Source organism: Suncus etruscus, chromosome 7, assembly GCF_024139225.1.
Source record: "Suncus etruscus isolate mSunEtr1 chromosome 7, mSunEtr1.pri.cur, whole genome shotgun sequence".
NCBI classification, from domain to species: domain Eukaryota; kingdom Metazoa; phylum Chordata; class Mammalia; order Eulipotyphla; family Soricidae; genus Suncus; species Suncus etruscus.
The window spans coordinates 129,781,139-129,925,317 of NC_064854.1; the positions used below are offsets into that span (position 1 = coordinate 129,781,139).

A 144,179-nucleotide genomic window follows, 5' to 3' on the forward strand; every position below is an offset into this window, starting at 1 on the left:
ACCAATCTTATTGAACCAACATGCTATTTAAATTTGGCTACTAAGCTTAAATGGTTTCAAGTCTTTCTTCTAGAAATTACTCTTAGAACTTAATGGGTAAAAATTACTTTTGGGAGCCAGAGGGTAAGGGGATCCCCAGCCTTGTCTTTTCAATCATCCATGAGTATAGCATTGGAGGCCACAGAGCACCATCATGGTGGACTGACAGAACATTCTTGGGCCCTTCCTAACATTCAACTGTCAGCCTGTTGGCTAGGAAGCACTGGCAAGGGTGTCCAGGTCCTTTGAACACCACTCGAGAGCACCCCCATCCAAACTAACACAAATAAAAACTACTCTTGGGGCTGGGGAGATGGTTCAAAAGGGTTGGAGTTCTTTCTTTGCATGGGGCACCTGTAACTCTGATGCTTTGCTCTCTAAACATGGCCATGAACGACTCCTCAGCACTAAGTCAGGAGTATTTCTAATGCAGTGGCAGGCATGCACCAAAATTCAAGAAAATGTTAGGTGACATCTTATTTTCTCCAAAACAAAGATCATCTCTGATTCCTTTGTATGTCTGTTTGCAACTTGGATTTACCCCAAAACAGAGATTGTCTTACTTATTGTCATACTGGGCGGGACTGGCTCAGGATAGCCTGAGCTATCTGCCCTTACTATGTCCTGACTGTCCCACCTGGGGGTGGTCTCTGGACTCAATAAAAATGGCAGTTTTGGCAGGCCGCTGGCTCTCCATACAGGCAGAAGACTGCCAGATTCCACGTGTTTCACCCTCAGCCTGGTTTGGATTATTTCATGCACGACCCTGATTCAGACTTGTTCACTTGGGGTTGGATATATGGCACGTGGGGTGATTTTACAGAAAACCACAACCAGGGCCGAAGAGATAGCATGGAGGTAAGGCATTTGCCTTTCATGCAGAAGAATGGTGGTTCTAATCCCGGCATCCCATATGGTCCCCGAGCTTGCCAGGAGCGATTTCTGAGCATAGAGCCAAGAGTTACCCCTGAGCCAGGAGTCACCCCTGAACGCTGCCGGGTGTGACCCAAAAACAAACAAACAAAAACCAAACGTCTACTCAGAGTGGATTAAAGAAATTCCAGTAAGAATTTGAAAATGAAGGACTCTGGTTAGTTCCAAGGGCTAGAGTACATGCTTTGCATGCTGAAGGACTGAGTTCTATCCCACATGATTCTACAAACTACATGTCTGAAATAGACTCTGACACCACCAAGTGTGGTCTGCAGACCAAATATTTCAAAGTGCTGTTTGCCTTCTATTCTGCAGCTAGGAGTTGATTAAGCTACCTCATCTAGACAAGGGATTCAATACTACTTTTGTATGTTAATAATTACTTACTACTTATAGTATTTTTCACTCTATAAGATGCTCCTGACTCTAAGACGTACATAGTTTTTAGATGCTCTCCACTGCACGTAGGCTTCAGCTTCAGGCAGCATTCGCTCCATAAGACACACTTTGATGGGGCAAAGAAGTGCATCTTATGGTGTGAAAAATATGGTATATGTAGCATAGATTCAAGATATAGTTGTTAAAATCAGTCAGGGGCTAGGAATTTGTCTTAAAGGAATGGAGCACATGCTTAGCATGAAATCCTTCTGTACTTTTTCATGTGTGGCCAAAGTAGATCCCAGCAGTGATGGGCTAAGTTACCTCACCAATGAGCCTATACCTCCTGGTTGAGTTTGGCCCAGAGTGGCCCTCAGCCTACCTCTCCCACCCTGGGGAGTGGGCACTACTCCATGTAGCCCACTTTAAAAAATGATCAAGGGGCAGGAGCAATAGCACAATGGGTAGGGTATTTGCCTTGCACTTGGCAGACCCAGGTTTGATCCCTGGCATGCCATATAGTCCCCTGAGCACCGTCAGGAATGACTCTTTAGTGCAGAGCCAGGAGTAAATCCTGAGTATTGCTGAGTGTGGCCCAAAAGACAAAACAAGACCGCCCCCCAAAAAAGTGATTCGAAAATAAAAAAAAAATGAGTAAGGAAATCATAGTTTCCATAAAAATATATGTGGAAAATGAAACAGAAATGAGTCCTGCAAAAAGCTTTGATAGCATTTATTAGAAGCACTTATTTTAAAGCTTACTCTATTTAAAATCTTGTATTTAACTGGGACTAGAGATATAGTCTACTGACCACTTGCTTTTTACTCAGCTGACCTGCATTTTATCCCTGGTAGCACACCTGAAATCCCACGCCCATCAGCAGTGATCCCTGAGTGCACAGCAGGAGTAAACTCTAAGAACCGCTGAATGCGCTCCATCCACCACCCAAAAAAGGTTTGTATTTGGGCTTAGGAGGCAAACATTTTAGAAACAACTGCCCAAAGCTGAAATGTAACATTTATAGAGCAAATATTGTACACAAGACGATGATGTCTTTTTAATGCAATTTATTTGAAATGCTTCCAGAAAAGTTTAAGGCCAGTATACAAAACCATCAGCTCCTCAAAACATTACTTGGCTTTCCTCTTAGAGGCTATCACTCTACAGACCTTTTTTACTCAATACATTGGCCAAAAGGCAGTCCATGGCTCCTGCAAACAGTGATCCATTCTTTCCCCACCATGAAACAACTGCTCTTGGCTTTCTTCTGCTTCTTTTTGCAACAAGTTCATTTTCTTGCTGAGTCTGTAACAACTTAGAAATGAAGCTATCTTAAATAAACTTGTAATAAAAAAAACCACCATGTTTAAAATCTATAAATACAGAAATACATTTTACAGGGAAAACTTGACCAGGATTTTTTTTTTGAAAAATAAGTAATATACCTTGCATTTTTATGAATGAATCTTGTAACATAGCTTCTTTGAGTGTACAGGATAGATGTACATAATAAAACGACAACACAGTGTTTACTGCTTTCTTTTCTGTAAACTTGAAAGACACAGAAAATTACAAAAGAAACTTTTTTTTTTTGGCAACAATAATTTAGAATCATTACTACTAGTGCTGGTGTGGGTATAACTTTGCACAGGTCATCCTTATTATTTACACCCGCCAGGAGCTTCTCTGTATATTCAGGTAATGTTTCTTAAGGTCTGTGACCCTCAGTGCACTGTAAATCAAAGCTGGACAAAGAGGTCCCGAGTTTGGAGAGTTCTTCCTAATTAATCAGATTAATAAAGTTGGCCTGGGGAAAATGGAATCGCGTTTCTCATCAGAACTGAGCCAGAGTGGCAAACTGAAACCCAAAGGCCAAGAGGGAAAACTTAGGTCTTTCAAAAACAAAATTTTCCCCCTGGCCTTTCCTGCAAGGACACCGGGCCTTGCTTTTCTCCTTCATGTTTCTCAATGAATGTATGGTGCAGCTTGTCTTCTCAACTTTCTTTTTGCACTTTTCTGTAAGCAGAGTCAGAAACGGTGTCGAGCTTTCAAATATGTTGGCTTGGACAGATCAGATGACAAGTGGGGCCCTCTTGTTATCTTGCCAGGCTACCCAGGCCCTTGAGTGCTTTTCCAGTGTCAGGCTACAAGAGGGTCTCTCTCGCACAAGCTGGCTGCTCTGGCAGAGACCTGCTGGTACAACGCACACTGGTGTTCGAGTTTCAGTGCTGGGAGCTGCTTTTGTGCCGATCCTGTTAAGATCATACTCTATCTCCTATTTGCATGGGGTCTACATGGAATGAAATAAATGGCAAGGTCAAGATTTTATTTCATAAAATAAAGCCTCTAGAACCCCCAGGAATGCTTCCATGCTTTCAGCTTTCTGGCTGGATGACATTGAAGCAAGTTCACTCCAAGCATTCATCTTTCCCAGTTCTTCTTCAGATGCTTTTGCAACACAGGAGTGACTTCCTTGTGGCCTGTCCTCAAGCTCTCAAAATTCAATCCATATCAAAGAAGTTAAAAAAAAACAACTCTTGAGAGGGACTCTTCCAGAAATTTGCACGACACAGTCATTGAGATAGCCACTTTCCTTCCATTTTAAAAAATCTACCAGGAAAACTGAACATCACTCGTTTAGGGACCTCTCCATCCATCCAGACACTTGTGGAATACAACAAAGCCATAGTTACCAGGTGCTAGCTTCTCCAGACAGAATGGCGGTTACAGTACTAGGGACATGAGGACGGATACACGAGGCTGAACCAACGCAGTCACCAAAGGATTCAAAAGTGCTTCTCCGAACTGTTCCGTGTGTGGAATGCAAATACTGTACAGGTAAGACACGGGGCTACTTCTGGGAAGTACGCAGGCTCTGTCAGACGTTGCTTTCAATGTGCTTGCTGTTCCCACAGGAGGAGTCTGTCTGTTCCATGCGTTCACAGTCCAGGCTCACTTCGCTGGTGTCCATGCTACAGTCAGACTCACTGTCCGATGGGTCCATCTGCTCAAGTTGTGTTTCTCCCTGAGGCTCCCCGCTCCCACTGGCAGAATCTAGAAATGGTCCCTCGGAGTCCAGCATCCCGGCTTGGCCAGCTGCACAGAGGACCGTCTCTTTGGCTTGACGGATACAGTTGAGCCACTGCTGTTTGTTGAAGGTGTCGTTGGCTTGGAGTGAATGGGTCTGGCTTTGGGCTCCGTTCTTGAAACTTACTCGGAAGAAGTTCTTAACTAGAAATGAAAAAGCACATATGGAAGAAAAAGGTCAGTAAGATCCTTCGGGCTAAAGGGGCAGGGAGAACAAGTAGAAAAGCTCTTACCCCACACCCCCATTTCCCTGGGGCTGAGACATCACAGATTGGCGACCAAAACGCATACCCCCGTACCCTTGATCCAGGACACCCCTTACTCAGCATCCATCATATTATTATAATATATTGTATATAACATACATTTGTATCTCAGAACTATAACAGGTTGAGCTCAGTTACTGTCAGACACTTGCAAATGGGAATCGCAGCTCTGATCAATTCCATCTTCTGTTTCAGGGTACCCCAGAGAACTAGTTACCAAACCCGGCTGTCTATCAAAATTCCTTGGAGAACTTGTTAAAAACTAGGCTTCTGGGCTCCACCAGGACTGGTTTGGATTCGGTGGGTCTAAGGTGGAACTGATAATCTTCACTTCCAACAGCTAGGCTAAGCTTGAGCTTTTTCCAGTTATGAAACTCTTCCTAATACCAGAACAAGACCATGGTTCTCCATAAGACAGTACCCATGCATTTAACATTACAAAGTATTGATATAAAAAAGGCATCATCATTAAAAATTTAGCTTCATTAAAATTTAATTATGCTGTATTTATTTTAGTTTTGGGGCCACACCAGTGCTACTCAGGGCTTACTTTTTTGGCTTTCTGCTCAGGATCACTCCTCTGAAAGACAGAGCATGCTAGGGATTGAACTAGGTCAGATATATGCAAAGCTAGCACCCTACCCTCTGTACTATCTTTCTGGACCCTGAGTTACATTTTAAAATGCCTCACTTGGTGGCTAAAGAGGATAGGTTAGCAGGTAAAGTGCTTGCCTTGCATGTCGCTGACCTGGGTCTGATATGCGGCATCCCATATAATTCTTGAAACACTACCAGGAGTGATACCGGAGTGCAAAGCCAGGAGTAATCCTTGAATATTTCAGGGTGTGTTCCCAAAACAAACAGATTAAAAACACCTTCAATGGATGCCATGTTCATTTAAAAATTATAGTGCACAGTTTGGAAGGCATTTCATTTGGTTTAATAATAAAAAACAATATTTAATAGGTCCAACATGTGGTATGCTACACTCAATCCACATGAGCAAATGTGCTCATTCCTCTTGTTCTTCGTCTTGATAGTCAAATGACTTGGAACCAGTTCAGATTCAGTTGCTCTTGGTCAAGGCCCCTAATTTCTTTATGCCTCAACTTTCCTACTTGTAAAATGGGAGGAATAAAGATAACCTTTCTGATATAGTTACGCTGGAAGATGAAAGTGTTAATACAATAATGGTTTACATAATGTCTGACCTAGTCGGTATTCAAGATATATTACTGCTGCTGCTTCTGCTACCATTAGGATTGAGTGAATGATGGGTAAAGAAGATGCCATATCTATTAATTAATTTGACAACAAGATATCCAAGAGGTTTAAGAGCAAAGGTTTTGCTCAAAGGCTTTGCTGGCCATTTAATCTAAAATAGACCTCTAATTGCTATTCCTATATATCTCATTATTGGGATTCAGTTTTTTTTTTTTTTTTTTTTTTTAGTTTTTTGTTTGTTTGTTTGGTTGGTTTGTTTTGGGGCCACACCCAGCAACACTCATGATTTATTCCTGACTTTGCACTCAGAAATCACTCCTGGCAGGCTCAGGGGACCATATGGGATGCTGGGGATCAAACCTGGGTGCGTCCCAGGTCAGCTGCATGCAAGGCAAATGCCCTACCGCTGTACAATCGCTCCGGCCCTGGGATTTGGTTTTTTGAACAGCACACAGCTAGTTTTTTGTTGTTGTTGTTGTTGACTAAATATCTCTTGACTTATATTTTAAGCTTCAAAGGGACAAGGAATTTAAGTTTTTGGTCTCCAATATCTTTTATTAGCTCCTAGCATGGTGCCTATATGTAGATATACCAGATAAGATACTGTTACCTTACCCTCTCTTGGTTACTTTTTTATTAATTAGAGCCTTTTTTTTTTTTTAATAATTACTGAGGAACTTTGAACCCAGTTTATGCTTCTTAGATCTCTTTAAAACAAATTGGAGGTGGGAATGTCGCACTGGTGAAGGGGGGTGTTCTTTATATGACTGAAACCCAACTACAAACATGTTTGTAATCAAGGCACTTAAATAAAGACATTATTTAAAAAAATAAAACTAAAACAAGTTTGCCAGCTCAACTATAAAAGCCACCGTGATGCAACATTAATCAGACAGCTTATGTGCTATTCATATGCTTTTACCTAACCGGAGACAGAGAAGCAGGCATACGGAATATCAGTTATATGTGGAAACAAGCTTTACCTGCAGTCTCTTTCTTTTTTTTAAAACTTTATTTATTGATTGATTGGTTTATGGGCCATACCCAGCGGAGCTCAGGGGTCACTCCTGGCTCTGCACTCAGAAATCACCCCTGGCAAGTTGGGGAACCATATAGAATGCCGGGGATTGAACAGGGTCCTTCCCGAGTCGAATGCATGCAAGGCAAATGCCCTACCGCTGTGCCATCTCTCCGGCCCCTTTTTCTTAATCTTTTTTTGTTTGTTTGGTTGGTTGGTTGGTTTTGGGTCACACCAGGCAGTGCTGAGGGTTTACTCCTAGCTCTACGCTCAAAAATCGCTCCTGGCGGGCTCTAGCGGGGGACCATATGGGATGCTGAGATTCGAACACCATCCTTCTGCATGCAAGGCAAACACCCTACCACCATACTATCTCTCTGGCCCCTTTTAATTTTTTTTGCTTGTTTTTGTTTTGCCCTCTTCCTTAATCTTTCTCAAAATCTCATGAAGTAGGTAGGCATGCACCCCATTTTGCATAAAGGAAACAGGGTCCCAAAGATGGAGCAAGGTCCTAACATTTTAAGTAGTGAGACAAATTGCTGTTTCAATTCAAGACCATTGCTCTTCCCTTTTTCTGCAGTTGGCCATCCCATCACAAACAAAGATAAAATCAAAATAGAGTGTCATGCGATGCGTACTTCTTTCGTTGTTGCTGAAAGCACCGCGCAATGAGCCACCCAGCCTCACTTCTCCATCTTGCAGATCTTCCAGCAGCAGGTCCTTCACTGGAATGGGCTGCCGGTACAACTGGTAGCAGAGCTGCTCGTTGTGGGTGACAGCTCGAGTGATGACAAGCACTTCTTGGAAGAGGAAAACGTGCAGTTTCTGGAAGAAAAGAAGCCACAGGAGTTCACTAGTGGACCTCCACAGGCAAGGAATTCTTGCCTATCTACCAGGTTCACTTTGGATTATAGCTTTCTACGCTTAAGTCTCTTTATTTGCAGACATACAGAAGTTGGTAGGTTGGAGGCATTTCCGGATTCTTTCATTACTATTAATAGAAGTAATTTCCTGGAGCCTCATTAGAGAGGATCTTTCTAGAGGCAAATACACCCACTTCCAACTCCAGGATCACTGTCCGTATTGAATATTACAACCTGTAACAACACACATAGCATCAGGCTCCCATAAGAAAAATGAGAAGGATGGGGCCAGAGTGATAGCACAGCGGTAGGGTGTTTGCCTTGCACGTGGCCAACCCAGGAGGAACGCAGGTTCGATTCCTGGCATCCCATAAGGCTCCCTGAGCATGCCAGGAATGATTTCTGAGTGCAGAGCCACTTTCTGAGTGCTGCAGGGTGTGGGCCCCCCAAAACAAAACAAAAATAAAAACGTGCTTGAATTGACAAGGCACTACTGCTGATCACAATTTGATCCCCAGAATCACAGATGGCCCTCTGAGCACTTTCAAGTGTGATCCCTGAATTCCAGTGGATGTGACCAAAAACACAGTTAAAAAAAAAAAAAAAAAAGAGTGTAAGAAACTAAGAAACAGAGATTTAAAAAGTCACAATAAATGCTCCAGGGAAGACTCATTGCTATGACTGGAAAGTAGAAACAAGACCAACATCTAGTTAAGAATGAAAGTTAGGGCCCGGAGAGATAGCACAGCGGCGTTTGCCTTGCAAGCTGCCAACCCAGGACCTAAGGTGGTTGGTTGAAATCCCGGTGTCCCATATGGTCCCCCGTGCCTGCCAGGAGCTATTTCTGAGCAGACAGCCAGGAGTAACCCCTGAGCACCGCCGGGTGTGGCCCAAAAAAACAAAACAAAACAAAACAAAATACAGTATGTTTCAAGAGTCCTCATATAAAGGACAACAGGAAAGCAATATTTGTGCAAAGAACATGACCCTGCATAGAGAAGACAGCAACAGGAGGCCCAGCAACAAATAGATTACATGCAGGGGGAAGGCCCAGGCTGAGAAAGAGAGGAGTTACCCACCACACCCCGGTTGTTCTTCAGTTCGCCGTGACAACACAGCACTCTGGAGCTGTCGATCAGGGCATCCTTCTGGCCTTCTTCCAAGTAAAGAAGTCGCTCTTTATAGTAGCGGCATTCAGATTCTCCAGTCTTGACGTTGATTTCTGCCACAATTCCTTGAATGATGTTTATCTGCAGAAACAAAGGAGAAAGAATGGGGGAAGTTAGGCAGCTTTCCGCACCAAGTCACAGGGTCTTAGTTAAAATGTCACCAAGATACGCTGATACGCTTACATCAAACTCTGAGATACTCTTATATAAATTGCTGTTTTGTGAAAGGGGAACATAAGGCAAATCTCAACATACCACATGTCTCTTGATCCATACAGATAGACATGCAGAGCATAAACATATTTTTACATGTCTATAGCTATTTGATTATATATAAAACCAATTTCATTTGGTTAAAAAATCTTTTTTTTTTTTTTTTTTGGTTTTTGGGTCACACCCGGCAGCCCTCAGGAGTTATTCCTGGCTCTATGCTCAGAAATCGCTCCTGGCAGGCTCAGGGGATCATATTGGATGCTGGGATTCGAACCAATGACCTTCTGCATGAAAGGCAAACGCCTTACCTCCGTGCTATCTCTCCCACCCCCTGGTTAAAATTTTTACTTCAGGTATTGTTGTTTACAATAGTGTTAATAATACTTTCATGAAAATTCATTTCTGGGCTGGAGAGTTAGCACAGCGGTAGGGCATTTGCCTTGTACATGGCCAACCAGGGACAGACCCAGGTTCGATTCCCGGCATCCCATATGTCCCACCAAGCCTGCCAGAAGCTATTCCTGAGTGCAGAGCCAGGAGTAACCCCTGAGCACCTCTGGATATGGCCCCCAAACCAAATAAATCTATCTACCTATCTAGCTAACTAGCTCTTAGTATCAGATATTTGGCCTTTGATAAGTCTAATTTGTTAAAAAGAAATCATGTCCATTTTATAAACGCAAAGCAAATAAACAAAATTCTTTGGTATACAAATTATGTCTTTATTTCTGTATTTCTTGGTTTTCAAACGTAATGGGTTGTTTACTGTTATTAACAATAACAAAACCAAACATCTCACAAAATACGCTAAAAACATGAGTGCTTCTTTAATTCAAAGCAAAGCGCACCGAGCATCTGCTCAGTGTCAGACTACACAGTGGTATTAAAAATGAGGTTTTTTTTGTCATAACATAGCTCTAAAATATATGGAGGGCCATAGAGAAGGGGCCTGAGTGGTGATTTGCCTCGTGGCATGCAGAGAACCCCACTTTGAATCTCTGAAACTCTACTCGGAGTTACTCCAGGCATAGAACCCTACCCTGAGTACTGCCAGGTCTGGCCCAGACACCCTCCCTCTGAAATATCTGAACAATGGCTTTATGTCTATTTTTTCCCTATGAAATTTTAAATATTTATTTAGCAGTGCTGCACATTAACCACAGGGCCCGACACATACAAGGATCCAACCTTTGAACCACATCCCTGGCTCCTTTTACATTACTTTTTTTTTTTTTTTTTTGGTTTTTGGGTCACACCCAGCAGCGCTCAGGGGTTACTCCTGGCTCTACATTCAGAAATCACTCCTGGCAGGCTCAGGGGACCATATGGGATGCCATATAGGACTCGAACCACCGTCTTTCTGCATGCAAGGCAAACGCCTTACTTCCATGCTATCTCTACGCCCCTACATTACATTTTAAGCACGTAGTGGGGGCCATATATTTTTCTTTCCTTTAATATTTATTGCTTTGGCTCAGCTTATCAGTTAACCATTCCTAGGCATACCTGAACTGCTGAGATGAACTAGTAATTGAGTCTATTTCCTGAACTTCCTGCCAGTGTCCAGGAAATCAAAAAGAAGATGCAAAGCAGGCATAGACATATTTCCTTCCTAATTTAACTCAAACACTGAACAGCTGGCATATTACACAGCTGTGGCTAGTTTCAAATGCTGTTTCTCTTTCTGGTACCTGGAAAAAAATGTAACTATATAAAACAATAGAAACCATGTCAATCTATATTTTATGTGTCCCTGTACTAATAAGAGGAATTATCAACCTGGCATTTTATTAAAAGTATTTTTTTTTTTGCATATATGTTCACCCCACACACAAAGAGGGTTTAATTCTTGTGGATTAAGCACTGGTTCCCTAGAGGAATTTTTTTTTAACTTGATTGATTGATTGGTTTTGGGGCCACACCCAGTGGCGCTCAGGGGGTGACTCCTGGCTCAGCACTCAGAAATTGACCCTGGCAGGCTGAAGGACCATATGGGATGGTGGGAATTGAACTGGGTCCCACCCTGATTGGCCACATGCAAGGCACAGACCCCACTGATGTGCTATCTTTCTGGCCCTTGCAAGAGGAATTTTAATGCAAAATTATTGAAAGGGGTCAAGTTACTACAGCAAATTACCAATCCCAATCAACCATGGTAGTTGTGAGTTTAAATGAGATTTTTATGCAAGATTCAAAACAAAGGGAAAGGACAGGGAAAGGAGACAATGAGGAACAGCTGGAACAAAGAAGGGGTTAAGTCCACATAGGCTAGAATCAGCATCCTCAAAGTGTTCTCTGAAAACCCCATATGTTGGGTCACTTGTATGATAATATCATCTATTAACCGGTTCCTAATAAAAACCAAGAGCAGCAAGTTTCACTGATCTATGCATCAAAAGCAGGACAGTACTTCCTACTGATTCCAGTGGTTGTGTTTTGTTTCCGGGTCATACCTGGCAGTATCATGCAGCTGACACAGAGCTAGTGGTCGTCTTGGCAGTGCTAGGCCAACCAGTGCTGGGAATCAAACCCGGGTTTCTTGCATGCCAAACATGTGAACTAGGTTTCTTTGCGTAATTCCCCAGTCCAGTCCAATGAGGGCTTTTTTTTAAGGTGGTGAAGAAGGGTGGTGAGTGGAGAAAAAAGATGTCTGCAGGGTCATTTTCTGGGCAAAACAACCCTTAGAATTTATCACCTTAAACAACCAGCTAAATCCCTGGATTATTTGAATATCCAAGTCCTATTTTAAGAATTTTTCCTCTGGGAACATTCCTATAAACCTTCCAAAATACTATTAAGAAATTTTAATAAGGGGCCGGGCGGTGGCGCTGGAGGTAAGGTGCCTGCCTTGCCTGCGCTAGCCTAGGACGGACCGCGGTTCGATCCCCCGGCTCCCATATGGTCCCCCAAGAAGCCAGGAGCAACTTCTGAGCACATAGCCAGGAGTAACCCCTGAGCGTCACAGGGTGTGGCCCTATAAATATTTAGAAAAAAAAAAAAAAAAAAAAAAGAAATTTTAATAAGATGGGGTAGTTTACGCACTGCGCTAAGCAAAAGCTTCCTTTAAATCTAATCATGGAACTGAATGCGGTAGAAGCAACTTATTTAAAATTCTCTGATTTTTTTTTTTTTTTTTTTTTTACAAATGGAAATTTAACTCAAGCTACATTATTACTATGGATTTTCTATTTTTTTTTGGGGGGGGTTTTGGGCCACACCTGGTAACGCTCAGGGGTTACTCCTGACTATGTGCTCAGAAGTTGCTCCTGGCTTGGGGGACCATATGGGACACTGGGGGATCGAACTGCGGTCCGTCCAAGGCTAGCGCAGGCAAGGCAGGCACCTTACCTTCAGCACCACCGCCCGGCCCCGGATTTTCTATTTTTTAAACATTCATAACATACACAAACATGGGCTAAATATTTCTGCTTATCAAGAATAATGACATAGGGATTTTGAAAAGAAGGAGGAAATTATTTATTGTACCTATATTGTATAAAGTGGAATTTAGAAGAGTGGCTTTTTTTTGGTTTTTGGGTCACACCCGGCAGCACTCAGGGTTGCTCCTGGCTCTCAGAAATCACTCCTGGCAGGCTCGGGAGACAATATGGGATGCCGGGATTCGAACCACCGTCCTTCTGCATGCAAGGCAAATGCCCTACCTCTATGCTATCTCTCCAGCCCCTAGAAGAGTGGCTTTGCAGACATTCTCAAATGCAAGTATGCCATACTTCATGCACAAATCTACCTCAACAACAAGCTGCAGGCCAACTTTTGAAACTGGAATCACATTTCCTGCACTAGAGAAGCTGGTGTCTCCTCCTTTCCTTGCCAACAACCATATTCTTATCTATTTCAAAATTCACACTCTTGCTCTGTTTTTTGCTTTGTTTTATATTTTTTAAACAAAATAATTTGCCTATGCTCCATGTTAAAAAGAAGTACAATTATATTAGAGTCAAATTCTGAGAGGAGAGAAGGCTCAGTGTACGCTTTCAAAAAATAAAAAAGTAATCACTTAGACTAACTTGAGCTCCATGTTGCTTTCATTCCTGCAGACCACACACCAGCCAGAATGAACTATGGAGAGGCGGCAACTCCGCTGCATGCTTCCCAATAATAAAACAGACATGATGAAGTGAGATGGGCCTCAGCCCTGGGCCTGCATCACCCCTTGTGTTGAACTGGATATCTGCACTGTTTATGCCAGACACATCAAACACCTCGTGAATCAACACAGCCTTTCTCCTCTTTCCTTTCTAGCCCTTCCCTAGCCTGGTTCTACCATATCTAGAGGCCTGATTACCGTATTTTTCTGCTCTATAAGACGCACACAGTTTTTAGATGAGGAAAACAAGGAGAAATATTCTAAAGCAAATGGTGTACACTAAATAAAATATTTAATAAGCTAAAACAGAATAATGTTTCAACAGCAGTCATCGTGACATTAAGAATCATTAATGGGGCCCGGAGAGATAGCAAAGCGGCATTTGCCTTGCAAGCAGCCGATCCAGGACCAAAGGTGGTTGGTTCGAATCCCAGTGTCCATATGGTCGTCCCTGCCCCCCATGCCTGCCAGGAGCTATTTCTGAGCAGACATTCAGGAGTAACCCCTGAGCACCGCAGGGTGTGGCCCAAAAACAAAAAACAAAAAACAAAAAAGAATCATTAATGACTGTCATTAACGCCTGGAGAGAGTTGAAGTTTCAAGGACTCTTCTAGTTTTCTGGGAACCCCAAGAACTCCCCAGCTCCAGGGGGCATTTGCTCCATAAGATGCACCGACATTTGCCCCCATCTTTGGGGAGAGGAATGCGTCTTATGGTACAAAAAATATGGTACTTTCTGCAATTCCAGAGGCAAGGGGGCTCAAAGTGGCTGGGCTTTCAGCTTCACAGTATTGGATCACAAAGAAGTCAAAAGCTCAGGAGTCACAGTCCAGAGTTCCGACATCAACTCCCATCACCTGTAGGAAGCGGATCTGACAAGCCTCCTCTGGAAAGCCAGCCTAACAACAACAGCTATATTGTAGGCTATTAAGAGGATTAAAAGAAATATGGTACCCACAGGCAATAACATAAAGCTGATCTACTTGGCATGCACCAAATGTCAGCAGGCATTACTAGTGTGACTGCTTATGACTGCAAATGTCCTCTCTGGAAAGAGAGAGGAAGTTTACTCAGCAGCTCAAGGCTGTCAGATCATGGATGGATATCTTCCTTCAGTCATTGCCCAGATCCAGTCTAGTGAATCTATTTGCTGCTCTCCAACCCACACCCTTGTGTTTTTTGTTTTGTTTTGTTTTTGTGTCACACCCCGTAGTACTCAGGGCTCTGCACTCAGAAATCACTCCTGGCAGGCTTGGGGGGATCATATGGGATGCCTGGAATCGAACCCAGGTTCGAACATGCAAGGCAAGTGCCCTACCATTGTGCTATCTCTCTGGCCCATCTCTAAGTATTTTTGATGACCTCCACCACTACAATCTGAGTTGGATACTAAACGAGCTTCACAAATGGGCTTTGGAATACAGAAAAGCTTAAGTCCTGTTTGCTAATGAAGCTAAAATATTCCATTTAAAATCTCCCCCAGAGAGAGGCTAGAAAGATAGCACAGTGGTTAGGGTGACTGCCTTGTACACAGCTGACCTCGGTTCGACCAATGGCATCCCATTATGGTTCTCTGAGCACCACCAGGAGCGACCTCTGACTAAAAACATAGCCAGGAGCCAGGTGTGGCCCTCAAATAAAAATAACTTAATTAAATAAAATAGCCTAAGATATTACAGCTCAGTTAGCAATAGTCATCATCAGATTAAAGGCACCTATAGAGAAATCAAGATGCTTTTTAGAATTAAATGGACCTTAGAGGCCATTTCATATAAACACTAAAGCAGGGAGAGAAGCAATTTATGAAATCAAAATATGGCTAAGTCAAACTTCAAAACTGACATCCCCAAGTCCCATTTTTCTAAGCACCCTTTATCCACCCACTCTCCAAATCCCCTAGGCAATGGGGGCAGGAGGAAGGGCAGTTTAATGGAAGGAGAACAAGCAAAGCAGCACTTACAGCTTCCTCCAGGCGCTGCTGATCCGGGTTATCATTTGGTGTGTGCCTTAAGATTTCTCGAAGCAACAGAGGGTATTTCACCAGACGGCTCCTTGGGATGTCGAGGAAATTCCAGAGATCCAGTTTGCGGCTAAAGGGGGATTCTAAGCATCGCTGTAAGAAATCTTGAACTCGGTGATCTTGCTTTTTGTGGTCCAGGAGAGCTTTGGCGGCAACTTGATTGCTGCAGTAGCTGTCATAGGAGCTGAGACAAGGCAGCTAAGAAAGGAAAGTCAAAAGAAAGTGGAAATGTTAAGATAAACGCTCTGAAGCGACAGGCAAATATCACTTGCTGCAAGGAACAAACACCTAACTAGTCTCCAAACTGGACCATTCATTAGCCCTTTATCTGCCTGGCTAGAGGTGGCAAACCAGTGGCACCTTCAAATCATCAGGCAATGGGAAGACTTTAGATCCTGGTTTGCTTACACAAAGCAAATTTCCTAGCTGCATGATGACTTTCATGGTTACCAGATTCCTACTTGTTTTGTTTGGACTTTTTGTCAGTCTGAGATGAAAAAATAATCAGAATTCTTGCCTATGCCTACATTTAAGTGTTTTCTAAATTGGAAACAAGGCCTATGCATATAAGTTCAGAGTTTTCCTATGCTCTCAGAAGTACCTGATAAGGGGGAAAGCCTCTGAGTTTGTAAGAAATGGGCTTTATTTATTTTTAACTTGATTTTTTTAATTAAAGCACTGTGATTTACAAAGTTATTCATAGTTTAGTTTGCATAAGAAATTCAGCTGGAATGGGTTGGAGTGATAGTATAGCAGTAAGGCATTTGCCTTGCATCTGGCTAATTTGGGACGGACTGAAGTTTGATCCCTGGCATCCCATATGGTTCCCCTGAGCACCACTGGGTGTAGCCCAAAAACCCAAAAGAGAGAGAGAAATTCATCTAGAAGAGTTAATTTATGTGTGCGTTCATTCACATGTGGGTGGACATGCACACAAACAACTTCACAGCCCGGATCTTTGCGTGATGCAAGCACCTCTAGATTAAGATGGACCGATTCCAAGGTGGAGCAATAATAAAAAGAATTATAGAAGTAAAATACAAATAGAGGCAAGTAACATTTGGAATGGAGACTTAAACTTGTTCTGGCAGGCCCCTAACCATTGAGTTTTACCTTTACTCAACAGCTACCTACACAAACCAGACAACTCAATTTAAAAAGACTCTAAGACCATTGGACTCCCCTTAAACTCTACTGTCTCTAGTCAAATTCTATTTTCCTGGGCATGTCCCATCCATCACGTTACAAAGTGCAAACACCGTATCAGAGACTTAGTGAAAGGACTGCTCATCTCCCTTCCCCCCTCCGGCCTCTCAGAATATCCAACATTCAGTATCCTGACGCATGAGTTGCCAACTTCCTGAGATACCAGAGGCAACAAAATGCAGCCAATGGCCCAACTGCTGATTTCTCTCCTTGGGCAAGGAAACTATAGTCACCCAAATCCTGCTCTGTGGATGCAAGATAACTTTTCATTTCTGCATCACAGTAATTTTCACTGGGCCTGCTATCCGGTTATAATCAAACTTTATATTCTGTGCCAATAGATGACTACTTAATAGATGATTACTTAAGTTTTGGAAGTATTTGATGCCCTGCTTACAAGTAAATTATGAAGGCACTGTGTACAACTATGCACACTATAAACCAACTAACCAATTATAGCAGCATCTGAACAATAGGTTAAAACAGAACTGCAATTTCTCTTCTCTTGTTAAAATAATTTTCTCAGGGACTAAAAGACAAACAAAAATAGCATGAATATAATGTTTAAGAAGTTTACTTCTGAGTTTACCGTTCCTTGGAAATACTGACCTTCCTTACAAGAGCAACCCTCTATTTGTTTATTTATTTATTTCTCTATTTGTGTTAGAAAGCTGAAAGACATTCTTTCTGCAACCTTCTATTTGAAAGTAATGGTAATTGGTACTTACACACACACACACACACACACACACACACACACACACACACACACACATCCCAAATGTGGTCTTATGGCTTGTAATTTAGATTTCCAGAGCTAATTAAAAGGAGCCTCAGGTCCTCTTAATTTCATTTCCACTTCCTCGCCTCTTAAAAGACCTGGAAGTGCCCAGTGTTTTCATTACAGGAAAACAAATCAACAGTAACCATCGGAAGTGAATGATCCAAGAAAGCCAGCCATATTTCTGCCCACCGTCCAATGGGCCACTGCTCTCTCTGATCCTGCCGCCTCTGCTGCTATGACGACCACAAAGGTCCTGCGTTCACACCTGACAGAGTAGAAGGCTCATTTCCTGAAGAAGGCCCTCAGAGGCTGGATGGTTCAAACCACTGAAAAGACCACAACTAACTGACAGAGAACGAAGAACATATGCAAAGTGCTTCCCAAATACATATACTCATTTCTAAATGCCGTGAGAGGGATTAAGACAGTGGTGAAGAGGACGGGCCGTGTAACAAGGCATTATTGGAATAAACTCTAACTCAGTTATCCATTGGCCAAGCAACCCTTCTGAGCTTTACTTTTGCTACTTCCCAAAGCAGATGCCAATATTCTCTTTGCTTTCACGAAGTAAGGCAAATTAAAAGTCTAGTATGGCTCCTGCTTCCTGGTTAAGAGTTTGTATTGGTTATTATTTAACCCTACCACATTTTAATGAAAGCAATCCTAGTTTAAAGATGCTAAGCTATTTGCTTTGCAGGAGACACTAGTTTGCTGCTCGCCCTTCCCAGTAAACTAGTCAACATCTTCTTAAACAGACTATAAAGAATTTATTAGGGGGCCCGGAGAGATAGCACAGCGGTGTTTGCCTTGCAAACAGCCGATCCAGGACCAAAGGTGGTTGGTTCGAATCCCGGTGTCCCATATGGTCCCCCGTGCCTGCCAGGAGCTATTTCTGAGCAGACAGCCAGGAGTAATCCTTGAGCAAAGCCGGGTGTGGCCCAAAAACAAAAAAAAAAAAAAAAAAAAAAAAAAAAAAAAAAAAAAAAAAGAATTTATTAGGGAAATTCACATTTTCTCCTGTAAAGAAATTCTATCTCTGTAACACTGTGGAAAGTTAAAGAAATCTTTTATTCTTCCATTTATTTCATTCCATTCCTGACTCTCTTTGGAATGAAACTTTAATTAGAACCCAAATTAATAGGACAACTTGTCCTTTGAAGAACTGATGAATTATTTTATTACTGAAAAAATGATGAATTGCTTGGGAAGTTATTCTTTTCTCTTTTTCAGGTTTTTTTTTAAATAGATTTTTTTTTAAAAAGTTATCATGGACATAATAGAAAACTGAAAAACAGAAAGCAAACAAAGTCATAAACAATTATAAGCAGTTCTGTCTAGGTCCTAGTTAGGAAGTTTCTTTAGGAAAAGGGAGGCTCAAGAGAACAGGCTGAACCATGGGGTGGTTAATCGACAGTAACTAAGGTGGCTTTAGGGGAAAAAGGGTGGGCTGGGGAAGCCCCACTATTTAAAGGTCTTCAAAGAAAAAGTAATTGATTCATTCTAAAGTCAAAAGGAAGATCCAGGGCTGTCCACTTGGGAAGCTCACTTGTTTAAAAGGGTCCCCACCCCAACCCCACTTTTTTCCTTTGGAGGCAAAGAAATCAATTTTTCATGGGTCGCATGGGCTCTGACTTTTCTTATTCAAAGGTCACTAAGATGTTTATTTTGTTCTGTTAAAAAAACCCAGAACTCAAACAGATGTGCCACTTGGTTTACAGCTCCCACTCACAAGGACATATCTGCAGTTAAAAGAGGCAAAACATTTAACAGCTCGTCCGGACTGATTAATAGGGGCTGGTTCTCATGAAGCCTGATAACAATGGGCCAGTTGTTGAATGTTAGGCTGCTCTTCAAGCTGCAAGACTCCACTTGAGGTCTGAAGGGTTCAGGTAGCAATGCACCAGCATCAGCATACTTTCTTCATGTAATGAAAAGGACAGCAAAATCCTCTTTCTCATTAAATCAAATTTCTGAATAAAAGTGACATCTATTTCAGAAAACAAAACAAAACAAAACAAACCTCCACTTTTGCTCCTGGAATAAACTGAAAATCTGTATGTGGCGTCTAAGTAAACCAGATAGTTGCTGCAAATAGAGCAGTTGGCAAACATAGTCTTTTGTTTGTGTTTGGGCCACACCCACCCGGCAGTGCCTGGTACTGTGCTCACAAATCACTCCTGGCAGGCTTGGTGGACAATGAGGAATGCTGGAGATCGAACCCAGGTTCATCCCGGATTGGCTGAGAAAGGAAAACGCCCTACCGCTGTGCTATCACTCTAGCCTCCTGGCAAACACTTTCTGGAAAGGCTTCACTGACCCCAAAGCTCCCCATCAAAGCTGTCCACAGCCTGAGAAAGTTTCACAAATACAAAGGCAGACTGTTGGGAGTTTCTCAAAGGGCTGACGGTCTTGGAGTGATCCCTTGCACCAAGAACCACCCAAGAACCACCACTGTGGCCCAAACACCAAACCAAAGCAAACAGGAATGCTGAGGCAGACAGTAACTATTCATTAAAACTGTTCTATCTCCAGCTAGTTGGCTCTCTTTAGAGGAATTCTTTATTGGTTAAATAAGTTTTCTTTTTCTTTTTGTACACACCCGGTAACGCTCAGGGGTTACTCCTGGCTCTGTGCTCAGAAATTGCTCCTGGCTTGGGGGACCATATGGAACACTGGGGGATCAAACTGCAGTCCATCCTAGGTTAGTGTGTGCAAGGCAAATGCCCTACTGCTTGTGCCACTGCTCTAGCCCCTGGCTAAATAAGTTTTTTTTTTAAAAATCTGCCATGACTTAGAACAAAATGAAAGTCAAAAGTATAAGATGAGATGAGTGATCACTTTTGAAATATTCAGGCTCTTTTTCTAAATTATTTATTTTAGAACATTACTTGCCTTCCTGACACTCCAAAGATATTTCAGCCTCAGTGCTAAAATTGACTATTGAACTAAAGCTATTTAAGTCATGAAACTCTCATAGTCCCTCAATGGAAAAAATGGTAACCAAAAGTTAGGATGAGATAAACAATGTGAAAACTAGTTCCCGGAAGGTTTTTAGAAAGCTTAAAATAAAAATGTAACTGTAAAGAGAAGCAATATGGTGATTTTATGATTTATATCCTTTGAGAGTGGAATGATCCTTCATATTTGCCAGTATGATACATGCTACTTATTTTACAGATGATGGTGTAGGTCAGGAAGATGAGAGCTAATTCTGCATTAAATAAGTCATCAGAGTAAAACTTTCCTTATTTGCTTCATAATACATGAAGAAGACTTGAAGTTAGGGTGTGGTATTCAAGAACTCAATAATTGGAAATGTACAATATGTACGTGGTGGGCACTATGGAAAAACACAGTCCAGACCTTATCTAAACTAATATATTAATCAACAACCATGTTTCTTTTGGGCTTTTTGGGGGCCACACCCAGCGGCACTCAGGGGTTTACTCCTGGCTCTGCACTAAGAAATTACTCCTGGCAGGCTCGGAGGACCAAATGGGATGCTGGGAGTCAAACCCAAGTTGATCAGGTGAAAAGAAAATGCCCCCCCTGCTGTGCTATCACTAGGCCCTATTATTCAACAACCATGTTATTCAACTGATAAAACACAAATTCAGAGGCAGAATTCTACATTTAAAATATATATATATATATCTTAGATGTATATTTAAATATTAAAATGTATATTTAAACATACAGGATTATATATTTGGAATTTAAGACTAAGCTTACAGCTTGTTTCTTCATTTAATTAGAAAAGAAAAAGCATTCCACTGAGATGATTAGCACAATACCAATTTTATCTAAGCCATTAGGAATCAGATGCCTGCTAACAACATTTAGCTCTAATTTTGTTTATGGAACTATAATTGAGTATTATTATGGAGCCCAAATAAAAGCCTTTCTTTGGAATGGACAAGACTATGTCCATGAATTGTTACTGGCATTTAAGTGCTAATAATTGTTGTAGGAATTGAGCTTGAATATTAACTAGTTTTACTGACTTCATTTGATGTGAAACCAGTAACAGAATCATGTATGCCTCCATGGGACTCAGGGGGTTGTAGGGTGCTGCAATAGAACCTTTAATCCTCAAACTTGGTAGATAAGTGTCCGACCACCATATGTCATATTCCCTTAATATATGGCAAATATATGGCAAAAAATATATGGCAAAAAGGTCATGCCATCTTTAAATAAATTTTCAGAAATGTCATAAAAAGAAAAAATAAGGTTTCTATGCTTTGAGGAGATTAAATGATACAAATGATATCTTACTAGGAATTTAGTATATAATTTTTCCTCATATAAAGCTAATGATTATCAATTTCTAAAAATCGACATGAAACTATTGAGTATTGTGTGTGTGTTTTGAAGCCACACCTAGTGGTGCCAGAGTTTACTAAAGGCTCTGCATTCAGGAATTAGTCCTGGTGGGCTCAGGGAATAATATGAGATACCGTGAATCAAACTCATGTTGGCCACATGTAAGGAAAGTGTAATATTATTCTGGCCCAACTCCATCAGAATCACAGAAAATTATTTCCTGTTAAGACCAGAGAACTTTTCTTACCCAGCCCACGAGGATGGGGCCAACATAATCAGTTGAACCATCGGGCTTTCGAGCACCCCGGAGCTGACTCAGAAGATCTGGTAAAAAAAGACAAAAACAACAGAATTAATTATGTTTCATTAGAAACTTGAATATGAACAAGCCCAGAAGAGATTCTGGGTTTCTCACATTGTTTTGTAATCCTCAATTGTTATAAGTCAATTCAACGAAGGCTACAAGTCACGACTCATTTAGGGAACAAAATTATACCTTCATGTAGAGGAATGAGAGAGTCCAGTGTTCCAAAGATTTGAGTTAATTCTTGTTCTGTCATTATGGAAAGTTTCAGCATGGGGTCATGATAAGCCTGTACAAGAAGGAAAAAAAGATGGAGCAAACATTGAAAATCAGAGGAAGTAAGTTGTTCGTGTAAATGAGACCCTACGTGGCAACAAGATAATTTTCTCTCCATAACAACCTCTTTCAAACAAAATTGGTGGGCATGGCTAGAGGAGACAGAGAATCTTTTTTTTTTTTTTTTAATAATATCTTTATTTAAGCACAGAGGCAGAGAATCTAACATTGCCTTCAACCTCAGCTTTTTAAACTGTGGGTTGTAAACCCATATGGGTCGTGTAACTTTTAAAAACATATTTAAAAAAAATTATTTTTTTGGTTTTTGGGTCACACCCACAGCACTCAGGGGTTCCTCCTGGCTCTATGCTCAGAAATCACTCCTGGCAGGCTCGGGGGACCATATGGGATGCCGGGATTTGAACCATTGACCTGCTGCATGCAAGGCAAATACCTTACCTCCATGCTATCTCTCCAGCCCCACTTTAAAATAAGTTTACTCATGACTTATGATCAGCAAATCTTTTAATTAGATGCTAAGTCTGTAGACCCATATATCTGGGTTCAGGTAAAAATTTCTTGGGTTAAAAAGAGGCATAAAAAGAAAAAATTGATGGTTTCAAGAAAATAAAATTTAAAAGAAAAAGGTTAAGGATCCCTGCCTTTAGGCTTTGTTGTTATTGATAAACCAAAGTATATTTTTAAAAAGTTCTCTTTGGACTAGGTGAGTATCTTTGCATGCAGGAGTCGTAGGGTCCATCCCTACCAACATGATGCCCTTTGAGCAACTCCTGAGCACTGCTCTTAGAGTGGCCCCTGAGGACTACTAGTTGTAGTACTCACCAAGTACTCAAAGCCAAAGGAAAAACAAAATCTAAAACATAAAAACCTGTTTTTTTGGGTTTTTTTTTTAGCTCTTAGGAGACTTATTAACGTCTTTTTAAAAAAATAATTTCTTTATTTTAGTACTATAGTTACAAACATGCTAGTAACTAGATTTCAGCCATAAATACACACACACATCCTTCACCAGTACAACTTTCCTGCCATCATTGTCCCCCATTTCCCTCCTCCCACCATCTCCTGCCTGTCTTTGAGATAGGCATTGTGTTTTTCTCTCTATTGTTGTTGTCATGGTAGCTGTTAGTGTAGTTATTTCTCTAACTGCAATTATCACTGTGATAAGCTTCTTATCATGGGCTGGTCCTTCCAGCCCTCATCCCTATTGTAGCTGGTCATTATTATTATTATTATTATTATAGTGTTTTTTATTTTTCTTAAATCCCACATGTGAGTGAGACTATTGTGTGTTTAAGTCTTCCTCTGACTTATTTCATTCAACATAATAGTCTCTAAATCCATCCATGTATAAGAAAATTTCATGACTTCACTTTTTTTTTCTAACAGCTGCATAGTATTCCATTTTATAGATGTACCACAGTTTCTGTAGCCACTTATCTGTTGTTCGGCATCTGGGTTATTTCCAAATTTGGGCTATTGTAAATAGTGCTGCTATGAATATAAGATTGCAGAGGGCATTATTGTATTGTATTGTGTTACAAAAATCCTGTTATTCTTTTTTTTCAAAGTATGATTATTGCTTATTGCTTTATTTTACTTTTGTCCAGCACAACAATCACAAATAATGAAGAACTTGAAAGTTTACAATAAAGAGAAATAAAGTTTGTTCTACAGTCTTTCTTCACCATTGTTTCTGTTGTACATAGCTAGAACTCATCATATTTTTCATAATGTACATGTACTTTGAGTATACATTTAAGAATATCACAAGACTTTGGTTCTGTGCAGACTTTTTTTTTTTTTTTTTTTTGGTTTTTGGGCCACACCCAGTGACGCTCAGGGGTTACTCCTGGCTATGCACTCAGAAGTCGCTCCTGGCTTGGGGGACCATATGGGACGCCGGGGGATCGAACCGCGGTCCGTCTCCTAGGCTAGCGCAGATAAGGCAGGCACCTTACCTCGAGTGCCACCGCCCGGCCCCTCTGTGCAGACTTTTATGACCCCAAATCCTGTTATTCTGGGGGCGGTGGCGCTAGAGGTAAGGTGCCTGCCTTGCCTGCGCTAGCCTTGGACGGACTGTGGTTCGATCCCCCGGCGTCCCATATGGTCCCCCAAGCCAGGAGCAACTTCTGAGCGCATAGCCAGGAGTAACCCCTGAGCGTTATCGGGTGTGGCCCAAAAACCAAAAAAAAAAAAAAAAAAAAAAAAATCCTGTTATTCTAATAGCATATATCTAGGAAAGCAATCCGAAGAATACAACACATTTGATTTGTATATTTTAAGCAACTGAAGATGTTGCAGCTTAAAAAAAAAAAAACTTCTTATAGGGTTGTATATAAGATAGTTCCTGAGTTCAATTCCTCACACCACATTTGGTTCCCTGGCACCACCAGGAGTGAACTCTGAGCACAGAGCCAGGAGTAATCCCTAAGCACAGCTGGGTTAGCCCCTTCCCTGATAAAGAAAAGAAAAACTACTTTATATAAGACTAGTATTTAGTTCTTTTTCAGTTGGTTCGTATCTAAACTAAGTAGAGAATGAGATGAATGTCATCCTTTATAACTGATCTGACAATAAAATCTCCACCAACGTTATCACTTTCTATTAATAAAAAGTGAGAACATGTTGTTGAAATTATGCTGTGGCATAATTAAAAGACTCTGATGCTATAGTTGCTGGTTTCAAGAAATTTTATAAGGTAACTGAAAAGTTGAGAACACTTGCAAGAACAGCTGCAACATAGATGCATAAATAAATGTTTAACATACAATTCAAGATTAAAAATTGGGGAGATGTTATCTGACAGCAAAATCTGCTGAATCTTAATTACTCCACAAGGATAGTTAATTAGATTGAAGTAGTTGAGGGAGATTCTGTTAACTATTTGGCAATAGGCATTGCACAATAAATTCAGATTTCAGTTCATTCCTGAAGGAGAGGCAGATGTAGAAGGTGGAAAGGAAAGGGTTCTGGAAAGATAGGAGCAAAGGATAACTATGAAACCTGTGAGGTTCTTGGGTTTGGGGAAATCTCAATGCAAGAAGAAGTTGAGCATAAACCAGAAAGCTGTTGCTCAGAGACAGGTATCAGGGCTTCTAGTTCTGTGCTCAGGAGAAAACATGTGATACCAGGAATCAAACTGGGAATGATTGCATATAAGGCAAATCTCTATAGTATCGCTATGGCCCAGAAAAATGTCTTCTTTATCCTGTCCATCTTTCTCCTCCAGTTTGACATTAGATTAAGTGTTTTGGCTCTATCCAAGTCAAGTTTAGGTGACTACAGCTCATAAATGCTGTAGATGGGACTTTGTAGTGACAGAAGGTTGAAGTAAGGACATTTAGGAGGAGTCCTTTTTATGGTTTTGGGTCATTTGCAACTGTGCTTTCTCTCTGGTCCTTGGAGGGGTCCTTTCTGACTGGAATTCTTCCTTTTTTTTTTTTTAAATGTCTTTATTTAAGCACCATAATTACAAACATGTTTGTAGTTGGATTTCAGTCATAAAAAAGAACACCACCCCTTCACCAGTGCAACCTTCCCACCATCAATGCCCCCCAGCTCTCTCCTCCTGCCTGACCCTGCAATTCTTGAAGAGACTGTTACTATCGGAGAGAGTCTAAATTTTCACCTCAAGTGAGTCCCTAGGATAGCAAAGTTTTGGGGGAAGATTTATTGTTTAAACTTTTCCCACAAGTGACCCCTTTTCATTGAAGAAATACAACAAGAGTTAGCACTAGCAGAAACACTGTGGATTCATGACATCATTGATTTTGCATTAATTTTTGGTTGTTGCATAACCAGAAACCTTCCATTCTTGCAAAACATTTGGTCATTCTCCTCACTTAGCTACACAACGCCCCAACTAATCCCTAATATTGAATTGACCTCAAGTTTAAGCCTCTAAGGTCAAGATTGTACAGAAATTCAAGGGTTTCCTCTCCTTTCCCACAGCTCAATTTCCATATGAAACTTACATTATAGTAATCACTTCACTTAAATAAATATTTTAATACACTCATGAGATTCCAGTAGCTTTATCTGTGAGATACAGTTCTGGTCCCCGTTCCAGACACCTATACATTATTCCTCAGGGATGTAGGAGGTTCCATGTGAGACTTTTAGGATCATGAAAAATATTCATGAAACCAGACTGCCACAAATACCTCTAGTTAAACTGTTCCTGGAGGGGCATTAGAGACATACAGGGGGGAAAACCCTTAACCACGAAAGATTCAGAGTCGTTTTGGTTTGAGCCTTTTTCCCACTGCTAGATTTGAGAAGGCTCTTCTCTGTTTTTGACGACCTCAATTATTCATATAGAAAGTGCTCAGACTGGGGCCGGAGAGATAGCATGGAGGTAAGGCGTTTGCCTTTCATGCAGGAGGTCATCGGTTCGAATCCCGGCGTCCCATATGGTCCCCCGTGCCTGCCAGGAACAATTTCTGAGCCTGGAGCCAGGAATAATCTCTGAGCACTGCCGGGTATGACCCAAAAACCACAAAAAAAAAAAAAAAAAAAAGAAAGTGCTCAGACTGCACAATTTTAGAATTGTGAAATTACTCAGAAGAGAAAAAAGGGGGCCAGAGAGATAGCATGGAAGTAAGGAGGTTATCAGTTCGAATCCCGGCATCCCATATGGTCCCCCGTGCCTGCCAGGAGCAATTTCTGAGCCTGGAGCCAGGAATAACCCCTGAGCACCACTGGGTTTGACCCAAAACCACCAAAAAAAAAAAAAAAAAAAAAAAGGAGAAAAAAAATGAAGTCACTCAAATAACCACTAGATTTCAATTTACCTTTTTGGCCAACTTCAAGTCTTCTATCAAGTCTTCTTCTCCTTGGGAAAGCTCAAAGATTGCCTGTAAGAAAGAGCAGATCCACTGATTTCTTCCTTCCTGGATGAGACCAACTTGGAACAGTCTTTGTTCCTGTTCTTAAAGCTTCAAGTCTACTTATTCTTAAGTATTTTCAAAGGATTCTCAACAGTTAATTTGCAGCAAAAGTATCCATTAGCTAAAAGCTACAAAGCAAAGGCTTTGCAAAGTTTCTGTCCTGTGTGCTTATCCATCATTGGGAGAAAGAGTTTCTGCATATATTTGCCACCTAATATCCCATCTTTCTTGGTATAAATTTTATTTTTGTTTTTTGTTTGTTTGTTTGTTTGTTTTGAGACCACACCTGGCAGCCCTCAGGGGTTACTCCTGGCTCTACACTCAGAAATCACTCCTGCCAGGCTTGGGGAACTATATGGCTTGTCGGGGATCGAACCTGGGTAGGCCACTTGCAAGGCAAGCACGCTACTTCCTATGCTATCATTCCAGTCCCTCTTGGTATAGACTTTAATGAAGCCAAACAAGAGAGAACTATTTTAGGTGAAATAACTACAGTTTGAGGTATAGATTCCACATCTCTGTTGTGAGTGGTTATCAAAAAGAATGAGTCAGGACATGCTCCCAGTAAGGGACACGTGGAACAATTTTTAATTTTTATTCTACTGATCAGAAGCTGGATCTCCATAGGAAGCTCTATTCCTACTGGACACTATATTGAAAATGAAAGAATCCAGTATTTTATCATCTAAAATGTATGAAAAATGAATTTATTCTAAACTTAATTCACAAACTAATCATCTGGCACCATTCTAAACTGCTTTCATAACATAGCATCATACAAAAGACTACCTGGTTTTGGTGATAGTGTGGGCAATTTTGCTTTCAGCTCTGCCAGAGTGAATGAGCTCAGAGTGCAAAACCAAGAGCATCACTGGGTGAGACTCCGAAACAAAAAGTAAAAAGCAGATTGGAGGGAAAAGGTAGTTTAAAGGGCTGAAGTACATTTTTCACAGAGGTGGCTCCCAGGTTCAATTCCCAAACAAAAGACAAATGGAAAGCAGAACATTGTGCTAGAGTTAAAGATATGGAGACCCCCCCCCTTGAGGTCTTTATGTCATGTCTTAGGGGAGTCATCTATTTTATTTAACCTTTTATTTTTAAATAATTATAACTTCACCCAAGACTGCAAAATCAGCACAGGAGGTCCTTTTTACCTACAACCCAACTTCCTCTAATTGGGGGCATTTTACATAACTATAGTATGTTATGCAAACCAGGAAATAGTTTACCACAAACCCATTATCTAGTTTTTACTTGGACCATCCTCAGATTTTTTTTTTTTTTGGTTTTTGGGCCACACCCGTTTGACGCTCAGGGGTTACTCCTGGCTATGAGCTCAGAAATCGCCCCTGGCTTGGGGAGACCATATGGGACACCGGGGGATCGAACCGCGGTCCGTCCTACGCTAGCACTTGTAAGGCAGACACCTTACCTCTAGTGCCACCTTCCCGGCCCCCTCAGATTTTTTTTTATATATTTGTTTTATTTGAGTTCACGTCAATAGGCCACAGACTGACTTAACAAGTATGGCTCCCAGAACCGCACTGAACCCCACAGTGTCACAATGAAGAACAAGGTTTTGGGAGGAAGACAGAATCCAGATGCCAAGCTGATTCTAAACTTTCTATGGATCACCATAGGAAGGTGATCACAAGGTGGATAACCTTGTATTCATTGTATCTTAATCGTCTCCTTTGCTGAATCAATCTGCCTTTTCCTTCCTACTCCCAAATTGTATCAGTTATATCTGCACATTCTTTGAGAAAACATAGAAAACTATAAAGAGAAACATTATGAACCACCCATAATATTATCTGGTTAGCCATTTTAAGATCATGCTACATTCACAAGAATATTTAGGAAATTATTTTAATACTTATAAGTTATTTTAATATTTTATTTTATTTTTTATTTTTGGGGTCACATCTGGCAGCGCTCAGAGGTTACTCCTGCCTCTGCACTCAGAAATCGCTCCTGGCAGGCACTGGGGACCATACGGGCAGCTGGGATTCAAACCACCATTTGTCCTGGATCAACTTTGTGCAAGGCAAATGCCCTAGTGCTGTGCTATCTCTCTGGCTCCTAATAAAATTTTTAATGTTTTACTTATTTATAAATATATGGTATACTGATATGGTTCATGTCTGATAGTGCATGAGTGGGTACAAAATAAAAACTTGCTTCTAACTTATGTTTTTGTTATTGTTTATTTTTGTTTTGGGGCCACATCTGGCACTACTCAGGAGTCATTTTTGGCTCTGTGCTCAGAAATAATTCCTGGCAGGCTCAGGGGGACCCTATAGGATGATGGGGATTGAACCTGGGTCAGCCACATGCCAGGCAAATGCCCTACCTGCTGTGCTATCACTCTGACCCTCTTTAACCTACTTAACAATTTCTTTTTGTTCCATATCTGGCTATCATCAGGATTACTCATGGCTCTGTTATTCGGGACCTCTCCTGGAGGCCACATACAGTGCTAGAGCTCGAACCCAGGTCAGCTGTGTGTAAGGCTGTAAGGCCTGTGTATGTGGTAGGACCATTTAATAGTTCTTGAAGGACTTCCAAAAGCATTTGTAACTTTGCTGCCTCCTGAGAAGTGCTGTTTTTGAAGTTAGGTGTATACACACACACTTTCACGCACATACTTTTACAGTACATGCATCTTCAAATATAAATGGTAGCATACTGTAATTTTTGTGTTTTATAGCACTCACTTAGCCATACATGTCAATGCTTGTGTTCCAACATCTAACAGTATTCCATGTATGGACATTCATTTTTTTTTTTTTTTGGTTTTTGGGCCACACCCGTTTGACGCTCAGGGGTTACTCCTGGCTATGAGCTCAGAAATCGCCCCTGGCTTGGGGAGACCATATGGGACGCCGGGGGATCGAACCGCGGTCCGTCCTACGCTAGCGCTTGTAAGGCAGACACCTTACCTCTAGCGCCACCTTCCCGGCCCCGACATTCATTTTTTAACCACACCCTGGGAACACATGACCAGGCTTCTTGTAGTAAGATTATAAACACTGTGATGAGTTACCTTGCATACACATTTCAAATCCATATATAAGTGAACTTGGCCAATAAATTCCTAAAAACATATTATTGAGTCCAAAATTTAGACATTTTTCTTTTCTTTTTTTTTAAATGGAAACTTTATACTTTATTTCTGCTATAGAATAAAAATTAAAAATTGTTATGTAGCTAGCCAGAATACTACTACATTGATCAACTTTGTATGTCATTATGTAGTGATACATTTTATGTAAATATTAGGATTTTATATTTATATTTATATCTCTACATCTCCATATTCATATATGGACAAAGAAACTCATGATATACATTAGTTTTTTTAATTTTTATTTTGACCATATTGGCTTACATATCTTTCACAGTAGTATTTTAGGTACATATTAACATTGAATCAGGGGCATTCCCATCACCAGATTTGTCTTCCCCCCCACCCCTGTTCCCTTCCTGCAACCCATATCCCCCACCAAAATTTTAGGAATTTTTCAAACATCCCTTTCCCAAGGTCAAATATTGTCCCCCAAAATAGATATTCAAAGAATTTTACTAGGTGACTCAGATATGTTTTTCAAACATCCCTTTCCCAAGGTCAAATATTGTCCCCCAAAATAGATATTCAAAGAATTTTACTAGGTGACTCAGATATGAAGAAAAACCTGACATGTGGCTTCTTTTAATACAAGGCACATACAACTATTTGGGGCTTATTGAGAGAGAAATCTTACATGAACTGAAAACTATATCTCACAGAAAAAAATAGTTTTCCTAAGTTTGAATCAATCAGCATTTTAGAAATGAAATGTTCTTAGAATAGTCTAGATTTAAGTTGCTATTAAAATTAAAGTGATCACTTCTGTGAAATCTAGAATTCTTTTTGTTTGTTTGTTTGTTTTTGGGTCACACCCGGCAGCGCTCAGGGGTTCCTCCTGGCTCTATACTCAGAAATCGCTCCTGGCAGGCTCAGAGGACCATATGGGATACCGGGATTCGAACCAATGACCAGAAGGCCTTACCTCCATGCTATCTCTCCGGCCCTGAAATCTAGAATTCTAAACAGATACTTCCTAATTTCTCTTCTGTGTAAATCTTTTTTTTTTTTTTTTTTTTGTTTCATATTAGTTTCTTTTGAAAGCAAGGGCTTCACCCACCTAGCTGAGTGCTGGTTTTCCAGTTACTTCTACATGTTTGAAACACCCATATTGGTGGTGGTTCTACAAATGCAGTAAAGCATTGATCTGAAGACCAAGGTGTGGATGGATCCTGCCTTGGTTTCCACCTGCTGGGAAACTTAAACTAGCTGCTTTGCCATTCCCTGGGCCCCAGGCCTACCTCTTGCCGCTTGATTTCTTTGGATGTAAGCATCTGATTGACACACACATCGAAGGTCTCACTCCACAGTTTGCTGTCTCTCCGCTTGGTGCTTGAAGAGGTGGCATTTCTGGACCAGGGTCGAGGGGCAAGAATGTCAGGCCGGCTCTCGCTGCGGAAACTAATGGAACGCTGAACAACGAGAAAAAAAAAAAATAATTGTCACCAGGGCGAGAATGGCAGGGCTGGGTGGATCCCTGAAGCGTTTTCCATCACGGACAGAACATAAATCAGACATTCGCAAGAAAAAGTGCTGCAAGGCCTTTGGAAGCTGGGCAAGTTATTTGCAGGAGGTTGCTTTCACTCACATGTTGGGAGTATCCACTCTGTGGGAGCTGGCAGCTAGCGTTCTACTGCATCAAACACTGCAAGCCACACTCATGCACAAAGGCTACTACCAATAATAATGGACCCAACGTTTCCCCGAGGATGCTGCCAGTAGGATGGTGTCACCCTACTCGTTCTACTTTGTAGTAGAATCAATCTTCTGCCTTCCTCAGGCATTTTATCTCACTCACGAAGTGTGGGCATTTCTCCTAGACCTGACCCATCGGGACCCACGATTCCTTGCCATCTCTAGAGAAGAAAGAAGGGAGAAAGTCTGGTCTGCTTTGAGTCTGTGCACTCTAGAGATAATTAAAGCATGAGCTCCTTGCAGCTTCTCTTAGCTCACACCATACTCTGTTAGAAGAGAGAATGAAGGGACATAATGAAGACTGGAGAGAGAAAATAGAGAGAAGGAGGTAATGAACTTTACCAGTACTGTGGAAGCCTCAAGATCCCTTTGCTTGAAGCCAGAAAGAATCTTCTTAGTTCTTAGGGATTCATTAACTCCATCCCCTTCCTCACTTTCCATTAATCTAAACGAAGCATGTGTCAAGTGGAAAAATACCAACGAACATACAAGAAACCTATAGGCACCATCTGGACCAGAGCGATGGCACAGCGGTAGGGTGTTTGCCTTGCATTTGATTGACCTGGAATGGATCTCTGGCATCCCATATGATCCCCTGAGCCTGCCAGGAGTGATTTCTGAGCAAAGAGCCAGGAGGAACCCCTGAACCCTGCCAAATATGGCACCCAAACCAGGAAAGAAAAGATACAAGTGATTGCACTTTTATTTTTTTCTCCAATGCTTTTATTGAATTCATTTCTTTAGGATTTAGGGCCACACCCAGGAGTGCTTTGTGGCTGCTCACAGCTCTGTGCTCAGGGGTCACTCCCAACAGTGCTCAGGGAATCATTTGTCCTGGGGATGGAACTAGAGTTGGCTGTATGTGAGGCAAATGCCTGGTTATGTTTTCATTCATGTTTCACTTAGCTAACTCCTAACTCTCCTCATGCTACAACTCAACTTGCTACTCAGGAAGCTTTGATTACTGTTCTCCCACCATCTCCCAAAGCAATACGAACCTATTTTTGATATAGCTGTGATCACATTTTATTATACTTATTGGCCACCTGTTCTGAACTATACATTTCCTGAGGCCAAGAAGGGATCTGACATGACATCATGTAAAATGCCACTGAGGCATTAAAAAGATAGCTTCCAAATATTTTGCAATCAACAGTAAAAGTCAAAGGGGTGTGTATGTGGGGGGGGGGGTAGAACCAGGGCCTCACATAAGCAAAAATAACTCTACTGCTTAAATATATCTCAAACTTAAAAAAGATTAGGAAAACTACTGAATAAAAGGACAATGCTAAGTATGTTGGCTTAATGGAATACTATCTGTTCATAAGACAAGTCTGAGATCCTTAGAAGGCTAAAATTCACTTCTATCTAGTCCAAAATATAGAAATTTATTTGTTTTTTTTTTGTTTTTTGTTTTTTTTTGTTTTTGTTTCTGTTTTTCGGGCCACACCCGTTTGATGCTCAGAGGTTACTCCTGGCTAAGGGCTCAGAAATCGCCCCTGGCTAGGGGGGACCATATGGGACGCCGGGGGATCAAACCGCGGTCTCGATCTTTCCTTGGCTAGCGCTTGCAAGGCAGACACCTTACCTCTAGTGCCACCTCACTGGCCCCCAAAATATAGAAATTTGTAACATGAACACTTAACATTATTTTTTTTAACTTTTTTGATTGATTGATTGACTGTTTTTTGGGTCACATCCAGCAGTGTTCAGGGATTACTCCTAGCTCTGCACTCGGAAATCGCCCCTGGCAGGTTGGGGGCCCATATGGGGATTCTGGGAATCGAGCTGGGCCCCTCCCAGGTTGGCTACATGCAAGGCAAATGCCCTATTGCTATGCGATCTCTCCCAGCCCCACTTAACACTATTTCTAATTAGGAAAATGTATACAGAGTATAAAGGAAATGCTGCAGATTCTTTTGGTTTTCCCGGGTGAATCTTACTTTTCATGCTTTTATAATTTATGAAATATGGACAGTTTGAAGGCTTTGTCTGCAAGTAGCAACACAGCAACTCAGGCGGCCAAAGGCATCTCAGAGTTCCCAGCTTGTGAATGTGCTGGTCAGGAAGGTACTTGCATCAAAGACACAGTTCATCGATGGTATCTTACAAATCCTTGTGATCTTGGAAAACAGGCCCTTAGAAACTGCCACCAGGCTAAGGTTTGCAGAAGTCCCGGCACTCTCAATCAATTAGCCACAGGCACAGAAAGGTCAAAACTGTGCAAGTGAGTCATCAAACAGCTCACTCGGTTCAGTTTGTGGCTCTGATGCCAGCCAGGGCAGAAGTTGAAGAGCAAGAACAGAGGAAACCGTAAAAAAGAAGATTCATAATGAAAGCCATTTTCCACTTTCACTGAAGAGAATTAACCGCCCACTGCCTCCCACTGCCAGTCCTGGACCAACGCTGACACACTCCCGCCTACTTTTCAAAGTTATGCTGATTTTAAATGTTCAGACCTTACCAAAGAATATAAAACTAAGTAGATTTTTCCCACATCCTCTTTTTAAAAGTAACTGCTGTTACATCTGTTCCAGATCTTTCCAAACCTGCTCTAGGCATTTGCTAATATTCACAGAAAACAGTATTTATTTTTCTTTTCCTCAGCATTATGAGTCTCTGTCTAATACATAAGACTCACTTGTAAAAAAAAATTAACATTATTTTACTTGAGGTTCGTTTGGGGACCTCACCCAAGTGGTGTTTGGGAGTAAGTCCTGATAATGCTGAGAATCGAACCCTAGTCTTTGTGCAAAGCAGAGTCTGGAAAGACAGTACATAGATTAAAATGCTTGCCTTTCATGGGCTAACTTAGATTCTATCCCTGGCACAGCATACGGTTTCCTGAACACTGCCAAGACTCTTCATCACAGAGCCAAGGGTAAGCCCTGAGGACTCCAGGTGTGGCCCAGATGTTCCCCAGAATGACTGAAGTGAAATTTGTAGAAAATAAAGGAGACTTGGGGGACCCTTTCTGCAATCCTCTATCAATACGTAGGCCCAAGGATAGATAAAGTGTCCTCAAGCCAAGTGTGAAAGATTACCAGCACCAGGGCTGTCACCTAGATTTGCAAGCATCTTAACACCTATGCTCTCTCCCCCTTTTAAAAAGTGAATGGAATTAAGTAGCTGTTAGTTCATTCACAGTGTTGTACAACAACCACCTCTTTGGTGTACCAAAGTATTTCCATCAGTCCCAAATCCCTCATTTGACTAGCACGCCAAAGTTTGGATGAGACACACTGATTTGATCAGTCCACCTGATGGACATTAAAGTTAATCCCTGGGGCTGTAGCAATAGAACAGCGATAGGGCATTTGCTTTGCACGCTGCCGACCCTGGATGGACCAAGGTTCAATCCCTGAATCCCATATGGTCTTCCAGCCTGCCAGGAGTAACCCCGCTGAGCGTCATCGGTGTGGCCCCAAAACAAAACAAACAAAATAAAATAAAGTTATTTCCTGGGTTTGGCAATTAGAAAAAGTGTCTCTTCTATGTTTTCCTGTTTTTATGCATTATTTCTGTAAGACAGGGTCCTTAAGTAGAATTCCTCAGTCTAAAAAGTATCAACATTTTTTTTTTTTTTTTTTTGGTTTTTGGGCCACACCCGTCATTGCTCAGGGGTTACTCCTGGCTGTCTGCTTAGAAATAGCTCCTGGCAGGCACGGGGGACCATATGGGACGCCGGGATTCGAACCAACCACCTTTGGTCCTGGGTCGGCTGCTTGCAAGGCAAACGCCGCTGTGCTCTCTCTCCAGCCCCAAGTATCAGCATTTTAATGTTTAATATGTCCTTCCAAACTGACTCCCAATCTGCTCAGCATTATCAGAAAGGTATGCCAGCAAACGGTAGCCAAACTCACATAAACAGGAAAGCGCTAGCCATTGGATGGGAAAAACAACGAGAGTGCTTGATTTGTTTCACGATCTGAATGGAAGACCCATCATATTTTCATGTACTTTTTGAAAAATTACCCAGAGTTGGAGGTTTCCTTTTGTTGCGGTTGAAAAGAAAATAAGAGGACTTGAGGAATCTGTTATTTTGGGTTCCCTTGGTGATTTCTGGGCTTAAGTACAGAGGAGAGATGGGATAGAAGAAAGTCCATTAATACATCATGGCTATTCTATGCCTGCCCCTGCTTAGTTATTCAGTGAGTTCTCTCTGGTCCCAAAAGCAACCCTGTGAAATGGTAGTTCTTCCCCCTTTCCCAAGGAGGAAACTGACGCTAAGGGACTTGCCCTGGCAGGTTTCAAAATCAGATTAACCTCCAAATCCGACCTCCTTCTAATCTGGGGGCTACATCTATGATTTACAAGAAACTCATGATACATGGTTGGGGAGGCTTCCATGACATGGGCCCTGGTGCTTAAATCTTATACTTCAGATGAAGAAATGCACTTGCAGTTTGAAGAATAATGACTGAATTGTTCTTTGACCAAAGTTTAGAATTACATCTTCAGTTAGGCTGAAGGTTATAACAGTTATTTTGCCTTTTGAAGATGACTGAGAAGCTGGGAGGACACTGAAAGGAAGAAATCTCAAACAAAAGAAAAAGAATGATGGTCAGGTACATAGTCAGCAACTGGGTGGCTCTGGGGATAGTCTCCATACTATCAACCAGGTGCAAGCTATGGGCTTGTCCATCCAGCCTAGCCATAAACATACTCCTTACCTACATCTATTAGTACAGCTACGCACAGTGAGATGAATTGGGAGTTGGGGAAGGAACTTCTAACCATTGCTAGTGGAAAAAACAAAGAAGAGGATGCCTCCAATCAGAAGAGTATACTGTCAGGGCCGGAGAGATAGCACAGTGGTAAGGCATTTGCCTTGCATGCAGCCAAGCCAGGAGTGACCCCTGAGCACTGCTGGGTGTGGCCCAAAAATCAACCAATCAATCAATAAATAAAGTTTTTAAATTAAAAAAAAAACAAGCAATGAACTGCCACTACCCACAACCCAATCTCCCCTCCCCCCCCCTTTTCACCATGTGCTGCATGTATTGCTTACTGGTCTGTTTCTGACATGCCTGTTGCCTTCTAACTGAAGGTAAGTTCTTTGAAGGTGAGTCTGTTATCTATATTATTCACTGATGTTTTCGTGAGGATATCAACAATATGTTGCTTACATGCAATAGGCACTTGGAGAGGAACTATAAGGCCCTTTGTGTACTCACAAGAAAAGATTTTCCTTGTTGAATCCTGTAGAAAGATTCATTCCTACTGACATTCAATAGATATGGGAACTGGAGACTTAGAAAAAATGTCACTTTGCTAAAAGGTCATTCAGGTAATGAGGGCTGCTTCAAAATTTAACCCCCAGACATTGGTAAACTCAGAATGACAAGCCAGGTCTGATTATCTTCAGTCCACCCTCCACCCATTTTTTAAAAAAAATTTTAAACTTTTTATTTATTGATTAATTGATTCATTGGCTGTTAGGCCACACCCTACAGTGCTCAGGGGTTACTCCTGACTCTGCACTCAGAAATTGCCCCTGGCAGGCTCAGGGGACCACATGGATGCCGGGGAATTGAACCGGTTCCCTCCCAGGTCTGCCGGATGCAAGGCAAACACCCTATCACTGTGCTATCTCTCCAGCCCCCAGCCCACCATTTTAATCAGTATTTCACCCTGCTTCCCTTGAAGTAAGATTCCAAGTATGGTGGGATGCCAGTGTTCAAAGAGATGAGTTTCAGGCCTGATGGATGATAGCAGCCATAGCGCCACTTTCTCAACTCACCACTAATATTTTAGATCAGAAAGTTAACCTGTTGGCCTGTGTCTGGTAGGAAGCTTAGTTTGGTTATCTTACCTCTACCTAAACTAGGTGCTGGCTATAACCGCCCTTGAAAGTGACAACCAACACGTGTCCAGGCACCGCTACATATCCCTGGGAAGATGGGAGTACAAGAGAAACAATGACCTTCAGTGGCAGATCCACATTGGGGGTGGACTGTATAAAAATAGAAACAATGAATGGATCCCCTGGGTGTGGGGAAATGGGGCCTGGAATTAAAAAATCTGCTCCAGGACAATCATGAGACTCCCTGAGGGACTCTGGCCTAGCACAGGAGTTAAAAGCCCAATGCTCATAATGACTGACAGCTAAAATAACAACAGCCATGGCAAGCCCAGATACTACAGATTTCGGAAATGGATGCTCATGTTGATACCTGAGTTGGGAACGTGGAAAAGATGCTGCAAAGCCTGTCAGGTGGGAAAGGGGCCCTGTTAAATGTGTCAGAGGAAATGTAAACCCAGCAGGTGATGCATGATGGAACCCATTTGATAATGCCAACTGTTCAGTGGGGGTGCTCCCTAGTTCTTTTCCAAAAAACAGAAGGTCTCTCCAGCCAAAGATAACAAACTCCACCAAAAAAAAGAACCCAGGCCAGCGAAATTCTCTACTATGAAATTCATTGCTAGCTTGTAGCAGATGGCTTATTATGAAATGAATTGGAGGTTGGGGTGGGAAAAACACAGTTATAATCGGATCAATCAGCATGTGCCATGGTTATAGCCAGGGCTGGAAAATGTTCTCCACCAGCGTCCTGGAGGACTCTCATGGAGGGTTTGATTAGAGCAATTAACTTAAATTGGGAAATAACATTTACCAGCTGTGTGGTCTCCATTACATTTGACCTTCGTTCTAATTCTAGCATGAAGGATTAGTATAAAGAGGTACTGGGCAGGTTCTTGCATTTTGTCTTTCTGATAAATAAGACATCTGAGTAGCAGAGAATTAAAGGATGGCTAAAAGGGGTGGAATTGGAATAGTCCAATCCTTTGACTAAAATATAGGATTGGGTTAAGAACCCAGGTTTTGGAGTGAAAAAAGCAGGGTTTCAAGTCAATTTGGTGCTTTGAGAGACCTTGGAAAAGTTTCTCTGGGTTTCAGTTTCTTTATCTGTAAACGGAGCAGGGTAAAAGATAATCACAAAATCACAGTGAAGATAACAATGCCCAAGGCTTCCCCCAAGAACCTGGTACTGGTTAGCAGGAAACCGAATGCTGCCTGGCACTATTATTTTACCTCTGACTGCACTGCCACCATTAGTGTGGTTTATGTGTGTTTTAATTCATTATCAACTAGCTATGAACCACTTGAGCAGAAAGGTCGTTGCAAGATCCCTGTTAGAACCATTTAAGAAAGGAAAAAAGAAACCCTCAGCACCAGGTGTTACTTATGAATGCAAAAGTCTGGAAATAGTTCTAAACTGTCAAAAAATAGAAATTAGTCCACTAAATGGCAATGAAACTCATAAGATGTTATAGTTATTAAAAAGATTCTTTTGTAGCCCTTTTTGGCTGCAAAAATTGGAACTAAACAGAGTATACCGAGGCCTTGCACAAAAATCACACAAGTTTTCTTTATCAACAAAAACCTTATTTAAAAAATCATCTCTATGACCTGGTTGCTAATTGGACCTATTATGGTGTAATCATTTCACAGAACCTCTACATCAAATCCACTTATTGTATACTATATACTTATGCAGTGCTGTAAACCAATTATATTTCTTTTTTTTTTTTTTTTTTTTTTTGGTTTTTAGGCCACACCCGGTGGTGCTCAGGGGTTACTCCTGGCTGTCTGCTCAGAAATAGCTCCTGGCAGGCACGGGGGACCATATGGGACACCGGGATTCGAACCAACCGCCTTTGGTCCTGGATCGGCTGCTTGCAAGGCAAACACCGCGGTGCTATCTTTCCGGGCCCAACCAATTATATTTCAATAAAGCTGGAACAAAGCATTCTTTTTGAAAAACTTACTAATAGTAAGGTTACTAATAAACTCTTACTACTAATAAAGTCTTACATACAGAGTACAGACAAAAAAGATGGCTGTTTAAAGTCAAATGCTAACAAAGAGTTACTGGCCAGATGTAGGGAGTAGGGCCATGGACTGTTTTGTATTTTTATGATTCTACTTTTTTACATTTACTTTTCATATTTTCTATGGTGAAGTGATACAAACAAAGAAAAACCAGAATCAGTGGACAAATATGCAAGACCATAAACACCAAGTCAGATGTGCTGTTTCCTAAAAACACAAAATCTCATTTGCAGAATCTGGTTCATATTGATACACACTGAAGACATGTTTTTAGAAAAATGCACCCATTAATTCAAAATCAATAAATGTCAAATCCCAAAGACTCGATGCAAGGGGAAATACTGTAGCTGAGAAATATTCGTAGTAGTATGACTGAGGAGCTGAAGAAAACTTTGGTTCAGAGGTGGGGAAAATTAGTAGAAACCTTCCAGAAGCTTAAGGGCAGCAGCCCCCATTTCACTTCATGGGGCTTTTGCATAATGTCATGTTCTGTGAGTTGAACTGGAAATTCTGACTCTTTCTCCCAGTCAAACAAAGGGTAAGGAACAGGAGTAAAATGCAATGGTTACTAAAGCCTGCTTGTGACTTTTTTTTTTGGGTAGGGATTTTGAGTCCCACCCAGCAGCACTCAGGGGTTCCTCCTGGCTCTATGCTCAGAAATTGCTCCTGGCAGGCTCGGGGGACCATATGGGATGCTGGAATTTGACCCACCCTCCTTCTGCATGCAAGGCAAATGCCCCACCTCCATTTTATCTCTCTGGCCCTGTCTGTGACTTTTTGATCCTGGCAAGCTGCAGGCTTTATTTACCAAACTGACTTTGGGGACAGACCACCTCATGTGCAGCCTATGAAGATCCCACAGGACTCAGTTCCCAGAGCATTTCCCAGAGGAAGTGATTTTTTTTTAAGTTCTGGATGAATAGTACAGGGGGTGAGGTACTTGCTTTACATGCAACTGTGGGTGTTGGACTCTGGTTCAAATGACAAGTCAGTTCCTAAGATGATCCCTGGGGCACTGCCAGGGTGACTCCTAAGCACACCACCAGGAAGAGCCCTGCTATTCCTAATGTACAGCCCTAATGTGCACTGCTGGGTGTGACTCCCAAACAAAAGTAAAACAAAATAACTTTAATACTCTTCTTTAGAGTTTTCCATATTTTTAGGGACTGGAGAGATAACACAGTGGTAGGGTGTTTGCACTGCAGACAGCTGAACGGGGAGGAACCTGGTATGGTTCCCAGCACTCATATGATCCCCCAGCCTGTCAGGGGCGATTTCTGAGTGCAGAGCCAGAAGTGACCCCTGAGCGCCACTTGGTGTGACCCAACAACCAACTAACCAACCAATCAATCAATAAAGTTTAAAAAAAAATAGTGTTCCATTTTTAATGACATTATATAATCAGGAAAAATAAGCACTTTAAAAAATGACAAATGGATTCAGAAGACAGTTACTTAATGACATAAAAGTATTCATAGCCTATATAGCCATTAAAGATGAGCCTAGTAATGTAATCACACCAGCATGCTGACTGATATATATTCAGTTCATTAAGATAATACAGTCTAAGAATAACTGTGTTATAATACTTCCCTGAAGCCAGATCATAAAATTCTCATCCAACTAAATGACAGGAGGATGAAAATAAAAGAGAACAACCCATCCCAAGAACTAGATGCACATATACCCAAAGATACAACAACAACAATAACAACAAAAAAACACTACCAACCATAATACCAAAAAAAAAAAAAGAAGAAATAAAAACAAATTTAACTTTATAAAAAAGGTAGAATTTTTTCCAGGGGGGTACAACAAGGATTAAGGAACTTTTTAACAACCAGTCTCACAGTTTGTTTCGAAAGGTCAAGGTCAAACGCAAGAGGGGCCAAGAGATGCAAGAGAAATGAATCAGCCACAATCTGCAGGAAAGTTTGATCAAAAAGTGCAGATGGCAAGAAGGGCTAGGCTGGCGAGACCACGCATAAGCTCAAATTAGACTCAGGGTGTATAAATTGTGTGTTTACACCTAGAATAACATAGGAAGGAAATGAGTACAATATTCAAATGGTCCGTTGGGTGTGGAAGACTCCACTCATTCTTTTCTCTTTCCTCTTTCTATATTTTTTCCAACACGAACACACTCTTTTATAATGGAAAAAGAATAAAGCTAGTGTGGGGAGGGAAGGTCGGCCCAATCAGAGCGGAATGAACGCCACAGTCCACCATATGCAGCTGCCCTGGGCTCAAAGGAACCTGCCAGAAGTGTGCAGCTGGAAGTGGGAGGCTGCATGCCATCTGACCTGATCCCCAGCCAGCACCTTTTCATTCTCGCGGAGGAGCAGGAGCCTCAGACGCCTTTTAGAGTGGGCCAGATTTTCCTTTTGGGCAGGCCAGCGAGGGGATTTATAGGCCCAGGGAGATCCAAACATCTGTGCCCCAGTCAACCTTCCCGTCAGAAGCAGACAGAGCACCGTGCAGTCGGCAGTCCCTCTCCAACTTCCACAAACGCCGTCTTTGTGCTGGGGCCCAACTCCCCAATTCATACGAGACCCAGGGGAGGAAAGGGAACAAATCTTGTAGTGTCTTGCTGCTCTGCTTCTTCGTGGACCACTGACATCTGTGGCTGGGATTTTAACCTTCACAGAAGAGGCTGCCAGAGCCAGCTCTCTTGACTTTCTCCTGGCTAACCTCTGGTCTCCCAAGGAATCAGAGAAAGGGCTCCTGAGTCTTCAGTGACTGAGGAAAGCATCCTGTTTGGCCACTTGGATCTACCACCTCTCTTTCCTATAATAAAAGGAACCCAATTGGAGAGCCATAACTGGATGGACAAAGGGCCAGAATTGTCCTTAAGGAGTCAGGAGTCAGGGGCTTAAAAGTACTATAGCAGAAGGCTGGAGCAATAGCACAGCAGTAGGTTGTTTACCTTGCTTGCAGGCAAATCAGGACAGACCCACGTTTGATCCCCAGCCTCTCCTATGGTCTGGAGCCTGCCAGAAGCAGTTTCTGAGCACAGAGTCAGGAGGAACCCCTGAGTGCCACTGGGTGTGGCCCAAAAAACAAACCAAACCAACAGCAAAAAGTACTGTAGCAGAAAATCAAGTTGCTCAATTTTAACTTTGAGTCATTTTGGTATGTAGAAAATCCTAAGCAATACACATACGTAGATGGATGAGGAATGACTGACTAGTGAGAGTGCGGGGGCTGCCTGTCTACTCCTCGGTCTCAGTTCCTACACTTCTAGAAGAGGTGACAAGACCACTACAGTTAACACTAAAAGGATGGGAAATTGTCTGAGCGTCCCCTGGGGGGTGTCCCCTTCTTCTTTGGCTTCCCTGTTCCTGGCATTATCATCTTATCTCATTCTAGCTATAAGGTAAATAGAGTCATGGGGCAGTTATTGGGATGCCAGGAATTCTGAGAAACTTGTTCCACATGTACCAAGGTGACAGATAGGATCATGGTGAGAGATGGTTCTGCCAGGCTCTGCAGATCACCCTGCAAACATTCTGCATCCAATATCAGGGTCACATTGTCATTTGATGACACACCCCACATCTCCCCCCACCCCTGCTGCAAATGACACACTCAAAACACAAAGCCTGTTGCTCAAGCTAAGCGCTCATAGAGTCTATGTTGTATAACATTATAAACAACAAGTTCTGATCCAGAGCAATAGCACAGCAGTAGGGCGTTTGCCTTGCACACTGCCAACCTGAGATAGATCTGGGTTCAATCCCCAGCTTCCCATATGGTTCCCTAAGCCTGCCAGGAACGATTTCTGAGCACAGAGCCATGAGTAACCCCTGAGAACCAATGGGTGTGGTCCACCCCCAAAATCAGAAAAACCAATCAAACAAAGAAGTTCTGCTGTTTTTTTCTCCTGTCCGATAATTTAAATGTAGTGTGAACAACTGTTGTGACCTTTTACAACAAGCAAATTTAAAACAAAATATTTGACCAAAGAAAATCTTGAAGTTTTAAGAAACCAATTTCAACAGGTCAGATCCCTTTCTCAGGTCTGACTGGCTTTCTTATCCTTGATTGGACTCAAGACTGCTAGAGTTCAGATCTGGCTGGATTTCTTTCTGCTCTGGTTCCCCAGCTTAAAGGCAAATTTCAAGGTGATCAGATGGTTCTCTACAGTGTTCCCTGCAAGAGGGCAGAACAAGGTGAAAAGAAAGGTTGCTGGGAAGCTAAAGAAAAGAGTCTAATGTTTGACAATGGGAGACTAAAAATGATATGCAGCCAAGGCTGGATTATGGTGGGAAGTATAGACAGAACTCTCTCTGGACACAGGAACACACATGGTGGGGTCGAGAGGTAAGGTAAGGCAATGACAACGTGATGGGCCAGATCTTGCAGAGGGCAGCTGGGATTGTTGAGGGCCCTCCAAGGGTGAGTCCAACGCATCAACATTGACCCAGGCATTGACTTGACATTCTTACTTGAATGTTTCAAATGTTAGCTAAATTAGCTAACTAATTTAGTTCAACTCAAGGGCCGGATGAACCTAATGAAAGGCAACTCTATCTAAATGCAACAAGATAAAGGCACAGAGCTGGCTCGGTACAGGACAAAGGCCCACTCCATGTTTGGGGGATGAGTGAGGGTTGCCCCAGTAATGAGGGTGTCTGTCAGAGGAGAGGCAATAGGTAAAGATGGCTGGTGTTGAAGAGAAGGAAACAACTGTGGCATGAGCTGGAGGCACAGCACTGGGATGGAAAGGAAAGGGTGAAATGGCAGTAGGCAGACTAAGGAATTTTCAAAAAGCAGAACTCAGCAAAAGACCAGATGTGCAGGACCAGGGTGGTGATGAATCTTCCAGGGGAAGCCTGCAATGAACTTGGCCAGAGGGCTCAGGGATTGGTCATGGGGGAGAAAAGGTAAACAATTTGGCTTCATTAGCTTCACTGTCCTTCCACTGGCTCCCCCAGATGACTTTTTCCCCCACCAAAGGAATCAGGGGAGGAACTCAACATCCAGTAGCCCCAGTGCTGAGTGTAATAGAGCGGATCCTCTAGCAAATTAGGCAATGAGGTCTACATGGGGAGGAACTGAGTAGGATTCACAGAGGAGTGGACAGGGGGATGTGTTGAGGAGGAACAGCTATAGCAAAGTGACAAGGACATCACGGACCATTTATTATGGCAGGGGATTAGCTGAATGGTGGGGGAGCAAGGACACAGGGGGACAGGTTCTCAAACAGTTCTCAAATATTTTTATACAGGGACAGACCATGGATTCTTATCCACATTTTTCTGAATGGTTCAGAAAGCTAAGATGCTACGACCAGTAAGAAAAATAGGCATGGGGCCCAGAGAGATAGCACAGCAAGCAGCCGATCCAGGACCAAAGGTGGTTGGTTCGAATCCCGGTGTCCCATATGGTCCCCCGTGCCTGCCAGGAGCTAGTTCTGAGCAGACAGCCAGGAGTCACCCCTGAGCACTGCCGGGTGTGGCCCAAACAAAAACAGAAACAAAAACAAAAAATAGGCAGAATGAGTGAAAAAGTGGCAACCTTAAAGCTATTCAGCGAAAGAGGGAAGAGAAATGCCCCTCCCTTTTCACACCATGACTTTTATGGGTCTCAGTCTGAAAGAGATTATCTTTATTATATTGAATTGGATCCAAGGTCTCGCACAAATTGCAGTGCTCACTTGAAGAGAGATATCCACTTTATCTCAGGTTTAAAAACAACTGCGGCCACATTAGCCAGATAATTATGATAAGAGCTCATATTTACAACTTAGCTAATTAGTAAATTAGCAGTTTCTCAATAAAGGGCCAAGTAGTTAAATTTACATTTATGCTAAAACCTTTACTACACTATCATGTGCGTCGCCACAATGATTTGATATGGCTGAGGCTGTCATCACCCTGAGTTCATCCATTAGGTAGAAAAGCAAAACCTATAGACCTGTCCAAGGTGACAGAAAATCTTGGATGGAGCTGAGATCAGAACAGAGATAATACTTCATTCTAGGGCTCTTGCTTTAAGCCCAAACACTCTCTAGACAGGGCCAAAATGTAACTATTTTGGTTCTGATCAGCCAAGTTAGCTGATACAGCCTTATTATTAGAAAGGCCGGGCTCTGCTATTGTAATGCAAAAGCAACCACATGTCCTAGCAAAACTTCATTGACGAACACTGCAATTTCAATGCTGTATTATTTTTTACATGTTATGAAAGGTTTCCTCTTCTTTTTTTAAACAGACATTTAAAAAAATAAAAACCATAGTTCTTTGTTAGAAGAAAAATGGAGACAGCTGAGCTTTTCCTTACTACCTTGAGGTTCAGACCACCAGGCTCTGCCGCCCTCTGGCTGACTCATGTGTTGGGTTTCTTAGGTTGGATATCTTAGAACCTGAAGGACCCTGAGTGTGAGCTTAAAGAGGAGCACAGCACTCTGAAATAGGGGGTGAGGAAGGACCCAAGAGATGCGCCTTCAAAAGACTCCAGGTGACCCGAATTTAAGACTAAGGTTTTCAGTCTTTGTCATCCAAGTCCTTATGAGTTCTCCACTGCCAAAGCTGATATGAGTTCAGATTTGTCTGAAACCAAGGACGCTCCCAACCATCTTCTTGGGCACAGCAGGGTTGCCACAAACAGGCAGTGGCTTTCTTACCTGCAAAGTCTGACTGAAGCGCTTCAGTGGTGTGGCTTTCACAGGCGGGATGAGGTTGGCAAGTGACGTGACTCTGGAAAGGGGCTTCACCCGTTTATTACTAGGCTCCTGTGGGGTTAAAAAAAAAAAAGAAAGAAAATGTCAAGGTCAATGATAAAGACAAGGTCATTCCACCACACAATTGGTTCCACTCCAGAGGCTCTGCACTGAGTCCCTCTCACTCCAGTTTCATGCGCCGGCCAAGGCACAGGGGGCAGGAAGGAGCAATGTCAGGGGTGTCAACAAAAGAAGACTTCAAACAGGCAGAAAATAGGCAGCCAACATCTCCCTTCTCCCCAATATCCACCGACCTATAACTTTGAAGCTTCTACTTCATAGAATCTATAGAGATCCCCGATCTGACCCCTCCTGCACCAAAAAGATCCTGCCTTCCATTTGTCTAAGGACCTTGCCAGACAGTTGTCTTTGGAGATATTGGCTTCATTTTTTTGGAAAATCCTTTTCCTCACCAAGCCTGCAGCTTTTTTTTTTCCCACATATATTTTATGCAAAGGTTTTTCTAAAGCAAAAAGAATCTCGGTTCTGGACTTCACTAAAAATCTCTCTAATTTTTTAAAAATGAATTCTTCTATTACACTAACTTTCAAGGAAGCACCATCCAAAGTAAATATGAATGTTATTTATAAATATTATTTATAATATATGTAAATATATATAAATGTTATTTATAAATAACAACCCACAAGAAAAGGAAACATACAAAAAGAAGCCCTACCATGAGCATTTGCTTTATGCTATAGAGAGCCATAAGTTTTGGAAATAACCTCCACGTAAAACATGCTTGGCAAGTCTGCAAACCAAACCAAGCTGGTGAACGAGAGGGAATTTGCCTTCGCAGAGGAGAATTACATAAATAAAAACAAGACAGCGTGGGAGTGAGAGGAGAGAGACACCAAATACTTGACAAAGAGAACAGTTACCCGAGTCTTCCTAAGCTCCATCTGACCTGCAGTAGACGCTGGACAGCACATGAAGACACCAAATTTTGTTGGAAAAAGCCAAAGATGCCAATTGTGGTGAACCTCAATCATAATTCAGTGGAAACTCTCCAGACGCTCATCTTTTTTGTTTTTTCAGCCTTCTGCCAAAGTTTTGTGGGTGAAGCCAGAACCTCACATTCTCCAGGAGATCCCCACAAGGTCTCCTGACCATAGTAAGTCCTTGGAAAAAAATCTTCCTTGAACCTGGACCGCTGTCAAGAAACTCTCATATCATTTTATGCCCTTGCCAGCCTTAGAAAATCGGAAGTCTTCTTTGAGACAGATCCCACATTTCTGCCATTGAAGAACAAAAAGAAAAGTAACCAAAAACACCAAAAAACACAATTCCATAATGTGGTCAGGAGTGACTTCACAATTTCTCACTGCTGCGAAATGCCTTTCGATGCAGAGAACAAATCCGAACTGCCAGGCGCCTCTCCAGCTTCTTGGCAGGCTGAGCAGAACAGAGAGCCTGAAACCTTCCAAGCACTGGGAAGGCTGGAGCCCCAAATCTCTCAACATGATAGACAGAGCATCACAATGATTTCAGTGCGGAAGACAAAGCTCCAATGGCCCATTGGTGTCCAGGTGTGGTACCCTGCCAGGTTGTTCCTGTCCTGAACATCTGTGCCCACAAGAAGAGTTTCTGAAATATTTTTTTATGTCAGAGCTGTACCATCAGCATGCTGCACGCACGCACACAAATACACACACACACACACACACACACACACACACACACACACACACACACAGCCTCTTGAGCCTCCTATATTTCTCAAAATGGCCCCTGTTGGGGCTAAAAATGCCAGAGTTGTGCTGTAATCACCTTTGGTGGCACAAACTGCATTGCAGCAAGAAAGATTTCCTGGGAGAAGCAGAAAAATCTCAAAGAATCCTCCATGCACCCCAGAGCCCTGAGACTTCTCTATCTCTGTCGGAGCATGCTATCTCTGCTGGATCATAGATTCTCTTTCAGAATGGGGAGACAGAAGGGCAAATGCCAACTGGGTTCTTTTGCTTTAAAAGGGGGCAGGGTGCCCTGTGTACTTGGCAGGCTCAGAGAAGATTCAATGCTGTTTCTTTGCTGTCTCATCTTTTCTGAGGTTCTGCTGACTTTGCTGTCCGCTTCACATGACCCAGTCTGACTGGGATTTTCTGCAGAGTGACAAGATGTATATGCACAATGCAGGACCCCCCCCCCCGCCCCGCCACCGCCACCACCCCGGTTCTCTGCCCTCTGCACGGTTGAAGCTGGTTCTGTTACATGAGAAGGTAATTAAAACTTTCCAAAGCATTGTTTGGTCTGGGAATAAAAGTCATGCTACTCTCGGGCAACACGACATTTCCACAGAATGAGCAGCCAAGTCAAAAACAATTTTTGTAAACCTGCAGCAAAGCAGGCTGCTGTCATTTCAAAACCAGAACCATTTACAGATGATTGAATCGATCGTACAAGCTTCAAGCTTGGCCCATAGAAGCAAAGGATGAATTGTGTTTTGTTTTGGTTTGGCTTTTTGGGTCACACCCAGGGGTACTCAGGGGTTCCTCCTGGCTCTGCACCCAGAAATCGCTCCTGGTAGGCTCAGGGGACCCCATGGGATGCTGGGGATCAAACCCGGGTCCACCTGGGTCAGCAGTGTTCAAGGCTGTGCTATCACTCCGGCCAAATTCTGTATTTCTTGTGAGAATTGTGTACTTAAGTGAGAATCGGAGATTAGGAATTTCCCTAACCTAATTTGATTTTACATTTTCATTTATTCAATATGTCTCCAGCTACATTTTTATTGCTGCCTACCAAGGGCATCTCAGAGAACATGTTTCCAGATTCTAGTTAAAGAGATCTATGGATGGAGGAGGTTGACACTGGTGGTGGGAAAGGCATATCTGAAATTCAGCTATGAAGGATTCTGTAGATCACAGTTGTTTCAATAAAGTTTATAAAAAGATGAAGTCTAAATATTCAAGCCAATGTCAACAACAATAGAATCAACGGACCTAAACTTTAACCATCTAAACTTAAAGGTGCCTTGACACTGGCAGGCTGGGACAAAGGGTGGTGGGACAGGATGCACTCTGGGGCCATGGGTGGAGAGAGGTCGACACTGAGGGTGGGAAGGGCCTTGATTCATTGTAGAACTGAAAATCAACTATGAAGGACTCTGTGGGTCACAATGGTTTCAATAAAATAAAATAAAAAATTTTTTTTCGTTTTTGGGTCACACCCGGCAGCGCTCAGGGGTTACTCCTGGCTCTATGCTCAGAAATTGCCCCCGGCAGGCACAGGGGACAATAGGGGATGCCAGGATTCAAACCACCATCCTGCATGAAAGGCAAACACCTTACCTCCATGCTATCTCTCCGGCCCTGAATAATTTTTTTTTAAAGAGCTCTATGAATGGGGGGTGGAGGTCTGGAAAAAATAAAAAGAGATCTATGGAAAACTGGCAAATAAAATCCATGGGATGCTTTCAGGATTGACATAGAGATGAAGAAATCTAACTACTCAAGTGCTAAACAGAGCTGAGCAAGGTCAATGCTAAACCCAAAACAACTTGCTTCATTTCAAGTACACATACCTCCCCACCAGACAATTTTAAGACAGGGCACCTCTAATAGAGCGTTTTATAAAAGAAAGAAAAAGGCACATATTGATTATTCTATTTAGGCAATATTTCCTGAGAAACATCAGTTTTGTTTTATCATTTCCAGATTTTAAAGCTTTGCTTTCCAGTCTTTCCTATGTACGGTTGGTTATAAGCTGAGAGATTATATATGTTAAATTCCTGATTCTAAAGTGATTTGGGGGGGGGGGAAATGAGGGTCACACCTGGAGGTTCTCAGGACTTATTCCTTGCTCTGCACTCAGGGATCACTACTTGGGGTACCAGTAATCAAACCTGGGTGAACTGCATGCAAGGCAAGACCGTACTCACTATAGTCTCTTCAGGTCTCATCAAGTAATTATTATGAAGAGTTTGTCATTGAGTTCTGTGCTTGTGAGACACAGATAAAATGTCACTCTCAAGGAGAGAAAGTTTCATCCTTTACTAAGTTTGCTGTGAAATTTCTTTTCGCTTGATTGTTTTGGGGTCATACTCTGCAGTGCTCAGGGATTACAACTGGCTCTGTGCCCAGGAAACACTCCTGAAGAGGCTCACTGGACACTATGGGTCAGCTGTGTCCATGGCAAGAACCTTAACCTGGTCCTCAGTTGGCTATGAGCTTTTATCACAAGTGAATACTGACTTTAATCCAATATTTTCCTTTGCCCTGATCGAAGGAGATAATTACTCTGTGATACAACCCCCATATATATTTAAATGAGCACATGTTTGTATCAAGGAGTCATGGCTTTTCATCAAAGCACCATGATTTACAAAGTTAGCCATAATTAAATTTTAGATATACAATATTCCAAGACCAATTTTACCATGTCAACTTCCCTCCACCAGTATTCCCAGTTCCCTTCCATCCCCGGTCTACTCCTTGAAAGGCACATTCCTATGTTTGGTTTTGTAGCTTGGATTTTGTGTTTACAGTAGTGCTGGTTCTGTGGTTTATATATATGTGTATATATATATATATACACATTATAAATGACACATTAAATATATCACAGTATAGTATTTTATATATTGTATATGTATATATTGCATAATTATATATTGTGTTATATTTTGTATATGATAATACAAACACACATTTACCATCCCTCTACACCAATGTACCCATGGCTCTTGTCCCTTACCCATTACCTCCCATTTGCCTCTTATTCTCTTCTCCAATTTCTCCCCTTCCCTGTTTCAGGGACTCGTCAGTGGCTTTTGCATATTTATTTATTTGTTTAAAGATTCCTGAACTGTATTATTTATTATGAATCTCATTTTAAAGATGGGAAAAGTGAGGGACAGAGTGAGAAAGTTGTTTTAAGTTACGAAGCTAAAATAGGTGTCTAGAATTTACACCTAAGAGGTTGGCAACAGAGTTCATTTCCTTCATTAGGACCTGGCAAACCTTCTCTGTAATGGGCCAGATGGAAAGTATTTTATGCTTTACAGACTATTCAGTTGCTTTCCTCATACTATCATTTTTGCTATCAGTCATAAAGAGGATGGAATCATAAAGAGGATCAGTCATAAAGAGGATGCACTGCTATATTGCATAAAAACTTTATTTAGAGACAAAAGTGAAACATAACATCACGTGTCACAAAATATTTTTCCTTTGAATTTTCAACCCACTCGTTGAAAAAATACAGAAACCACTCCAATTAAGGCCCAGAAGAAGTGGCTCGTGGCCATAATTTTCTGACCTCTTCTTAGTACTCCTGCTAGCCCCATGAGGCTCAGGACCTGGGTCAGTGGACCTCAGGATTTTCTACTGGGCTCTCCACAAAGATGACACGAACTGGCACAACACCCTCCTGAAGCACACTTAAGTCTTTAGGTTCTGAAAAATGGCACAGACTGGATTTGTAATCTCCCTAGTATTGGATATTGTACGATGAGTGAGAATATTATTGCCTTTTAAATTTTTTTTCAAATGAATCAAAGTGAGAGACATCGTTATGAAGGTGTTTGTGACTAAGTTTTAATTGTACAGTGTTCCAACACCCATCCCTTTTGTCCACATTTTAGTTACTTTTTATGGGAAACCCTATCCTGTTGATTTTTTTACTCTTTTAACTTCTCATACAAATCAGCCTATACAAATATTAGCCTGAATGTAATGCAAACATCCCCCTATCATTAATATGAACAAATAAGGAACATTAAAAAAAGAAGTTATGAGATGGCAAGGTCCCATGGGATAGGGAGAGGGCAAGAACTGGGAACAAGATTGATCACAGACAGGCTGGTAATAGCCAAAGCAGGAGCAGGGGATATGTACTTGAAGGTGCAGTTCTGTCTATGGTACAAGGTCAAATTTCCATCACAGAAAGATTTGCTTTAATGACCAGAAAACTATTCATGCAAATGCACTAGTAAATGCTAATGTGAAGCAGACAGGTGACATCTGAGCCTTTTAGTTCAGTCGTTAATGAGGGTGTAGTGAGAAATCATCTAGAATAGATTTAACTAGAAGAAACCTGGTAAAATGAAAAAAAAAAAATACTATCCTAGTACTTCCTAAATCTTCAAAATTCCAAACTAATAGAGACCAGTATAGAGAAAGGTCCACCCCAGAAAGGCTGGGGTAGTCAAAGCTGGTGGAGTAACTCAAAAGCATTTAATCTTATCAAATCCACAGAGAGGCACTACCAGAACCCAGAATCTACTCAGTCTGTTTATTCCGTGGATGGCCTTGTTTTGCTGGTTTTGTTCTTACTAAGAAGCGAAACCCATCAACGGGTTCCTGATCACTGAACTCTGACATAAAACAATCTGGCAGAGTTCAAGTCTGATTCATGTTAGCATCTGTATACAGAACACAGGGCCACTCAAGGTCAGACTTCCAAGGACAGGGGTTCTTTCCTATTTTGTGTTTGTTTTCACTTGTCGAAGACTGCCTCCCAATACGTGCTGTTCTTTTCTTTTTTACAATGGCCCTGCCGCCTGTGATAAGGCCCACACCTTTCATCCTTAGTAGATCTTCACTTCCACTCTGCCTCTCATGAGAAAAATACAAATATACAAAATACAAATGCAATATATAAATACAAAAATACAAAGAAGTACAACTCAAGTTACCTTCACCTTACCACGCCATTCTTTGGATCAAAGAACAACCAGAACTTATTTCTAATTCATGCCCAAGATTCTTATTCTCAAAACCTCTAGGCCACCACAAATATTCTGTCCTCACTTCCTTTGGCATAGCCTAAAACCAAGATCATTCCATCCTTCTGGGTCCCTTACTGACTTACCATTGTTTTTGACCTTCGTCTTCCTCCTTCCGACCCATAGCTTTACTACAAATAGTCCCATTCGTCCCTTTTGGAGGAGTTTATAGTTTGCTTTGTATCTTTCCACCCAAAGAATTCTTTCAGATTCTCTTTCCTGATTTATGTTTTTCTAATAAGTGTTTATAAACTTTGTTTAAAAAAATAAATCTTGGGGGGGGGGATAAATCTTGCTCTCTTTCTTTCACTCTCTTCCTTTTTTTTCCTTTTAGACACTGTAGTTTGCAATATTGTTACTGAAGGGGTATCATACAGATCAGTCTGTCTCCTTTCAGCACCCAGTTCTTGTTCAGAGTGATCATTTACAACCATCATTGTCAAAGTAGTCCCTTCTCTGCCCTAACTGCACTTTCTTGCTATTCATGGTGAGCTTTCTACCATGGACTGGTCCTCCTGGCCCTTGTCTCTATTGTCTTTGGATATTAGTACCATACTATCTTTTGATTTTGTATACCACAAATAAATATCATTCTATGTCTATTCCTCTCCCTCTGACTCAATTTCTTTCTTTTTTTTGGGGGGGGGGCCACACCCGGCGGTGCTCAGGGGTTACTCCTAGCTATCCACTCAGAAATAGCTCCTGGCAGGCACGGGGGACCATATGGGACACCGGGATTCGAACCAACCACCTTTGGTCCTGGAATGGCTGCTTGCAAGGCAAGCGCCGCTGTGCTATCTCTCCGGGCCCCTGACTCAATTTCTTTCAGCATATCTCTCCATATCCACTCAGATATAGACAAATTTCACGACTTCATTTTTTCCTAACAGCTGTATAGTATTCCATTGTGTAGATGTGCCACAGTTTCTTTATCTATTCATCATTTTTAAACACTTGGTTTTTTTGGTTTTTTTGTTTTTTTTTCCAGATCTGGCAATTAGTAAAGGGTGTTCTACATTGTATGAGTGAAACCCAATTATGAACAACTTTGTAACTGTGTGTCACCTGAGCACAAAGAGTAGAGTTCATTATTTTATAGAATTATCTGTAGATATTTTAGATATTTAGAGAATATCTCAGAACTGAGATTTGTCTACTATTTTCTTATAATTATATTGAAAGCAGTATTTGTGGCAGGAATACTACAAAAGCATCATGTGTCCCTTTGGAAACTCTTCTCAAAAGAGTTATGCCAATCTTGACCAGTTGGTTATTAAAGTGGGGTTGTGCCCCTAAAAAGTCAAGTTGACATCTTACTCTCAAATCTGGAACTATAATCACATTAAGATGAGAACCCAGTAGATTACAGTGGACCCTAAATACAACTTCAGACAGAAACACACAGGAAGAATTTCATGGTGGAATTCTGAATTCCAATGATGAAAGCCATGATTGTAATGGTGTATTTATGAGTCAAAGCACACCAAAAAAAATCTGCAGCAAACACTAGCATCTGGGAAGGATGGATTACCCTGCAGGTTTCTGAGGGAGGATGGCCTGCAAACTCTTTGACTTTAGAATTCCAGCTTCAAGAACAGTGAGAAATAGTTCTAGAAAGTTAATAAAGTGGTGTCCGCTGGTTTTTTCCTCCACTGAAAAGTTACTGTTCCTCCTAAGTTTGTAATCAAAATATACTGGGAGACATACTGTGCAACTCTGAACCCATAAAAATTCAACCCTGCCAGTGTTTAGACAGTATCTACAAAGTTGTCTTTATTGATATGTTCAGTTGATTCCCTTGGAGAAATTTCTCATACACAAACAAGGAGAACCAGGCAGTGGTCACAAGATAGGCCAAGTGTTGATTTGGAGGAAGCAAGGAGTGAAGCAGCTGAGGTGGTTGGCAGGTGGGGATAGTGGACTCCAGGGGTATGTAGGACAGACATAAAGTCAGTCATGAGGAAGCTTTGACAGAGGCATTTAGGCAAGAGCAGTGTCATTGTAGGGATAGAAAGGAGAGTTCTTATTTATTTGAAGTAGAAAAGGATAATGATAAAATAATGGTTTTCTAATTCCAAAATTTCCATTAAACTTGTTTTCTGTTCTCCTTTTCCTGGCCAGAACTCAGTGGCCTGGTATCATTTGTTACCAGAAACTGAAAGACAAATAATGAAACCCAAATTCAAATAGAAATCTGGCTTCATTGATTAGGTCAGATGCATTTCAGAATTACTTGGTTTCTAATCATCAGGTAAGCAGAAAGTCTTCATACTTAGAGTGATAATTTTTCTATAGACTCTTCTAGAATTTATGGACTTTAGCAAACCACAACTTTAGGAAGTATCTCTGGCTTGACTAATCGCGAAGATGTCCCCACTCCTCACTCTCACTCCTTGCCCCCAATCATTCCCTTTCTCCAGTCCTGGGTATGGTTGCCTGAAACTAAGCATTTAAGGGAGAGCTGATATCCTCTTTGGTAAAATGGTCCAATCTCTCTACATAAATCTTTCTACTTCCACACTTTAAGAGAATAAAACTGATGATAGCTGCCTTCTATATTGTTGGCTATGATTTTGCCTTGATTTGGTTTGGATACTTATGGGGAACGAGGTGGACTTAGATATCCACAGAGGATTCAGGGTTAATTCAGTCCATGGTCAATCATCAGAGGAGGTACTGGAGTGCTGTGCTAAGAATTCCATAATTGACATTGGTGGTGGGAATGTTGCACTGGTGAAGGGGGGGTGTTCTTAACATGACTGAAACCTAATCACAATCATTTATGTAATCAAGATGTTTAAATAAAGAAAAAAAAGTTAAAAAAAATCCCATAATTTCTCCAACCTTCCTTCATGGAAATACTATGGAGCAGATATGGAGATGCCCCAAGATGGTCTGGACAAATCCACAAAACATCAAACAAACAAATCAACTCCTAGAGACATACATTGGAACACAGAAAGGCAGTGAGACAGTATTTGCTCCTTGCAGCTCAGGTCTGTCTTTGCTGGAGCCAGAGTCCTCCTGTGAGGTGGGGGCTCTGGAAAGCCTCAGTGAAGGGAGCGGCATTTCATGGATGGGGCTCGGACAATGCTGGCACGAGGCTCTGGAAGTACATGCAGTTCCTGCCGCAAACAGTGTCCCCCAAATATAAATAAAAAACAAGGAGAGAAATAAATCACACTTTATAAGCATTTCTGTGAACACTTGGCCTCTTTGCCTTCATTCTTCCCTGGCTTCCATCTAGTCCAAAACACACAGTGGCCAAAACAGTACAGCCCTCCAGTGTTCACAGCCCCCACGGAGTGAATGAAAAGAAAGGGGGCCCAACGGGGGGGGGGGGGCAGCAAAATGTATTTTATCCAGGGTGCCCTGGAGAAGCAATTAATTTTACTACAAACAGAAGGTTAATGTTTATGGCATTCAGTTTTATTTCGGAGACAAGACCTCAAGCAAGCAATTAATCATTGTTTATCTCATTATCTTTCAATGTTTGTCCCACATTGTAAAAGTAGCTTGTCCTCCTTGCCTGCTGGGGGAAATTTCGTAGTTGCTGAATGATGGTTTGTGGGCTGAAGGAAAAAGAAAAGAAAAACTATGGGAAATAATTCAGTTTAAAAAAATAGTGGGGACTCCAAGAGCTGCAGCAGAGAGGTGCAGTCTAGGTTATGAACACAATCTCTTAGCCGTGCCAGTAAAATAAAACAGAACCACTGTTTCAGACACTGTCTTTTTGGCTAAAGCTTCCCTCCTCAATTACTTTCAAAGTTATTCATTTCAGTCCACATTTTAAGGGTAAGTCAACATTTGTTCTGGCGGCCAGCCCAAATTTGTTATTTTATTAGTCTGCTACTGGTTCAATTGGCCCAAGATTAAACACATCTAATAAATAGCCCTAAAATATTGGAGTTTAGCAGAAAACCACATTCAAGTTCTCTTACACAGGATGTTACTATTACTTAACCTTGGGCAGGAGAAATGCACACCCACACCCCAATAAGTTCCTTTCAGCAAATGCCAGCCTATGGCTTGAAAACTCATCTCGGTCATGCCCAGACATGGCATGACAGTCCTTCAGAGAAAGAGGAAGCCAAATATTTAGCTCTTTCTGCGGTTCCGAGCTCCACATCTGTCTTCGGAACAACTGGCCAAGCTCTGACTCTCTCAAGGTGGAAACGCTTTGCGCTGAAGGCCTTCAAGAGTTTGGCCTGACAAGGCAGGAGACTGCCAGAAGTCTCGTCTCTAGGATCTTAAAACAAGACCAGCCTGGGAATCAGCATACATCTGCACCTCTGCTGGGGTTAGAAGGGGTTACCTATGTTTAGTTGGTAAGAATGCCTGAGTCACAGGGGCCGGGCGGTGGCGCTGGAGGTAAGGTGCCTGCCTTGCCTGCGCTAGCCTAGGACGGACCGCCGTTCGATCCCCCGGCGTCCCATATGGTCCCCCAAGAAGCCAGGAGCAACTTCTGAGCGCATAGCCAGGAGTAACCCCTGAGCGTCACCGGGTGTGGCCCAAAAACCAAAAAAAAAAAAAAAAAAAGAATGCCTGAGTCACGATGCACCCACCACAGGACCCCCATTCCTTGAAAATCGGGCCAAATCTGCTCCATTTCTGGCAGGAGGAAGTGACGACGCACACGGGTGGCTGTAGTGGACTACTCATAGCAGTTCCAGGGCCAGAGGAAGTGTGTGTGGCTCTGGGGTTTCATAACCACTAATTTCCTACCAACTTCTTGGAAACCTTTTGGTGGAATGTAAGTTCTGTATTTGCCTATCTCTGTTACAGGGATTCCCTGACACCTCCTCGGATTGGGTAAGAATGCCCCCGGAAGTCCAAACCCTTCTTCAGGGTTCTGGTATTGGTATGTATGGGATTCAAGAGTATTTTAAGGAGGGGCTGGATCGGTGGCACAGCAGTAGGGCATTTGCCTTGCATGCAGCTGATGAATGACAGACCTCGGTATGATCCCCCAGCATCCTATATGGTCCCCCAAGCCAGGAGCAATCTAAGCACAGACCCAGGAGTAACCCCTGAGCATCACCAGGTGTTGCCAAACCTCCCCCCCCAAAAGAGTTCTTTAAGGGGGTCGGGGCAAGAGATGTAGTTTTCAGGGGTGAACTATCTGCCATGCATGCACAAGACTGAGGAGAGTGTGACCTCTGGCACGGCCTCACTTGACCCAAGGACTTGCTGTTCCTGTGATGTCAACATAACATTGTTAATGGTGACAACATCAGCAGCAAGGAGAAGGAGAAAGACAAACAACTCAGAGTCCTTTGAGCACAGCTGCTGAGACTTGTACAGGAGTTGAGAACTTCCTCAAGAAGTAAAAAGTCAAATCAACATCTCTGCTTAGAGCACTGGAGTTCTGCTCTGTGAACCCCAGGCCCCGTGACAGAGTTACTAAGCCCTCAAACTAAGAGAGTGGCCTCTTCAGGCCAGTTATTCTGGAGTATAAGGATGATTTTCTCCTCCCCCTTTCATTGGCATTGAAGTGGGGTGTTGAAATCATGGTGCATCATTCTTGGTACAAGTCTTGCCCCCCTGGAAACTGCCAGTACAGATCAAATTAGTGACCTTCGTTCTGATGTTCAAGGAGAGGCCTGCTATCTCCCACAGTCTCTAGAGGAATCTCCTACCCCATTCCCTGAAACAGTGAATTTTTGTCCTGGACCTAAAAGATCACCCACCATGGTCTTACCAATCACATGCTCTGGCCAGAAGCCCTGAGCTGCTAAGTATTTGGATTTTACATTCCTGCCTTCTCTTTCTTCCTGAAACTTTTATCATCTGTTTAGTTAAGCTGAGGGTAGTAGGGAGGCAGGAATAGGGCAAAACAGGGAGTGGTTTGGCAGAATCCAAGGCTAAATCAGAAGAGGAAAACATTGGTTAAATCCTAAGATAAGAATCTGAGGGGTGGACTGTATAGATCTCCAAGAAGATGGATTTTAGGGGTTTAAAGAACTCTTTCCATCCCACCTTAAGCCTCTAAATTATGAGCTAGAAGAGATTCACACCCTGGTACTATCCAGGAGTAGTTGACAATAGAAATAGTTAATCCAGGCCAGATGTGCAAGGTGGCATTTCTCCCCAAAACAATACATTATTTTTCAGAGTGCACAAGCGCGTGCGCGCACACACACACACACACACACACACACACACACACACACACACACACACACACGATTAGTGTTGGGTTTTGTTTTACTTTTCTCTCTCTCCCACCCCCACATAGTCTCCATCTATCAACCCTTGCAGCTCTCAGCATTATCTTAGTTTCTAAGAAAAGGAAAAAAAAAAAAAAAGATGAAAAAGAATGAGCAGATCTTAGTCTTGGTGTTTCAAAGGAAGAACAGATTGTTCCAGATGAATCTGGGCAGGAATCTTAAGCAAGCAAAGCTGACACAGCTTGTCTCCCATCTGATAGAAGATGACACCGGGACCAAGGATGTCACGTTCAGTGCTGGGGAAGCCAACAGGATCATGTGACCCACGTCACAGGGTCTGTAGGTGAATACCTCCTGGACTTAAACAGTCTTCAATGTTCATAAGAACAAAGATTCAGATCAGACTAGCCTCGCAGAGCTGTGAGCTCCTAATGGAAACATGGGATGCATTTGACATGTTCCTTGGTAACTCGGGGCTGTCCTTCCTTGCACAGTTTATGCCTTCGAATCAGCTGTGCCCACACTTGGAAGCAAGGAACACTAGACCTGGATGTTTTAGAAATGTCTGCCTTCTTCTGAGAGAACAAATGCAGAAATTTTGGGTGGGGGGAGAAAATCATACAGTCACAAAAGATTAAATTGGGCTAAAATGAAAACTTGTCTTGTCTTTTCCAGTTGATACTTTGCCACCCAACGCACAATAGTGATATGTTAGAAAAATAAGATGGAATGGTTGACTGCCCGACTCAAGCAATGGAAACTTCAATAATCTATATTGGACTTCTTGTTGCTTTTGCACACTCAAGGCAGATCAGATAAACAGTTTTCAGAGGTGAATCCTTGAAAGGATTGTGTGTACGTCGGTGTATATTTATGAGAGAGAAAAAGAAAGTGTGTGTGTATCTATACATATAGGAGACAAGATTGATTTGCTTTTGATCGGGTTTGTCAACTATGTGATGCATTTTCTTTAAATACATTTTAAAAAACAATAAAAAGATTGATTTGCTTTGAGTTTTCATTTGGTAGCACTTTTTTTAAATGACAAATCTTAAAATAGCCACTGACCATAGATTTTCTTTTCTAAAGGCTCATAACAAACACTGGCTCCTGATGCATTTGCAACCCTGAAACCTAGTGATTATGTTTTATTTCTAACTCTCCACAATTAATATGCAAACAGATGTGTCACCATCTACAGCTGGGTAAAACTCAAAAAGCCAATGGATTTGAAAAAGGAGGTATTCTGCAGTGAAGGAGACAGAAAGCATTGGAGAACCCAGTCCTGCTCCTCTTCCCACATCACTTTCAGCTCATTTCGAATCATAAAAGAGCAACCAGGAAAATGAAGAAACAATGGCACTTGTTTAAATAGAAGGGAACACAAAAGCATAATTTAACAGTCCTTCCTTCCTTTCTCTCCTTTCCCTCCTTCCTCCCTCCTTCCCTCCTTCCCTTCCTCCTTCCCTCCTTCCCTCCTTCCCTCCCTCCTTCCTTCCTTCCTTCCTTCCTTCCTTCCTTCCTTCCTTCCTTCCTTCCTTCCTTCCCTCCCTCCCTCCTTCCTTCCCTCCCTCCCTCCTTCCCTTCTTCCTTCCTTCCTCCCTCCCTCCCTCCCTCCCTCCTTCCTTCCTCCCTCCCTCCCTCCCTCCCTCCCTCCTTCCTCCCTCCCTCCCTCCCTCCCTCCCTCCTTCCTTCCTTCCTTCCTTCCTTCCTTCCTTCCTTCCTTCCTTCCTTCCTTCCTTCCTTCCTTCCTTCCTTCCTTCCTTCCTTCTCCTTTTCCTTTCTTGGGCCACACCTGACAGTGCTCAGCGGTTACTCCTGGCTCTGCATTCCACTATTTAGGTCTCAGTCTCTGGGCCAGCCCTGACTATTCAGAGGGGTAGCAAAGACATCACACCTGACTAAGCCTCCTGGGTTGTGATTAAATGATTCCCTGACAATGTCCATAGCTACTCCCAGAATCTATCTGTTTTCTAGAAACAGAGCACTGCACTCATTTCTGACTCAGGTGTGACTCGGGCATTATCAAGGAGAAGAAAGTGCTACATAGATGATGGAGCGAGACCTGTATGAGGAGAGCCAGACAGTCAACCTGAGCTGCATACATGCATGTATGCATGGAACACACAAAAATGCACAGATGTATACACTCAAGAGCACACACACACAATCACACCAGCACACCAAATACTTATTTAAACCACACCGCTACCCCCTCAACCCATTTTATAGAAGAGGAAGTGGATATTCAAAGAAGTAAAGCAACTCTCTTCAACCCACCTGACTTGTAAGCCTCTCCCTTCCCCACACAGGCCACTTCCCAGGAACACAGCTTCCTCTTATACCGTAACAGCTATAATACTGAGATTTCCTTGGGCCTATGGTTGCCCACATTGCTTTAAAAAAAGACAAGGATTCTTCGACTGTCCTAACACTAATGTGCCTGTTTCACAGAGTGAACAAAAGAGGCTCGGAGGGGTTGACTTCCATAATTGCAGTCAGTGGCTTGAGGCTATGCCCAAGCATCCACATGGTTCTCCTCCCCATCCCCAACACCACCTGGAATAATTGCTGAGTGCAGAGTCAGGAGTAACCCGTGAGCATTGTTGGGTGTGGTCCAATAAACCAAAAAAGTCTCCTTGATGAGAACCAGGACTGGTGCTTTTTGGTGAGGAGGTCTGCATTCAATCTCCAACACCCAGGATTCCCTGAACACAGCCAGATGTGATGCCCCCCAAACAAAATTCCAGGCCTGGAATTGCTCCTTGACAATGTATATTCTCTAGGCACCATTGGTCATAGAACTAATGTAATTCAGTACCATTCTTAACTACAACATGGCTCTTTTCCTAAGCCAAGTGGAACCTAACAGGAAACAGATCACAGGGATCCATAGTAAGAGAGGGAGTTGGAAAAGCAGCTACAACAGCCACGCATGGTCACTTAGAACCAGCTGCTCCTGCCCACCTTAGTGCCTCCTCCAGCTTCTGTGTGTGGCCCCAACAGTCACTCTTCCATCCAAGGGCATTTGAGCACTGGCTTATGAGTGTTCAGGGGCTTACTGGATAACCACCTCCTAATATAGCTCCCCACACCAGCCTGCCCAATGATACTTCAGGCTTTCTGGAGAAATTACTCAAAGGCCTGGAGTAAAAGTTTTTCATAAGGGAGTCCAGATTTAATACCCCCCCACCCCATGCCCATGCATTCATCACTGAAAGTGGGCCCCAAACCAAGGACAGCTTGCTTTCCTCCGACTATTGCCAATATGTTAGGATAATGAGTGGCTGCTTCAGACTTGGTAGAACTTCTGTGAAGATTGAAAGCATACCTTTCTTCTTCTCCTTTAAATCCAGGGCAGTTGGGACCGGAGTGATAGCACAATGGATAGGGTGTTTGCCTTGCATGCAGCTGACCCAGGTTTGATCCCCGGCATCCCATATAGTTCCCTGAGCCTGCCAGAGTGATTTCTGAATGCAGAGCCAGGAGTAACCCCTGGGTGTGGCCCATACCAAAATAAAATAAAATAAAATAAAAATAAATCCAGAGGGGTGAGGGAATGGTAGGTCAAGTTTGGCCCCAATAAGTCTTGATGGCCACAGAGCATAAGGGGTCATTTTTAGTAGTCCAGCCTCCTCTTAAATGACTTGTCTGTATTGTGCTTTTTCCCTGCAAGTAATTTCTAACAAAGGATCTATTTATAATGAAAGTGCTCGCTCTACTAAGGAATCGGGCTGGAAAGACTCCAGAGCAACGTGATTTCACCTGCTTGCCCTAGGCCTGTGGCCATGGTCAGGCCTGTGCAGTTAAACAACACCCTGATGAGAAGAACAGAGCGACAGTAGGGCAGGAAGGACATTTGCCTTGCACAGAGCCCACTCAGGTTCCATCTCAAGCATCCATGTGGTTCTCCTCCCCATCCCCAATACCATCTGGAGTAATTGTTGAATGCAGAGCCAGGAGTAACCCATGAGCACTGTTGGATGTGGCCCAAAAACAAAAACAAAACAAAATAAGTCTCCCTGATGAGAACCAGGGCTCATGCTCTTTTGGGGAGGGAGGTCTGCATTCAATCTCCAACACCCAGGGTTCCCTGAATACTACCAGATGTTATGCCCCAAACAAACAATATTCCAGGCCTGGAATTGCTACTTGACATTGTATGTTTTCTGAGCACCATTGGTCACAGATCTCCTCAACTCCTGCCTGTCCTCCTGCCCCCCAAGGGATTCCTAGATGACGTGTGCCACTTTTAGGGACAGATGACATGTTCCTCATCTGCAGGGCCCAGTTGCTTCTAATGCAGGGCTCACACAACACCTCTCTAAGAAAATCATAGGCTGATGTTCGACTTTTCCACCTGTGACTCCTTTTTGACCAAACTATTTCTTTTCTGTAAACCAGCAAATTCTTTAACCAGCAAAAACCAAGTATACAAATCAAACATTTGTGGTATGGATAAACACATAAATACATTTGTGGATAATAACCAGACATCTATGAACGATTAATCATAAAAAATGTATTATGAAACCATTTAAAGTATTTTTGTGACCACCCTTAAGGGCCCACAACCTCTCTGTTGAAAAAAGGATAATGGGAACTTGAGAAAACCACACTGAACTCTTTTGTCCCACCTGGCAGGAATGAACATGAATGCCTGCCAGTAGGCTTGGAACATCTTTTGTTTTTTAAAAAAATAACATGCAGTGCCAACTCAGATCCTTGGGAAATTGGGCGGGTGCTTCCTAAAAGGAAATTCAAGTGACCACTCCTTGAACCCTTTGATAGGACTATGGCCATAGCAACCACTCAGTGGATGTGCAAAAGTAGGCGCTCCTCGGACAAGAGGCTGCAGAACCCGGCTGTGAGCAAGTCCTGCAAGCCCACAGTTCCCTGTAAAATTCTCATCTTAGAGCAGAACTGCTGACCCACTGGCCTAAACATACAAGGTTGGGATTCAAACTCAGCTTCCTCTGAATTCCATATCCAAGCTACTCATGGCTAGATTTGATGATGGCTGCCTTCTATCAAAAATGCCAGTTTCGGGCCGGGCGGTGGCGCTAAAGGTAAGGTGCCTGCCTTGCCTGCGCTAACCTTGGATGGACCTCGGTTCGATCCCCCGGTGTCCCATATGGTCCCCCAAGCCAGGAGCAACTTCTGAGCACATAGCCAGGAGTAACCCCTGAGCATCACCGGGTGTGACCCAAAAACAAACAAACAAACAAAAATGCCAGTTTCTATACCACTCCTAGGGATATGCCCTAGTAACATAAAAACACAACACAAAAATGCCCTCTGCACACCTATATTCATTGCAGTGTTATTTACAATAGCCAGAATCTGTAAACAATCTAGATGCCCAACAACAGATGAGTGACTACATCTACACAATGGGATACTATGCAGCCATCAGGAGAGATGAAGCCATGAAATTTTCCTATATATGAATGGCCATGGAGACTATTATGCTGAGTGAAATGAGTCAGAGGGAGAGGGATAAATGCAGAAAAGTCTCACTCATATGTGGGATTTAAGAAAATAAAAGATAGTATGCTAATAATAACCAGAGACAATAGAGATGAGGGCTGGCAGGACTGGCCCATGGGATGAAGCTCACCACTAAGAGTAATGAGTGCAGTTAGAGAAATATCTACAATAACAACTATCATGACAATGTTAGTGAGTGAGAGAAATAGAATGCCTGTCTTGAATACAGGCGAGGTGTGGGGGAGGAAGGAGATGGGGGCATTGGTGAAAGTAAGGTTGCACTGGTGAAGAGAAGTGTTCTTTTTTATAACCAAAACCCAACTACAAACATGTTTGTAACCATGGTGCTTACATAAAGATATTATTTATTTATTTATTTATTTATTTATTTATTTATTTATTTATTTATTTATTTATTTATTTATTGGTTTTTGGGCCACACGCGGTGATGCTCAGGGGTTACTCCTGGCTATGTGCTCAGAAATCGCTACTGACTTGGGGGACCATATGGGATGCCAGGGGATCAAACCGTGGTTCGTCCTAGGCTAGCACGCACAAGGCAAGACGCCTTATCCCTGGTGCCATGACTCCGGCCCCAAATAAAGATATTATTAAAAAAATAAATAAAAATGCCTAAGCTCACCTAAGCTCAACAAACAAAATCAATCACACAGAACGCTTTACTAGCAACAAACAGCATAGTAACCCCCCAGACAATAAGTCAATGACCCCATTGTGACATGTAACAATTTTCACATATTTTCTTTTACTGATTTTTTCCGATAATTCCATTACCATTTAGTTGTAAAAAGCACCATAAAGCAAATTACTTCGTATGTGTCAAGGGACAGGCTTGGATGTGGGTGGGAAACTGGGGATAATGGTGGTGGAGGGAATGTTACACTGGGTAGAACTGCTGCTGGAACACTGAATGCCCGAACAACTGTATTATGAGCAACTTTTTAAACCACAGTATTTAAATAAAGTCATACAATTTGAGTCAAAATAAAAATGCCAGGTTTGCGGGTGCATAAAGAAAGAAACTCATTCACTGCTGATGCATATGTCCAGTCTTTCTAAAAGACAATATGTACATTCTCAAAAAAATAACATAAAAGCTAAGCTTTCATTCAACTCAGCAATATTGCTCCTGGAAATGTAATCTAAGGGCCCCAAACACAATGCAGAAAAGGTATCTAAACTTCTATGTTTATTGCAGCATTATTCACAAAAGTCAGAATCTGGAAACAACCTGTGTCTGTAAATATATGGGTGGATAAAGAAACTATGGTACATCCACACAATGAAATATTATGCAGCCATTAGAAAAAAATGATGTCATGTATAAAATTTGCTCATACATAGATATCTGCGTATCTAGTATCTATGTATCTAGAGATCTAGTGAAATAAGACAAAAGGAAATGGACTGATTTAGAATGATTGTACTTATATACAGGACACATTTCAAAAATGGTATTAAAAAAATCCAAAGATAAAGGAAATGAAGACCTGGAGAATTGGTCCATGGTAGGAAATTTGCCACAAAGACAGGAGTGTATTTGTGACAGAGAAGGAACCAGTACAATAACAGTTGGAAATGATAAGAAGTGGGAGCTGAAAAGATAGGTAAAGTGAAATGCCCTTTCAGTAGCAGTATTGCAAACCACAGTGCCTAAAAAATGTGGGTGTGGGGGGAAGAGAAAAGAAAAAAGTGCCTGGCGCAGAAGCAGGCAGTAAAGGGATGATGTAGGGAACGGGAATGAAACTGGGTACATTGGGGGTGGGAAGTGTACATTGGTGAATGGGTGGATGTTGGAACATTGGATCACTGAAACTCAACCATCAACAATGTTGTAACTGCTCAGCTCATGGTGGTTCAATTTGAAACGAAACAAAACAAAAAGAAAAGAAAAGAAATGCCAGCTTGCCAATCCTTACTGTGAAGGAGGACATAAGATGGCTTAAAATTTTCAGCTGGAACTTTCGGACTGCCTTTGACACTTTGGAAAAAAAGAAAGGAAAAAAAAATTTGGTCCTTAGAACAGAATTTTTGCTTTCTTTTTTTAAAAAGTGACTAACAACTATCATGACAATGGTAATGAGTGAGAGATGTAGATTGCCTGTCTTGAATACAGGCAGAGGGTGGGGAAGGAAGAAGATGAGGGACATTAGTCATGGGAATGTTGCACTGGTGAAGAGGGGTGTTCTTTTTTTATGACTGAAATCAACTATAAACATGTTTATAATCATGGTGCTTAAATAAAGATATTATAAAAAAAATTCTCCCGAGCCAGCTCCTATTCCTTACCACTGAGATGGAACAAATTTACTCTCTGAGAGTGTCAGATTCTGAATGTAAAGCATTTGAAGTGTTTCCTGATGTTCTCTTCCCCTTAAAACCTACAAGTCCCTACCAAGTAGCTAAAGCAGAAGGAAGTGACTGTTCTGTGGCTGACACTTGAGTTACCATCAATGTTTTTCTCCTCTAGCATCTACTGCCTTTGCCACAGCAGCGGTCTGAGATCTCATCTGTGAGACCGCACCCAGAGGATTTTCTTGGCAATAGCCAATCAGTTAGGAGTAGGGCCAGTGTGTGAAAACGAACCCAGGCTGCCAAAACCTAAGCAGAATATTTAATCAACCACCCACACAACTCTCCTACCTGGGGGAAATGAAAATCGAGAAGCATCTTCACTAGTGACCTTTAATAATCTTCTCTTATTTGCCTGGAACTGTTCTTGTCATATCATGAGGATTAGGAATTAGGAATTATTAGTCTTGTAATATAAGATGCCAGGACTAGAGATCGCATTGAGGGAAACTTATCACTTCTCCCCTATCAAACCCAATGCCTTCTCTTTCTACCCACTGGTTTGTTCCCCTTTTTCTTGCATGGCTGCTGCTTCCAGGAAGACCCCTAACTTCCGAATATGACCATTGTGAAACACTAAACTTTTTAAAGCTGTTCTTCAGGTCTTGGTTTTATTTCATTTAATGAGGCTGCCGAAGTCTACTCCTGTCATGGAAACCAAACTCATGGGAAATGCTTTAGTTCTCTTTAGCATTTAATTAACACCTAACTTTTGTTCTGTTTACGACTGAAACCCAACTACAATCATGCTTGTAATCATGGTGCTTAAATATTAAAAAACAAAACAAAACAAAACAAAAAAACACCTAACTTTATTTAAGGATGGCATCTTCATGCGTAGAAATTTGTGCCTACCCATTCTTTCAGCCTCCTGATTTTGGGTCTGTGATCACACATTATAATCAGAGTGAGGTACTGCCACTAGATCTGCAAGATGGCAGGTGCTGGGAAGACCCATAGGCACACTGTTCCCCAGCAGACTTCTCTACCTAACTACTATTAATGGGATCCACTGAACATTCTCCAAACAGTACCACTTACAACAGGTCCCCCTCCCACCTCAGAAAAATGAGTGACTTAAGCCATCCCTTCAGTGTGCCAAGAGATGAAGACTGAGTAAGGAAGAGTCTTACCTGGCCCCCAATCCCTCTAAATCTCTTCCCTCAGTTGACAGAAGATTTGCATGGCTCAACTCCCTCAGCAGGTGCAAGTTTTAAGAAGAAAAGCAGAGAGTACTATGGGTAGGGTACTTGCCTAGCATGCAGTCTACCTAGGTTGTATCCGCTGGTTCCCTAAGCCCTGCCAGGAGTATTCTTGAGAGCAAAGAGTAGGGCCTGAGCACTGCTTGGTGTGGCCCCCAAACAAAATCAAGTATCAAAGGAGGAAAGCAAGTGGAAGTAACTGCAATTTGGACAGTGTTGGGTATTTTAGTCGGTAAGCACAGGAGAATGGGAGGCTCATGCTGGACATCCCTTCCCCCACGTCTCTCATCCCATGTCCATATGTCTACATTTAAATCGCTTACATCATGCATCTGCTTATGCTCAGTTTTCTCCCTCTTTGTTTTTTCCCAGAAACACAATAGTATTTCTGACTGCGAGTGTATGAAGATCAAATGATGCACAGATGCTTAAGCGTGTTGGAGGCCAGGGTACATGGGAGTTGATTTCCCATTGTAGATCAAGATGGCTGGAGGATTTTTTGATTATTATAAATAAGTTGGAAAGAATGCTAGACTGGAGGCAATCAGACAGACAATCAGACTTTCAGCTTCAGATCTGCCATTCCCAGCAGGGCAAGCTGGGAAAATCACTGAACCCCTCCAATTTGAGGATGATTATACTCCAGTGAGGAAAAGCATATAAAGATGTTTCTGATACCTATTACAGGCACAAACATAAATCTCGGGCCATTATTATGGGTTATGACATTATAAACAACTTTGGAACAACTTTGTTTATTTGTTTGTTTGGGGGTGGCTATACCGTGCCATACTGAGTTTACTCCTGGCTCTGCAACTTACTTCTAGCAGGGTTTGGCGGATCACATATGGAGCCAGGCATTATAGCTGGCCGGTTGTGTTCAAGGCACTTTCCCTATTGTACTATCTCTTGCATCTCATTTTGGTAAATTCTGTTAGAACGAACATTTGAGGCCTGAAAGATGGCTCAATGGCTTACAGCATTTGAATGGCAATATAAAGCCATGAGTTCAAAGCCTAGAGCCTAGAGCACGCATCATCAACACAATCTCCAGAGGAACTGTAAGTACCAACACAATTCTGACGTCCTGCTACCTGATAATCCCTAGCAAAGTTAAAAAATCTAGAGCTATTCAATGTCCATTTTATATAATATTGACTTTCATCATTCCTTTTGCATAACCTAGCTATTACTGTCTGCTTGAAAGTAGAGATCGCAGACTGCTCTTTATAAAACAAAGATGAATAGTCTGTCATCTCTATTTCAAAGTCATTTTCAAAGTATCAGCCTACTTGTTATATCAAAGGAAACATACTAAACTTGAAAAAAAGCCTTGTATGAAGACCGTGACTTTGGATTGACCATTACTCAAGTTTGCCAGCTACACTGAAATGCCTGTATGTCCCATTTATAAAAATGAGAGGGGCCAACAATATCTAGCTAGGAGAAGACAAAATTTTGGAGGAAGTTCACGCATGGAACATTAAGAGAGGTTTGTTGGAATAGGAGGAAATGGGGCTGGGAAGGCCTCAAAATACCAGGAGCTAACTATTGAACTCTTACAGGGGTCCTCAAACTTTTTAAACAGGGGGCCAGTTCACTGTCCTTCAGACTGTTGGAGGGCCAGATTATAGTAAAAACAAAAATTATGAACAAATTTCTATGCACACTGCATATATCTTATTTAGAAGTGAAGAAACAAAATGGGCATAAATACATTATGTGGCCCGTGGGCCGTAGTTTGAGGACCATTGCTTTAAAAAATATTTTGATGTTGGAGCCGGAGCAATAGCGCAGCTATAGGGCATTTACCTTGCATTCAGCAGACCCAGGACAAACCTGGGTTTGATCCCCAATGTCCCATATGGCCCCCCAAACCAGGAGCAATTCATGAGTGCATAGCCAGGAATAACTCCTGAGCGATACCAGGTATGGTCCCCCCCAAAAAAAAACCCCAAAATTTTCTGATAAACTGGGCCTCACACTTACAAGGCAAGCACTCTGCTGCCCAATTACGTCCCCAGCCACACGAACTAACTATTGAAAACGCGTTATTGTGGGACTGGAGCAATAGCACTGCAGCTAAGGGCATTTGCCTTGCATGTGGCCAACCCTGGTTGATCCCTGACACCCCATGCCTGCCAGGAGTGACTTCTAAGCACAGAGTCAGGAGTAATCCCTGAGCATTGCCAGGTGTGGCCCCAAAACAGAACAAAACAAAAAGCATTATTGTATAATAAATACTGAGTTTCAGAAGTCAACATGAATAAATTAAGTATGCTGATGATCCATACTAAACAGAAATGGAATATACAGCCAGAGAAAGTAATGAGACTCTTTGTCCCTGGAGGTGCTTAAGCACCAGGGCTACAGGTACTTAATGAGCCTTTCCATCTGAGGTTTTTGAATGCAGGGCCTGGATCATTTCCATGAAATTAGTTTCATTTGTTTTACAAATCCTGGGGGGTTGGTGGGGTGTATTTTGCCACTCCTTTCTTCCTTATCTTCAGAGCTAGAAAAGGGAGAAAAATCTAGGGGCCAGAAAGATAGTACAGGGGATAAGATATCTTTCATGCAGCTGACCCTGGCACCCAGGAGATTACCCAGAAATTACTCCTGGCTGATTCCTGGCACCACATAAATGGTTTCCTGAGCATTGAGTCTGGGGATCCCCTGACCATCACCAGGAGTAGCCCCTGCATATTCTGAGTATGCCCCCCCTCAATAAAAAGTTCAATAAATTTATCATTAAGGCTTCTGATTCAGTTCCAATTCATAGAGGTTAATAATAATAATATATATGTATATATATATATATATATATATTCCCCCCCCCTAGGTTCTTGGGTCACACCCGGTGTCGCTCAGGAGTTACTCCTAGCTCTGTGCTCAGAAATTGCTCCTGGCTTGAGGGACCACATGAGACACCAGGGATCGAACCGTGGTCTGTCCTGGGTCAACCGCATTCAAAACAAATGTCCTACCACTGTGCCACCACTCCAGCCCCGAGGTCAATAATAATCACTAAGCCTACGTAATTATCTGTGTTTTGTTTTGTTTTTAGGGCCCCCCAGGGCCACACCCAGGTATTTCTCCTGGGTCTGCACTCAGAAATTACTCCTGGAGGTGCTCAGAGAACCACCTGGGATGCTAAGGATTGAACCTAGGTCAGCTATGTTCAAGGCAAACACCCTACCCACTGTATTTTTGCCCTGGCCCTGAGCCTGCCTTCTTACAAAAGACTATTCTGATAGTCTAAACACAGATAGTCTGAGCACATATGCTTCTAGACTTAACCACTCCTGAGTCAGTTGAAGATTCAGGAGACGTTCTTCATTGATTTGTAATAGTCATTTCTAAGCTAACAGCCAGTGTCACTTCATAAAAATTGGAAGTACTTTTACTCCAAACAATTCATGAGCCAATACAACAAATAATAACTGGCAATGTATTCACAACAATTACCTCATTTTGAAAGATCTATGCCTACTATCAGTATTGACAAATTATGGAATGCAACTTGTGCATAATAAAGTAGCCACATGTAAATGAAGTAGCCCTTCTAGGTACTTCCATGTAATTAATAATAATGACATGACATGTACTTGGGCTTTGAAAAGTTTGAATAGGATCACTAATTCATTTTCATTCAGTTGTTATAAAACAGTGGCACCAACCCAGCATTTTACAGGCCACCAAGGAGCATCTTGAGAAAATGACACAATTTGCAAGAATCCAGATGGCAGTTGGGGGCTTCCAGTCATTGACTTACACAGTAGGATTGTTAACAGAGATAAGCAAAATGACTAATTGCAGAACTAACCAGGGTACCTCCAAAGAGCTGAGCATACAAAATTCTGCCAAAGACTGGCTCCAAGTCTTGAGAAACACAGAACACAAGTTACTAAAACCCTCCCAAGTGAAGGGGTTGCAAGCCCCACTCCTGTGGGTGGTAGCCATTCTGTGTAGTGGTCTGTGAGACCATCGTCTAGTGGGTGGAACTCCCACCCAGGCACTCCGGGAGAAAAACTGGCCTTTGACCATGAGACAATTTGCTCCAGCAGCCGGGTTCATCCTTCATGAGTTATGTGGTAGAAGCCCAGTGATTTAGTCATTTAGAGGCAGCATGATGTGGTTGGGAAAGTACAGACTTCAGTCATTCTGGGGAGTGAGTTGTGGCCCCACCACTGAGTAGCTCAACTCTCCTGAAAAGTTACTTTCATTTTCTTATTGAAAAAAGGAAAAATATGGGCTAGAAAATAGGGGAACAGTTGGTAGGGCATTTGCCTTGTACATGCTCAACTCCGGTTTGATCCCCAGCATCCCATACCCGCCAAGCAGAATCCCCGAGCCTGCCAGGAGGACTTCTGAGCACAGAGTCAGGAGTAACCCCTGAGTACCTCTGGGTGTGGCCTAAAAACAAACAAACAAACAAAAACACACCAAAAAAGGGACAATATCTCAACTTTGTAGGATGTTATGTGATTGAGTGCAGTAAAGATACTAAAATACGATTATGCAGCAAACAGTATATTGGGAAATTATGATGTGGACTATGTTTCCTAAAACTGTTTTGAGGTGTAGAGGGCATATTTTCTGGGTACTTACTATGTGCCAAACCACTATTCTTTAAAAATGGGTAATCCCATTGACCCTCAATGCAGTCCTAGGAAATGGAACTTTCATTTCCATTTCTCTACCAAAGAAACTAGGATTTCGAAAAACAAGATGTTATGTCACTGGGACCAAGCAGTCATAGTTCAGAGCTGATGCTCTAAACTGACTTAAAATCCATGTCTAATGTCAACATATTTTCTTTACAAACCTATTTCTAGGGCCCGGAGAGATAGCACAGCGGCGTTTGCCTTGCAAGCAGCCGATCCAGGACCAAAGGTGGTTGGTTCGAATCCTGGTGTCCCATATGGTCCCCTGTGCCTGCCAGGAGCTATTTCTGAGCAGATAGCCAGGAGTAACCCTTGAGCACCGCCGGGTGTGACCCCCAAAACAAAAACAAACAAACAAACCTATTTCTAATTCATGGACATCCGGGAGGTCAAGACCACCACCCCCCACTCCCAAAATGCTTTCCCTTCTCAACTTGTCTGGAATGGTGGCCATAAGACTACCACCGGATATTATCAACACGTGATAGGCTTTATCTGGGCAGTTCCATTGGGGCTCCCCATAGAGCATGATCCAAGGTCACATGATGCATTGGAATCTATTTAGTAATTCCAAGGTTTGCAACTGCAATAACTCATCAGCATGGCACCCATGCAGCTGGCTAAATGAACTGGCAGTTCAACAGTATGCAATGATGCAGATTCCAAGAAATGTATGAATGACTAGAAACTGGTTGACCCCTTTAGCTTTCCAGTTGGCAGGGCAGGAGTCTAGCCCCAGGTGCAGACGATTTTCAAATACCTCTATGGACTGAGGGCACATAAATCCTAACTGGCAGAACATTTACGTTTGCCCTGTAGAACTGATGCCTGAAACTTACCTCCTGGTTTCAGAAAAATTCAAGTATGCGTTTTTATTAAAATATTTTCAAGCATTTTCTGCTGGTAAATGGAAATTCACTCCTCTTCCCTGCCTTTTCCTTCACAAGGTAAACACCTTCAGATGCCACAAGCCCTACCAGTATGAAAGCTGGACTGAGTCCACCAGGAAACCTGGCATCGCAGTTTGGCTCAGCTACTGATTTTCTTCAAGGCTTTCTTCAAGTCACCACCCACCAGTGTCTTTATTCATAAAGTGGGAGAGAATAATGCGTGCTTTATATGTGTGCTGTTTACTTTGCTATAAGACTGGGGTTTCACATCAGACACTGGCTACAGCACTTGGGAACAAAGCAGAATTCGGTCACTTCTGGGGAGCTCTCATCCCAGGGGTAACACTAGCTGAGTCAAAATCAGAAAATATACTTTTGAGAGGTAAAGGCAACAAATACAGATACCACTAAGTCTTGTGTAATGCTGACCATCTTCTGAGACAGTGAGTCTTCAAATCAAAAGTGGCGGGGGAGGAGGGTCAGCTTATCAGTTCTAGTATTCTTAGAAGGAACCAAAACACCCCTGCATTTTCATAAAAATTAAAATGGATTGAAACCTTTAAAATGATCTCAGCAGACTCTGGCATCCTTAGCCAACACATTTACTCATTTTATACTTTCTTCAAAAGCAAAATTCACCATGGAAAACGGATAGCTTTTCATTTCCATCTAATTATTATTTTGTCTTCTTGTCTGTAGCCTCCCCTGAAGTTCTGGAAGGCACCAGGGCTTCATCTGGTGGTTCTAGCGAGGTTTTATTGCAGTGCCAGGGATCCCACCTGAAGCCCGTATATGCCGGGCATGCACTCCAGCTCTCTAACTATCACCCTCCACAGCCCCTAATCTAATTTTTATTACTGCTAACAGCTTTCCTTCCAGTGATTTAATTGGGAGTTCAGAGCACCCAACGTACCTAGACGAACCATATCTGATGGAATGGAAAGTTAAGCACCCAATAGCAAGTAGAAATGAACAAAACAGAGCTGCCATAGATAATCAATCAGAAGAAACCGGCTTAATAATGCACATATGCTATTGTTTCTCTGTTAAAAATCAATTAAGATGGACTAAGCTTCTTAGGTTTACAGTTAATGATTCAAGCATGAAGGCTCTCTCGGGCTATGGGTGTAAACCAAAACACTTGCGACTCAATTCCTGCAGTTCTTAAGGAATAACAGATCAAGCAGCCATATTGTATTGGTATAATTCAGGAAGGTTATTAAAAGTTAAAAGAAAAACACACTTCAAAATCACTATCCTTTCACTAAGCACTACTGAAATAACGAAGTCAAAATGAGCTTAGTCTCAAGTAGAAATTGTGTTATTATTTATTTTTAATAGAACACATAAGGGTGCACATTTTTTCAGCATAGGGTAATCAATACATATCAAGACCATCCCTTCCCCCACAAGTCTTTCCTGTGTCGATTATCCCTGCACACTTGCTGCAATGTTACCAGCATGCTAGAAGGCCTTTTCTCACGATCTTCCATGGAGCAAAAGCCAGGGACATGGCCACTATCTCTTTAAGGGGTACAGGTGCTTTTTTGTAACTGCCTTTGAAGGTCAAACAGGACTTAAAATAAACCAGCTCTTTTTTTTTTTTTTATGATAACCACATTCTTTTAGCCAGAAAAATAATGTTCAAAAATGACTTTTATAGGGATTAACAGTTAATACCTAATTTCTAAACAAGTATATGCTTATGTTTTTCAAAAAGCTTAATTAGTATATGCTCTTTTAATACTTAGAAATACGGACACCTACTGGTAGAAAATATATTTCATGAGCTGCTTATGTGAGGGCCCAGGCACCTTAGTAATCTTCTGTGCCGATAATAAAACCAGAAAACTATTCATTAAACTCATGCAGGCTTCTTTCTCTGATGTTGCTTATCCCCATAATTAAGAAATGCTCTTAGCTCAATGAAGCTAGGAAAGGTAGTGGATTGGAAGGCTCTGCCTTAAGGTACATAGAGTAAGAGACACTTCTGATTTAACCCTCCTTCCTATACACACATACCTCAGTGGTAATATCTGCGAAATCTTAGACAACTACTTCCAAGATTGTTTCTCCCCCATCTTTACTCCAATATACCAGGAGTCCACCAAAATGAGGAAAATAAGTCACATTTTCTAATCTGAATCCAGCCACCAGTAAAGAAGTTGATACTTGATATTTGATAATCCATTTCTTTCATTGCCTCTGTGATGTTCAAAAACCCCTGAATTCTATAAGATTCAGCAACTGAGTGAATTTTCCTAAGCTAAACTACTAAAACAAAGAAACAAACAAACGAAAAGGCCCAAGTAAGTGATAGTAAAGGAACTAAAGTTTAGACCTAGTCTCATTATTCTTTCATCCACTTCCATTTATTAAACTTGGATATGCTTTGTTTGTTCCCAAAGGGATGTGAAAGGGGCACTAATTTAACTGTTGCTACATTCTTGAATTCTAAATTTCCCACTAAAAACCATCATAGCCACTGCAAGGCCAAGCAACCTGTGATCTATGCAAATACTGTCCTGTCAAAACTCCAAGTGTCCAAACATCACAGTTCCACAGCTGCTGTGAACAAAACCTCTTTGTGAAAATACACCATTGGGCCTGGAGGTGGGGGGGAGAAGTCTGCTCTTACAGAAAGCTGATTACAACCAGAGACCCTTTGCAGTCTTTGTGACTAGGAGCAGTTCTTGTTAGGGGGAATGAACCTTCCCTGGGTTCCTCCTGAACGTCTAGAACTCAGGGAACCAAGGGCATAGAGCGGAGCTGATCCAAAGAGGGGGGTGGGTAGGTGGAAAACCCAAGACTGCTTCAACAAAGCCTCCGCACACCTGCCTTCAGACTTTCCCTGGAGTGGTCAGGGGGGAGCGGTGGTTTCCCAGCTGTCGGGGTAAGTGCAGCCTCTGGCGGTGATGCGCTGGGATGTGGGTTCCATTACAGTGACACTACGCTCTGGGAATAAGCCCAGGTGGTCCCAAGGCCCTCAAAGAAAACAAAGGGCCCTCAATAGGTGCACCAATATTTAATAAAAGGAAATATTAAACGTTCTATTGAAAATAAACAATAACAAAATTTCTACTTGAACCTAAGCTCGCTTTAATTTTGTTATTTCAATAGTGTTTCGTGAAAGAATAGTGATTTCGAAGTGCAATTTTCTTTGACAATTTTAAATTTTCTTAAATCTATTTTAAACCGTCTGCCTGCCATGTTAGGGTCCTTTCTCCAGCTGAACCCAGCCTTTCAGAGCAGTGAGTTCTTTGCCAGCGATATAATATAACACACTGGAGGAAAAAGACAGACTAAACGTAAGCCAGAAGCCGTCACTGTCTCAAGGCACAAGGAAGTTCCCAGGAGGGGAAATATTGCCCGTGTTCCACATCCCACTCCCTGCCCTCTCTCTCCAGGACCTTCATTTGTTTTCAGGATTCTTCTGGAAGATGCTCAAGCGACTCATTTAACCCCCCAATTGAATTGAATGAGGCCTGATTTCCAAAGGTGAGCAAAGCAGAGGTGCTGCTGGAGTCCTGCCTTGCCTCTGTGCCAAACAGCTGCAAAAGCAGCCGAGCCAGACAGGTGAAAAGATCCTGTGGGATCCCCAGAACCTCCCCCTCGGGTCCCCTAACTGGGGCAAGAGAGGAAACCCCAGGCGTAAGGGGTGGCTCTTTCCTGACATCTGGGCCTGCAGATAGGGCAGCAGGATGATCTCTGGGCTGGGTCAGGCAGAGAGAGAGAGAGAGAGAGAGAGAGAGAGAGAGAGAGAGGATCACCAGACAGCCCTGCAACTGCAGGACGCCCAGGGAGGAGGCAGCAGCAACAAGCCAAGAAGTGCTCTCTCCTCGGTGGAGTAAGAAGAGGGAGAGACAGAGGGAGAGGGGGGAGGCTCAAGGCCACAGAAGAGAGACAGAGACAGACAGAGACAGGGAGTTTCAATGCAAGAGAGAGAGAGACAGAGACAGGGAGACTCAATGGAAGAGAGAGAGACAGAGAGAGAGAGAGACAGAGAGACAGAGAGACAGAGAGACAGAGAAGGAAGACTCAATGCAAGAGAGAGACAGACAGGCAGAGAAGAGAGACTCAATGCAAGAGAGAGAGAGAGAGAGACAGAGAGAGACAGAGACAGAGAGACAGAGAGACAGAGAAGGGGGACTCAATGCAAGAGAGAGACAGACAGTGAGACTCAATGCGAGAGAGAGAGAGAGAGAGACTGACAGACAGACAGGCAGACAAGGAGACTCAATGCGAGAGAAAGAGACAGAGACAGGAAGATTCAATGCAAGAGACAGACAGACAGGCAGAGACAGAGAGATTCAGTGCAAGGGAGGGAGGGAGAGAGAGAGAGGAGACAGGGAGACTCAGTGCAAGAGAGACAGACAGAGACAGGGAGACTCAAAGCAAGAGAGACAGACAGAGACAGAGACAGGGAGACTCAAAGCAAGAGAGAGAGACAGAGGCAGAGACAGGGAGACTCTGCAAGAGAGACAAGACAGACAGAGACAGGGAGACTCAATGGAAGAGACAGACAGACAGACAGACAGACAGAGACAGGGAGACTCAAAGCAAGAGAGACAGAGGCAGAGACAGGGAGACTCAAAGCAAGAGAGAGAGACAGACAGAGACAGGGAGACTGTGCAAGAGAGACAAGACAGACAGAGACAGGGAGACTCAATGGAAGAGACAGACAGACAGACAGACAGACAGAGACAGGGAGACTCAAAGCAAGAGAGAGAGACAGACAGAGACAGGGAGACTGTGCAAGAGAGACAAGACAGACAGAGACAGGGAGACTCAATGGAAGAGACAGACAGACAGACAGAGACAGGGAGACTCAAAGCAAGAGAGACAGACAGAGACAGAGACAGGGAGACTCAAAGCAAGAGAGAGAGACAGAGGCAGAGACAGGGAGACTGTGCAAGAGAGACAGACAGACAGAGACAGGGAGACTCAATGGAAGAGACAGACAGACAGACAGACAGACAGACAGACAGAGACAGGGAGACTCAAAGCAAGAGAGACAGACAGAGACAGAGACAGGGAGACTCAAAGCAAGAGAGAGAGACAGACAGAGACAGGGAGACTGTGCAAGAGAGACAAGACAGACAGAGACAGGGAGACTCAATGCAAGGGAGGAGAGAGACAGACAGAGACAGGGAGACTCAAAGCAAGAGAGACAGAGGCAGAGACAGGGAGACTGTGCAAGAGAACAGAGGCACACCGGGCGGGCGGCCCCAGGGCCAGCGTCCCAGGGGGGATGCAGGCTAAGGGCGCAAGAGCCTTTGGGGCCTGCCTACCTCGGCGTCCCTGGCGGGCCTGCTGCTCCCCGGGGCGCCGTCAGGCCTGCAGTTGGCCCGCTTGACCGACGAGGTAGAAGGGGTAGTCCTTGGCCACCATGGCGGCCGCCGGGCCCGAAGCTCGGGGGCTGTCGCGCTGAGTCGCGGCGTGGCCAAGGCCGGAAAGGGCGGGTCCCGGCCCGGATCCCCGGCGCCCCGGCTCCCCGCTCCCGGCGCGGCGCGGCGGGCTGCACCGGACTGCCTGGTCGCTTCTGCTCCTGGACCGCCGCTGCAGGCGTCGGGCAGAAAGGGTCGGGGGCGGGTTAGGACACGCCCCCGGGCGGGGCGAGGGCGGAGCCGACCAGTGCGCGGGCGGGTGGGCTGGGGCGTGGCCCCGATGGGGCGTGGCAGTGGCGGTGTGGGCGTCTGGCCGGGTGGGCGTGGCCTGGCGGGCCGCAGCCTCTCTGGTCCCTCCAAGGGCCCAGGTCCAGGGATGCCGGCTGGAGCATCAGCGCTGACAGCCTCACCAGAGGAACGCAACGCAACGCAACGGAACGGACCGGGCCAGCCTGGATCTCGGGATGGGTACACTGGTGGCACTGCGAGGGCCTTCTCAGAGGCTCTCCAGGGCCTCTCCCGGCTGGATGGAGAGGCGGTGGAAAGAGCCAGGTAGTGCAAAGCCCAGGTCCAGCACAGAGCAAAAGGCTAGCAGGAGCACAGATTGGGGAGAGGGAGGTGCAGGGGGAATTAATTGGGGGCAGCCATCCATGTAAGTTCACATTCATTTTTACTCCCCTTTACTTTTTAAAACATGAATTGCTTTACTTAAGGCACCATGCTATGTTTAAATTTCATTTTTTTAAACTGATACCTTTACTTAAGCAAACATGATGGCAGACATGTTTGTAGTTGGGTTTCAATTTTTAGAAAGAACACTCCCCTTTAGCAGTGCAATCTTCCCACTACCAACGCCCCCCCATCTCTATCCTCCTCCATCCCCTGCCTGTTATTTGAGACAGGCATTTCTAGTTCTCTCACTCACAACCATGCTCATGATAGTTGTTCGTGTAGTTATTTCTCTAATTGCACTTGTCACTCTCTGTAGTGAGCTTCATATCCCCTATGCACCACCACACTTTTGTTTGTTTTTCTTTTTGGGTGGCACTCAGGGGTTGCTCCTGGCAGGCTCAGGGCAACTTACGTGGGATGCCAGGGATTGAGCCTGCGTCCACCATCCAAGGCAAACACTCTACCCACTGTGCTATCTCTCAGGCCCCACACTTTCTTTCTTTCTTTTTTTTTTTTTTTATGAACATGGTTGCAAATAATCCACAAATAGGGACCAGAGATACTTAAGGGTAAGTCACCTGATGTGGCTCTCAGGTGGCTCTCAACACTGGACGACTGGCATAGTTGACCATGAATTGTCCAATGGAGCCCCAAAGCCTGAACTATGGGGCTCCTTCTACCACTAAAATCTATGAATCTATGATTTTTAAATCTATAAATAGTAAAGCGTGTCTATGTAAAAGCTGTCATTGAGGGCAATAAAGGCAAACACTTGAGTAACCAGTTTCACCATCAGGACCACAATACTTTTCCATCATTTCAGAGAGTTTCCTCAGTCCTTTTCCCTGCATCCTCTTTAGTATAGAAAAGGTGTGGTAAGAGGCTGCCTGCCACTCATGAAGAGCCAGTTCTATCAAGCTAAGGTAATGCACTCCTGACCTGGTTCTGCTCTCTGGAGAAAACATTCAAACACACAATGCCCTGTAGGTATTTAGCAGATTCTGTGCTGCAGCCAACCCCGTTGGGACTGTCAAAACTCAAACCAACCAGAGTAAAAATCAATAAAAAAAGTGCTGCACTTGGGAACACTCAGCTTTATTTCAAAATGAAAGTAAATCTATGGATGTGGCACAGGAAGAGAAAGATCTCTAATACAGTGAGTTTCATTGAACAAAATCACAGGTGGCAGAAAATGGCCCAAATGGATCAATTCCTTGTACCAAATGGTCCTCCCCTCTGAGAACCACCAGCTACAGGTCTGGAGCATCCAGAACTTTTGGAATGATCCATGTATCCTTAGAACTTCAGGGCCTAAGCAGCATCCAGTCCTTGAGCCCTTGCACCTGAACTGCAACTTGGTTGACCTGAGATTTGCTAGAACCTCTTGAGCATTGATTTGTGATGAGAAAAAGAGGAGAGAGAGAAAGAGAGAGAGAACACAAAATTGTGGGAATAGTTCAAGGTATAATATCACTTGGCCTCCAAAATAAATCTATAAATAAATGCATCAATTTCTAGAGGAGTCAAATGCCATTGTGAACTATCTGGAGGGATGGAGACAGACTCTTAGAAGTTCGCTCTGACAAGAGACGATCAGGACCAGTGGATCCCTGGAGTGAAAGTAGTAAAGGTATGTGCTATGGGGCCATCAAGATGGTGCCTCCTACAATGCTAGGAGTAATCTCTGGGCACTACCTGTGATCACAGGGTACAATCCTTGAATACAGAGCTAGGAGTAAGCCCCTCCCTTGCAAAAAAGAAATAAAAGGTCATGAACAAAGGAGATTTCAGATTTAAAGCCAATGATGCCGTTCCTGGGATGTTCCTCGGTAGTTAAGTTCATGGCTTGCATGCTTAAGGCCCTGGTTTCAATTCACAAAACAAAACCAAAAAACGTGGGCATGAATAAATTTATAGCTAATGCACTTCAGTATTTTCCAGGAAAAGTAAATTTACATGATGGGAAATGAGATATCATTTAAATCTTAAATGATAATTCCTCCTTCTAATGCTATCTTTACAGACTATAACAGTGACATTCTCCTCTTTCTTATCAAAGTCCTAGTCACAGCCTAGTGGATGACCTGGGGAACCAATGTCTTTCATTTTTGACTTCTTGGGTGGGCAGGGGGAGTGAGAATACAAAAAAAAAACCTATTCCCTGTTTTCAGTGCTCTGCTTCCAGCTGAAGCAGACTCCAGCAGCTCCCCCTTTCCAGGCAGGAAACATGCTCTTCCGTCCCATGTACCAAACCCACACCCTGGCACTAAATTTACCCTCTTTCCTGCCCAGCTTGTGCCAACAGCCTGCAGAAAACAGGGAATGTTGTGTCCATTTTTTTTTTTTTTTTTGCCAGCCTCCCTGTATGTCCCATGTAATTGAGACTTTGGAAAGAGGGTAGTTACAATTAAGATAGGAAAACCCACTTGAATTCTCCCCTAAAAGTAAAGTAAATTGATGGGAGAAAAGGTGTGGTATTAGAAAGAGTGGTTTGGGGGCACAACAGTGGGGCATTTGCTCTGTACACCGGCTAACCTGGGATTTGACTCCCAGCATCCCATATGGTCCCCCAAACTTGACAGGAGCGATTTCAGAACCAGCAAGAACCCCCTGAGCACCCCAAAAAACAAAAAACAAAAAAAATCTAATATATCAACACATATACAGAATTATTAAAAATTAAAAAAATAAAAATGGTTTTGGATTAGTGGTCATTTATATCTGATTTGTTGTTTTTTTGGGGGGAGGGACATACTTGGCAGTGTTAAGGGTTACTCCTGGCTCTGCACTCGGGAATCATTCCTGGCAGGCTCAAGAGAATCATATGGCGATACCAGGGATTGAACCCGGCTGTCAGCATTGTGCAATGTAAGCACCCCTACCTGCTATACTATCACTTTTGTCTGTGTTTTTTCTGAGGGCCCACTTCGTCCTGTTTAGGCCCTAAACTCTACTGCCTCAGGCTGCTTACACAGATGTCTGCCTCCCCCCCATTCTGGCCAATCTTGAGGGGAGGAAAGAACACTGCCTTTAAGGACACCCACTCGTCAAACCCTTGACTTAACTGAGATGTGTGTCTGTGGTGTGGGGAGACAGGCCCCTCTCACCCCAGGACTCCCTTTGCTGCTCAAAACCTGAGCCTCTTAACTTGGAACTTGCCCCCCCCTCTGCCCTCCCTCTCTCTGCTTCTCCTAGGCTCTTTATATCCACCATCTCAGTGCACAAAGCCTGGCCACCAAGTCCTTTGGGGATGCCAGAGAATTCTTTCTTCTTCTTCTTCTCTTCCTTCCCTTCCTTCCTTCCTTCCTTCCTTCCTTTCCTTCCTTCCTTCCTTCCTTCCCTTCTTCCTTTCCTTCCTTCCTTCCTTCCTTCCTTCCTTCCTTCTCTTTCTTTCTTTCTTTCTTCCTCCTTTCTTCCTCCTTCCTCCCTCCCCTCCCTCCCTTCTTTCTTTCTTTCTTTCTTCCTTCCTTCCTTCCTTCCATCCTTCCTTCCCTTCCTTCCTTCCTTCTTCCTTCCTTCCTTCCTTCCTTCCTTCCTTCCTTCCTTCCCTTCCTCTCCTTCCTTCCTATTCCTTCCTTCCTTCTCTTCTTTCTTTCTTTCTTTCTTTCTTTCTTTCTTTCTTTCTTTCTTTCTTTCTTTCTTGTCATACCCGGCAATGGTCATGGGTTACTCCTGGCTCTGCTCTCAGAAATGCTCCTGGCAGGCTCAGGGGACCATATGGGATGCCAGAAATTGAACCCGGATCCATCTTGGATTGGCCGCATGCAAGGCAAACACTCTACCGCTGTGCTATCACTCTGACCCTGCCCAGAAGAATTCAAAGGGCCTTGACCTCTGGTAAGAAAGCATAATCCCAATCCTTTGGTGAAGAAGAGATCCTGGGAATGACCAATAGCCTTGCTACTGGATGCTCTGAAGGCCAATGTGTCATAAGTCTAGTACAATAACAGAACTCAGAAGGATGAAGGAAGGAAAAGGGCTTTAACCTCAAGTGCAATATAAAAATGTACTTATCTATTTTCTCTTAAAACATTATTTTACCCCTCCTCAAGAGATTTGGGACTGGGGCTGGAGCAATAGTACAGCGGGTAGGTGCATTTGCCTTGCACACGGCCAACCTGGGTTTAATCCCTGGCCTGCCAGGAAGTCATTTACTCAGCACAAAGCAGGAGTAATCCTTGAGCCCTGCCAGGTGTGGCCCCCCTCAAAATACCAAAACAGGGTTGAGTGATAGCACAGAGGTAGGAGGTGTTTGCCTTGTGCGGTGAACAACGTGAGACAGACCTGGGTTCGATCCCTAGTATCCCATAGGGTCACCCACACCTGCCTAGGAGCGATTGTCCGAGCGCAGAGCCAGGAATAACCTCTGAGCGCCACCAGGTGTGGCCCCAAAACAAACAAAAACAATTATAAGCAAAAACAAAAATGAACCTCCCTCATTTGGGATGTTTGGGCTTTGGACAATTTGCTAAGTTTCAGACAGGGAAGACTGTGGCCAAAGACTTTGCCAGAAAGCAGGCTGAGCTTGCTGAGGCCCTTCAGTACACCTGAGGCGGCTCTCCCAGTGGAAGGAAGAGGAAGGAAGCCCCACAACAACTGCCAGCTGCAGGGCCCCCAGGACCCCCCCCTTTCTCCATCCTGCCTGGAGATGTGTTTATGGGCTCAGGAACAACCACAGCCCCCAACAGGCAGTTCCACTCAAAGCTTCAGCACAAAGTGCCTTTCAGAGCTCGCCCGAGGCACAAACCCGTTATAATCCTATAAAACGCCTTCAGAGCCGGGCAGTGTTCTCCCCACCAGCAGAAGCCAGAAGCCTGGAGACCTAGAAGAAAGAAGCTGTGTTTGGAGTTTCCAGGGAACTGGGCCAAGCTGAGGGCCTGGCTGCGCCTGGGCCATGCGTGGCTCTTTTGTACTCTTGGCAGAGTGGTGGGCCCTCCACACGGAAGCCCACCCCAGTTCATGGGCTCTTTGAGACGTGCAGAGTGGAAAGGGTTGGGAAGCCATCCCATCAATGCCTCTAAGCCCACTTGCATGACTCTGAGCATGGCAGGCCCATGGAGAGGCCAAACCTTCAGAAGTGAAAGTAGGTGGTGACAATCTTCTTGATCAATGTGACTATGCTCGGTCCCTATATGCAATATCAGGGTTCCTGGATAATCTGTTTCTATTCTCTTTTTTTGGGGGGTGGGAGGAGGTTAGGGTTTGGGACCATATCACATAGCTCTCAGGTGCTATTCCTGGCTCTGTGTTCAGGAGTAAGGAGTGACGCTCGGCAGTATTCAGGGTGACTGATGATATGGGCTGCCAGGGATGGAACTAGATGTACTGAAGCAGCTACATACAAGACAACTGACTTACTTCCTGACTCCAGAATGGGAGAAGGACTTGGGTTGTTGGTTTTTGTTTCTGTTTTCTTGGTTTGTTTTGTTTTTGAGCCACACCCAGCAGTACACAGGGGTCGAGGTCAGCTGCATGCAAGGCAAATGCCCAACTACTGTGCTATCTATCTGGCCCGGACTTGGTTTTTTTTTTTTTTTTTTAAATCTTTTTTTTTTTTTTTTTAAGGAGAGAGGACTGCTGGACCACATCCAGCAGTATTCACGGGCTACTCCTAACCCAGTCCTCAGGGCTCTATCACCATGTTACTTGGGAGGTAGGTCATAGGCAGTGTCAGTGATTAAATTGAAGCCATTTATAAGCAAAGCAGGCACTAAACCCTTATAATGCCTTTCCAGCTCAGACTCTTCTGTTTGTTTATTCATTCATTCGTTCGTTTGGTGAGTCATCAACTATGTAAAACTACTTAATTCAGTTCAGAGACTCTACACACTACAGTTCATTCCTCTATTACCTGTCCCTGAACCTATGTGCCACCTAGGTGTGGATGGACTGAAACATCATCTTTCAACCCTAGCCTCTGCAGCAGGGTGTGCCTTTGAAGAGAGAGCTGAAGTAAGAGTTGTTCCTCCAAAGTGAAGCCTTTTAATTCATGACTCCTCCGTATCTGGAGTTTTCCTGCTTTTGCTAATCTGCTATGGTCACACAAAATGCTTTTGGGACACATTGATGCATTAACATCTCTTCCCTTCCTCCATTTCGCTGACATTCATTCCCTCTCTTCACTGCAAATTCAGTCTTCATGGAAAGTGTGTGTGTGTGTGTGTGTGTGTGTGTGTGTGTGTGTGTGTGTGTGTGTGTGTCTGTGTGTCTGTGTAGGGGGGATTTTGAAGATGTTCTGGCAGTGAATTCTGAGAGATAACAACTTTGGTTTACTGCTAAACCAGTGAAAGGGAACACAAATGGGGCTGGGGAGATTAGCTCCAAGAACTGGAGTCCACCAAACCAAATCAGCAAACACAGGGCATAAAAGAAGAATGTGTGTATGGATGGGGGGAGAGATAGTACAGTGGTAAGGCACTCGCTTTATCTGCAGCCAATCTGAGTTCCATCCCCAGCATCTCCCATATGGTCCCCTAAGCATTGCCAGGAGTAACCCCCAAAACAAAACAAACAAACCAATGAAAAAGGAAGTGGTGCACTGGTTTCAGGCTAGATCTGTGAAATCTATCTGTCGCTATTTTGAAATTGGAGGACTGCATTCTCGCATATACTCTTAAGCATTTCATTTTCTGAAATAAGACTAAAAATCGAGTGAAGTGAGAGAATCTGTCTCTTTGCCCCCAGGATTGTGCTAACCTTGTGGATTTTTACCTGTAATAAACAAATACTAAAGATTTAACAGTTAGTTTTGTTTTAAAATAGGAAAAAAGTGTCTTTCTCCGAGACCTCACACACAGGATAAGGCTCAGATTTGGGAGATCGAGGACTCACTGTGTTTCCCCCCTGGAAATGTGTATATTTAAATTTTATTGTAAAATGGGAGAAGAGGGGTTTCCTGGATTTTAATGGGTAGAGGTCAGATTACGGGTATCTTCCTCTGCTGCACAGGATGACTCCTCCAACCCCGCCATCAAGAAAGAATGACGGTATTTTTCGGTACCGCAACACACACTTCTTTCCCACCAAAAATGTGTCTTTATCATCATATTATTTAAATGTTTTGGAATACAAAAATGCAAACACAGACATAAAATAAAAATTCAGTTGCCGATCACTTTGAGACATTTCTGACTGTGCAGCAGCTACAAATGGAAACCATCCAAGTAGAACTTTTGCAATTTGTAGATTTTTATTTTATTTTGTTTTATTTTGGGCCAGACCTAGCAGTGCTCAGGGTTTAGTTCTGGCTCTACACTCAAATTGTTCCTGGCAGGCAAGAGGGGCCATATGGGATGCTGAGGATTGAACGCAGGTCAGCTGCATGCAAGGCAAATAAATGTCCTACCCCCTGTAGATCTTTTTCTGTTTCATTTTGGTTTGGTTTTTGAGTCAGACTCGGCAGTGCTCAGGGGTTCCTCCTGGCTCTAGGCTCAGAAATCACTCCTGGCAGGCTCGGGGACCATATGGGATGCTAGGATTCAAACCACCGTCCTTCTGCATGCAAGACAAACACCCTACCTCCATGCTATCTCTCCAGACCCTGTAGATCTTTTTTTTTTTTGTTTGCTTTGGGGCCAAACCCAGTGGTACCTAGAGGCTGCTTCCAACTTAGTGCTTGGATAAAGGACTGTTGCTCCTAGCAGTCCTAGGGGGACCAGGTGGTGCTAGGAATCATACCTGAGATTTCAGCATACAAGTTGGAACTCCTGACTCTCAAACTAGCTCTCTTGTCCTGACCTCTCATAATTTGTGTTCATCATTATCATAAAATTTAGTTTTAAATTTTATTGTGCTTATTTTATAATAAGCAAAATAAGCACAATAAAATAAACAAAATAAGGAGTCTAGGGATTGAACCCAGTTCAGCAAAATAGAACCCAGCAAAAATGTATTTTGCTTATTTTATTTTGCTTACTTTTACAATTATTTCCTTATATTGTTTATTTTGCTCATAGAATTTAAGTCAGTCCTTAGAACTTTTTTTTTTTTTTTGCATACACTATAAGTGTTTGACTTTTTATTTTGTTTTGGTTTTGGGTATTTTTTGGGGGGGGTCACACCCGGCAGCGCTCAGGGGTTACTCTTGGCTCTATGCTCAGAAATCGCTCTTGGCAGGCTCGGGGGACCATATGGGATGCCGGGATTCCAACCACCATCCTTCTGCATGCAAAGCAAATGCCCTACTTCCATGCTATCTTTCCGGCCCTCCTATAAATGTTTTTTACATTTTACAGATATTATTAAGAGTATTTCAGAATTTTAATTAAGAATTTTTTTTCTTTTTTTGCTTTTTGGGCCACACCTGGTGATGTTCAGGGGCTACTCCTGGCTATGCTCAGAAATTACTCCCGACTTGGGGGACCATATGAGATGCCGAGGGATTGAACCTCGGTCCGTCCTAGGTTAGCATATGCAAGGTAAATGCCCTACTGCTTGCACCACCACTCCTGCCCCTTTAATTAATAATTTAATAAACTTATTTTCTTTGAAAGCAATTAATTATTCTCCTCAGACTAATCTAATATTTATTATGTGGGTTTTGTAATATTAACTCCACAGAACATGGAGGAACTGGGATCAAAAATGTGTACATTCTAATTTTGGGTAGTGAAAGTGCTTCCTTTATATCAAATATACATTTCTCAAACTTAAGATGCCATCAACTATGCTACCGTATTTTTTGGTCTATAAGATGCATCTGACCACAGACGCACATAGCTGGGTTTTTTTGTTTGTTTGGTTTTGGGCCACACCCGGTAGTGCTCAGGGGTTACTCCTGGCTATGCATTCAGAAGTCACTCCTGGCTTGGGGGACCATATGGGATGCCGGGGGATTGAACTGCGGTCCATCCTAGGCTAGTGCTGGCAGGGCAGGCACCTTACCTCTAGCGCCACCTCGCCGGCCCCATTTTTTTTTTTTGACACACATAGTTTTTAGATGCTATTCTCCTCTGCACTTAGGCTTCAGCTCCAGGCAGCATTTACTTCATAAAACAAACTTTTGGGGCCCGGGGAGATAGCACAGCGGCGTTTGCCTTGCAAGCAGCCGATCCAGGACCAAAGGTAGTTGGTTCAAATCCCGGTGTCCCATATGGTCCCCTGTGCCTGCCAGGAGCTATTTCTGAGCAGACAGCCAGGAGTGACCCCTGAGCACCGCCGGGTATGGCCCAAAACCAAAAAAAACAAAACAAAACAAAACAAACAAACAAAAAACTTTTGGGAGGGAAAAAGTATATCTTCTGGTATGAAAAATATCATAGCTATGTATTATGTTCTATGAACTCCTAGGATAAAATATTGCCAATTAAATAATGCTACATAATAAATTGGAAGATACATCTTTATTTTAGAGAGATTAAAGTTGTGTGTGTGTGTGTGTGTGTGTGTGTGTGTGTGTGTGTGTGTTTAGGAGCTAGTTATATAACAACGAATACTGTAGTATTTATATAATCTGGCAGGGATTAGAAAACTTTTATATTCCCAGATAAATGACTTCTGTAAATTCAGAAATAATCACTCCAGAAATGGTCTTCAGAGAAGTCAATTGAGAAATTTAGCAGTTCCATTTCCCTCAGGCTTCCTTTGGATCACTGAATGGCAATCCTTAACAATTAGATTTTTATTTTTGGTTTTTCTTTTGGTATCAGACCCAGTAGGGCTCAGAGGACCGAGCGGGTGCCAAAGATCGAACTCAGGACCTAGTACATGTAAGGCAAGAGCTCTACCACTAAGCCAAATTATCAGCTCTAAAATTTGAAAATGGGGGAGTTGGAGAGATAGTACAGCATGTAGAGCTCTTGCCTTGCATAAATTGACCTGGGTTCAATCCCTAGAATCTTATATGTTTCCCTGAGTATCGTACTCCTGAATGCAGAGCCAGGCATAACACTTGTAGCTCCCAACCCAATAAACGAAGGTTTGTTTTCTAGAGCGGGGTCCCCAGGAGCTAACTTTTAAAGGAGAGAGATTTTTACACAATTAAACATGACCCTAAACTAAAGTTCCCCAAATTGCACACATTTAGGACATATTGGCCAAGGAGGCTGTGGGAGAAGGCAAGCTCTCTCCTGAATGCTCTCAAAGTTTCCAGCCTAATTCTATGCTCCTCACCTGAAACCTTACAAGAGCGGCCTTGAGAGCGCATTTATTTCCATGCAGTTCATGGTTAACAAAACTATCAGTGAGGACAGCCGGGGAGGGAAGAAAGTATAAGAGAATTCAACTTGCCAAATCCATATCACGTGGCTTCCACCTTGAACTTTAGTAACCCAATGCTGCCTGCAGGCTCAGAAAACCCAAATGCAGTGGGTAGGTACAAGGCTTGCACTGGTGCCAGGAAAAATGCAGCAAGACACAACTTTTACGAGGAAAGCGATGAATAAGAGGCCCTCGGGAGAAAAACTTAATATCTTCAGAGTTGGCAGCAAGAGGCCAGAAACCTTGGCTCAATGTAGCCCAAACTCAAATCATCACGGGACTGCCATCTTGAAGTTGACTTCATCTTCCAGGGAAAACAAGAACTGGGAGGCCGGGTTTTTATGATTAGGGGAAGGAGGGGAATTTGATCTGCATTTTCTTTGCCCTAGCAAGGCCCTTTTGAACAAATGTTACAGGTACCTCACATGTTGGGTACATTTTTGAGAATTTCTTATAAGAAAATATTTTGTGGATTCCTTGTCAATCAAGAGCTCCATCTTTCTCCCTGTGCCAAATAAAGATCTTTGTTTTCTGTTTTTTTTTTTTTTTAATCCCTGGCATTATCAGGAAGATCTGAAACTCTTCATTGTGTCTGCAATTGTGATGAAGTGCTCTTTGGAGTGTCTTGGTCCACATGTGACTTCCAAAAGTGTGAAAGGAAGTGCTTGTCACCAACACTCAAAAATAAAAATGAAAATGATGCTGGCCATGTTCAGAAACCAAAGGGATCAGCAGTTTCAGTTTCCTGTTCATTAAACTTGATTAAAACAAAACAAAACAAAACCCTCCACCCTTAAAAGGCGAAAGAAGCCCACAACAATAGCTCATTATTCTTTTCCTAACAGCTTGCCTCCCGTCACTCTGAAATTAGGTGCCATCAAGTTTCCTGAGTAAAGGACCCCAAGCACCATTTCTCTTTCATAACTCTTACCCCTACCCTTGCTGGCATCAGTCCTGAACTCAAGCACTCTGCTGTGGATGAACTCCACCTAGCATATTCCTTCCTACCTGTCCAGAGGTGGCCAATATTTGTGCCAGCTGGAAGCAGGAATAATGGAGGCTTCCTTCCTTCCAATTAATTTTCATTTACTAGAGAAACCTTTAATAACTTACGTGCAGAGCTACAAAGAAAAATAAAAATCACTGGCAGACTACCCAAGTGGTGAACTAAAAAAAAATTCATAAATGCATTGCCTTGCAATTTTTATTTGTGAAGAATCTATTTTCCTCCCATCTTTGTTCTCCAGTAAAATGTGGAATAGTCAATACTCTGTAGTTAGTTTTTGGTGGAGGTAAATATAAACTCTGGATTGAGACACCTGGTTTCCAAAGCCAAGTTTTCTACTTGCTAACTATGTGACTTTGGGAAATTTAACCTCAGTTTAATCATCTGTAAAATGGGGATAGGAGAGTTTCTTGGTTTCAATGAAGCAAAACATAGGAATTTTTAAATAACATAATATTTCTATCTGTGTGTGTGATACTTGGCAGTGCTCATGGGGCAATGAGAGTAGAAAGGATGAGATACTTCCAGCTTAGTGCTGATTTGTGGATTTCTGTGGTGCTTGGGACCATATAGTACTGGAAATTTGAGCCATTTCTCCAGTTTCTATATCTTTTTTTATTTTTTTGGTTTTTGGCTTTTGGGTCACACCTGGCAGCACTCAGGTGTTACTCCTGGCTCTGTGCTCAGAAATCACTCCTGGCAGGCATGGAGGACCATATGGGATGCTGGGATTTGAACCACCATACATCCTAAATTGGTTGCATGCAAGGCAAATGCCCTATTGCTGTGCTATCTCTCCGGGCCCTATATGAACATTCTTGACACAGGCAAACACATGATTAATTTTTATATTCACCCTTGGAATATAAATCATTCTTTTTTCTCTCCTTGAATAAGAGAGAAAATGATGAGTTGGGAGAGCCTTTTCATTCTGCTTCCCTCCAAAGAAATGAATTATTTCATGTTGACCTATGATTTCAATTTTTGGTTCTAATATTGGACATATAGCAAAGAAGTGACAGTGTGAACAGTGACCTGATCTCAACCAGAAGATGGGTCCCATTCTAGCTCTAGCACCAAATTTTTTGTGTGACTTTGGACAAGTCCTTTACACTTTAAGGTAAAGTTTCTTGAGCTGTAAAATAGGTTAAACATATAAATTCTTATCTTCCATGTGTCTATAAAACAGCAAAAGTTGCTTAAACTATTACCTCAACTTTTTGCTATTTTATTGAAGTAGAGAAAATTAAAATGTTGTAGCACTTCCAGATATAAACATCCTTGTTTAAAAATCATCGAATTTGGTAGAGGAAGCCCACATTTGGGGTTAGTTTTGTATAGTAATAGTTATAAGGGCTCATCAGAAAATACAATCCTAGAGCTGGCAGTGTAGCTCAACAGTGTAGCACTTGCCTTGCCTGTGTGAGGTCCTGAGTTTGGTTCTTAGCAAAGCAAACAAAGGAGGAGGAGGAGAAGGCAATGGAGAAGACAATGAAAGACAATCTAGCTTCCATTTGTTAGGAAATTCCTATGCATTGATACCTTTCAGATCAAATGACAAACCAAGCAAGACTGACACAGAGGTAAGATCTGCAATGACTAGAAATATACTGTGGACGAAATAAAAAGCAAATAAAGCAATGAGCTGAAAATATGCTATTGGCACTTAAAAACAGCTACTTGGCTGTTGGTAGAGGCCTTTGGATTGGTCCTCATATTGCCTTCTAATTAGCTGTCTCTCGATTGGTTCCTTTGGTTTTCCTGTTAAAAAGATATTTCTCCACTGCCTCCTCATCCCCTTGTGGGTGGGCTTTGTTTATCCCAATATAGGCTACTCAGGAGGAGTAGGCCTGGAGGAGGAGCTGCCATCTTGGCTGTGGTTTCACGTGCTGGAGCGACTGGCTTCTGGGTGAAGAGCTTGTAGTGTGTGTTCCTGGCCTGCTATTCCTTCCCAACTATGCTTCAGAATTGCTGCTGGACCTGCTGCATCTCTTGTCCTACCTGAACTTGGGGCATGGGGATCCTTCTTCTTCTCTGGGGATTGTGGAACACACAACCTACCATTTCACACTTGGCTATGCAGTGTCTATTTATCTGTAAGCCATTTGGTTCCTACCATGTCCTTTTCTACAGGCCTGTTAGGACATTGAGAGGTGTCGGTTCCTTCAGTGACAATGACATTCTGCCTTGAGGATTTTCCCCAGCCATCACTTCCTTCTTGACCCTTTGGGTAGGTAGCGACCCAGTGGTTGGGCAGAGTCAAAAGCACTGCAGGCCTCTCAAGACCTCTCAAGGAATGGCTCTGCACAAACCCATGACAGATTTCTGTATCAAATACGTATGCTGATACCATCTCACATTTCTAAATTTCAAACTAAAGACAGAGTCGTGCCATCTCGACTTCTAAACTGAGTCTTTTACGTCAATGAGCAGAACTAGAATTACTCAGCCAGGCCTAAGCGTCATTATTCTCTAATAGCTGGATGTCTCACTTGAATGTCAGCCCCAGAATGACAAAAATACTGACTCTCCTGTTTAGGGTGGGAGCCTCAGTGCCAAACGTTGCCTTGGCGAGCGAAAGGAACACAACATATGGTGAGCAGAGCTAAAGCGGATTGAGGGCTAGCTAGCTGCCAGACACTTTCTTCTAGTTTAAGATGCATCTAGGATCATTCTCACAATAGCCAGTGGGGTGAATACTTTTTTATTTAGTGTTCAGTGGACTCTTATTTATTTTATGTATTTTCATATATTTTTTATTTTTTAAGGTTTTTATTTAATTTTATTTATTTATTTATTTATTTTTGGTTTTTGGGTCACACCCGGCATTGCTCAGGGGTTACTCCTGGCTGTCTGCTCAGAAATAGCTCCTGGCAGGCACGGGGGACCATATGGGACACCGGGATTCGAACCAACCACCTTTGGTCCTGGATCAGCCGTTTGCAAGGCAAATGCCGCTGTGCTATCTCTCCGGGCCCAAGGTTTTTATTTAAGCACCATGTTACAAACATGTTTGTAGTTGGGTTTCAGTCATAAAAAAGGACACCCCTCTTCATCAGAGCAACCTTCCCCCCCCCCATCTTCTTCCTCCCCCACTCCCTATCTTTGGGACTGGCATTCTAGCTCTCTCATTAACATTGTCATGATAGTCAGTGTAGTTAATTCTCTAACTAAACTCACCACTCTTTGTGGTAAACTTTATATCGTGGGCTGGTCCTTCCAGCTCTCATCTCTATTGTCTCTGGGTATTATTACCATAATGTCTTTTATTTTTCTTAAATCCCACAGCTGGGAGTGAGACTATCTTGTGTCTATCTCTCTCCCTCCAGCTTTGTTGTTGTTGTTGTATTTTGTTTTGGGGCCACTTCTGGCGGCGCTCAAGGGTTTCTCCTGGCTCTGCGCTCAGAAATTGCTTCTGGCAGGCACAGGGGACCATATGGGATGCTGGGATTTGAACCACCGTTGGTCCTAGGGCTGCTTGCAAGGCTAATGCCCACCGCTGTGCTATCATTCTGGCTCCTCTCCCTCTAACTTAAGATGGGAATGGAGGCGAGTATTTTTACAGAGGAAGAAACAAGGCACAAGGAGTTCAAGTGAGCTCTTAGGTGTCACAGAGCAGCCAGTGGTAGAACTGGGAATAAAAGCAAGGTACTTTATTTCAAAAACCTACAGTTCTAAAGGGAATGTTGACTTCTCTTTTTGCCTTTCCCAACTTAGAGTCCTTGTGCTAAGGCCTGTAAATCTAGTGGCCCAGGAGCTGAGTGTGTGGGATTAAAAGAACATACAATAAGAGGCAGACAACTAGACTCAGATCTTATCTCTTGACTCCTACAAAGATTTTGGTCAAGTCTATCCTTTCTGATCACTGACTCTTCTTTGCTTGTCCATGAAGGCTTAGGTGGCCACTAAGGTCTAGATTTATCCTGGATGCCACCTTCTATCCAGACAGTGGCTAACTCACACTAGTAAGCTTCTGGTCTGCCTTGAGGGAGAACTCCCACAGGATCACTCAGTCTTCCTGAGAGCTCTCATCAGCAATTAGGACATAGCATACCAGCTTTACATGGAGGATGTGAAGGTGAGAAGGAGGTTGGGTCAGGAACTGACTCATAGGAATCTCATCAGCCTCATCAAGGTTGACTAGAGTCCCAAAGAGAGCGAAAAGGTAAGTCTGGAGGAGCCAAAGTTCCGTCTTAGATGATTAGATTTGCTTTCAAAAACTGGAGCTAATGATGGTTGTATAACATGAAGATAAAGTAAATGCCATGAAACTGCATATTTAAAAATGAGCAAGCTAATAAATTGTTAAGGGTTTTCTTAAAAAAAAATTCAACTTTTTTTTTTAACAAAACTGTCTTGTTCTGCCTCATATTTCTATATCTTTGTATAAATTGAGAAAAAAAAAGTGGTGCAAAGCAGCCTCATGAGCATTGAGTGGAAATAAAAAATGATCATCCCTAAATACTCAACCCAGAGTCAATGACAATAGAATCAAGAGACCCAAATTCCAACAAGCCATACACAAAAGGGACCTGTGACACTAGCAGTCCAGAGGGCTAAGGGTGGAGGTCTGGGAGGCATGCTGGGAAGAGTGGCAGAAAGTCAACACTGGTGTGGGAATGGTCCTAATTCACTGTCACAATGTACCTTAAATATAACTGTAAAAGACTTGGAATTCACATTAACCTCAATAAAAATTATTAAAAAAAATTCAACAAACTAAAAACTAATATGTAGATCATGTTAGGCCATATCTGGTAGTATCTAGGAGCTATTTCAAGATCTTTGTTTGGGAAGTCACTCCTTGAAGTGCTAAGAAAACCATATGCAATGCCAGAGATCCAACAGGGTCAGTGGCTGCAAGACAAGGGACTTCACCCCTGTACTATCTCTTCAACCCTAAAACTTTTTTTTCTTGCTATTGCTTTGATTATGCCAAAAACAAAACTCAAAATTAAAAAAAAAAAAAAAACTAATAATGAGCCAGTGTGGAGTTAACTTTGGATAGGGCAAAAAGCAACCTTTGCAATTTAGAGGGTTCACATGTAAAACAACAAATCATGTTCACCGTTGCTTTCTTTTTAGCAAATCTGTTAAGGGCCCATCATGTGAGTTCTCATTGTAATGTTGAAGGCCCTTTCTCTGCTTTGTAGAAGGTGGCAGAAAAGGTCAGAGACAAAAAGTCACATTTGACTGACTGCTGTGGGCACTCATAGTTTTAACCAGGCAGCGCAATCTCTGCCCCCAAACCACAGGGCAGTGGCACCCATGGACCACAATGGTTGGGAGATGGCTTTATAGGTAGGACTATGTTGCCTCCTGGGATACAAGACCACAGGGCATAGACCAAGTAGGGGGGCGGGGCAGGGCAGAGGGGACGGGTCTCTAGGAAGGGAAAACTAGAAAAAGATGATTTGCAATTTCAAAGAGAGGGCAAGAGGGTTCCTGTGTCTTGGAGGAAGGGAGTAGTTTATTAGTTCGTTTATGATAATGGCTCAGTCTGTGGCACTGGTGGAGGTGAGGAGGGGACTACAGGACCTATTTATCCCATGGACTCCTGGAAGCTCTGGGAAAACCATTGAACTTTCTTGGCTTCTATTTTCTTTTTTATCTTTCTTTTTTAATTTTTTTATTATTTTATTTTTGGTGGCATTCAGGGGTTACTCCTGGCTCTGTGCTTAGAAGTCACTCCTGGCAGGCTCAGGGGACCATATGGGATGCTGGGGATCTAACCTGAGTCTGTCCGGAGTCAGCAGCATGCAGGGCAAATGCCCTACTGCTGTGCTATCACTCAGGCCCCATCTTGACTTTCATTTTCATTAAACAAAGTGGACTTGATTAGTTTTGTGCAATCCAAGTCTTGTGGAACATTAACAATTCACCGCTTATATTTTATGCCCACAAGGTCAGGGGTAACAGAGAAACCACAACATTGGGCTGACCTTCTGTCCATTGTCCTGGTTGAGGAGGAAGGAGGAGAACATAGCTGGTGAATACAGAACCAGGGGACTCCACAATCCCCTTTCTTTTCTCTACTGGATACTCCTTGATATGATAACAGAAAGTGGAAAAGAGGAATTTGAAGGAATCCTGGGGACACGAGCTAGGGTTCATTTTGAATCTGTATTTGCACAGCGATCACTTATTAAGCTTGTAAGCTTATTTGACTGGTTTTTCAGAGTGGGAGGACATCGGTGGGTACAATGGAAGGGATGCTAAACGTTTTATCTTGAAATGATTACCTCTGCAGATAGAATCAAACAACTTAACCTTTTCTGAAAAACAAAATAGACACTTCACCAATTAAAATAATAAGAAAAGCACACCATAGATACTGAAAATATTGGCCTCGATGGTAAATAGGCCTGAATCAAATGAACAGAGGTTGCAGAAGATATGTGAGTGTAAAAAATGCCAACTGCTTTTGACTGTGGTTCTCAGGCCCCCAGGCTGCCATAAGCCATTTTCAGAATGAGCATACATCTTTCTGCAGGATAGCCACAGGTAAAGCTCCTCTGCCTCCAACCCATGTGCTTGGAAACTGAACAAAGGGAAGCTGTCTGGAACCTGAAGGAGTTCCTCTTGCTTGAATTGTATCTCTGCCCAGCATTGGGACAAAGACAGTTTCATGCATTTCCCATTTAGCTGTAGAGCTCAAAGGAAAAAATGCCTCCCCAAGAAGGAAAAAGGTTCGAAGAAAGAAGGTAAAAGAACAAGGAAATGTAAGCCCAAGTTTTTTTTTTTTTTTTTTTTTTATGTAAGGAGTAGTTTTTTTATTCCTGGGAATAAAAGGTCAAGTGTCCACAGCTTCAGCCAAGCCAGTGAAGTCTCCCAGGAAAAACCAGGACTCACAATTAGCTATCGGAGTTCTTTCGTTTTTTTCATTCCAAAAACAGGATCGAAGAGTAATTTCAGCTCTTCGGATTCAAACTTAAATTTATTCTACGAAATTGAGTTGCTAATGAGCCACATTCCCATTGCTACAAAGAATGGTACATGAGTGCTCTGTAAAAATATTTGTTCAATAAATACAAATATGTCGAATAAATTAAGAACAAAACAAAGAGGCTCAAATAGTGTCCTGAAGACCAGGATTAGATCAATTAATTGGCTGACATTTTGGCATATTTTTGACACAGGTCCAGACTAGCTCCTCCCTCATTCTTCTTGGCCTTATCAAATATCACCCAATCCTAGATGTTTTCTTCTGAGAAGCCTCCCTTGATCAATCCAGCCCACAGGTGACGGCTCCTTCCTTTGAATTCTAAGTTTTTATGACTATTACTCATTAATCATTTTTATTAGCTGCCAACATTTGGAAAGTATTTAATTGTCTACAGCCATACTTTTTTTTGTTTTGTTTTGTTTTGTTTTGGGTCACACCTGGTGGCACTCAGGAGTTATTCCTGGCTCTATGCTCAGAAGTGACTCCTGGCAGGCTAAGGGGACTATATGGGATGCCAGGATTTGAACCGAGATCCATCCTGTGTTGGCCGAGTGTAAGGCAAATGCCTTACCACTGTGCTATCACTCTGGCCCCAACCATACATTTTTTTAATTATTATCTAACCAACTAGTAATACAGCTGGAGTGTTGTCTTTTATTTTTTCCCCCAGAGGGGTCAAACCTAGTTGTACAGAAGGCTATTCTGAGCTCTGTGTTTAGGGGTCATTCCTTGTGGTGCTTATTAAATCAGATGTGTAGTGCTAGAGATAGATTTGGGGCAGCTGCATGCAAGGCAAGCATCTATTTCTCTAGCTCTCTTTGTTTTTTGTTTCTTTTGATGCAAACAAGGATGGAACTCGGGGCCTCTTATCTGCAAAGCTCTGTCATTGGATAATTCTTGGCCCAGTTGAAATATTTTAAGTTTATATAATTAATCTTATGTATTAGGTCACACCTTATTTTATTTCAATACAAAGACCCTTGCTCCTTCACCCTTTACCCAAGACTTTGGAAATGTAAAAAGACACCTAGATTCCATTAGCTCCTTATAGGTACTTTCTCTTTTATTGGACCCACCCGTGGCCTGAAAATGGATTTAATGGAAATAAAAGTTGTTGGTTTTGGCAGGCTCACCATCACAAGGTTGGAAGCCTTCAGATCCTATATTTTTCACCTGGCTTGGATTATTAATTCTTCATTGTTACTCTGCCCCAGACCCATTTTTTCTCAGGGTTGGATTATAGCATGTGCAGCACAACAGTATGTGTCCAATTATTTACTAGTTGAATGGTCTATAAAATCTTTGCACTATCCCCTACTGCTATGAAGTAGGGTGGGAGGGGATAGTTGTTATCGGTCAACTGCAGAGGACTCTGTATGGATAAGGACCATCAAATTGTATTGTTTTCCGAATTATATAAAGAAAAACATAGGCAGAAGTATTTATGAAACTGAATGTAGAGAGGTATCTCTACTGACTCACTGCCAACAACAAAACAAATAGAAGCAAAAATAAATAAATAAATGTGACCACATCAAATTAAGATACTTCTGTGTTGGCAAAGAAACAATGACCAGAATAAAAAGACAAATCATAGACTGGGTTTTTTGTTTTGCCTGTCACTCATTTTACAAAGGGTGAATATCCAATAAAGCATCCCATATGGTCCGATTTCTGAGTGTAGAGCCAGGAGTAACCCCTGAGCACTGCTGGATGTGACCAAAAAAAAAAAACAAAACAAAAAACAAAAACAAAAACAAAGCAAAACAAAACTCAAAAATATATATACTCCTTATGTTCAGTGAAGTATTATTCAGAATAATCTGGAATTAATTTTAAAAATCTGGATATAATCCAGATGTCCCAGAACAGATGACAAGATAAAGGGGCTATGGTGTATACATACACAATGGAATACTACTCAGCTAACAGGAAGATGAAATCATACAATTTGTGGTAAGAAAGCAAGTCCCAACTTCATGAGAATAGACATATTTCAAGACAATGCTCTGATTTCTCCACACAACCAATCAATGGGTCAGGGAAAGGAGGGAGAAGGACATTTTACATAATAGCAATCATAAGAAATGGTTTCCTTTATGCAAAAAGACCCGACAGATTTCTGTTTCTTTGTTTATGGGCCACACCCAGTTATGCTCTAAGATTGGTTCTCACTCAGGAATCACCCTCAGTACTTGCCTGGCAATCCTATGGGATACTGGGAATGGAACTTTAGTTGGTCACATGCAAGACAAGTAAGTGCCTTATGGCTGTACTATCTCTCTGGCCTATGAGATAAAAGTTTGAGATAACAAGAATTCCTCTATGTTACCTAAGATGCCATCCAAAGACAAATTTTGAGAAATATGACTTTGGATTAAATAGTTGAGTATTATCCAATTAAAGATTCCTGTTACATTTGAGTGAAAAGGTATAGTGGTTATATAAAAAATGTAAACATCCACATTAGTTAGCAAGAGATATCGCAGTCCTGATGAGTGAAATGATGACTGGCTTTCACTTAAAATACTCCTGAAAGAGCGATTTCTGAGCACAGAGCCAGGAGTAACCCCTGAGTGCTGCTGGGTGTGACCCAAAACCAAAATAAAATAAAATGCTCCTAAATACACAATGTGAGACCAGGGGTATTGCATGCACATTGAGATAGAATGCTACAAGTGGAGATGCTAATTAAAATAGCCTCTTAAATTATCTAACTCAGAAAATTATAATTTTCAAAGTTGGTGACAGTATGATGGAAAGAGAACTCTAAATTGTTGAAAATAGATGCATAATACCCCTTCAATAACAATAATGCAAACCACAGTGTTTAAAAGGAAAACATGGAAAAAGAGAGAAGAAGAAAAAGAAGGAAGAAGAAGAAGAAAGAAGAAGAAGAAGGAGTGAGGAGGAGAAGGAGAAGAAGGAGAAGAGAAGAAGAAGAAAGAAGAAGAAGAAGAAGGAGGAGGAGGAGGAGGAGGAGGACGAGGAGGAGAGAAGAGGAGGGAGGGGAGGAGGAGGAGGCAGGAGGAAGAAGGAAGAAGAGAAGAAGGAAGAAGAAGAAGAAGAAAGAAGAAGAAGAAGAAGGAAGAAAGAAAGAAGAGAAGGAAGAAGAAAGAGAGAGAGAGAAGGAGAAAAGAGAAGAGAAGAAGAGAAGGAAAAAAAAGAAAAGGAAAGGAGGAGGAAGAGGAAAAGGGAAGAAGGAAGAGGAAGAGAAGAAGAAGAAGAAGAAGAAGAAGAAGAAGAAGAAGAAGAAGAAGAGAAGAAGAAGGAGAGAAGAAGAAGAGAAGAAGAGAAGGATTGAAGAGAAGAAGAAATATCTGCTACAGAAGCAGGCCCAGAAGGAGGACAAGTGGGAAACTGGGGATATTGGTGGTGAGAAATGTGCACTGGTGTACTGTTAGGTTACACCTTACTTTACCTCAAACAAAGATCATCCCTGGTTCCTTTGTATGTTTGTTTACAACTTGGATTTACCCCAAACAGAGATGTCTTCTTGTTAACATGGGTGGGACTGGCTCAGGATAGCTTGAGCTATCTGCCCTTACTTACCACCTGGGGGTAATCTATGTACTTAACAAAAATAGTTCTGGTAGGCAGCTTGAGGGAGAGACGAGGCAGAAGATGGCCAAGGACAACACATGTTTTACTCTCTACTCCTGGTTTGGATTTTTCATGCGTGCCCCTGATTCAGAATCGTTCACTGGCCCTTGGAGAAATAATGCAGTGGGGGGTGATTTTACAGTGTACACTATATGACTGAAACTCAGCACAAACAACTTTGTAACCGGTGGGGGAGAAAATTGTATTATGAACAATCTTACAAACCACCATGCTAAATAAAGTAATTAAAGAAAATAAAACAAATTGTTGAAAGCAGTTAAAAACTTCTGCCATGCTATCAAGAGATGTCACTAATTATACTTATAGTGACATAAATATGCAAATATCTTGTACCCATATTCCAACATGTGAATTCTGCCAAAAGAAGATAAAACACAAGAAGGCAAGATTTTTAGAGTATTGTTATTTTATAGAGATTAACTTAAAGTAACAAGTAGACTAGTTATAGGGGCCCGGGAAGGTGGCGCTAGAGGTAAGGTGTCTGCCTTGCAAGCACTAGCGTAGGACGGGACCGCGGTTTGATCCCCCGGCGTCCCATATGGTCCCCCCAAGCCGTAGGGGCGATTTCTGAGTTGCATAGCCAGGGAGTTAATCCCTGAGCGTCAATCGGGTGTGGCCTCAAAACCAAAACCAAAACAACAACAAAAAACAATAGACTAGTTATTTTAAAATTAATTATATGCTATATTCCAGGAACTAATTAAGTGTTCCTTTTACTATAATTCCCTAGACAATTCTTTGAGAAAATATTGTCATTCTTCTGCAAAATTCCCTCCTTAAGATGGCACAGCAAAAAAGTGGCAAACCCAGAAAGGGCAGGCCAAGTTTACCATCCTATATTGGTATCCTGTTTACACAAATGTTGGACAAGAGAGGTACATTAATTAAATTATAATATTCACTGGATAAATACTATATAAAATTAACAAGAGTTATTTATGTGTCTAGCGCACAGAAAATGCTGTTGAAAAAGGACAGAACTTTACAAAGGCGCGTATGAAATACATGGTTTAAGAGGAGAATCTCGGCAAGAGAAGCATACCAAAAGGAAAGTCACAACTGTACTCAAAAGCAGTGCTTTTTTATTATGGTCCTGAGTTATTTTTATCAATTAAAAAATTTAAGAGGGAGAGGTCACTGAAGTAAGGGGTGCTCATGTATACTAATGGAACCAGGACCCTACGGTAAAGGCATCATTCCTATAAATGTTACAAACCTTCACTGCCTCCAAATAAGCATCTTTAATTCATTAGAAGTCTCCCAGATCTAAGGAAGAAACCCCCTTCTTGCTCAAATAATCTCTCTGATGATTTCTCTAGAAAGGTGGGCCAGGAACAAAGAAATCAACCTGTACTTGCCTCTTGCTGTGTAGAACATTTACAGCAGAAGAGAGCACAAGAGAAGAAAGACAACAGCATACATATGAACCTACCGATGTGCTGTTTCATAATGAAGTTTGGAGCCATGAATCCTTTCACAGTTTCATTTATTATTTGTGTGACAGGAAAAGCTATCGGAAAGTGAAAGATCGAATTCTCCATCTTATCACATCCTAATGCATCCACCAGGCTGCTAATCGCCTCAAAATCCCATCGCATAGCTCAGCATCCTACAGACCCCCTTCCCTGAAATCACAAATCCAGCTCTGAGATACAAGGTCATTGCAAGACTCTCTATATAGAACTTTGGAAGTTATGAAATTTAATCTACAGATGAAAATCTATAAAATTTCGTCTCTAGACAAAAGGTTATCCTGTTAAAAACTTGATGCATGCCCTTTTATGTTTCTTTCACCATAAATGAGTTCCTGAGACATTCTTCGAGGAGAGGAAAAATAACTAGCTGGATCCCAGGTTCTTATTTTAACTCCCAGAATTATGGTGATCAGAAATAATCTACTTTTTATGACAAAGCTTCTGTTAACTGCTGGGGGACATTATCTCCTTAAAAAGTCTCTATAAGCTGGGCCCATGACCATCAGTATCTCATCAGTGCTCATCACTAAGATAACAGCTTGATTTTGAATGGAGGAGGCAAGAATATTTTTGAGGAAGTTCTGTTAGAGATTTTCCTCTAAAGAACTGAAAAAGACCAGGGAGATAGCCTAAAGGCTGAAAGTATTTGATTCCTGGCACTGTTTAGTCATCCAAACATTGCTGGGTGAGTTAAACACCTACTTAGCACCTGAAAACCATGAGGTATAAGCAAAAATTCTCTTTCCCTCCAAAATATTTTTGTAAGTATAAATAAGAGAGTTAGGATGTAGCTTGGTGGCACAATGCACTGATTGCTTGTGTGAGAGAAAACCTGGATCCAATCCCTGGCAATACAAAAGAAAAGAGAGGAACAGGGCTAAAGTGATAGCACAGAGGGTAGGGTTATTGCCTTGCACACAGTAGACCAGGGTTTGATCCCCAGAATCCCATATGGTCCCCTGAGCTTCCAGGAGTGATTTCTGAGTGCAGAGCCAGGAGTAATCGCTGAGCACTGCTGGATGTGATCCCAACCCCCCCCCCCCCAAAAAGAGAGAGAGATGCAATAGAGAAGATCTTCGGGTCTTGGGGCAAGAACAGAAATAGAAAATGTGAGACAACAACATGGAAGAGGAGACTAAGTTAAAGCGACAGGCTCTTCAAGGGAGGCAGTGCATATTTTGTGAAAGACTGTGCAAAAGCTGCTCTTGAAAAGCCTGTGAACGTCAGAGTGAAAAACACAAAAGATAGGAGGGATTGTTGAACAAAACATTACACACTTTTAAGTTTAATTTTATTGCAGGAACTTTTCTTACAGACAAATTTGTTTTGGAAGGGGGAAGAAAGGACAAAAAAATAATGCCAGTAGTTATCATAATGGTAACGCTTGAATCATTGGTGGCTGATGTTTTTGGTTGTGGCTAGGCCTGGTAGCACTCAGAGCTACTCCTGACTCCTGCCGAGAGGTCTATGGGCACTAAACAGTGCCAGGGATTGAACTCAGGGCTCCAACATGCAAGATAGGCAACTCCAGCTCTTTGAGCCATCCCCTAGCCCCGTGGAGATGTTCTCTTTCCTTCCCTTTCTTTTTAGTGCTGGGGATTGAATCTAGGGTCTTACATGCAAGTTCAATAGCTTGGTCACACTATGATCCATCAACATCTCCTTCAATCTCTAGGCTACCCTGAAAGTTCAGACCAACCAATGACCCCCTTTATAGGTAAGAGATGCTTACACAGACTCCCTAAATTCCTTGAGGATTCAATGGTAGGGCTGTGATTCAAATCCAGATTTACTTCGAAGTCCAGCATTTGAATTGTTATACAAACAGGTATGTATTTATCAGATCTCACAGATCATCTTCTTTTTAAAGATTATTGACTCGTTGTATATCTGAAATTCAACTATGTAGATATGTATGGATATTTGAAATTCAACCATAAAGGGACTCTGTAGATCACAAACTGTTCCAAAAAAACAAAATAAAATGAATAAAAAATAAAAATCTATCACCTTCCCCATTAAACAAAAGGTTACTGAAAATTGAAGTTGCATAACCAATTTGTTCAGCATCAGAGCTTCTCGCCTCTGTCCTAAATATAAAACGAAAAGAATGAAATGCTAAATAGTCTCTGATAGTAATGATGAATATTTTCTGGGAAAGGTGAGAAGAAACTATTCCAAAAATTTGTGGGATTTTCCTTTGTGTACAGACCATCATTGTTATTAGCTAATTATACCAGAATTCTCAGAGTGAAATATTTTAGTGACCTCATGATTGGAAGATTGTTCTAACAACTCAAGTATGTACCTAAAACACGGAATGAGGAAGGCTATAAACTAGCAAGGACAAGGTCACACCGCCAGCTAATTATGAAACACTGTTAGGAACCCGGACGCTGGAGTCCAATGATCTGAGTGTGAATCCTTCCCTCCTTTCTGAGCTTCTCTGTGTGTGAATATTTCTCAGTTTCCTCACCTATAAAATGGGAGTGGAAATAGAATATAAAGCCATTGTAAGAACCAAATGAACGGTGCATGAAAAACATAAATCACAGTGCCAGGTGCAATGCAAGTTATGACTCCTAGTACAACCAACAAAGCCAGTCTGTTTCATTTGCAAAAATACCCTGGCACTTCATGCCACATTCTTTATAAGCTACAAAATATTCATGTATGGAAGACTATTTTACAAAGGCACCAAATTAAGACTCTTGCCCAATTCAAGGGTTCATTCATTTTTCCAAGCCAGAGTCAGTAGTAGTTAGGGAGAGGGTGACAATATTTCTGTATGATATTTTCCACTAAACCTTGGCATTTGACAAATGCTGCTGACATAGGGCTGTGTTTCTAATACATTCCATTAGAATAAAAACCCAGTATCCAGGTATAGGCATTACTTTGTATTGCTGGGGAGAAATGGCCGACTCTGGCTCTTAATGATCGAATGACAGCAACTCAGTGAAACCTCATTTTACCAGCTTAACTCAAGTCCAACTTCTTCATTCAAGACTTTCATTGCTGAGCTGTTGGCACCCAGAGTCCATTTTTCAAGAGTTTCAAGATCAAGGAGCTCATGCTGCCTGATATAGTGGAGGTTTTGACACTCGGCATCAATCCCTCCCTTTTCTAATAGCAATTCTAGCATTTCTTTTGGGAAAACTGTACCTCTTCCAGGGGCCATAGTTTCAATGGACTGAATTCACTGTCAGTCTCTGTGGGAGAACCTATAATTTCAGGAAGAGCCAATCAACAACCTCCTCCTTCTCCTGGTAGTGATGGGGGTAGGAAGGGCAGGAGACTAGGACTTGGGATTTTTTCAGGAAGATTTGAACAAGAAAGTATTTTCAGCACCAAAGAGAGAGTACAAGGGTTTTCCTCTGACATCACACCTGATATTTTGAGCCTCACCAGAAGTGATTCTGAATATAAAGCCAGGAGTAAGTTCTGAGTGCTGCCAGGTGAGTTTCCCCTACTCCCCAAAGCACCTAAATTAGAAATGGAGAAGCTTGGAACACCTGGTACAATCTTTCTACTGGGAGAGAAGAATATATCTGAGAATTGGAAGCAATAAAGATTAATACAATCTGAGAATAAAGACAGAATAAGTATCCAAGCCATAGTCAATGACAATAGAATCAAGAGACTTAAACTTTAACAACCCAAACTTAAAGGGGTCTGTGATACTGGCAGGCCAGGGGGCAAAGGGTGGTGGGATAGAAAGCACTCTGGGCCATGGGTGGAGGGAGGTATATACTGGCGGTGGGAAGGGCCCTGACTCGTTGTATATATCAAATTTAACTATGAAGGACTTTGTATATCACAATGGCTTCAATAAAATAAAATAATAAAGAAAGAAATATAATCTGAGATGAAAAGAAGTTTCTGAGAAAAATTAGCACTTGGTCCAGCCATGACTGAACATCAAACTCTTGACCTTCCTGTAACCCAAGCAAGTATTTCCTTTTGTTTAATAATTTGAGTTGTATTTTGTGACTGGTAACTGCAATTTTATAACACAAATACATATAAAAGTTTATCATAAATGACTTCTTAAAAAATGACTACTCTATAAAAAATTATTCAGGATTTACATTATATATCCTGAATATTATATACTCCTCCTTCTTTGGGGGAAATTTCTCAAATTTGAATAAGTTCCCCATAACAAGGAAATCAATTCGATAATCTACTCTAAAAGCAACACTGTTTGCCCCAACCAAAAACCTTAGGATGGCAGAAGAATTATTTATAGCAATGCCAAGAAGAACAGCATAGGAAAATGTTAATGTTTTGTTGGCCAGTATTTTGAAACTGGTGGCAGGACTGAGGGACCATGTGACAATCCAAAACTATCTTTAAAAGTCTTGTTTTCCTGGTTTTGCCTACTCTAAGTCTTCCACCACCCTTCACTTGACCCTATTAGCAGACAGTAAGACCAAAACCCAAATACAAGGTTAGACATTTAATTAGGACCATGAATAACTCTATAATTATTACCCATAACACCAATAAAAGTGATCTTATTCTCAAAGGATGATTCACTGCCCCCAACTCTTCATATGCAAACTTTAAGCATGTTTATATTGGATGATTTGGGGGCACACACACAGCGATGCTCAGGGATCATTCTGGCAGGACTTGGGGGACCATATGGGGTACTGGGTATTGAACCTGGGTTGGCAGCATACAAGGCAAACCCCATACCCATTCTATTAACTCTCCAGTCCCAGCACAGGATAATTATTTTTATTAAAGTATTATAAAAGCTTTATAAACCTATAACTCACACTACATATTGGGGGAAAAAAATCACATGGACCAAGACTATTTAATGCAAATGTGAAAACAAAAAAGTACTATAAGAAAACGAATTTCTGGTAAAGGGAAGATTTTTCTATGATTCAATGTTCAAGAAAACGATTTCATAATCTTTTGGTCATGAAATACAAAATAAATAAATAAATAAATAAATAAATATGACCCCACTTTGAAAACCAAACAAAAATATTGTTAGGATAAAAAAATATACAAGAAAAAACTAATAATAAGAGGAAAATATTTGCAACAATCCATATGTAAACAGAGAAAATGGAGATACCGAGAGGTTAAATTGCTTAAGATGGCAACTATGAGTATAAGTGAGAATTAATTTTAGCTGTGACTTGCTCCAAACCCAGCATTTGCTGTTCAGGGCCATACCCTGTGGGGGTCATATAGTGCTGAGAATTGAATCCAGAGCTTTACCTAGGCAAAGCTTGTGATATACTTAACTCAAGTCCCTATGTGTCCATTTTGCTATGTCATTCCATCTCTCTCTAACTTCAAAGCTAAGAAACAAGTCACTTAACTAAAGAGTCGTAGAAAAAGATGTCCAGAGGCCTCTAATTCTAAATGCACCCTGAGCAAACATCATCATCCGTGTAAAAGTGTTCCTAATTGGGAGAGAGGAATGCCCATAGCCAATTATAGCATATCTTTACCACATGTTTCGACAGGTCTTCCTTTTTTATTTCTCAGAAAACAGAAAGGTTTGGGCAGGGGACCCTTCTGGGGCTGTATAAGAGGGGAACACGCTGCTGCTGATTTGGGGGGGATAGATTCTTTATGGTGCCATTGCATCCACCTGGGGCCTGCAAAGTTCCTCATACAGGCTGAAGGGGTTTCCCTGGCTCCAGCAGACTGTCTGCCTACAGTAAGATTGGACAAGAGCCCTAGTGTTCGACCTGGGTTTCTTGAGGGTCATATCTGGAATGCTCCAGGAATTACTCCTGAGGCCCTACAGATGTAGCAAGGCTCTGCCTAAGATAGGTGAGGTGCTCTCACTTAAGTTTACCTTGAACACACGGGCACTGTCATGGGACACTCACAAGCTACAGTGCCAATGTCACTGTGATGGGGGGGGCATGCCTCCCCTGGGATCCGTTGCATGCAAGATAAGCACTTCACCTGGTACTATCTCTTGGGTCTGTTGAGTTTCTGTTCTAAACCATAATGCATAATGTCTTCCAAAATAATGATAGCAGTACCTCTCTCCGCTTTACCTGCCACTATTCCAGCCCTTGGTGATACCATAGCTCACTAACTATTTTCTTGAATTTTTTGTTGTGTTTTGTTTGTTTTTGTGTCACACTCAGCGCTGCTCAGGAATTACTCCTGGTTCTGCACTCGGAAATCACTCCTGGCAGGTGCGGGAGACCCTATGAAATGCTGGGAATCAAACCGGGGTCCATCTTAGGTTGGCCACATGGAAGGCAAATGCTCTACCACTGTGCTATCTCTCTGACCCTTATTCTCCTTGCTTTAAAGAATCTTCATTTGGACAATTACCACAGATAATAGCACTCACCACTCACCCTTTCTTCTAAAGTTACCAGCAATTACTACCCAGTTAGAAGACTGAAGTGACAGTCTTTTGCCACAACTTATTGTTTTTGGAGGTGGGATTACAGTACCAGAACCTCATACATGCAGGCCTCTACTGCTATACCACAACTGAAAGCTGAGGAAACTCTATGGGTCACACCCTCACCTCCTGCTCCTCTACTCCTCACTCACAGGCTGCAGCATGCCTCTTTTCTTTTCTGATACCAGCAACTTCTCTTTGGGCTAGGACACTTTCACTGGCTGTTTGTCTGCCCCCCAGATCTCTGAGGAGCTGGCTCCTTTGATTACTGGAGCCTCAACTCAACATACTGCCTGTAGAGGGGCCTTCCCTACATTCTCGGCTCTAGCACAGCACCGAACTCCATCTCTTCCTGGCTGCTTCAAAACCCAAGACATTCTTTTTTATTGACTGTTATTTGCCTTCTCATGGACTAGGCTTGCATTTTGGGAAGGCAGGGATCATGTTTCACATGTTTGCTGTTTTATCACCAGCACCTCAAACAGGGCCTGGTACAGGGGGAGGCCAATAAATATTTACTGATGAAATAACTGAGTTATCTCAGTTACTCTTCCCAAACACACTGTTTTAGAAGGAAGGCCACAGTTTTGTAATCTGCAGTGACACACCCAGGGCTGTGTGCTTAATAAGTGGCACTTTAACTCAAGTCCATAATTTTAACCCTCAAGAATGGCTCCCCAGAGTCCCCTGAGAACACTTTGAAGGACACCCCCCCCAAAGTAATCTGAATATAAATCTAGTACATTCTCCAAGGGGCTGTATTCCTGGCTTTAATATTAGGCTTTCTAGAGACAGACAAACACCCAGATTTCATCCATTAAAATCAAACAAGTAATGCTAAATAAAACCATTAATTCAGAGAACAACTTATTAATTGTTCAATTGCTGTTTCCATTTCTACTTCCAAAGGCCGAAGCCACATGGAAGAACCATACTGTGCCCTTGAAAAAAAGAACTACTTAGTTTTGGCAGAAAGGTTTCAACAGAGCATCCTCTGCCCTCTCCCAGGGGGTCTTGCATCTCCCAGACAGATGGCTATTCTGGGGCTCCATGACTGAGTCGCCTAAAATCCACTTCTGACTTTGGATGGGAATAGAGAAACTGTGTTATGTATTTCCATAAAGGCCTATACAACCAAGTTTTCTAGAGTTAAAAACCTGGGAATTTAGTGCAGAGGACTGGGGCATGTGTCTGCATACTTGAGCCTGGCAATTTGATGCCCATCACTGCTTGCCCACCACTGCTAGGTTTGGCCCTGATGGTCTCCAAGCATTGCTGATCTCAAGCATGAACTGCTAAGCCAATATCACTAGGAGTGACCTCTGGGTCCCATAGCAACAATGGGGTCTCACCTCTCCCCCAAATAAGTAAATAACTGAAAATCACTTAAGAAATTATCTAAGTCTTTGTTCAGTTCCCCAAAAAGCAAAAATCATGTCTCAGGAAAAGCGCTGGTTTTAGTCTGATTCTATAGAACCTGAGGGCCCAGCAGGCAAGTGGATCTGATTAACATAAGCCCTTTCCGGTTTTCCCTGATCACCCTCCTCTGTGCCTACGAGAAAACGCCTAATGATTTGCACAAGGCCAGCTAAGAAGCTTTACTTTGTGTTTGTTTGCTTGTAGTGCTAGGGAACGAGCTCAGAGCTTCACACATGTAAGCGCTCTGTTGCTTGCTTAAGAGCTCCATCCCAGGCCAAATTAGTGCTTTTGAAAAGGAATGAATTGAAAAACAGATGTTTCTTTTAGATCCATCCTTGACCAAAAAAACTTCTAAAAGAATAAGGGTCACCCACAGTGACCCTTGGACAGCACAGCTTTGACTCTGGGACCCATTTATTTGCAGATTTTCTCTCCAGGGAGTCTGCATTCAAGGATGGGACCAACCATGAATGCTGGTTAGTTAAACCTGTGGACTCAGAATTCATGGAGAACACCTACTATAAGAGACTCAGAGATTCTCAGATTTCAGCATTGGTCCTGAAACCAATCCCCACCTCCTGTCCCAGCCCCCTGCAAACACCAAGAGATGGCTCCAGTCATCCTTGTGGGGGAGACAAAAATTATATTTGGACATCTGGTTGTGTAGGGTTGACACTTCGAAGCTCTAGAGTGTTGAAAGATCAACTGTATAGCATTCTCTTTAGATAAAGAAGTTTATATTAGGAGGGATTTATGTTGATTTTATGGGGTAGTGGTTTAGGGGTCACATCTGTTGGGCTACTCCCCATTCTATATTTGAGGTGCCAGGGATAAAGCTAGGCAGGCAACTTCCAAGGCAAGTGCCTAAACCTTTGTAATATCTCTCCAGTCCTGAGGATGGTTTTTTGTTTTTGTTTTTGTTTTGTTTTGTTTTGTTTTATTTTTGAGAATGGTATTTTGAGAATTCTTTTCTGTACATAGAAATGTTACACTATACTCCTTACATTATTATTTTTTGAGATATGGAAGATGGTGACAGGGGTAGGGGGACTTGCTAAAGGACTATTCCTGGCTCTGTGCTCAGGAGTGATCTTGTGTGGCAGCGCTCAGGGGACCAAGTGGTACCTAGGATTCCAATTGGAGTCAGCAGCTTGCAGGTAAGTGCGTTAAGCCCTGTACTATCTTTCCAGTCCCAATAGATTAAATTTTAAATTTTGTTCTGAAATACTATATGTCCCATTTGAGATCATTGTAGTCAACTGTGTCATACATTCACTCATGTTCAATTCATTTACAGTGATTCAATTATTCAGTGATTCATTCATTCACTAACTCCAGAGTCTTTTTATTTATTTATTTTTTTTTTATTATGAATTATGAGAACAAAAGATGCAAAGAAAGAGGATAAGGTAAAGTTACAGTGGAAGGACAATCACCCATAGCATAATTATCTGAAGAAGTCCCCTTGCTGATATCTTAACTTTGAACTTTCACCAAAGAAAGTTAAGATAAATAAAACAGAATCCATGTGCAATTACTTTGTCCCTCAAGTCCCCAGATTGTAGCACATTATAATATTTCTTAACAGCACACAAGGCAATCTAAAGCCATCAAACTTACGTAACTCCTTAAACATTAGAGGCATAGTATTTTTTACATTTCCATGTACATGCATATTAGCTTAAGTTAACCTCAAATTTTAAGTGGGTGTGTTTTAAGGATTAGAGTCCAAGGAGCACAGTAAAAACGGTGTTAGAGTGGCAATTGTTGTTTGCATAGGCCCACCAAAATATGAGAGGCATGGAAAGGAATAGCCTTGGCCTAAATACAAAGAGATCCTACCCCTGAAGTTTCCTGGCATAAGACCAGCTCTAGGCCTCAGGAAAGTTATCGTTCGCTCCAAGACATTGTCCGTAGCGCCAACACACTTATCACACAGTCTCTGTTGTTGGTCTCATGTTTCTGTATTAAAGATTCTGGAATCTGCATGTCCTACATTGAAGTCATGATGTGGAGTGCCTTCTCATTTCACCTCACCATGAAAGGGGAATGCAGGAAGCCCTGTCCTGTAAGCAGGTTGTTGTTGTTAAGTCTTCTCAGTGTTAAGGGAAGTCTCTTTTGAGCAGGACGATGTCTGAGCAGTGGTAGGGTCTTCCGTGGTAGAGGATTGCTTCCAGGTGATGTTATAGACAAACCTCACCATAAAGGGGCAATACAGCAAGCCCTGTCCAGTAAGCAGGTCATTGTTCTTGTTGTCTTCTCAGTGTTAAGGGATGTCTCTTTTGAGTAGATTGATGTCAGAGCAGCTGTAGGATCGTCCCTGGTACAGGAATGCCTCCGGGTGATGTTATATACAACCTTGGATGTTTTGTAAATGTCTTCTGTAGATCAAGGGGTAAATGGAGAATGCCCATTCTTCTGAGGCCTGTGCCAGGTCTTTATGTCAATGTTCAGGGTGTAAGGTCTCATTGCACTACAAGATTTGTGTGTTCCCATATCTATTAGATAAGAACTTATTGGTATGTATAGTATTTTCCCATGTTAGTGTGCCTACGCAAACAAGATATAAAGCCACGTGGTGCTATCAGATATATGGGGGCATAAGAACATTTCCAACAAGACCCATGACTTGGTTCAAACATAAGTATTAAACTGAGGGATTCTTTCACACCAAATTCCATATTGAGCAGTTCACAAAGAGAAGATAAAAAACATGGGGGGGATCATCACTGTATAAGAAAGTATTTAGCAAAAGTTATAGCCGTCAAAGAAAACACCCATAAAATGTTGAAAAGATATGTGTCCTTTTTATGCCTTTTAAAATAGTTGGGTGGGTGTTAACTCTAGGGCACCACTTTGGTCTGTGAATTAGGACTCAACAGTACTTAAGTTAGAAAGGGTAAAAAAGGAGTAATGATGATAGGAGTTAAAGAAGTTAAAGAGAAGTATGAACTTATGAAGGGGTATGCAAAAGGGCAGAGTACAAAATGGACATTCTGCATACATAAAAACATAATTCAATGATAGTGAGTACTATTAATGTTTCTTGTGAGAGTACTATTAATGTTTCTTGTGCGCGCGGGGGCTATTGCCCCCGCGCAATTTTGAAAATGTAGACTGGACAGAGATTACCAGTGCCAGCCAAACCTCCTCCTGCTAGACTCCCGGCTCCCAGGAAGGAGAGATCCTTCAAGAAGCTGGGAGAACAGAAGTTCAGAGCCCCACCCAGACCCTCCCTAAGGAGCCGCATGGATAGTGGGGGAAGGCCTAGGGTACCTTCAAGCTCCACCAAGGGACCCAACTCACCGGCTTGCCCAGGCGTGTGGCCCGGGGAAGTCCTGGAGATCTGGAGCAAGGTGGCCGAGGGGTGCTGGGGTTACCCAAATCCCGCACCCCCCCTAGGCCTGGCCAAGCAGGCCTCCGGCATGGCGTGGGCCTACCAAACCTCCTCCTGCTAGACTCCCGGCTCCCAGGAAGGCAACTCCAGAGTCTTAAAGAGCCAAACATAATCAAACCTTTCCGTTCTTGCCTGAATTTTTGCTTCCTGCCAACTGCCAGCCTCCCATCCTTCTTGGAATAATCTATACTAGCTCTGAAGATGTTTTCAACATAACCAGTAAATACATAAAAACATACCATGTAAGAACCAAAAGACCCATTCTCTAAATATTTCACATGAATCCATTCTTTCAAAGAGGCAGAGCCTACAGAGATTGTGTTTTACTAGATAGAAGTCTCCTACAAAATGTGAAAAGCCGGGATCAGAAGGGTAGAAAATTTAATTTTGCCTTTGAAAAGGCTGATGCTAAACTGTTGATTAAAAAGAATAGTGATTATTGTGCCTGGCTATCTCAATCAGTAGAGCCTCTAAAACAAAAAGGTGTTGCTGGGGATGGAGTTCAGTGGTAGAGAATTTATCTTGAATATATAAGACCCGAATTTTATCTCTGGCACTCACCCAACTCACATTTTTATTTATACATTTTTAATTTTTATTTTTAGTTATTTGTATTATTTTATTTGTTTATTTATAACATAGATATAAATATACTTTACATATTTATATATATGATTTTATAATAAATATGTTAACTAATATGTTTATTCCATGTATTTATTTTTATATTTTAGAATAGTCTAAATAAGAGATTTTATAAAGGGCAAGGGGGAGATAGTAAGCAACAAACTTATTTTCCTGCTGTATTTCTCTACACTATAAAGAACAAAATCAACTGGACATGACCAACTATCATGAGGGTTCTTGTCCAGTGGCCCAGCATTGGCACCGTGCTCCTACTGGTTGAGCTAATTAGAATGAACTGCTCAATGTTCTAAGCTTTTCATTTATAATTAGGTAGAACATTTTGTCATAAAATTTTGCTCCAGAGCTCATCTAAGTAGAAAACATGAGGATAAACGATGGTTGGACAAGTAAGAATTGAAGGAGATGACTATTCATTACATGAGTTATGTCATGAAGCTAGAGGCAAGGGAAAACTTGGGGAGCCTGTAGAAGCCTGCGCCTCATAAACTCTGGGCTCTGAGACCCTCCCCTGCACCAAATGAGGTCACAAAAGACTGCAACAGGTTTCCTCACAGAAACTGACCGTTCCCTCACAGGAGTGAGGAAAAGGCTTTGCGTTGACTCTGAATTCACCCCTTTTGAAGCCGTCACCACAGGCTCTGGTGCAGGCACAGTTATTTCCTTTGCTTGTGTAAATGCTACCAAGTCCACCCTGGAAGATCAGGACTTCCTTCAGTAGCCAGAAGTCACATCTTTCTAACACTTCTAAACCTACAAAAGGCCAAAATGCCATCCAAGTTTACTTTTATTTTTCCCAGTTTGGTGGCCACACCTAGTGGTGCTCAGGGGTTAATCCTGACTCTGCGCTCAGAAATCACCCCTGGCAGGCACGGGGGACCATATGGGATGCTGGGATTCGAACCACCGCCCTTCTGCATGCAAGGCAAATGACCTACCTCCATGCTATCCATCCAGCCCCAACATTAAAATTTTTACAAAGACACTACATAAAGTGATCATTGATACTGGAAGAATATAATGCTAGGATGAAAATTTTGGCACAAATCTGCATAGGAGATAATCCATCCATATCTTTAGCTACTAAAATCTGCAATGTGATAGTTACTAAAATTATCATTGAGTTCTTTATTAAAATTTGGTTAATAAAAAGTACAAGGAAATAAAATAATTAAAAGGGCATTGAACAATTCCATAAAGTTTACGCACCTAAACAACTAGCATTTCTTTTTTCTTTTATAAGTTTACAGAGCCCTAGAGTGTGGCTATAAAGTCTTTCTAGGTTAACAGTTGATGTGTAGATGTGAGGAAGAGAACTTCACAGAGAAAAATAAAGACAGTGAGGGAAAAGCGACAACTGGCCTCCCGCTAATATGACAGAGCTTCCAATCATGATGAGCTGGCCTGGAAACTCAAAAAGCACATCCAACTGAGGCCAAACGCCCTGAAAGCATCAGTAATTCATTAGTATAGAGCAAAAACAGAACCAATGATCTTCCAAAAATGAGTCAGAATGTTATTTATACATTTTATTTATACAGCTTACCTCAAAAGGCAAGAAAAAATACTATTCGTAGCTAATAAAATCTGTGTATGTTGGCTGCAGCAAACAATATGTATGTAGATCTCTTTCAGTTATATCCCTTTTTGTAAACTTGATTTATTTATTGTTTGATTGATTGTTTTTTGGGCCACATCCAGTACGCTCAGGGGTTACTCTTAGCTCTGCACTCAGAAATCACCCCTGGCAAGCTAGGGGACCATATGAGTTGCTGGGAATTGGACTGGGTCCCTCCTGGGTCGGCTGCATACAAAGCAAATGCCCTACCACTGTGCTATCTCTGTGGCCCAAATATATCCTTTTTTTTTCTTTAATTAAGATGGAGACATTCTTTGCTACATTTTATTTAATTAATTTTAGTTGGGAGCCATACCCGGTGATGTTCAGGGTTTACTCCTGGCTCTGCACTCAGAATTACTTCTGGCAGTATTGGGAAAACCATATGGAATTCTGAGAGTTGAACCTGGTTGGCAGCATGTAAGGCAAGCTTCTTACCCACTTTTCTTTTCTTTTCTTTTCTTTTCTCTTCTTTTCTTTTCTTTTCTCTTCTTTTCTTTTCTTTTCTTTTCTTTTCTTTTCTTTTTTTTCTTTTTGGTTTTTGGGCCACACCCGGTGGTGCTCAAGGGTTACTCCTGGCTATCTGCTCAGAAATAGCTTCTGGCAGGCACGGGAGACCATATGGGATGCTGGGATTCAAACCAACCACCTTAGGTCCTGGGTCGGCTGCTTGCAAGGCAAACACCGCTGTGCTATCTTTCCAGCCCCTCTTACCCACTTTTCTATCACTCCAGCTCCTCTGCTACATTTTAGTGGAAAATCCATGCTACTCCTAGGAAACACAGCCAACAATAACTAGTAACCGGAACAAACACTCTGCTTCAGGGGGCTGTAAATATTTACTGTGTTCCCTGGTGTACTAGCTGTTCAATGATCATGAAAACAAATGTTCTAGAACAAAAGATGGTGCTTGTTTCTCCTGGAGCTTCAAGGCTATGAAGGGAAAGCCCTGGTGTACAGACTCCACATGTCACAGATGAACTAGTTGAATGAGCCCCTCAAGTAGCTACTGCCTTTAAAAAAAAATCTTGATTATATAACTTGAATCATCTTGTTCTGCCTCATAAACTGAAGGGGGGAAATAGACCAAACAGTCGTATGATATTGAGTAGAAATAAAAAAATAATCAGATTTAAACACCAAACTCAAAGTCAACGACAATAGAATCAATACCCAATCTACAACAAGCTATACAAAGAGGGGACCAGTTACACTAGAAATTTGGGGGGCAGCAAAAAAGGGGGATATGGAGTGTATGCTGGGAACAGGGGTGGAGGGAGGACAACGATGGTGGTGGGAATGGCCCTGATTCATTGTCACTATGTACCTTAATTATTACTGTGAAAGACTCATAATTCACTTTGTTTACAATCAGAAATAAAAGATATCTTGGTTACAGTATAGATTTCCCAAGGCAAAATTCATTGAATTCATATTTCTATCTCAGACATGGGACTTGAAGTGTTTTGCCGAGGGACTTACTTAACATAATCAAGCTGCAGTGAAATTTGTATCTGAGACACCCGGAGGGAATCCCAGCTTTGCCCCGACTCCTGTTCTCAGGGACCTCTTCACTGCACTGAATTTTAAAACTGAGAACATAAACTGAAGGCAAAAAATAGCAGCCGGGAGTTCACTGGAGAAGTTCACTCACTGCTTTATTATAAAACTAACACTTTTCAAAAATACATTTTCTTGAAAGGAAAAAAAGAATACTATAGCCAAGAACTTAAAGAAATTGTTTTTCACTTATTTCATCAGAAAGGTAACTTAAAAAAAAAAAAGAGCTTACTAAACCTTCTGCTATTGTGTTAATGTATTAATGACTTTATTGGAGATACAATAATTTACACAAATATACTTGCTACTGAACTTTTCCTTCTTTCTTTTCTCTTCTCTTCCACTTTATTTTTTAGTTTTTCTTTCTATTTTCTTTCCATTTTTTTTCAATAACTTTGCTTTCCCTTATCTTGAAACAAATATATGAAGATCAGTTATGTCAACTGTGATGCATTTTCTTTAAGTAAAAAATTAAAAGAAGAAAGAGGGGCCGGAGAGATAGTATGGAGGTAAAGCATTTGCCTTGCATGAAGAAGGACTGTGGTTCGAATCGCAGCATCTCATATGGTCTGCCAGGAGTAATTTCTGAGCATAGAGCCAGGAGGAACCCCTGAGCGCTGCCAAGTGTGACCCAAAAACCAAAAAAAAAAAAAAAAAAAAGAAAGAAAGAAAAGGAAATGTAACTTTAGAATTAAATTTTAACTCTGTGTGTGTGTGTGTGTGTGTGTGTGTGTGTGTGTGTGTGTGTGTGTGTGTGTGTGTTGGGAATTAATTCCAAGCTTCATTCAGGCAAGACATAGATGGATTATTCAGCCACATCCTTAGTCTCCTATTTTATTTTATTTCTTTTTGTTTTATGAGTCACACCAGACAGTGCTCAGGGCTTACTCCTGGCTACAGTTAGGGATTACTCATAGCAGGACTGCAAGGGTGGATCCAGTAGGGGACATTATGTGATTCTGGGTTTAGAACACGGGCCAACTATGAGCCACAGCAAGCGCTCTACCTTCTATACTATCTCTCCACCCAATGTCATGAATAAAAGATTTTCTGAGGCACTTGGCTGACCCTAGATCATCTGGATATTGCATATGGCAGTGCATATGAGCACTGGCAGGAGTGATTCCTTAGCACAGAGTGAGGAGTAAGCCCCAAGCACTGCCTCCAAACCAAACAAAAACACAAAACAAGTTGGTTTATTCAAACAGAAAAGGTTTACAAACATGATCAAATGAAAAGGTTTTTATTATCAACATGCCTCCCATGAAGCAATGCCAAAGAAAGTCACCAGACCAGCATAAATCCACTTTATTTTAAAAACAGCTAAATGAATAGTCCAGGAATCCAAAATTCTGAAAAATCCTTCTCTTAGTCCCAACTGTGTCAGCAATTCCAGTTCTTCATGGGTACTAATGAAGATCAAGGTCATATCAAAGGCCAACTCATAGTCCTAGTCATGTACACTTGACATCTCTATCAAAAGTAATAAGGCAGGGGGCGGAGAGATAGCATGGAGGTAAGGCATTTGCCTTGCATGCAGAAGAACGGTGGTTCGAATCCCGGCATCCCATAGGGTCCCCTGAACCTGCCAGGAGCGATTTCTGAGCATTGAGCCAGGAGGAACCAGGAGTAATTTCTGATTGCAGAGTAGGAGGACCCCTGAGCTCTGCTGAGTGTGGCCCAGAAACCAGTCAATCAATCAATCAATCAAGTTTAAAAAAACAAAGAGTGAGAAGGCGACTCTGGCTTGAATTTTTGTCCCTAGGACTAGAAATGACAACCAAAAAAAATCTCACAAGCGAGAGGCAGGAGCTCTAAAGAAGCAACACAGAGCATGTGGGGTTTCCTGATGGGTGGAGCTTTCTGAACAGGATCCTTTGCTAAACACAGACCATTCCTGTTTATTCTTGTTCCCTTCTTCCATGTCCTGTATTTTGCCACTATTTACCCAGTTAGCTGCCATCCACACTGCAGAGCCACGCTCTCCCACTTTCTCCAGAATTTCCCTCTTCTGAGTATAAAGTTAACAAGCAAAGGCTAGAGCCAGAACAGCTGTGTTTGATCCAAAACTTAAACAAAAGCTCCTACAATCTGATTTTCAAAGGCTTTAGTTTCATAGTTTATTCGTAAGTCTTAGCTGTCCTCCTGCACTCCCTCAGCATCAATTAGAAAAACTTTGGAGTATTATTCTATATACTTCAGCGTTGATATGTAATAACTGACTCTGTGCTTTGCCTTCTTCAGACATCAGATTATTTAAAAAATAACAGCCAAAAGGTTAAAAAAAATCAAACAACAGTCCCCCCCAAATGTAAATGAAGAATAAAAATAAAACAGCCTAGACTCCTCCCAAAATACAGATTCAAATTTTCCCAAAAAATAAACAAAACAAAACAAAACAAAAAAACACAAAGAAATAGACCAAGGACAACACTTTTTCAGAAGTTATATTTAGTTATATTTACTAAAGACCTTGGCATTTGTTTTATTCTTAAGAAAGACCTTTCTCTGGGCCGAAGTGGGCACAGCGGTAGGGTACTTGCCTTGCATGAGGCTGACCTAGAACAAACTGTGGTTGGATCCCCCAACGTCCCATATGGTCCCCCAAGCCAGGGGCGATTTCTGAGTGCATAGCCAGGAGTAAACCCTGAGCATCACTGGGTGTAGCCCAAAACCAAACAAACAAAAAAGATTTTTTTCTCATTTGCTAAAAATTGTGTAAGTTCTATACATTATATTCAGGTATTATTCACTATTGCTTTATGAGGTAGGCACTACTAGCTCAACACTAAGAGGTGAGTCAACTGAACCAGTTAAGAAGGGTAAGAGCCCAGGGTACTTGGTTATAGAGGTCTGATTCGAACCCAGTTCTTCTTCAAAGCATAAAGCCCAGCACATGTCTGGAATGTCTCCTCAAGCATGACCAATGCACCAAATGTAGAATGTAAAAGTTTTAAGAAGAAACATAGTCTCTTAATAACTTGAACATATATATATACATAGACATAAATGCTTTTTTATTTTTTGGTTTTTGGTTTTTGGGGTTACTCGGGGGTTACTCCTGGCTCTACGTTTAGAAATCACTCCTGGCAGGCTCGGGGATCATATGGGATGCTGGGATTAGAACCACCATTCTTCCACATGCAATGCTAATGCTCTACCTCCATGCTATCTCTCCGGCCTCCATAAATCATAATCTTGCCAGGTTCTGTCTATTGGTTTTGCACCAATAATAGGCCATAGAAAAATAGCCAAGAGTTATTGGGCCATTTCTCCTAGGTTTTCAGTGATTTAGCCTACCATGGGATGAAGCTTCTAACAGGATTATTACTGATTAACACAACTGAGTTAATCATCTGGAGCATTAACTGATTCTTAGCAGATGTTGAGAATCTAAAGTTCTTATTTTCAAAGCTTCTTACCTTTCTCTTTTCACTGATCTTGACTCCCCTTACCTGGCCCCACTGTTTGCTTCTCCAACCCCTTATCTGGCCACCGATTACCCAACGCAAGGAGAAGTGATAGAGAGCAGAGATGACTGGAAGGGAACAGACAGCTTGCTCCTCCCTAAATTCCCAGGACTGTTCATCACAGATCATTTCCAAGGGTGGCCATAGCTGAATACTGGACAAGGTGTCCACCCAGTCCAGGGCTAGATATCAAAGTTGATTTAGAAATATTTGTGTCAAGGCAAGGCTTCTTTCCTTTGATATGGTCTTTTTACTTCATCCTCTTCATTGTTGAAGTGACTTATCAATAATTGCTGTTGTAGGCTGAAGCTGGCTATGAAAACTGTGTACCCCTTTTTTTTCACTTATGAGAATAACTTCTATATTCATAAGTAATATGCCAGTACTTTTTCTTTGTAAAAATCTTAAAACATTCAGGTTTAAACTAAAATTTCCCTCCAGATTACCATAGGGGTCAACATTAGGTCCAACTTCAGGAGGAATCATTTGTTTATTTAGCTATTTGTTTGTTTGCTTGTTTGTTTCTTTTTTGGGCCTCATCCGGTGATGCTCAGAGGTTACTCCTGGCTTTGTGCTCAGAAATCGCTCCTGACTTGGGGGGACGCCAAGGGATGCCAAGGGACGCCGGGGACCGCACCCAGGTCCGTCCTGGGTCAGCCACGTGCAAGGCAAATGCTCTACTGCTACACCACTGCTCCGGCCCCAGGAATCATTTAAGTGAATTTAGGGTGTTATCCTTCAGACTGTTTTCTATTTATTTGTGTAATTTTGAAAAATAAACAGAATAGCCTTACATGTGGTTTAGTTTAGCCCAGAAATGGCATCATGCTCAAATTTCTGTAACTTGCTTTCCAAAATCTAACAATACATCTTGGCAATCTTTCCAGCATTGACCTACCATTTTTGTCTTTTTCTCCCCCCCCCACCTTTTAAATTTTATACTATCACATGGTATTCCAATCTATATTTTCTATTTTTACAGAAATATATTAAGTTATTTAATCTTTGATTATTCTGAAACATTTTGACTTCAAGAGCAGTGACATACAAGAATAAACCTCACCCCCCCCCCCCATCATCCTGAGAGCTTGCTCCTTCTAACATCTAGAAAACTGCCTTTTATGTCAGTAAAAATAAAAGCCAGATGACAATCCGGGTGAGAGATCAACCTTAGTTCTAGAATTCACGGTTGCAATGCAAGTTATCAGGGTATAGAGTAAAACAGAACCCCAATTCATAGCTATTTCATCTTCATCTTATTAATTAACATCTCTGAGTCTCAGGTTCATCGTTTGGTGAGTGAAGACACTATCTACCCTTTTGAGGTTACTGTCTAGTTTGTATATAAAAAATTCAGATATAATAAGCAGAGCAAGATTGGTAACCACTTGGTGAATTATAATCATTCAAAGCCTTGTACAGTTCTGTTAAAGACAGCAAAATATGGAGCCTGGAGTGATAGCACATCGGGAGGGCATTTGCCTTTCACGAGGCTGACCCAGGACGGACCTTGGTTTGATCCCTGGCATCCCATATGGTCCCCCAAGCCAGGAGCAATTTCTGAACGCAGCCAGGAGTAACTCCTGAGTGTCACCAGGTATGGTTCAAAACAAAAAACAAAAAACAAAAACAAAGCAAAAAAGCAAAATATAAATCAATTCTGTTGTGTAATATTTCCCACTTAAATTAAAAAAATTTAGTTCTACATTGGAACATCTCGTTAGCATGGATGATGAATTCTGTTGATTTCTAGGTGGGGAAATTGTGCCAGGTTTGCTCACGGTAGTTTCATTATGGTACTACCATTAGCTTTCCAAAGAGTGATTAGGATTCTTCTCCTATGATTTATCATTAAATTAACAAACAAGATACTTGAAATTACTACTTGAAATTTTCTAATAAGCACTTTGTTTGGAATCCTCAATGCTAATTTTCGTCAATTGAAAATTATTCAAATTAGTTGTACCAAACAAATGAAAGCTTTAAAAAAGCAGCGAAAAGGAATCAAGTCTTACAACCAAAGAAGAAAATTTTAATGAAACAAAACAGAAGAAAGGGATAGGAAAACAAACTATTGCTGTCCCCAAGATTTCAGCCAACAGATAAGGTTTGTTTCAGTCTTGTAGTGTAGCTAAAATAATCAGCCTGAAGGATGTAGTGAGGATTCTGGATCAATCCCTGAAGATTCCAGAAAATAAAAAGAAAAATAAAAGCAAATAAATAAAATAATAAATAAATTAAAAAAAATAAAAAGCAAACACAGGTGACTTTGTGACTACAGCAATATTCTCTCTCTCTCTCTCTCTCTCTCTCTCTCTCTCTCTCTCTCTCTCTCTCCCTCTCTTTCCCTCTCTCCCTCTCCTCTCTGTCTCTCTGTCTCTCTCTCTCCCCCTCTTTATATTTGTTTTGGGCCACACCCAGTGGTCCTCAGGGCTTACTCCTGGCTCTGCACTTAGAAGTCACTCCTAGCAGGCTCGGGGACCATACTGGAAATCGAACCTGGGTCTATTTTGGGTTGGCCGCGTGCAAGGCAAATGCCCTACTGCTGTGCTACCTCTCCAGCCCCACACAGAAATATTTTCTAGGTCTCTAGGCTGTGGTCTGTTCACTCTATCTGTTTCATCACCACTCTACCAAGTCACATGAACATGAACACATTGACCATAACATGATGGACAACCTCTTTCTTATTGGTTTGTGTTTTGGTTTTGGGTCACACCCAGCTATGCAGTTCTGAGAATTAAACTGTACTCAGCGAGGTGCAAAAAACATGCCTTAATCTAACTCTCCAGCTAGACAATCTCTTAAACAACCCCCTGGGTATTTGCACCTAAGTGGTCCCCTGCCTTCAATCTGAGGTCAGCCTAGTAATATTTGCTAATCACATAGAACATGGCACATTGATAGGATTATGAATATGTAATTGCGTTGCATAAAACTCTAACATCCCATAGTGTTGGTAATAGTGCTTTAAATTCCTTTGAAGACCTTTGTTGGATGCTGCCTTCCCTAGAGGAACACACCAATGTAACAGGATGGACAGCTAACAGCAAGAGCTTTAAAATTTCTGTCATTCTATTAATGACTTCACTGGAGATATAATAAATTTTCACAAATTATTATTATTATTATTATTGGTTTTTGGGTCGCACCCGGCAGCACTCAGGGGTTACTCCTGGCTCTACTCTCAGAAATTGCTCCTGGCAGGCTTGGGGGACCATATGGGATGCCAGGATTTGAACCATCATCCTTCTGCATGCGAGGCAAACTCACTATCTTCATGTTATCTCTCTAGCCCCAATTTTTCACAAATTAGCTTGCCACTATACTTCTTTTTTTTCCTTCTTTCTCTTACTTTTTCTTTTTTTCTTTCTATTCTTTTTAAAAAATAACCTTGTGCTCACTTACCTGGAAACAAAAGTATTATGGTCAACTACGTGATGCATTTTCTCTAAATAAAGTTAAGAAAAAAGTCTAACATCAATATCACAAGACAACTTCTTGTTAGCACGAATAACAAAAACAAGACTTTGGGGGTCAAAGTGATAACACAGCAGTAGGGCATTTGCCTTGCATGTGGCCAACCCAGGACGGACCCAGGTTTGGTCCCCAGCATCCCATATGGTCTCCTGAGCCTGCCAGGAGCGATTTCTGAATGCAGAGCCAAGAGTAACCCCTGAGTGCCACCAGGTGTGTCCTCAAACCTCCCTTCTCCCACCCCCAAAAAGAAAGAAAAGGCAAGACTTCATGTGAGAGGCCCATATGGCAAGTGAAGATCCTGCAGGTAGTGGAGGCCAGTCTTGGCCAACAGATAATGAGAAATTAAAAGCCTCAGTCCTACAAGATAATAAGGAATGGACTGCTGCTAGCAGCCATGTGAGTTTGGAAGAAGATCCTTCTTCAGTCAAATCTTGGAGGAGTTCAGAGTCCACAGCCAATACTTGGGGACAGCATTGTGGGACCAACAGCAAAGGACTTTGTTAAGCCTGGGAGGCTCCGGATTATAAAACCCTGAGATGATAAGTGTGTGTTGCTTTAAGCTACTAAATGTGTGTTTATATAGTCACAGGTAATGAATGTATTGTATTGTATATCATGTCACCATCTCAGTAGGGAAGATAAATTACATAGAACCTGGTTTGACCAGTAACAAGGGAGTAAAACTGTATTAACAGGCTTAAGTTTTTACAAGCTCTGCTTGGTAATACCTGGATTGAAATGAGGCTGCGTTTTGTATTTCTTTAGTTCATTATTTTCCCCCTTTTATTCACAGAGAAGAGAGAATATGTATTTTAACAGAGAATAAAACTTCATGATCAGAGAGATGATCATTCCTAGAGATTTCTGACTTCTTTCTTGATTTATCATCTACTAGATATAAACTTTACTCAACCACTTTCATTTCTATTTTGTTTTTGAGCCACACCTGGAATACTCAGGGGTTACTCCTGGATCTGTACTCAGGAAGTACTTGTGATGGTGCTCTGGGGACTATAGGGACTGCTGAAGATGAGGTAATATTGCCCCTCTCAAACCTTCATTTCCTGAAGAATCAAAGCTAAACTCCTCAGCAAATTCCCAAGGCTAGAGTTCTTGATTGAATAAAAATATAATGACCGGGGCTGGAGTGATAGCACAGCAGTAGGGCATTTGCCTTGCACACTGCCGAACTGGGACAAACCAGGGTTTGATTCCAAGCATCCCATATGGTCCTTCGAGCATGCCAGGAGTGATTTCTGAACGCAGAGTCAGTAGTAACCCCTTGAGCATTGCCGACTAGAGACAGCACATATATCACACTGCATACAGTAGTGATTTGTCAGTGGCAAAGAACATTCCTGCTTCATCTTCATTTCCCTAGGACCTAGTACAGAGCTGGTTTGCTGCAGCTCCTCCCAATTTCCTTGCTATGTAATGCTGAACCAGAAAGGCAGACTTAGAGCAAAGTTGTGTGACTCCAGTGGCAGAGCATAAGTCTTGAGGGTACAAGGCCCTGGGTTCGATTCCTGGTATTGCCTGGAGCCTGAGCACTGCTGAGTAACAAAGCTTCTGTTTTGCAGGCCTAAGGCCTGGATCACTGCTTGTGCCAAGATTGATTGTGGAGGGCCTGGGGCCTGGGTTAGGGTTGGGGGTTAGGGTTAGGGTCTGGGATCTCTGGCAGAGCAATCTAGTGTCTGCAGCACCCCCTCCTCAAACAAGAACAAAAAGAAGGGGGTAAATGTTTCATTGGAGTCCCAAACCATTTCCTTTTCCTTCCAATCGAAGGGACTTTTTAACTTATGTCTTTCCTGCGCTTCATTTCTCAAAGGGGCACAAGAACATAAACACAATTGTGCAGAAGCAGAAATTAGGGCTGGAGGAAATACGAGGTTGAATAAAAGACCAGGTAATGAATGGTCTTACCGCTTCGGAGACGTGTGGAGACGGAATGTAGGTTTTTGGTTGTTGAGTAATAATGAATGAGAGCGAATTGTTGGGGAGGGTAAACATGACTGGAGACCTTCCAGGCCCAGGTGCTATTTATTCCAAAGGGACGCATTTGCTGAAATTGCTGTGAATGGGCCCAAAGTATGTGTGGGCTGATTGATCTGTTGTTTTTGCTGCTTTGATTGCCATCGGTACAACCAGAAATTATCCACTGCTATTTCAGAACAAGCTTGCTCAGGGACAAACACAGCCTTCCCCCACATCACCAGCCCTCCTCAGCTCCCAATCATTGAACAACTGGAGTGCACAGTGTGGAGGGTTTGGCAGTGGGGGTACAAGAAAATGGCACAGTAGCTGCCCTGTCCAATTTCAGGGGCACAGAAAACAGCGCCCAGAAGTTCTCTATTACAAACATGAGAAACACCAAGGACTGGAGAAAATTTACTACCAAGCACAGCAGTTCCCAGAGAAACAGAAAGTACCTCTAAAGCCCAAAAACGGCCCTGCTGTGACATGGAAACTATATTTGAATTTTAATTATGCATTAAAATGATCAGATATTGGAATATGCCTTAAAACATAATAAGTAAACACAAAGTGTGCAGGTGAGGGAAGAAGTCTTGAAAAACAGGGAAGAGTTAAAAAAAATTAAGAGGGGCCGGAGAGATAGCATGGAGGTAAGGCATTTACCTTTCATGCAGAAGGTCATCAGTTCGAATCCCGGCGTCCCATATGGTCCCCCGTGCATGCCAGGAGCAATTTCTGAGCACAGAGCCAGGAAAAACCCCTGAGAACTGCCGGGTGTGACCCAAAAACCACAAAAAAAAAAAAAAAAAAAAAATTAAGAATAAGTTAGAGCTGGGAAAATTTGTATAATGTATGACAGTTTCCTTCTAGAAATCTCTCAAATTTGCTTTCCTTTAACCTGCCCAATTCATGGCTTTCTTTCTTTGAAAAAACAATAACACTTTTATCTTGCCTTTTTTCTTGGGGTGGGGGGAAGACACACCTAGCGGTGCTCAGGGTTTACTCCTGGCTCTGTGCTCAGTACTCCTGGCAGTCGTGGAGGAAAAGAATCCAAGTCAGTCATATGCAAGGCAAGTACCCTAGTTTCTGTGCTATCACTCTGGCCCTTCATGCATTTTATTTGTTTGTTTGTTTGTTTAGGTTTTAGGGCCACACACTGCGGTGCTCCGGGGTTACTCCTGGCTCTGTGCTCAGAAATTGCTCCTGGCAGGTTCCGGAGATTATGTGAGATGCCAGGAATTGAACCTAGGTCTGTCCATAGTCAGCCACATGCAAGGCAAAAGCCTTAACACTGTGCTATCACTCCAGCCCCTTTTTATGCATATTTTTAAAATAACTTTTAAAATTCCCTTTTCTCTCCCCCCATCTCACATTCACATATTTTTGTTCATGATTACTGATTCCTACAGAAAATAAAAATAAAATAGTTACAACGTCAAGTCTACATTTTGTCATTTGCTAGTTCTGTGATTTTAGCAATTCAGTTAACTATTTGGAGCCCGTCTCCAGATAGACAAAGGACTACCACATCCCTTTACTCTGAAGCCATTATTTGAGACTTCCATCGGCACTATTTCTACGAAAATGCAGAAACCTGGCAAAAGGTAGTTTGTTATTGCTATCGTGAAATAAAATGTAATGGGTGCAGGAGACAGAGAACCCCTTCTACATATAAACAATTGCCTTTCAGCTTTTTCACCAAGGACTCTTAATATACTTGATAGGTACAGGTGGCTTTTTAAAAAGGTTGCACTGAACATTAATCATGATCAATAGGTATCTTGTTCTTTATTTAGTAGCCAACAAAAGGACTTTATTTTTATCTTAATTGCAGTGAATCAGGCCTTTTTCACCTCATGCAGGAGTAAAAGCCAGTCTTTTGTGCATTTATTTTATTTAGCATGTTCCTGGGATTATATAATAGCACCCAAGTCTCTCACGCCTACAGAATCAAGTGGCCATTTACCAGGAACTTACATAATTCTTCTTTACAAGTTTCCCTCCTAATTTATTTAAAATAAAAATAGCATATGCTAGAGGAGGATTTTTCACACACACATTCAAGTAAGGATTGAAGATCATTTGACAATTAGTTCCAGCAATGCAGTTCGAACCTTGATCAAGATGCTTTGCCGAGTTTAGTCTCACTTTTAATCTGTGAAACTGAGAGGGATATCAATTTCTCAGAATGTTGAAAGCTTTAAAAGGAGAAAATACATATTAAAGTCACATAGTAAAAGCTCAATAAATCATTGAGGGTCAGAGCAATAGTACGGCAACTAGGGTATAGGCCTTGTACATCACCAAGCCAGGTTCAATCCCCAGCATGCCAAATGGTCCCCTGAGCTTGACAGCAATGATCACTGAGCACAAAGCCAGGAGCAATGGCTGTGCACTGCCAGGTGTGACCCTACCCCAAAGCAAAAACAAACAAAAAAGCTCAAAATGATGTCTTTATACTCTCTGCTTAATATATTTTATTTTTTATTTATTTTTTTATTATGAGAACAAAGATGCAAAGAAAGAAGACAAGGTGAAGTTACAATGGGAAGACAGTCACCCATCAACAGAATTCTCAGAAGAAATCCCCTTGCTGACCCCTTAATTTTGAACTTTCAGCCAAAAACATTAAGAAAAATAAAACAAAACACATGTACTTGATATATTTTAGACATTAAATCAATGGCATATTATAATGGGCCTGATAATACCTATTAATTTTTTAAATGGGCAAACCCCCAAGGTTTGAAAAATGTCATATACATGGAATAAAGTTACAAGGTTTATTCTCCTTACAAGAACATTTTTTATCTATTCAAAGTGTTCAAAAGCAACTCAAAACCATGTTATTATACAGTTTGCTAGCCAAAACATTCTATTTTAACAAAAAATTACTACCCATTCAAAAAAAAAAAGAAAACTCAAATAATTATTAGTTCACCATGGTTTCAATCTATAAATTCTCACTCTGATAACCTCACTTTCTTCCCACAATGCCTAGAACTGACTTGCCTGCAGGAAGATGTTTCACTAAGTCCAGCAGCCCCAAATGGCTCCCTCCTACCTCTGGATGAAACAAAAAGAAGTTTAATTACCAGACAAAGAAAGCATATTTTGTTTTCTAGCTACCGATCTTAAAGTAGCACAGAGAGGAAGAATGTATCTAAAAACACTGTCATCTAGGTAAGCTGTTTCTAGAAATCAGAGAAAAATCAGAGAACAATGAATTCTAAAAATACTGTGTCCTCCTCTTCTCGTTTTTGCATTCCAACCTGATCACAGCAACTCAATGAGCTTTTCGGGAAAATATGTCACAAAAAATATAGTCTCGTGCCTTAGCCTGTCCTTATCAATGTTGGCCCCAAATCCAAAAGCCAGTTGACTTACACATTTTTTGAGTATTTTAGATTTCTGAGTACATTTGAAGCAATGTCCCCTGCCCCATCCTCACTCATATCCAGGCACTTAATATTTTTTAGCTCTATTTATTTAACTGGTGCTTTCCCACATCATCCATCATTTGCAGGTACAAGGCACTGCGGTTCCTGGAATTTCTGAAAACCCATATGCAGAACCCCAACTAATGAAATAATTCCATCCCTAAGTTTCTTCGTAAACTTGGTTATCTGAAACTTCAACCAAGTTTTTCTCTTTTCCCAGGCATAGGAAACAAAGACATCTGTGGTCTGTTTAACTTATGGTATCATCAGATTCCTAGAAAAAGAGTTCAGTCAGATCTATTTAGTTGACAGCTTCCCAGATGGAACTTATGATGTACCTGCCTAACATGGGATGGGACTTGGAGAGGCTGATTTAGGCACACAGACACTGTTTGTAATATGTATGTATCACCATGTAGAGCAAAAAGCAATGTGCAAAGTACCATATTTTTCATACCACAAGACACACTTCTCCCCCTCCCACCAAAGATGGGGGAAATCTCTGTGTGTCTTATGGAGCAAATGCTGCCTGGAGCTGAAGCCTGAGTGCAGGGGAGGAGAGAGAGTCATGATTCTTTTTTTTTTTGGGGGGGGGGTCACACCCGGCAGTGCTCAGGGGTTTCTCCTGGCTCTACGCTCAGAAATCACTCCTGGCAGGCTCAGGGGACCATATGGGACGCCGGGACTCAAACCACTGACCTTCTGCATGAGAGGCAAACGCCTTACCTCCATGCTATCTCTCCGGCTCCGACAGTCATGATTCTTAATGTTGTGTTAACTGCTGTTCACTTAACATGGTTGAAATATTCTTCTGTTATGGTTTTTAAATGTTTTACTATACCATTTGCTTTAGAATATTTTTTTCTTGTTTTCCTTGTCTAAATCCTATGTGTCTGTGGTCAGGTGCATCTTATAGACCAAAAAATACGGTACTTTACATGAACTAACATATTTTATCTTTGTTTCTTAGTAGTTTTGACTTTTGGACCATGCCTGCCTCTGCTCAGGGATGACTTCCATTTTCTCTTCTTAAAAAAAATTATTGGAGGGTATGGAGCATAAGAACAGCTTGCCTTGCATGAGGATGACCTTGGTTTGATCTCCTGCACCTTATATAATGCCTAGAGCCCTTCAAGGAGTGATACCTGAGCATAGAGTCAGGAGCAATCGCTGAGAACAGCTGGAGTGCCTCCCCCACAAAATTTTAAGGGAAAAATAATATGTGATATTTTGCAGAAAAATAAGAAGACATGCAAAAATAAGAAGGTAAATTTTGTCAAGACATCTGAAAAAATTAAGACTTCCCAAATTCCAAAGTAGTTGACCAGTGATCCCACTTTTTGCTTTCTAATCTCAAGAACCCAAAAGAGTTAGTTCAAAAGATATTCATTGTGCTATTACCAAGATCTGAAAATTTCCAAGTTCCCAAGAATAATTAATTAGAGAAAGACACTGTGATATACACACATCATGTAGAATGCTCCTAAGCTATAAGAAATGATAAATTCCTGGTTCAAAAAGTAAAGAACAAATACAGAATTATTTCTTTTACATATAAAATATAAAAAATAGTAAGGGAATAAAAATGGCCAATGATTATAGAGCCAAATGAATGCCAAGATTTGGGAGGACAGCAAGGAAGGTGAGCTGGAAAGTTGGAGACAGTGGTGAATGAGCCCTTCCTCTCGGGTGATAGATTTGATGTAGCAATATTGAAAACCTAAAACATTACTATTAATAATATTGTAAGTCACAGTACCTAAAAACAAATAATTAAAATGACCCCAAGTCTACACCCAGAGATAAAATTTGTTTTTTGGGTTGGTCTCAGTCTTGTTCATCTATGTCCAGAGTACAGACACACACACACACACACACACACACACACACACACACACACACATGCACATGTGAGTACATATATGGGGACCCAAATTCTTTTTTTCTCCAATGTATCAGCCAAAAACTATAGACGTGTGCTCCTTTCTCCTTATTCCTGCAGATCAAATCTAGTTTCATGGAATTAAAGGGGGAAACATTCTACAGAATTGTCACAAGCTGACTCATGGGCTGTGAAATCCCCACTTGTACAATATGCCATCCTTAATGGTCAATTTAGAGAAGAAAATGTGAAGTATGTAGCCTGGTAATCTTTGCAGCCTCAGCTGTGATGGCTAATTCATCAACTCCCAATCTGACGTGTTCTCTTTATCCTCTCAACTATCCCCCTGACTCACTAGAATTATTACTTCCCAAAGAGGAAGCCGAGCTGCTCGATGGATGTATATATCATGTGCAGAATTTAAAAAATAGTGAGTGCAAGAGTTTAGAATAGCCAACGAGTTCTACAGTTAAAAGTCTCGATTTGAATTTCAAGGGATTTTGTGTTTAAGAAAACAAGACCTCCCAGCATCAGCAGGTTTTCAATCCTGAATGTAATCCAAAGCTGAGAATCTGTATATAAGATGAATCTTGTTTCCTATTTCTTTTAACACAGCATTTTCCTCTAGCACCTGGGCACATGGTAAAGAGAAAACAGAGCAGATGATAGTATAAAAGGAAAGCTTGGCAAAATGGAACTTCAGGTGTCTATAGACAAAAACATGCGATGATTGTGTAGAGGACAGCTGATATTATTTCTCTCCAAACAAATAACCCGATTAGTCAAGGTTTCTTGACTAAAGTTTGATGATAAAAACTTTAATCAAATTGAGAATTAAAAATATTAATAAATGCCCTAAAATTCACAGAACCACTTTCACACACTATGTTTCTTCATGATCTCCTTTTCATGCTAACATTTTGTGAAATGCAAACTACATGACAAAAGCTATGCCAGGTATTTAGGGCATATATTATGACAGGTTCCTATGGAAGGTTCTAGAAGAGGCACTTCATACTGATAGCCAAGGATAGCACTGGGGAAGTGATGAAGAAAGCTGAGGCTTGAAGGCAAAGGGTGTGAACAGAGGAAAGATTCAAGGCAGAAGGAGCTGTGGATAGAAGAGACGGTGGCCCCCAAGTGCATCTTTTTAGAAGAAAAGTTATGGAGACTCTTGGGCAGGCCAGAGTTGGCTTTTCAAAGCCACTTTAGGAAGAAGGATTATTTTTTTTCCGTTTTAAGTATAAATCACACTCAGACCTTAAAAGTGCTTTGGTACTGGGGTGAAGGAGGTGGGGGATAAATAGTGCCAGGGATTGAATTTAGGACCTCACATATGCAAGGCAGCTTTACCTCTGAAACTATCTCTGAGGCTCTAAAACTAGGCTTTCAAAATACAAAATCATTGAGGTATCATTGGTTTATGACATTATATAGGTTCCAGTTGTATTGGATCTTGACCTCTCCATGCATTATGATCAATAAAGTCTCGCTTCCATGTACTCTCATACAATAGACCCCTTTTATGCATTTTTCCCTCATCAAATCTTGTTCTCTCTCTAGACTCCACCATTCGGTTTTCTGAATCCAATAGTTCGCTTTTATTTTATTTGTTCATTTGTTTCATTTCTCTTTCACATGGAGTGAAAAAGCAGTCAATATATGTCATTTTCTCTTTTAGACTTATTTTACTTATCAGAATCAGTCCAAGGTCCCAAAGAGAGGGGGGCGGGCATGAGATCCCTGCCATCTAAATTGTGATTATAAAATGCCCAAACAGTTTTCCTGTTGTATCATAAAAATGCAAGAGAAGAAAGGGACAATTATTTGGGGGAAAATCTTTAAGGGAAATAATATTTCATGGTTGGCCTTTATCCAGCGGGAATTGGGGAGCAGGAAAAGACATAAAGCAACAGAGCAACAATGCAACCTGTGTTTTAGGAAACTCCCTCTGGCTTCAGGGAGTAAAGGTGAGGGGAAGGAGAGAGGTAAAGAATCTAGTATGGTGGTTTTTAGCTGTCGGTTCGTGAACTGATGCTACTATGCAGATGTCAAAATACTAAAAATGGCAGAGTTAGTGGGCAACAGGAATGTAAGCCAAAAGAGAGGGAAAGTGGCTGTAGAAAACTAGGGCATTCCAGAGATATTTCAAAGACAGGCAGGGGAAGATGTGATGGAGTCACTGTAAGTAAGAGAGGAAGGAAGAGGCCATGATACCACCCAGGCTCTGGCTTTGTCAGAGGGCACAGAGTCTTCTAGAGCAGTGGATTCAATGGGAGAGGTGTTGCATTTCGAACATGCCTTTGTGAAGTCTGAGGGAAACACTCAAAGTCCAGGAGGCCCCCATCAAAGCCCGGATGGCTGCTCCTATTTAAGATATGGCCACGGGAATCTGCAAGGAATCCAGGGTGGCGTGAATAGGGAGGAGAGGGGGAAAGCGGGAGATTCTGTGAAAAGAAAGCTGGACTAGGGGCCATTGGCTAAGCTATGGTGTAGAGGTCAGGATGGCCGATTAGGCCAGAAGATGTGACCCAAGCATGTCATGAGAGTCAAGCATTTGGGTTTTATTCCACACTCAGGATGGCAACAAGGTCAAAAAAAGAGGAGCGAGGAGGAATCCAGATTGGAGCAGAGTCTCCCCCCACCCCCCAAAAAAATGGAACAGAGGAAAGTGCAGAGTAGGACTAGGTGGAAGGGTGTCTGCAGTTCCCTGCAGGCATCCACTGCAATGAGAAAGGCTTAAAAATATCAGGCAAAGTCATATTTCTTATCTTCCAGGGGAGGGTGGGAGCTGGAGCAATTGCACAACAGGTAGAGTGCTTTGCTCTACACATAGCTGACCCAGTTCAATCTCCAGCACCCTCTCTGGTCCCATGAACCTGCCAGGAGTGACACCTACACATCAAGCCAGAAAGTCTTGAGCATAGCCAGTGTGGTCCGAAGACAAACCGAAAAGACCATTCGTTGTTGTCCACTGTCCTCAAGGGGATGAAATGCATTCTCCAGGAAGTGGAAGATTCAGAATGCAAGCACGTGTTTCCTGGTTCTTCAAATCATTTCTTATTGGTAGAGTGGATCTTGATAGAAATAAAGTCCTATAGGAAGGTTGCCTGTGCCTAGATGACAACAGCTTCACTAAGGCCTTCAAAAAATTCGCCCTTAGCATCCAGATGAAAGGAAATTTAACTTCTAAAATTCACGTCCCCCATTGACAAGGGTCAATCCCACTCCCTTCTTGACTTATTTTTTTCTTGGTAGTTCCAGAAATTGAACCTAGATCTTCACCCTGGCAAGATGATTGCTCTACTTCTGACTCTGATTCCTGGCCCAAATATTATGTGAGGTTTGTTTGGACATGGGGCAGACCTGGGAGTCAAATTCAGGGTCACACTCATGCAAGACATGAGAGAAGGGTCTGGTGGTGTGGGGAAGACAATGCTCTACTTGGCTGTGTTCAGGTACTATTCCTAGCTCTGTGCTCAGGAGTGATCCCTGGCCGTGCCCAGGGGACCATGCTGTGCAGTCAAACTGAGTTCAAGGCAAGCACCTTAACTTCTTGTCTGGCACTTCTTGGCTTTGAAAAGGATTGAGAAGGATTCGTCTGTCAATTTACTCAGGTTCATGACCAAAAGAAGGGAGTCAGGAATTGACCCAGACAGGGCTGGGCTATCACACTTAAAACCTGTTTGTCCCTACAGATGCAATATTGAAAAGCACAGAGCCACAAGTAATACCTATAAGTCAGGGATGAAAAGGTACACAGGGTTAAATAAAAGGAATAAAGTAAAAAGCAAGTTTTGTCTAATGTCTATCTGAAAGGACTAGGACTCAACTAGGCTTCTCCTCCTGCTTCCCCCACCATGACGCTAAGACTCAGCCCCACATTCCACCCCTGGACAACTCCCTTCAATGTGCAGAAGAAGAGGAGATTCTCATTCCAGAACTTTCTCTGTGCATTGACTTCTATACCTTTTTAATATATATATATTAAAGACATATATTAATATATCATCATATATAAATAGAATATACAGTGGAATATGTATATTTAATATAGATTAATATATAATATAAACTAACATATTCCTTTTAATACCTCTATGCATGTATATATACTTTTTTAAATCTTGCTTTATAACCTTACTAAAGTGAGTCTATTTCTATTCTACCTCAAGAGTATTTTTCATTTTTATTTCCTAGGATCCATGACAATAGCTGATAAGACCTCTGTTACACCTCTGTAACAAATTGAAAATTTAAAAAATCTAGAAGCATCCCAGAGATTGGATAGGGCTTTTCTTTGCCTCCCAAGATCAATTGACTTGCTTCTTTATAGGCTCAGTGAGGTCTAAGTCATGTTATCTCTTTGAAAATTTATATTAGAACTTGAAAAAAAAAAAAAAAACCCTGGCATTGATTCCCTTTAAAACTAACTGGGAAGACCAAATCCTATTATATAAGCAACCAAGTCTACAACCTTGGGCTGTATTTCTTCAGCTGCCAGATCACATGACTGATAACAAGACCAAGATAAAGGCAGTAACAAAAACTTTTCCTTTTCTATCAGGAAAAAGATCCAAGTGTTTGAAAAAAGTAAAAACTCTCATCAGAACCCTTGCTGAGGGCTTAATCCTGACACTAACAGAACATCAACAACCACAACTGCAACAACAATTTGTTTTCATATATAGAACCGAGTTAACTATAGCAAAAAAAAATTTTTTTAGCTTTAAACTGTATTCATAGTGGACACAGTAGTTTGCTATCCTAAAGACTCTCCCCTGTTTCTCTCTTCTTGGGAGCCTCTATTTACTCAAATATTTATTCTCTTTCTTCTATACAAACTGAGACTATCTGCATGGTATTCTCTGAAGGGTTTTATTGGCCCAGAAATGAACATGTGACTTAAAGGTCCCAGTCGCACTAACAGGAAGAACTCATTTCCCAGGAGATGGAAGTGAATTGTCCCAATAACATAGTAGTATCTCACCATCATGGGGAAAGAAAGAGCACAAACTAAAGAGTCTAGAGCATCAGAAGGGAGTTGTGGGGGGAAAGAACTGGGAGTTTGTGAGTTGAGTTGTATAACTCAGTCCAACAAGTTACAGCCTACCTCTGTACCTTTAACCCAGTAAAAGTCCAGTGGGGAAAATCTGCCTTTTTTTTTTTTTTTTACTTATAAAAGACTTTGACAAGGCTTCTTCCTTTTATTGAGACAGTTACTTACCCAACTTGTTGTATCTACATGTGTTTTTATTTTAAAGAAAATTTTACTGTAAAATAAAATACAGAAAGTCACACACACACACACACACACACACACACACACACACACACACACACACATACAACTAACAAAACCAAGCCTTTGTGACTTATCATCTTATTCTAAAACAAACTTCCTTATAACTGTCATCTATATTCATAAAAGTTTCCAGCCACCCTGACCACATGCATTTTTAGGGCTGAATAAGTTTTTGATTTCCTACATCTTTAAGGATTAACTACTTTAATGACTTAAAGCCCCCGACTTCAATTAATAATGATAAGCTGACAGCTGTTCACGAGATATTTAAGAGAAGCAAACTCAGCTCTGAGGATCCTGAGCCCCTGCGAGGGCCATCGTGGGCTAAGACAATGAACAATTAGAGTCTCTGTCTTGGCTCAGGAGTGGCCTCTGGGAAGGGATAGCAGTGACTGCCAAGAGGAAACAGGTGGAGGGCAGGGCGCTTAGATAGGGTTATCAGCAGGTCTCAAAAAGGACAGAGCTCAAAAAGCTGAGAACAAGGTGGGAGCCAGACTGGGAAATAAAGAAAGAGAAGAGTGAACTTGGCCTGTTGGAGTTGCACCAGGAAGAGCTTGGTTTTCTAAAGGGATCAAGAAAGGGGAAGGTTCTGAGAAGGAATGAGGTTGGCAAATAGGCAGGAGTCCGGTATAGGGCAGATGAAGGAAACTGGATGTGATTTTTTTTTTAAGTGAAGGTGGATTTTTGTTTGTTTGTTGTGGATTTTTGTTTGTTTGTTTTTGTTGTTAAGGGGCCATTCCCACCAAGGCTGGCAGAGGGCACTACAGGTGATGATGGTGTGGAGACACGCAGTACTAGGGGTTGAATTCAGGACCTCATATATGCTTGGTATGTCTTATCAAATGTCTTGAGCCGTATCCCTGGCTCCTAAGTTAGCAAATCTTTGAAGGGGCTTCTCTCATAGAGATCAGGTACCAGGGCCTACTCCTGGCAGTTCTTGACTTGGCATTGGGGCCTGATGACAGTTCAGTATACAGGCCTAGAAATGGGGTGCTGAATGCAGTGCTCTGGGACTCACTGGGCGGGGGGTTAGTAGGGCTACATCAGTTGGTGCTCAGGGCCATAGGTGGTGCCAGAATATCAAACTTGGGTCCTTGCGCGTGGAAGGCATTGGCCCATTTTGGGGGAACTATGTCTCTAGCCTTATGTCAGAGATGTGTAATTGTTTCTCTGTCATGGGCATCTTGGGCAACCTGCTGAAGTCTACTGACTTTCTTTTAGAAAATGTTTTAATGATATGAAACAAAATAAAGATATACAAACATGGGGCTGTAGCGGTGGCACAAGAGGTAGCGTGTTTGCCTTGCACGCACTAACCTAGGACGGACCACAGTGCGAGCCCCCAGAATCCCATGTGGTCCCCCAAGCCAGGAGTGATTTCTGAGCACATTGCCAGGAGTAACCCCTGAGCGTCACTGAGTGTGGCCCACCCCCTGTCCCACAAAAGAATATACAAACACAATAACTAAGAAAGACAACAGGTAGGGACTTGGGAGCAAGGGGACAATGAGAGTGGTTTATATTGGCATGAAGAACTACCTGACCTTTGACAGAGTTGCCAGCCCCCAGTGATAATAGAGTAGACATTTTAGTGATTTCATATTGCTGCTTAAGTCTTCGTAAATGAGACTTAATTATGACCTAAATGGAAGTAATAATCACCTCTCTCCCCAGCAACCTTAGTATACTTCTGATTAAGGAAACCCATTAGATTAAAATCACTATTAACATTTAAATTAAATCACATGGTTTCTGTGTCCATGTTTTAATAAGACCTACTTTTTTTGAATAGCCATGGTCATACATGTTATTTTGAGCTATACCCAATGATATAATAAATATAACAAAAATCAGTACACTATGTTGGTGACAACATCACAAGTAGCGCTGTGGTTTTCTGTCCTCATCTATAATGACAGGAAATCTACATTTCAGTTGGAGACTGGTGAAGAGTTTGTTGTTTTTTTGTAAATGCAAATGCATAGACATCATGGATATGAATGGAGAATTATCTGAGTAGTGTAGCATGGTCGCTTTTCTAAAAAGATCAGCCTAATGGGTGGTGATGGGTGACCGGGCAAAAAGCATACCAGTCATTTCCAGTTTAGATGCTGGCACTGGCCAGATGGAACGAAGGACAACTCCATGGCTTCTGTTGCTATATGAAGGCTAAAGAGCAGAATATTTGTTGTTCTGAATGCTCCCTGAGTGCTCCTTAAGAAATAAGCACTTCCGTAGAAAACAGTCCCTCCAGCCCTCTGCTTCAAGGAAAAGAGAAGGGGATCTTAGCCAGGAAAGACCCCTGGAAGTCAGTGAGGGTTGGAGAATAGAAACCACATGGCCAGTTTTCTATAAATGAGACTGACCACAACTAGTACCTGCCTGCTTGTTATGTAGATGAAAGGAGCTGTGACAGCGTGACAGAGGCTGGTTCAAGGGCACCCTCCGCAGAGGTGGCCAGTATTGTGGCCTTCCCCGTTCGGTTCCATCTCTCTGGGACCTTGCCGTCAGCTCAGGGGAAAGTGAAACGGAAATATGTGTCAGGGGCCAGCTGACAGTATGGAAGTCAAGGGGTAGCCCCAGATGATCAAGGAAGCCAGGGAAGGAGTAGGTCCAACACCCAGTTCTAGGCTTGGAACAAAACCGCTGCAAATTCTTCAAATACTCAGAATTTAAGACCTGGATTTCTTAGGCAAAACATGCAGAAGAAATCCCTCCTCTAGCAGGGGAAATGAGCAAACTGATACCAGAAGCAGAGCCTGTGCAATCATCTTCATGGTTCTCCAGACCTGCTTTTTTTTCCTTCTCCGGACACATTAGCAGAAAGAGGCTTGGATCACCCACCTCTAGACCTGCTGTGCCCTGGGAGAAGTATTGCGGCCAGCCTTCCTGGGAGCGAGTGTAGTACAGGGCTTCCAAAATGGGTTCTCTCTTGGATGAAGACCTCTAGCTGCGTTTTTGTCTCCTTCCCGCCCTCCCTTATTCTCCTTCCCTCCTTCCCTCCCACCCTCCCTCCCTCCCTCCTTCCTTCCTTTCTTCCTTCTCTCTCTCTCTCTCTCTCTCTCTCTCTCTCTCTCTCTCTCTCTCTCTCTCTCTCTCTCTCTCTCTCTCTCTCTCTCTCTCTCTCTCTCTCTCGCTTGATTGCTTGCTTGCTTTCCTTTTCTTTCTTATTCTTTATGTAATGCTAGAGATGAACCCTGGTCTCATGCGTGGAAGGCAAATACTTCCCGAACCTCCCATCTATTTCTTTTTACCCTTTCCCTTCCCAATGCCTCCTATCTAAAAAGCAGCACTTATGGGATGTAAACAACTACAGTAAAGAATAACAAATAGCCAAAAGCCAAAAGCTTGAGAATTGGCCTGAACAACTGAGCTTACCATGACAGGGAGGCTGGAAAGGGGTCTTGGAGGGGAACCCTGAGACAATGGTGGAGGGAAGTGGTCACTCTGGGGGAGGGTGTGGGATCTGAAAGCAGTTTGCATGGAACCCTATTATTAACAGCATTATAAATCATGCTAAAAACAAATGTTTTAAAAAAATAAAGCATAAGAATAAAATTCCAGCAGCTACACTTCCACTGTCACTTGTAATTGTTTTCCAGTGGCCACTAATTTCTACACAGCAACAAAAGGAGCTAAAAAAAAAATGAGTTTTTTTCTAGGCATCTGATGCAAAGTTATAATTCCCTACACCATTTGGACTCCACAAGAAATAGCCAACAGCTGAAGCAGGAAGGCTCTAGAGAAGGGAACAGTTTCTCCTGAAAGAGGGAGAGGAGCAACAACAGCCCTGCAAGACCAAGACCAAAGTCCAACCCAGGAGCCTCACTGGCCTGCACACCCCTCCTCACGAAGCCCACTTTGACCCCCCCAGATCTGCTGAAAAGCCTTTTTTGAATCAACATCAAACCATTGTTAAGAGAGAGGGTGGGGAAATCATTATCTCCGCAAGTCCCTGTTTTGGATGGAAGGACCCGACAAGAAAGCTTTTATAAAGATTATTTTACTGGGAGGCATGGTACAAAGGAAGAGTCTACTTGCAGGCTGAAGGCCAACAGTCCTTCCCTCATTCCAATTTGCAGTTCCTAGGGGGCCAAGGCTGAGTGGTGCTCCCCTCCCATCTTGTGGCAATGTGCATTCTCTTAAAGACTCACACAGCCAGGCTGCCGTGGGCAACTGACCAAGGCTGATCAGAAAATGGCACCTCTTGCCTTGCCTATGACCCCGTCATTAGATTATATTTTTTTAGGTCAATGGAAATATTATCAACACTCCTCCGCTGGAAAATGTTTGGGGTGGCCGCTGAGTGTGCCTCTTCTAACTGCTGACGAAGGATTCCCAAAATCATGGGACACAAGAGTCAAATGAGCGCCCTTAGCAAAAACTCCTTTGGTTTTTTTCCACTTCATTACTCTGTGTACGCTGGGCAGCTTCAGTGGAGTCCCAGCTTTCACTCCTCCTCATGTGTGAATGTGGTTCCCCACCCACCCCTTATAATGAATCACACCTGGTGTGTGTGTTTGTGTGTTTTAAAGCATCTGTTTCAGAATAAAAAACGTGTGTCCCTCCTAAAATGCAGATATGGAATCCATAAACCTGACAGTGACACCATTTGGAGGTAGGATCTTTGGGACACAGCTGGAAGGTGAAGACATGGCCTGCTATAGGCCCTGGGCCAGATTTCATCAGGATCTCAATCTGCTGACTCCCTGATTGTAGATTGTCCAGTTCCAAGCCATTTTTAAAAATGCCTATTGAAGGGGCCAGAGAGATAGCATGGAGGTAAGGTGTTTGCCTTGCATGCAGAAGGTTAGTGGTTTGAATCCCAGCACCCCATATGGTCCCCTGAGCCTGCCAGGAGCGATTTCTGAGCATGAAGCCAGGAGTAACCCCTGAGTGCTGATGGGTGTGACCCAAAAACCAAAAAAATGCCTATTGTTGGGCCAAAGTGATAACATGGTGGTAGGGCGTTTGCCTTGCACGCAGCCAACCGAAATGGACCAGGGTTCAATTACCAGCATCTCATATAATCTCCTCTGAGCCTGCCAGGAGTGATTTCTGAGCACAGAGCCAGTAGTAACCCCTGAGCGCTGCCAGATGTGACCCAAAAACAAAAACAAAACAAAACAAAAAAATCATCTCCATGAAAAAACCAACAGTATTCAACATATTATGGACCATAGAACTTAGGCACTGTAGACCCTAACTGGTTGCATTACTTAAGCAATGTGGAAATTAAGGCTCAAAGAGGTGAAGAAATACCATATTTTTCATACCATAAAACACACTTCCCACCCCCTCCCCAAAGTGCGTCTTACAGAGCGAGCGAGTGCAGCCTGGAGCTGAAGCCTGAGTGCAGGGGAGGAGAGCATCTAAAACTTAGGTGCGTCTTATAGAGTGAAAAATATGGTAAACACACAGTTTGAGAGTTACTCATGGAGAGAAATGCAGATAGAGCTTAAACATCACTGAGGCTGAAAAGTGCCTGTTCCAACAAGGCAGTCTAGTTGCAAAGCTCTGCACAGCCCAATAGGCTCTCTAGCCTGCTAAGCCTTGGCAGTCAAGGCAGCTTCCTGCTAGGTGAGGACTTTTAACAGTGACCTCCTCTAGGCCATGGTCCATCCAGCAGGCAGAGGCACTTTTAAGAAGATAAACTACAGGGTCATAGAGATAGCACAGGGGTTGGGCATTTACCTTGCATGTGACTGACCCAGGAGGGACCGGGTTTGATTCCCAGCATTCCATATGGTCTCCCAGCCTGCCAGGAATGATTTCTGAGTGCAGAGCCAGGAGTGACCCCTGAGCACCACTGGGTGTGGCCCCAAACCAATCAATCAAACAATCAATAAACAAAGTTTAAAAAAAAGAAAGAAAGAAAAGAAAAGATAAGGCCTCCCAATGCTTACCACAGGCTGTGTTCTTTACGCTGACTGTATAGAAAGAGGAGGTACAGTAAATGCACCCCATATACACCTCAAACCAGGCCCTTTGCCTGGTCTGTATTGTGAATGGGGGGACAAAAATAAATAAATAAATAAATAAGAAGACAAACTATACTCCCACCAACTCTGTAATGGTCTTAGGACGACAACCTACATTTGGAGTGTATTCTTCAAGGCTTTGCATGGTCTGGCTCCCATGAATCATGCTACTCAGACAACTACCCCCTACCAGTCACATTTGCCTTAAGAGCCCCATGTTCCATCCTGCCACGAGACCTTAACGTGTGCTGTTTCCAGGCTGCTCTGTGTTTAC

General features: G+C 42.1%; 1 protein-coding gene and 1 non-coding gene across 3 annotated transcripts; one reads left to right on the forward strand and one right to left on the reverse strand.

The window, feature by feature from the left end:
* Positions 1-3,453: 3,453 nt before the first annotated feature.
* On the reverse strand, positions 3,454-48,410 carry ARHGEF3 (Rho guanine nucleotide exchange factor 3). 2 transcript variants are annotated; one of them, XM_049776195.1, is made up of 10 exons: positions 48,282-48,410; positions 46,413-46,520; positions 31,494-31,664; positions 27,030-27,092; positions 22,132-22,228; positions 21,883-21,959; positions 15,260-15,517; positions 8,889-9,059; positions 7,585-7,771; positions 3,454-4,582 (listed from the first exon to the last, which is right to left on the reverse strand). In XM_049776195.1, exons 1-10 carry the CDS (start codon positions 48,354-48,356, stop codon positions 4,230-4,232), a joined length of 1,560 nt encoding a protein of 519 aa, XP_049632152.1. In that variant the 5' UTR covers positions 48,357-48,410; the 3' UTR covers positions 3,454-4,229. The 2 variants fall into 2 exon arrangements, with proteins under 2 accessions (XP_049632152.1, XP_049632151.1); XM_049776194.1 differs by lacking the exon at positions 48,282-48,410 and adding an exon at positions 47,393-47,612.
* Positions 48,411-143,813: 95,403 nt separating this feature from the next.
* On the forward strand, positions 143,814-143,946 carry LOC126014676 (small nucleolar RNA SNORA51). Its single transcript, XR_007497678.1, has one exon. It is a non-coding gene; the product is annotated as a small nucleolar RNA SNORA51 (small nucleolar RNA).
* Positions 143,947-144,179: the final 233 nt, after the last annotated feature.

Excerpts from the sequence above, each read along its gene's own strand:
- ARHGEF3 (XM_049776194.1), bottom strand. The coding sequence starts at position 47,503 with ATGATTGAGGTTCACCACAATTGGCATCTTTGGCTTTTTCCAACAAAA. Across the intron at positions 31,665-46,412 it reads GCTTCAGTCAGACTTTGCAG|CGTTCCATTAGTTTCCGCAG; the intron begins GTAAGAAAGCCA and ends CTCGTTGTTCAG. Across the intron at positions 4,583-7,584 it reads TTTCAGCAACAACGAAAGAA|TTAAGAACTTCTTCCGAGTA; the intron begins GTACGCATCGCA and ends TTTCATTTCTAG.